General features: G+C 37.5%; 4 protein-coding genes across 5 annotated transcripts; 3 read left to right on the forward strand and 1 right to left on the reverse strand.

Annotated features, from left to right (window-relative positions):
• Window positions 1-2932: 2932 nt before the first annotated feature.
• LOC131427218 (solute carrier family 25 member 3-like) lies at window positions 2933-12980 on the forward strand. Of its 2 annotated transcripts, none has more exons than XM_058590207.1 (4): window positions 2933-3063; window positions 4029-4455; window positions 12020-12360; window positions 12442-12980. In XM_058590207.1, exons 2-4 carry the CDS (start codon window positions 4090-4092, stop codon window positions 12785-12787), a joined length of 1053 nt encoding a protein of 350 aa, XP_058446190.1. In that variant the 5' UTR covers window positions 2933-3063; window positions 4029-4089; the 3' UTR covers window positions 12788-12980. The 2 variants fall into 2 exon arrangements, with proteins under 2 accessions (XP_058446190.1, XP_058446189.1); XM_058590206.1 differs by having other exon boundaries at window positions 2935-3063; window positions 4025-4455.
• Window positions 12981-13183: 203 nt separating this feature from the next.
• On the forward strand, window positions 13184-16240 carry LOC131427219 (solute carrier family 25 member 3-like). Its single transcript, XM_058590208.1, has 4 exons — window positions 13184-13343; window positions 14145-14530; window positions 15141-15481; window positions 15544-16240. Exons 2-4 carry the CDS (start codon window positions 14171-14173, stop codon window positions 15887-15889), a joined length of 1047 nt encoding a protein of 348 aa, XP_058446191.1. The 5' UTR covers window positions 13184-13343; window positions 14145-14170; the 3' UTR covers window positions 15890-16240.
• A 12899-nt stretch (window positions 16241-29139) lies between these two features.
• LOC131432787 (uncharacterized) lies at window positions 29140-117863 on the reverse strand. Its single transcript, XM_058599299.1, has 5 exons — window positions 116864-117863; window positions 47672-48418; window positions 43494-43631; window positions 43159-43427; window positions 29140-31354 (listed from the first exon to the last, which is right to left on the reverse strand). Exons 2-5 carry the CDS (start codon window positions 48374-48376, stop codon window positions 30904-30906), a joined length of 1563 nt encoding a protein of 520 aa, XP_058455282.1. The 5' UTR covers window positions 48377-48418; window positions 116864-117863; the 3' UTR covers window positions 29140-30903.
• A 17531-nt stretch (window positions 117864-135394) lies between these two features.
• On the forward strand, window positions 135395-138066 carry LOC131429862 (uncharacterized). Its single transcript, XM_058594284.1, has 2 exons — window positions 135395-135582; window positions 136294-138066. Exon 2 carries the CDS (start codon window positions 136294-136296, stop codon window positions 137233-137235), a length of 942 nt encoding a protein of 313 aa, XP_058450267.1. The 5' UTR covers window positions 135395-135582; the 3' UTR covers window positions 137236-138066.
• Window positions 138067-144179: the final 6113 nt, after the last annotated feature.

Genomic DNA, 144179 nt, shown 5'->3' on the forward strand with positions numbered 1-144179 from the left:
TTATTTTGAACGCAGCAAAAAGTACAACTGACTGTTTGCTTCGCATTTCGGCACAACCAGAACGTGCTGCTATTACACACACATGAAATTTGTCGCATTGACGCTATCTGCTTTCTGTCAAAAGTTACGCTGGGGTGCCGGCAACCGAACACCTTCCCCTACTAAATATGCTAAATATGCCTGCCGACAATTTACTCGGCTCGGCTCATCTGTTGTCTAGTTGGCTGACTGTCGAATCGATTCAAATTTTTAATTATGGATCCATGTAACGTACTAATCTTTACGTTTTGTCTTCGACTCGTCTGCACAGGGCAGTTAAATTTGTGCAAACTTAAACAGCTCAAGTTAAACGGGTAAGCAGTTTTCAAATATTTTCTTCATATTTACGATCTTAGGAAAACAAGCATTGTTGAAAAATAACAAAGCAGTTTCTTCGCTGTCGTTGGGCGGAAATTCAAAAAAGAAATATCAGTTTATTCGGTATATTTTTCTGAATAAACTGATGTATTTTTTCTAGAAGATCAGTAGCGAAGAAAACTGCTTTTGGGTTTTTCCACAAAAGCTGTTTTACTAAGATTATAAGTGGATCCATAACATATAAAGGATAGTAGTTTGTGTAGTAGTTCTATGTAAGAAAACATAACTTCATATAACAACGATACAAGATCGAGACAGGGTCGCCACATTTAAAATTTATTTTTAGGAGAAAAATGTGAATTTTTAGAAACCAGAACTTTTATAATGATGTAGTTGAAAATTCGTTGGAAGAGATTTTTGCGTTGAAGCGTTTCGGAATAATTTAATGAAAAAAAATAAAAATCCAATCTGAAAGTGATAGCTCTTTTTGGTATATTTTCTCTTTCGTATTTTAATAAGTAAATGTCAGTCTCTCTTTTTTTACTACCTTACATAATGACCAAAGCCATCATCTATCCATTATCAGAAGAAATTTTAGAATGTTGCTCCCAAATTTATTTTTATTTATAACAATTTTTATTCAGGCCAATTTGCGTATAGCTTTACGTGGCCGATTCACCCATGTTTTTGTTACATAATATAAATTTTTTATTGTTGGATCTCGTTGTCACCCTTCTTCTAGGGGGAGAGGAGCTTCCATTTCCTTCTAGCGAAGATTGGAGGTCATTTTATCCGTTGCTCATATCATCCATTGCTACATAATTGGAATTGTGAGTGGTTTCCGTTTCCTTGTTTTCATTGTTGATCGCAGTCTTGGGTTCATTTGCGGTTGCTGTAGATGCGCTTTGTACATTGATTGCAGTTGATAGTTGGTTAGATGGTGAAGGTGATTTTGAAACAGGAGCACTGCACTCACTAGTTTCCGTTGTTGGGTGGTTGTCCTTGTTTTTGTTTGTTTTGTTTGTTTTCGCAGTTTCAGTGCAAGGTTTGCCGTAGTGTGCAGGTTGTTCACAAAACTGACATGTAACCAATTGATTTTCATACGTAATCAACGTTTTACACGGATGTATCCCGTCTTGACCACAAATGATGTAAGATGGAATTGCTTTACGTAGTTGCATACGTACCACTCGCACGCCATTCCGGATACCCGGGAAAAAATTCCGCCATACTTCCTTTTCGATGGAAAGAACTTCACCGTACTGCGACATACATTCCCGAACATACCCCTCGCTGGTCTGCAGGGGAAGGTCATGCACGCGTACTTCTATGGCATTGTCCACCATGTACACAGGGATTTTATATTTAACATTGTCATGATCAATACTGTGCACCCCGTTATTAACCGAAGCAAATGCAATAGCATCTTTTTCACGTTTAAACATAATGTACACACAGTTCGACGCCTTGTTGAATTGAATCTCACTTACATCATTAACGTTTAGATGCATTCGTTCCTTAAGCAAGATTTCAATTTCGGTTGCTGCAGGTCTAACTTTGCAGCGCTTGAAATCAATACAAATTGAATTTGGCCTTGTAGGCCAAGTTTCAGGCTTTGTTAAATCATATTTGCCCATTTCGTACACTCTATTGTTAACTGCACTGTATTGTCTTTGTTTCTGTCGTCGCGACCGTAAGAAATTTTCGACTGTGTCGTTTGCGATGCGAGCAGGAACTGACCCAAATTTATTTGAAATATCTGTAAAAACAGATTAATCTGTATATGTTGCAACCTTGGAAGAATCGCTACATAGAAGCAGCTTCTATGATTTTATTACTATTGCTAAATGAAAAATATAGATCAGCTTAGGAGCTAACCTTAACGAAAGCGGTCACAAAATGTTTCTGTTTGAAATAAATTATTCAAAATGAAAGAAGATAATGTATTGAGGTGCATTCGGAACAATGTGAAGACAACAAAATTCTACATTTATGAAACGTTTACACTATTGCTGCTTGCAAAGCATGCTGGTGCCAGTATACTGACACGCCAGCAGCTGGCAATGTTTACACTATTGCTGGCAATTTCTTGCTGGTAAAATTTGTAAGAATTATAAACAAGAATGAAATATATCCTTCGAGTACTTAAATCATCATTCTCATTTTTTATATCGATCCACTTTACGCGAACGAATGCTTTTAACTGAGAAAAACATGAAACACGAACGAGAAGTACAGTATTTTCATTCCGTCGCCATCTTGAATTTCTTCACCAGCATCGCTTGCCAGCATGAAATTCAGAGCAGTAAAAAATTATCATGCTGGTCACAACCAGCAGCTGGCAAGCGTTTACATTATGCTGGTAGCGTGCTGGAGCCAATAAACCGGTAGCCAGCAGAAGTGTAAACGGGGCATTAAGTATGAAGTCAATACCCAGGTTTGAACTGATTTTTTTGCGTGCAACTTCATCAGTGCCAGACTCAATCATTCGGAGCGCCCCTCGTTAGCAAACTTTCCAGCGTTCCAATCTATTGAGTTACTGGAGAAACAGTTCTCAAACACGCATACATGCGTTGCTAGAAACGTTGCTTGCGGTGGTGTTGGTATACGAGCAAGTGGTTGAATCAGCAGCGCAAAGCAGAAACAAAGTGGTTCTTTTCCGCCTGCAGTACGTTTATGCCAACAGCTCTTTTCACACATCTTCAGGTAAAAAGTGGTTCTTTTTTAAATTATGTGTAGATTTATCGAAATTTGTTTTGTAAAAAAACTTAAAGCCGCTTCATGCGAATACTACGCTTTATGCGAGTACTACAATTTAGATAAAAGATAAACCGGTAATAGCGAAAAGTGATTCTTTGGAAGTGACAACTAATTGGACTTAAATATATATCGATTGAAATGATTGAGTTTAAAGTGATACGAATTGTTTCTTATAATCGGCATTCAGTTTTCACAAATAAAATCTAACCAAAGTAGAAAATTGCTCTGTTAATGGAATGGAACGTGCGCGCGTGTTTGAAGATATCGTAATGGAGGAATACTGGAAGCTTCTTTTAAATTTGTGATTGATACGATCTGATACAGCCGGTCTGGAAATCGAATTATGTTACGTAAAATAGCGTACGGATAACAATACGCCTTGCAGAAACGATAAAAGTGCACAATTTCATTTCTGTGCTTTCTAGACCAGCCACGTGGCGTAGCCCACTTCAAATGATTTTACATTTTAATTTAATTAGTTACGGCGTGAAGATTTGATGCGGTGAATATGATGGTCGGTTTTTACGTAATTCATAGTCCAAGATCTAAAGAATGCTTATCTTATCGATGTTAAAGCTCAGTAAGTTCCAGAGTTGGAAGTTACAAATACAACTACATTCACTATCTGTTAAGTCAGCGTAATTTTCGTTTGTTTTAGGTGGTCCAAAGTCAAAAGGGGTGTAGTAGAAACGGTCCCTAGAACAAAAATGATAACGGTCCATGCCATTCAACATGATTATAAATTCTAGATTGTTTTTACACGCTATTTTCGAATACTCCTTTGACAATGCACTTTAATTGTATTTATCGTTTCTTTTTTCAATGTTTTATCGATTCAACAATGCTTTGTTACCAACTGGAATATTGTATGCATTTCATTGCACACCCTACACATGACATGGATCAGATAGTGTGAGGCATCGTTCTACCCAGCCCTAGCTAGAAGTAAAGAAGCCAAACAATAGTGACATCATGCTGTCAACCTTCTTGGATGCTGCTCGCAATACTCCCTTTAAATCACCATTCACCAAAGCACAGTGCGATGCGTCCGAGAAGCCTCTAGTAGTTTCCAGTGACCGAACAATTGCAGCCGCTGCATCCAAGCAGGTCGAATTCGGTTCCAACGAATTCTTTGGTCTGTGTGCCCTGAGTGGTATACTGTCCTGTGGTCTAACGCACACGGCCGTCGTTCCTTTGGATTTGGTGAAATGTCGATTGCAGGTCGATGCGGCCAAGTACAAGAACCTGTTTCACGGATTCAAAGTCACAGTAGCAGAGGAAGGTGCCCGCGGTCTAGCGAAAGGATGGGCTCCGACATTCTTCGGATATTCGGCACAGGTGAGTGACACTGGATGTTCACGTGATGCCAATTCATTTTTATTTTCGTGGGGGTTTCATGGTGAGCATCAGCTGACTGCTGTAATGTTGGTTAGATCACATGCTGATGCACCATTCGATAATCTAGAAATCATGATTATTCGGTTTTAATCAGTTGGGAATCCAACGCATCAGTCAAAAATCTTGCATTTTTCAAATGTTGCGCGCTGAATGTGGCGCCTAGACATCAACATTAGTAATGCTACATTAGTATTTGTTTCCTAGTGTTGGTAACAGTAAGCTTTCCAGATAGTAGAATTAACCTTGATTTTTCTGCCGTCATTTTATCTCCATTTACGAATGACGCCGGGCGTCGTGGAACTAGTAGTATTGGGTGGGGTTGTTTCCATTCGATATTCATTACGTAATCATCTACTTTTACACGGATGCAAAAGTGGATGATGTGTGTTTGTTCGCAAGACTATTTAGATCAAATTTTTCAACAATGTGAAAAAAATTGAAGCGTAGGATAAAGTGGGGGAGAGATGCCGAATTTTTTTTTCAAATTAAGATAAAATGAACAAGTAGTAACGAATATTTTTAAAAATACTACAAGTATCACTCATTTTTTGAGTGGTAGGTAAGTGTTATATTTGCTACTTGGTAACATTTTTTGTACAGGATGTTGGATCGAAAACTGAGAATAAACTGAAAAATTTCTACTGGTTATTCTTTGACACATTTCATGACTGCTAAATTTTCGGTTAACCACTGATTTCAGCCTTCCTTTTATATTGAGCTGGCATTCTGGATTCTGTAAAAAAAACTACAAGGATCAGCCCCATGGGGTTGTTCTAGCCATTGATGTGAAACAAGGCAATCAAAATTTCTAATGATCTACAATCAAACAGTTCAATCAATAGTCACGCTTTTGAATCCGCAATTGCACGAGAGTCTGCTTAGATTGATCTCGATTAGGAACCAACACCGAACATTGTTCGGTTTATAGCCAACGAAATTACACTAATATCCCAAATGTATGCAATGAAGCTTCTCTTCGCACAAGCTGTTCAAGTTTTGTATGCAAGCAGTTATTTTTATAGCGTTAAGTTTCTCTACCATTCTGCGATTTCGGTTGAAGCGATAAACTTTTTCTCATTATCAATCGAGTTCATCTTATATAAATTAGAAACTAATCTTAGGCACTCAAAATTTACCCTGGGTAGTTGCCGATTTTTCAGGCGAAATGACATAACATGGAATTTCATCCGAGCTTGCATGACACAAGATCAGAGCATACCAATTAAAGCTTCAAATCGTTTTATGGCACTTTTTGTCCTTCTGTTTAGCAACAACCTACGTCTGGCAAGCTACATGTAGGACTGAAACGTTAGCTATAATTTCGCTTATATTTATAGATTCGCGTGCTTCCAACAGCTTCGCTTTTGATTCGATTGACCAATCAGAGCGATGCTTTCCCTTTGATATATCGCTTACTCCTTCAAAGCCGTCGTCTATGGCAGGGAAATCCGGTATGTCGGAGACCTTTAGCAGACAAAATAGGACATTGCTCGCTACTAATAAAAATTTCAATCATATATAATTGAAAATACGTGGCTTGATACATTCAAATCGAATCTTAGAAATATTTCCAATCAAATAATGAAATAATATTAATAATTGATACAAAATATACTGAGCTGTAACTTGATCACATTTCTACGTGTATTTTTCCTTGAGTTTCTGATTTGCACCCTTATATAGAAAATAAAGATGTGTTCCACATAAAAAAAGACAACAGACATCCCTTACCCACATATAAAAAAATTGAGTGCTGCTTGTATTATTTTTGGGAATATTCGCAGTAACGGTTCGTTACTTCCTGTTTAATTTATATTAATTTGAAAAAAAGTTCGGCACAAAATAAAACATTCTTCGATCAATTTTTTGAGTATTAGACGCTCGTTTCATATTGAGAAAGCGATTTTTCCATAGTTTTTGTGCGGTGTCTACCGATTTTGTTGGTATAGACGCCGCTTTACTCAAAACGACGATGGAAAACAAATGCCAGGGATTGTAAAAGATAACGTTCTGTCACGAAGATAGGTTATGTTTTTATTTTGAGAAGGATTTGGAAAGAAATACCATCTAGAGCACTTCTTTAACTAGAAAACTAGAAACTCTAAAATGCGACGAATCTCCCAGAACGGGATCTCACCCCACGTCACCCTATAAGGAGCAAAATATTCGTTCATTATAATCCCGTTCAAAACAATATTGCTGTATAAAATGTTCAAAACGACGTATGTAACAATGAGAGATTCTCTTTGTTTACTTCCTCTTTCGATTATTGCGAAATATTCCTGCTTTTTTCGGTAATTTCTCCAGAGCAGATTAAAAGATGATTGCTTTAGTTATTATTATTGGTAAATGATTGGAGAGAAGGATTGCTAAGAGTGCCGTAATAATCAAAAGAGAAAGTAAACAAAGAGAATCTCTCATTGTTACATACGTCGTTTTGAACATTTTATACAGATTGTATAATTTCTTTTGTATCTTTCCCTTTATTGTGAATTTAATTGATATTCATAAAATTGTATCAAAAAGCCGTGCAGGTTCAAATTCGCGCTAACCACAAAATATAAAAATTACTAACATTTTCATACCATTTGTGAAATGTAATCTGCTATTCAAGACCAAAGTTTAAGCGATATAAGGTTGAAAATTTATGTGTGAAAGACAAAGGACGTCAACCTAAAAAATTGAAGATGCCGAATTGCAATGATTGTTGAACGAACCCAAACCTAACAACAAATTGCGAAGAAGTTAAGCATAAGTTACCGAGCCATTTTCTGTTCGTCTGGGATAGATTCAGGAGATCGGAAAATGGATTCCTCATGAGCTGAACGATGAACAAACGGAAAAACAATAAACGCTAAGCGAAGTTTTGTTTTCTTGATATAAAAAAAAAGAGTTTGCTTCACCAGATCGTGACGGGAGATGGAAAATGGGAGTCTCAAGCACAGAAAATCATGAATCGACCCTGCACAAACATCGGCATCAACAGCAAAACTAAATAGTTTCGAAACATTACAGAAATACATTAGATCCATCATCAACGCGTATGTAGTTTACGCTTTTCAGTTTTGTATAATTAATTAACATATATTGATCATACCGATATATCCAGTGTCCTAATTCTCACCTTTCGTATCCAATCCTTTAGTCTTCGAAACCAGTCAATTAAACCCTTGGGACCCTTGATATTGAACAACTTAGGCTTATTTGAAAGCTACAATGTGGTTATGGATCAAGTTTGGCAGATTTATGACGAACATTTTCGGTCCGGTTGATGTAATCTTATATAATTCGAAAGACAGACTTGTTTGAAAGCTACTATTAGGTTATTAGATAAGCTCACAATACTAATGGTTGTGGATGGAATATTATAAATGTTTTAACAAGACTATTTAAATGTCAAGAAAAAATCATTATCACACCACTAGGTGGATTGAGAAGAGTTTTTGCCTTTCTCGCATAGAAAGGCTATGCAACTATTGTGAAAACCGACTATTGAACCCAGGTTCGAGTGTCATATACCATTTGACTCACTAGATTTCTGTTTGAGCTGTTAGTAGAATATTCTCACTAATAGTACTGTTGTTGTACCGTTTAATTCCACTATTTCACGTCATTACACTCTCACAAAGTCACTATTTTCACGAAAGTTTTACAAGTTCAATTTAAGTTCAATTTACATCCTTCAGTGTATCGGTTTTATAAGTTTATTATTCGACTTAGTTCGTCGAGCATGCAAAATGTCAGTGTGTATGTAAGAAGAATGTGCACTCGATTTTCTCGGAGATTGCTGGACCGATTTTAACAACCGCCTGCTATTGAATTTTACTTGTATCAAACCTCTGGTTCGAGAGTAACGAGGTAAAATGTGCCAAAAATTAAAAAAAGCGCTTGATTTTCTCAAAGACCGCTGAACCAATTTTTACAAGCTTATGTTCAAATGAAAGGTCTTACTATCCCATAGAACCCGATCAGATTTCATCCGGATACGACTTCTGGAATTAATAAGTATGAAACATTCAATTTTTATACATGACACTACAAATCAAGTAAAATACTTTCAACTAGTGATCAAATTCTTGAATTGAACAGGTTATGTTAGTTACACCAAACCAAATACACTAATTTAGGGTGTACCAGATCTTCGTTCCCGGTTCCGAAAAAAGCGATCGTGTACTCCGGGGGTTCCCAAAGTGGTCGATATAGACCCCTTGGGGTCGATATCCTTTTTGCGGGGGTCGACGTAAACGAGAACTGACTATAGGGGTCGGCGAGGTTTAGAAATTAACCCCCTGTTGTTTGATATAAGTTGTTATTTGAAATATTTACGCAAAAAGCTGTATTTATTTGACCATTCGTAAGTATTTCACATCAATATAAAAAAAGCAAGAAATTGAATTTTCAAAGGAATTTGTTGATGGGGGTCTGAGGCCTAAGTTAATTTTAGTAAAGGGGTCCATGACCCAAAATAGTTTGGGAACCCCCCAACTAGGAATTCACTTCAATTTTTCCGAAACGGAAGGGCCAATTTTCACTAACTTAGATTCAAATGAAAGGTATTTTGTTCCCATAAGTAAGTGAAGAATTTTGTCCGGATCCGACTTCCGATTCCGGAAATACAGGGTTAAGTGTATACTAAATTGCAAACCGTCATTTAGAGCGATATTACAAAAAGGAGAAAGGAACTCTAAATTGCTCAAAATTGTTTCAATTTATAGATCACACTGTTTGCCGATCAAACGACCCGATTGCAGCTATGCCGGTGCCAAGTTCCAGGTTACGAAAGTCCCTGAAATAGTAGCAGTCAAAAACGATACTCTCTTCAAATGTCACACATAGAAAAGTTCACATCTTTATAGATGCACATAAAAGGAGCGTCGCGATTCACTTACATTCACAATTCAAAGCATGCGAAAATAAGTTATATCATTAATTTCACAGTTAATTTAGCTGAAGCTTACATCGATAAAGACGCAAAATTTATTTATTTATTTATTTATTTATTGTAAAATCAACAGACACGATGTGGTCCTAATGATTAATTCTAATACTATGTAAGAATTTGGTCCTTGTTTTATGCCGTGAAAGATTGAAGTCGAACTCAGATGATACTCGATTGAATGACCGTTGTAAGCCGATAATCGCACCGTTTATCCCGTAGTTAGTGCGGCGTAAAGGAAGTCGAAGAAAAGCGTTATTGCGGAGAACTCGAGGACGAACATTGATGTTGATTTCACGGAGCAAAGTGGGCAGTCGATTCTATCATTCAAAACGTCTGCTATCATTAAAGCACGCGATAGCTCCCGTCTTACTTGCAGTGTGTCTAGACCGATTAGCAATCCGCGACTTTCATAGCTCGGTAGTTGATGAGGATTGGTCCAAGGTAAACGGCGAAGAGCGAATCGAACGAATCTACGTTGACTCCACTCGATTCTATTAACGCCATTGAGGTAGTGAGGGTTCCAAACAGCTGAACAATATTTCAGAGTAGAGCGAACGAGTGAACAGTATAGGGATTTCAAGCAGTAAACATCCGTAAAATGCTTAGCCATGCTCATCACGAATCCAAGGCAGCGAGAAGCTTTAGCCACAATGTAGTTGGTGTGTTGCCTGAATGTTAACTGCTCGTCAAGAAAAACGCCGAGGTCCTTGATGCACGTCGATCTACCAATCATGAATCGCTCAATAAAGTATTCGAATTTCAAAGGCACTTTTTTTCTCGTAAACGTTATGATCGAACATTTTTCTGGATTAACGGTCATGTGATTCAATTTGCACCAATCCGAAAAGATTGCCAATTGTCGCTGAAGAAACGTCGCATCCTCTAAGGTGCGAATAACACGGTAGATCTTGAGGTCATCTGCAAAAGATATGCGCGGTCCTTCCAGAGAAAAATTATCTTCGTTAAAGTAAAGCAAGAAGATCAAAGGGCCGAGATGGCTTCACTGCGGAATTCCAGATGTTGCAACAAATTCTTCCGAAGCACAATCATCAATTTTAACCACAAGATGACGATTCCTGAGATATGATTGTATCCATCGAAGGACGTTTGTACCAAAACCAAGTCGATCCAGTTTTGCTATTGTGATGTCATGGTTAATTTTATCGAAGGCGAGGGAAAGATCGGTATAGATTACGTCCGTCTGAAAACCATTTGACATGGCGGTGGTCACGTAAGATGTAAAGGATAATAGATTGGTGGTTGTGGAGCGCTTAGGCATAAACCCATGTTGGGAATCATCGATATACTGCTTGCAATGATTGAAAATTGGAGTCAGTATTACTTTTTCGAACAGCTTGGGGATAGCGCTTATACAAGTTATACCACGGTAGTTGTTTACATCTCTTTTGTCTCCTTTCTTGTAGACCGGAAACATAAATGAAGCTTTCCATAAGTTGGGGAACACTCCCGTAGCTAGTGACATATTAAATAAACGGCAAAGGGGGGCAATTAACCCGGTTGAACATTTCTTTAAGATATGGTATGGCGTCTGGGCCTGCAGAGGTGGAAGCCTTCATACCAACGATTGCCGTTTGTATCGATTCCTCGTCTATATTGATCGAGTGCAAAGCATAATTGGATACAGGAACATTATTCGCGGCGCGTGCTATTTCCTGCGGAGATAGAAAATTGCAATTGATCTCCGAATTGCATTTGTGATGGCAAACCGAATTCTTTTCTTTGCTCATTAACATGCTTCCAGAAAGCTCTCGGGTTAGATTTCATTGTACGTTGTATATTATTTAAATAACGTGCATGGCAACGCTTCGCGGTTTTTTTGTATATCTGATTTATCTTCACATAACGATTTCGCAGAACATATCCACCATGTTTGGAGTATTGTTTCAGAGCAGCTCTTTTGGAAGTTTTCAAATGTCTTAATTCAACAGTTTGCCACGGCGGATGCCGAGAATTTCGTCTGGACCGTTTTGGTACGAAGTAATCAATCGCATACATCAAAACATTACAAAAGGTCTGAACAGCGGCGTTGACATTATTTTTACATGTTAGTAGATGTAATATGGTGTCATTACCGCAGAAATTAATTTTTTTCTAAGAGTGTAGGTACATGGAAAAGCATGAGATGGGAACTTGGGAACACCTAATATTTCTACGTAGCTCTGCTGAACGTCCACGCATTTTGGAACAAAGTGATGGAAAGAAATAAAAATCTCAAAATCTGTGATGGTTCAGATTTTTTATTCACCAAATGCGGCAAAAACACAATTTTCTTCCCTCAGCCTAGAGGTTCTTTTCGTAAACCAAACAATAATCCTGTCCTCAAATTGAATGGTCTGTAATTGTCATGGTTTTATACAGCGTAAAATTTACGAATGACTTTCACGCAGATGAATTCCAGGCGAAGGGTAATATATATTTTAAATTTTTATATCCTCTTATAAACTGGTCGCAAATCTTACTCTTTTAAGAAACCATTCCACCAATGTTCCAATAAATTTAGCACGTAGAAGAAGTACTTACCAGCAATGAATTTCTGTTCCACAGGGCGCCTTCAAGTTCGGTCTCTATGAGGTGTTCAAAATACAGTACGCCAACATGATTGGCGAGGAGAATGCATATCTGTACCGTACCTGGTTGTATTTGGGTGCGTCCGCCTCGGCGGAATTCTTCGCGGATATTGCGTTGGCACCGCTGGAGGCAGCTAAGGTCAAAATTCAAACCACCGCCGGATATGCTAACAACATGCGTCAAGCTTTTCCCAAAATGATGGGCGAGGAAGGCATCACCGCTTTCTACAAAGGATTGGTTCCGCTCTGGTGTCGCCAAATCCCGTATACAATGATGAAGTTTGCCTGTTTCGAACGTACCGTCGAACTTCTGTACAAGTAAGTAGCTTCCGTCGCAGCCATCTCTAATGGCAACTTAGCGCAGACCTTGATCTCCAATTTATGTTTTGTTTTCTGCAGACACGTTGTACCGAAGCCACGTGCCGATTGCAGCAAGGGTGAACAGCTGGTGGTTACGTTCGCTGCCGGTTACATTGCCGGAGTGTTCTGTGCCGTTGTGTCCCATCCGGCTGATGTAGTAGTGTCCAAGTTGAACCAGGCGAAGGGATCCAGTGCCATCGATGTCGCCAAGAAGCTCGGATTCATGGGAATGTGGCACGGATTGATGCCACGTATCATTATGATCGGTACGCTGACCGCACTGCAGTGGTTCATATACGATGGCTGTAAAGTGGCTCTTTCGCTTCCACGCCCACCCCCACCGGAGATGCCAGAATCGCTCAAGAAGAAGCTGGGAGTGGAATAAATAACCGCAATGTGCTTGCGTGTGCGGGTGTGGCTGGTGCTAACCAACCGACAGACATGTGATTAGAGATTAATGTTTTATCGAATTGAAAGTAAGATCAACAGTGTGACATACGGGTTGGACGTGTTTTGCGAAACTACAACTATCAAGATCAACGTAATAAAACCGAGAATTGTTCAACCGTTACTAATAACATTATCGTTATCGTTTAGATGAGAACCACCCTCGCTGTGCCACTTTGATGCTTCCCATGTGGTGGAAAATCGTAGCAATCTGTCAAGGGGTGAGAAAATTCTCACTCGTGACTGGTGCATCGTTCTGTGCAGTCTTTCTCTCTTGCTCTCTCTCTCTCTCTCTCTCTCTCTCTCTATCTCTTATTCTACATTCACTCACAGTTTGTCACTGACGGGTGACCGTGCACTACTCAAGAAAAATCTTCTGCAGCGAGCCACACTCGCGAATCAAATTTTGTACAGGCACCAGCGTGTGAGGCTGCCCCGATCCGTGTGTGACGTACCGTGCGTGTGTGACAGTGAACTACTGAGAGCAGAGCAAGGTAATGAAGGCAAGGTGGAAAATTTGGTTTTTTTTCCTTAGGGTGGAAAATCGGGCAAGATTTCGAACAATCAAGCTAATTTTTGCTGGATACAGTAAAAGGGACGGATGTCAGTCGCTAGCGGTGGCTGCGAAAGTGCAAAAATATGGGTAATCAACTGAAATAAATTCTCGGGAGGAAGTAAATTTATTATGTAATGGACGGGAGAACGGGAACAGTTGGTCTAGGTGTTGAGGATAAGCTAAGAAAAAAAAACAATTGATTATGGAAATTTATTTTACGGTACGGAAGATCTGGTGAAATTTGGGAATCGCAATTTTCCAGAGCATTCAAATGAAAATCAAGGCCAACTTAGTTTGTGTAATCGTTCCCAAAATTCGATGCGACCACTCGTCAGGTGCACTATTGAACTATGATCGGAAAATTCTCATCTTCAACCCAAATTAACTATTTTTAGTTTGAATTGATCTTCAACTTGACACTGCGGTATTCACGCGTTTAACTTCGTAGCTTTTTGGCGCGTGCATTTGATTGCACGCGACTTCTTCGCCACAGAGGTCCATTGTCTTTGACCAATATTTTCTATGTTGTTGTTTAGTAGTTTAAAGGTGAAAAAACTATTTTTAATCCCCCATAACTCTGGTAGATGAAAAAAGTTATGCAACTCGTTGAGTAAGTTGACATTCATTCATTAGTCGTTGTGTTATTGTTTTGTTAGGTAATCAGGCAATAATTAATGTAATGCTTATATGTTTTTACCAAAGACATTAGATAACTTGTGCTATCCTGACCCCATTACAGCATAACTGCAAACTAATCAACCGAAAATGTTCTCCGCACTGTTGGATGCCGCCCGCAACTCCCCCTTCAAGACGCCCTTCACCAAAGCACAGTGCGATGGTGAAAACAAACCGCTGGTAGCTGGTCGTTCGATTGCGGCCGCTGCTACCGAAGAAGTCGAATTTGGTTCCACCAAGTTCTTCGTGCTGTGCGGTCTCGGCGGTATCATCTCGTGCGGTTCGACGCATACCTTCGTCGTGCCGTTGGATTTGGTCAAGTGCCGTCTGCAGGTAGATCAGGCCAAATACAAGAATCTGTTCAACGGCTTCAAGGTTTCCGTCGCCGAGGAAGGTGCCAAGGGCCTGGTTAAGGGATGGGCTCCGACCTTCTTTGGCTATTCGGCACAGGTAAGATTTTAGGACTAAATGACCAAAAACAGCGATCTTTTCGGGGACTGCGAGTCGTTGAGCATCGTATTTCACTATTTCTCATTCAGTCTAGACAATTTTCTATAAGGAATCCCTTAGGATGTGAAGCCATACAATGGATATGAATCAAACTATGATTAGTTGTTTTTTACCAGTTCACATCGGCAGTGTTACGATAGAGAGAGAGAGCGATAAATTGGCAAAATTAATTAAAATAAGTAAGGAAAGCATTGAGACAATCACCCTATATTTATCCGACACAACAAAGTTCCGAGTAATTGAAAAACACAGCTCGAAATCATCGAAGTGTCACTTGTTCCAATCTGAACTAAACACCGACCAAAATTATCACCATGACTCGGGATCGATTACCGTCAATTACTTGATTGCCCTTCGCCTAACGTTAACGTAAAGCTCAGCATCATTTTAATTTCGCAGTTGTACAACGACTTACAATCCCAACGCTCAATTTGTTATCAGTAAAACATGTGACGATTAACGACTTCAACAAAATCATCTAAGCACACGTCTCCGTGTGTCGTGACGGTGTGCGTAATTTACTCCGGCTAATGTAACTTTCTTTCTACAGGGCGCCTTCAAGTTCGGTTTGTACGAAGTGTTTAAGGTGCAGTACGCCAACGTTTTGGGCGAAGAAAATGCGTACCTGTACCGTACCTGGTTGTACTTGGCCGCATCGGCTTCGGCCGAGTTCTTCGCCGATATCGCTTTGTCACCGTTCGAGGCTGCCAAGGTCAAAATTCAGACGACACCCGGATTTGCCAATACGTTGCGTGAGGCAATGCCCAAGATGATGGGCGACGAGGGTGTTGCTGCTTTCTACAAAGGTCTGGTGCCGCTGTGGTGTCGGCAGATTCCGTACACTATGATGAAGTTTGCCTGCTTCGAAAAAACCGTCGAACTGCTGTACCGGTAAGTCAATTGGTTGGAGTTTTCCTACAAATTTTCAAATCTAATCGAGTTTCAATTTTCAGTTATGTCGTACCGAAACCACGAGACCAGTGTAGTAAGGGTGAACAGTTATTGGTGACCTTTGCCGCCGGTTACATTGCTGGAGTGTTCTGTGCCATCGTGTCCCACCCGGCTGATGTTGTTGTGTCTAAGCTGAACCAGGCTAAGGGATCAAGCGCCTTTGATGTCGCCAAGCAGCTCGGATTTATGGGCATGTGGAACGGTTTGATGCCACGTATTATCATGATCGGTACGCTGACCGCGCTGCAATGGTTTATCTATGACGGTGTTAAGGTTGCTCTGTCGATTCCTCGTCCACCACCACCAGAGATGCCAGAATCGTTGAAGAAGAAGCTGGGAGTCCACTAAAGCTCGTACCCCTGTCTCTAATGTCAACTATTTCGTTTCGCTACACAGTCTATTTATAAGCAAAACCAAAATTCTCAAATGAAATGGGAGCCGCGATCGGTCGAGTTCTGTTTTTCAAGAAATTAGGATGATAAAATCATGAATTTAAAAAATAGTTCGGGTATGCGACTCAGTATTGTTGACGGCTTCGATAGGCACAAACACGCATAAACATTCGAATGGAGAATAGTAGTACCAATCTCCGATACGAGTGTATTTGTTTGTTTAGAATAGTTGTACTATAATTCCGTGGTATGCCCTGCCGATTAATAAAAGTGGAAACAGTTCTTCATGGAAGGACTTTATTGAAAATATTGTGAAGTTTTCTTTTGACAGATCACACCATTATACATTGTGCAAAACAATGGACCAAAAAAGAAAAAAATCAGAAATTTTTGTGTGGGGGACAGAGCAGATCGCCTGAGCGCGCCATGCTCGCAAAAAAAAACTATGTCGCTTACGATTTATTCGTAAAATCTGGATATCTTGATGTCGTTGCTTGCAGAAACATTGTAATTTGTCTTTGAATTGAGATAAAATAACAATGAAAACGGGTAGTGTACGTTATTCCTTTCGATTTTATAGGTTTCATCCAACGAATTTCGTTCATGGTGCTTTTCAATAAGATCTAATAAATTGGGGCAAAATAATTATAAAATGATCCCCGAACGGTACCGTGTGGCCAATGTAAGCTATTCCGTTCGATTCATTAGACTTGTTATTCCATAAAAAGATAAATTATTTTAATATACCGCACTCACTTTTCAAGTTACTGAGAATGCCACGGATTCGATATTTCGATCGAATCGAAATACATAATTGAGGATAATGTTTTAAGAAACTCGGAAATTACTGTGCAGTATGGGTAAAGCGAACAACAACGGTAAAGCAACATTACATATCAATTATTTCACGAGTTAAAGAATTCTTCGCGGTTTTATTGATTTTTTTTCCGGGGCTAAATAAATGACTAGATTAAATAAACGACATAAATTAAAAATTAAATCAATGACATTATTAGTAATGATTTTTTTTACGTTGTGTTGCTTTACATGTTAGGAAGCGACATCTATCTCTTAAATTATAATTGCACATATGCAAAACTGGAACATACTCTTAGGCGTACACTTAGCATTGTTTGTAAATGCGTACATTTAGGCTATTGTTATAAATGCGTTCGTTACAAGTCTGATGCAAATTCTCGGTTAATTTTACAAAAGGGCGTATAAGCAAGTGACAGTTTCTCTTTGTTTACTTTCTCTTTTATTAATTACCAAGCGGTTTCCACGTTTATCACTCAACTCTTTGCATGAAATTTTTTTTTTTTTTTATTTTTTATTTTTTTATTTTTTTTTTTAAATAACTATTTATTGGAATATGAGTTAAAATTAAATTATTAAGATTTAAATTGGGTGTTCAGCCACAAGTGGTGACTTTTCAGCCCTGTTATATATATGATTTGGTTATTACCATGAAGACATCATTTGCTTCCGCAATTCTGAGATTTTTGTGTAGGGAAAATTCTAAACCTACTTGTATTGTGTAATGGGGAAAAGGAACTTATATACTAACTTACTAACTAATACAGAGAGCGAATCGATTCAATTGAAGATTGCATCGATTTTTGTCGGAATTTGCTTATAATATTATGTGACATTACATCTAATGGTTCTATATTTGTGAGTCTGTGTAACTCATTTGTACTAAACCAGGGAGGACGCTTCAGAATCATTTTCAGAATTTTATTCTGAATCCTTTGAAGCGTTTTCTTCCTGGTGGAACAACAGCTTGACCAAATTGGTACCGCATAAAGCATGGCTGGTCTGAAAATTTGTTTATAAATTAACAATTTGTTTTTTAGACAGAGCTTAGAATTTCTGTTTATAAGAGGATATAAACATTTAATATATTTATTACACTTTGCCTGGATTCCTTCAATGTGATCCTTGAAAGTGAGTTTTTTGTCATACGTTAAACCTAAGTATTTAGCTTGATCAGACCATGTCAATTCCAAGCCATTCAATTTGAGAATGTGATTATTGTTTGGTTTTAGAAAAGAAGCTCTTGGCTTGTGAGGAAAGATAATTAATTGCGTTTTTGCTGCATTTGGTTTAATTTTCCATTTTGACAGATAATCACTGAAAATATTTAAACTTCTTTGTAGGCGACTGCAGATCACTCTTAGATTTCTACCTGTGGCTAACAGACTTGTGTCGTCACAGAATAGCGATTTCTGACAACCAACGGGTAGATTTGGAAGATCAGAAGTGAAAATATTATACAAGATTGGAGCTACACTCGAACCCTGCGGAACACCGGCTCGTACGGGTAGCAATTCAGATTTACAATTCTGATAGCTAACCTGAAGAGTACGATCAGTTAAATAATTTTGAATCATTTTGATCAAATAAATAGGAAACTGGAAATCGGACATTTTTGCTATTAAACCTTTGTGCCAAACACTGTCGAATGCTTTTTCTATGTCTAGAAGAGCAACTCCAGTGGATAACCCAGAAGATTTATTTGATTTTATCATGTTCGTTACTCTGACAAGTTGATGAGTAGTTGAATGTTCATGACGAAATCCAAACTGCTCTGGTAAAAAAATTGAATTCTCATTTATATGAGTCATCATTCTTAACAAGATAATTTTTTCAAAAAGTTTACTGATAGAAGAAAGTAAGCTAATTGGGCGATAACTTGATGTTTCTGCTGGGTTTTTATCAGGTTTTAGGATAGGAATTACTTTAGCGTTTTTCCATCTTTTTGGGAAGTAAGCTAATGAAAAACACTTGTTGAAAATTTTAACCAGGAGTCTCAAGGCAACATCGGGAAGATTTTTAATAAGAATATTAAAAATTCCATCATTACCAGGAGCCTTCATGTTTTTGAGTTTCCTAATAATTGATTTAATTTCATCAAAATTCGTCTCAAAAATGTCATCGTGTGATAACACTTGGGTTGAAATATGATCATATTTCAGTGAGACTTCATTTTCAATAGGACTCACAACGTTCAAATTAAAATTGTGGACACTCTCGAACTGCTGAGCAAGTTTTTGAGCTTTTTCGCCATTTGTAAGAAGTATTTGATTTCCTTCCTTGAGAGCAGGAATAGGTTTCTGTGGTTTCTTAAGAACCTTAGAAAGTTTCCAGAAAGGTTTAGAATATGGTTTAATTTGTTCAACTTCTTTAGCGAAATTTTCATTTCGCAAAAGAGTAAATCTATGTTTAATTTCTTTTTGTAAATCCTTAACTATGTTTTTCATAGCAGGATCACGAGAACGTTGATATTGTCGTCGACGAACATTCTTCAACCGAATGAGCAGTTGAAGATTGTCATCGATGATAGGAGAATTTAATTTAGTTTGAGCTTTGGGAACTGAAAGATTTCTAGCTTCGATAATATAATGATTCAAATTATCAATTGCTGTGTCGATGTCCGCAGAATTTTCTAAAATAGTTTCATGATCCACATGATTTTCAATGTGAGATCTGTAATCCAACCAATTAGCTCTATGATAGTTGAAAATAGAACTAATTGGATTAATTATAGCTTCGTTGGAAAGTCTGAATGTTACAGGAAGATGATCTGAGTCAAAATCAGCATGAGTAATCGGTTCACTACAAATGTGACTTTGATCTGTTAGAACCAGATCAATTGTAGACGGGTTTTTCACGGAAGAGAAACAAGTAGGATTACTGGGATGAAGAACTGTAAAGTAACCAGCTGAGAGTTGATTATGAAGTATTTTACCATTACTGTTATTTTGCCTACAATTCCACTGAACATGCTTAGCATTTAAGTCCCCTATTACGAAAAATTTCGATCGATATCTTGTAAGTTTTTGCAAATCGCCTTTAAAGAAATTTAATTGTTCGCCGGTGCATTGGAATGGCAAATATGCTCCAGCGATGAAATAAATTCCATGAATGGTTTCAACTTCGATTCCCAAACTTTCAATAACTTTAGTATTGAAAGAAGGTAAAATTCGATGTTTAATTTGCCGTTGGACAAAAATGGCAACTCCACCACCAATTCCAGTAAACCTGTCAAATCGATGAACCACATAATGTGGATTACTTTTCAATTTTACATTTGGTTTAAGAAAAGTTTCTGTCACAATGGCAATATGAATTTTGTGAACTTTGAGAAAATTATAAAATTCATCTTCACTCGATTTCAAAGATCGAGCATTCCAATTTAAAATATTCAAATAATTATTTAACATCACTGTTAAATTTTAAATTCATTATAATATTATTTGCAAATTTCCATCCGATTTGAAATGCTTCAAAAAGTGATGAAGTCGAATTCATTTGGATGATCATTTGAAAAAGTTGATCTTGTAGGTAGATCATTTTATTTTCAGTTATATCGCCTAAATCGACTTCATTTAAAGAAGCGAATGGCATTGAAGGAATATTTGTAGGTAGACTGGCATTAGAAGAAGATGATTTGGCCGGTCTACCTATTAATAAATTGTTTTCGATAGAAGAAGAACTGCCAGGCGGTCCTGTGTTTTGATTATTTACATTAGAAGAAATAGGAGATAGATTTCTACCTAATATACCAGCATAACTGACATTAGAAGAAGATGATGACGAGGTCGATCTACCTGTCAATAAATTGTTTTCGTTAGAAGACGAATTGGCAGGTGCCTTAGAAGAATTTTCAGGTATATTCTGTAAATTTAAGGTCGTTGATTTGACTTGTTGTCTAAGCGAACGAGCGTTTAAAATTTTTTCCCTGACAGGACATTTCAAATAATTGGATTTATGATTTCCATTGCAATTTGAACATGAAAATTTATCAGTGGTTTCATTCATTGGACAAACGTCTTTCGAATGCGATTTACCACAATTCAAACACCGTATATCCATATGACAATTTTTGGTTCCATGACCGAAGCCTTGGCAACGACGACATTGCGTTAAGTTAGCAATACGATTATGCCGTTTATAATGTTCCCAATGAATTTTAATGTGGGAAATGAAACGTACTTTTTCTAAAGTTTTCAAATTGTTTACATCACTTCGATTGAAGTGTATTAGGTAAAGTTCATGGGAAATTCCAGAGCGTGGTTTAGAAGTACCATTCGCTCTTTTTTTCATAAGTATTACTTGGGAAGGGGCAAAACCAAGCAATTCTTTTAGTTCATTTTTAATTTCATCAATACTTTGATCATTTGATAATCCTTTCAAGACAGCCTTGAAGGGTCTGTCTGATTTTATATCATATGAATAAAATTTATGAAGTTTTTCGGACAAATATCGAATAAGACGTTCGTAATCTTCCAATCCATCCACCAAGACTCGACATTCTCCTCTTCGTCCGATTTGAAATGAGACTTTTACTTCCGGGAGAAAAGTAGAAAGCTCAGTACGGAATGCTTTGAAGTCGGAAATCATCACCGTCACTGGTGGCATAGATTGATGTTTCTTCCCAGAACGACAAGCGTCCATTTTGGGAATTTTTGAAGAATTTTCTTCTATATCGCTACAATCGGATTCAGGAAGAATCTCGTAAATATTGTTAGACGGCATAGGATCAGCGGAAGGGAAATCCGTCCGTTGTCTTTTATTTTTACATTCAGATTCTATAAGATCGTGAATGTTATTAGAAAAATGTTGAATAACGGTTTGTGATTTATTCCGTATTGAATTATTTTTAGCCTTAGGCTTGTTGCCTTTCCGGTTGGACGCAGGCATTTTTGAAATTAATGAAATTTTAAATTAAATTAACTAGGCTAAATTAGTCTTCGATTAGACTCCTAGCTAGCCTTAAAAAAGGCTGATTAATTTCTTAGTCACTCTAATATCACTCTTTGTATCACTTAGTCACTCTAATATCACTCTTTGTATCACTTAGTCACTTAGTTAGTGATTCAGGTAGTCTTGAAAAAGACTGAAGCCTTGAATCAATGAAACTCTAGGTAGCCAGAAAAAAATTCCAGGAGCCAAGAGCTATACGCGTGCGGTGCGAACGACTGTTCAACACCGACTGATGACTTTGCATGAAATGATACCCGAAACTTTCGACTTTCAAGCAGAATAGTGATATCAAAGAAAATCTTTACAATCACATCACAATAATCGAAAGAGGGAGTGATTAAAGAGAAACTGTCACTTGCTTATACCCCCTAATGAAAAATCAACCGAGAATTGGTTAACAGTGTCAGTGTTCTCATTTCGCGTGCTCGATATTTTTCACAAGAAAAATAAAAGCTTTGTATTGTTACTATTTGAGAAAGCGAATAGATTTTGTTGTGTGATGTGCGTTTCTTGAACACCATACTGAATGAAACAATCGTTCAGTTTCCATTCCAGTTTGTTGTTTTGTCGTGAATACGACTTACTTTACTATGGGGCGCCTTTTCAAAATTTACTCTCTGGAAGAGTGATAAGTTTTTGATCGTGAATATCTCTTGTTATACTTAACGCAACAACATAATTTTTTCTGCATGCTATCAGCAATATAATCAGGAATTTGTGATTAAATTTTCATCAGTGTAAAAACACCATAAATAACTCAAAATCTATTTTTTCTTAAACTTTTGGAAAAAACGAGGAAAACTCATCTCGTTTGCTTGCCTTTTTCGCATCAGGACGACGGTTTTGAGGTAGTCAGGCACATATCAGTTGCGGCGTTCTACTGGCCGAGTGGAATAGTTAAATCTTGACCGAGAATTATTCCTTTTTTCTAGTACGTTAGACGGAACTGGATATCGTGCTGATGTTCTTCACCATCATCAGTAATAATGAGGTGGTAAAGCCTTCAAATGTTCAGGTGGTGCTCTTCTTCGCATTCAGACGTCGTGGCCAGCAGTAAACCAGCAGTAGTAGAGAACTGAATTTTTATTTAAATTCAAAAGCTAATCTCAGAACCTAGATTCTGGTCCACCTGAATTCTGAAGTTAATTTTTATGTGGAACACATTTTTGTTTTCTATATATTAGAAACTCAAGAAAAATGTGGTCAGGTTTTGAACAATTACAGTTCAGTCTATTTTGTATCAATTATTAATATTATGTCACCATTTGATTGGAAATATTTCTACGTATTGATTTGAATGTTCATAGCCTTGTATTTTTAATTGTATATCGTTGAAATAATGATTAATAGCTAGCAGTGTCCTATTTTGCCTGCAAAAAATCTTCGGCATACCGGATTTCCCTGCCATAGTCGACGGTTTTGAGGTAGTTAGCGATATATCAAAGGGAAAGCGTCGCTTTTAAGTGCATAAGGTTTATTTCTAATTTATATAAGATGAACTCGATTGATTACGAGAAAAAGTTTATCACTTCAATCGAAATCGCAGAAAGGTGGAGAACCGCTATAAAAATGACTGCTTGCATACAAAACTTGAATGCAAGCTTGGCGAAGAGAAGCTTAAATATCGATATTCGTATCGCAATCATGTACAAACATATAATTGCATACATTTGGGCAATTTTTGTAATTTCGTCGGCTGCAAAACAAATTCAAATCACGACAAATAGAGTCTATATTCTGGGTTCGCAGACTCTCGTGCATTTGCGTATTCAAAAGTGTGACGATTAATTGAAAATGTCGATCATTAGAAATTATGGTTGCCTTGTTCCACATCAATGGCTCGAACAACCCCATGGGGCTGATCCTTGTAGTTATAAGTTCCGAATTTAGTTTCGTACTTCTATTTCAAAATTTCGCTCAGAATTTAAAACTATGACTCTAGAACTGAATCCTATTTCAGGATTTTGAAAATGGTTTCAAATTCAGTTCCTTATTCAGGGATTTGAATCCAGAGATATGATTTAGGATTTTTCAGAATTCATGAACAAAATTCAGAATAAGAATTTTAGATCTGGATTCTGAAACTGAATATTGGGTATGAACACCGAACCTTCATTTAAAAATTGAATTCAAAACTTTAATTCCTGAATTAAACTTCAGAATTTAATTCATCAATTCAGTCTCAGCATTCATTTCCAGAATTCAGAACCTACATGTTGGAACTAAATTGTGGACATGATTTCTGGAATTAGATGCTGGAACTGAATTCAGTTCCAATATTAAGACTAGGAATTCAAGTTCAGAGTTTAGTTCTATAACGCAATTTGGAAAATTCTAAAAATAACTTCAGTTCCTTACTTCTAGAACTAAATTTATGACCTGGGTTTTTGATCCAGATTCCGAAAATTTGCGGCTGAATTCGAATTCCCAGATTTATATATTAGTTCTTAAATTTTAACAATTAAAAACATTGGACAAATTACGCAAAGCGATTTTTTAGAACCACTCAAATATTTCCAAAGGATTTTGAGTATTTCTACTAGTATCTAAATCTACATAACTGTATTTGTTCCGTGTTATTTAATTGTATGGTAGAATATGTTTGCCGTCAATTAGTCGTACTGTAGTATAGATGCATCGTTGAAATTCTGGAAGCGAAGCAATGAAAATATACACAATCTAATATACACAATCTAATACGAATGATTATCTCTATCCGGAAGTGAGAAAGAAATATGTCAGTTTTATTCGTATTCACGTCTTCCAGTTATGTCTGTGACATTACCCACCCGGAGTGTTGGACAGGTATAGTAAGATGGGCAAGTCGTGGGCGCCAAGTGCCTTCCACGCAGCCCGCCTGTGTTCGATTCCCAACCCCGCAGAGTCAGAAGTCAGAAAGTTTTTCTGACCCGAAGAGGCGAATGACCTGAAGGTTGAAATTTCCATAACCGAAACAAAAAAAGTACAGGTGTGTAATGTCAGAGACATAACTGGATATCGTGAATACGAATAAAACTGGCACTCTTTCTTTACACTTCCGAATATGAATTAGTTGATCGATTGTGTTAATTGTGCAAGTTTTGTCCTTTTACAGTACTAGAATTTGAAACGATACACCCAAACTACAGATTAGTTACATCAAACATTCTGACACACAAATATTACAAAATAACCAGTATAGTTATTTATAATAAAATATTGGCGGTTTTGGGAAGAACCTTTTATGAAGGCGTGCGTGCAGGGCCAAATTTTATAATTTTCTAAGATATTAAACACTGATTGGATATAAACAATTTTGAACACTGTTGTGAATTTAGAACTGTGAAAATTGCAGAAAAACTGATCATTTTATCTTAGATTTGCACTGCACTGCTAATTTTAATTTTTGATTTACAAAGAAGCAATCTTTATAGTTCTTTAGGTAACATTTAAAGCCATTAGAAAGGCTGACTTTGCATAATGTTCCACATTGTTGTCCATTTCCCGTTGTATTTTGCTCCAATACAAACAACCACCAACAGGATGATGTAATCGATCTTCTTCGAAGGGAAACTGGCTCTGCGACCTGAGCGTTTGAGGTTTTGCACAACGCAAAAGATCTGCTTTCATTGACGTCTGCTCCACCTGACGACTGAAGTCCAAATGAGAGTTGCGATGGTAAGATGCACTCTTCCAAGCTGCTGGTCCCACGACGTCTGCTTGCATCCAACGCACAAGAAGAAATGATCGAATTTCGACCACGGTTCTCCTTTTATAAGCAGTCAGTTGAAGATATGTGCCTGACTACCTCAAAATCGTCGTCCTTGCGCGAAAAAGCCATGCAAAAGTAAAGAGATTTCCGCGTTGTTTTCAAAGTTTGAGAAAACTTAATTTTTGAGTTGTTTGTGGTTATCTCACACAGTTCAAAATATTATCCTAAATTCCTGATCATATTTTTGATGAAATTGTGAATGAATTATGTTGCTGCCGTTAATACAAGTCGAGATATTCACGATTAAGTTCTGCCCATTCTTCCATATGGCTAATTTTGAAAAGGCACCCCTTAGTAAAGTAAGTCGTATTCACGACAAAAAAAACATTCCACGGAGCGGTTTCTTCAGTGGACCGAATAGGAAATAGTCTAGTCGCAGGGAGTCAAATCAATTCGATGGTTGCTGAATAGTATTCGTTTCGTTTTTAGCCAAATGTCCACGACGGCATTGTGTGACGGTGCGTTATCGTGCTGCAAGATCCATGAGTTGTTTGCCCACAAATCTGGCCGTTTTCGGCGAATTGCTTCACGCAAATGTCTCAAAACGCCAATAGCAATGTACAACTTCTCTGCCATCTCTCTAACCCGCATAGCGTTTTGGCTACCTGGGCAGCCATGGCCACCAGAAGGCTACCAAAATTGATTCAGTTACGGTTGTCAAATCCAATTTGACAAAACAAAGTCGCCTGTATCCAAGTTAGCCGAGCGTTTTCATCTTCTCACCTTCGCTGAAAATGTCAAAGATTTCAATGTGGAAAAATCCTGGTGGATACGGTTGTATCGTTTGAGTTGTATTCCTGGCAGCGGTGAGGCAGCCGGTCACCAGAATGTCTGCCAGCCATATTTTTCCAGCTGGCAGCGTTTAGTCAACCGTCTGGCAGCCATGCGTATGCGGGAATAGTCCATTTGCGGGGTCTATGGGTCAATAAGCTAACTTCTCAAATTTTCCAGTAAAGCAAGTCTAACGGGACTCTAACCACTCACAATTAAAATGGCCCAACAATGGTCCTCTGTCTGCTGAGTTCGTAGCGTGCGATTTTATGTTCTGTTTCAAATTTGGCAAACGAAAAACCCGAATCGGCCTCCTGCTGGACAATTTATTGAACATTCATCGGACCAATAGTTCAACGTATTGGACCAACGGAGGACTTCTGTTGGATGTTTTTTTCTTACAGGGTAAGTTTGTGAATATCGGTCACGCCATCTCAGAGGAAAGTGAGTAAGTAATTTGAAATTGAAATTTTTACTTTCTCTGTAATTCCGCAACCGGAAGTCCGATCAATAATATGAAATTCATGAAGTTTCTTTCATTTGAATCTAAGTTTGTGAAAATCGGCTCAGCCATCGTCGAGAAAGGTAAATGGAACCAAAGGTCATATTCAGGAATTTTACATAGAACTAGCCGACCCATCAAACTTCGTCTCTCCCAAAAATTATTTGTTTGAACTTATGTTTTCGGACAGCCGAATTGGTAAACGACTAAGTAGCTAACGTTTGTCTCCATTATTTTTCTGATAACTTAAGCTACAACCAACGGAATACGACACACATTCGCTTTCGCTAAAAAAAGCAATATCACCAAAAATTAATGTGAAAATGTTAAATAGTTCTGTTAAGAAAAAAATAATGCATAAAAGGTGCCACGCTTTCTCTTCCAGATGTGATTCTTTCTTTCGGTAATGGATAAATAAGCTCACTAACCAGAATTTTGTATTGATAAACTTAACACATACATACAAAACATACAAAGCATTTTGAACAGTCCGTTTTAAGGAATTACTCATACTTGAATGATCGCCCGACGCAACAGAATAAACTTTGAAACAGTTCCTTGTACAGTTTTTAAGCAGCGAGAAAGTTTTCTCAGGACTTGTTCTGTACATTAATGTTGCCAAAAAGTGCCGCGCGTACTTTAGGTCTCTAATAAAGTGGATATTGTTCAGGTATTGATCTTACCAATTTGAACATTCTTCTCAGAAGTCTGTATAAATCCATTATGATAATCACATTGCACATTGATATCTTATTGTCACTTATTGTGTGCGCTAAATCATTAGAAAGCAAAATGCAAGGAAAATCTATTAGTTTGACATTAGCGCTTCTACAGAACAATCTTTTCGTTGATTAATTCAAAAATTTTCTGATTTGTTAACTTCGCGCTCACAATGACCAATATTCGGTTGATTGAAAGAGCTATTTTTTAAAATTTATGTTCATATGATTGACAAAGGTTTATCGAGTTTAGATCTGTACACTTTATATCTGAAATAGGTTTTTGCGTTTTTTGATACTTGACTATTATTTGCTATACCTTTTCGCTATTCATTATAGAACAGTGATTCCCAAAGTGATATCTACAGCCCACTGGTGGGCTTTAGCTCATTTTTAGTGGGTAGTAAACTAAAAATTGACAACGGGTGAGCAATGAGTCAAAAAAATCTTTTTGAGATGGGCTGTTGCGTTTGTGTACATTGGACCATAATATACGAGGTCTGTTCAAAAAGTTCCCGGAATTTTTCAATTGCGCGCGTCTGGAGAGTCCGGTGGTCAAAATTTTTTTTATTGTGTTGGTACGTATGTCCCTAAGGTATGGTGAAATTTTCAGCTGTATTCATTGTTTACATTCTGTCTTGTAGCGACTGGTGTAGACGTGCTTTTTTGAGCTCGGCGATTTTTGTTAGTTTAAACAATGGAAGAATTGAAGAGTCAAAGAATTTGTATTAAATTTTGCGTGAAAAATGAAATAAAGTGTAACCAAGTGTGCGAAATGTTACAGAGAGCCTACGGTGAGTCTGCTATGAAAAAAAAAACAAGTGTTTACGAGTGGTATAAGCGTTTCCAAGATGGCCGCGAAGACGTTGAAGACGACGAACGCTCCGGTCGACCCAGCACGTCAATAATCGATGAAAATGTGGGAAAAGTGGAAAAAATGATTATGGATGATCGCCGAATCACTATTAGAGAAGTTGCTGATGAAGTTGGCATATCAGTTGGCTCATGCCATCATATTTTTTCAAATGTTTTGGGCATGAAACGAGTGGCAGCAAAATTCGTTCCAAAACTGCTGGATTTTGATCAAAAAATCGTTGCTTATTCGTGATTTTTTGGCTAAAAACAAGACTTTAATCATGCCCCAACCTCCTTATTCACCAGATATCGCTCCGTGTGATTTTTTCCTGTTCCCAAAGTTGAAGAGACCCATGAAAGGACAGCGTTTTTCGTCGATTGAAGAGATAAAGGCAGAATCGCTGAGAGTGCTACAGAGCATTACAAAAAGTGACTATCAGGGGTGTTTCGAAGACTGGAAAAAACGCTGGCATAAGTGTATTATATCTAGGGGGGATTACTTTGAAGGGGACCATATAGATGTAGACGAATAAATAAATATTTTTTTAGAAAAATGAGAATTCCGGGTACTTTTTGAACAGACCTCGTATATAATATGTGATGCCGTTCGATGGCGTTGCTGAGCTGAAGACTGATTTCGCTCCAAGCTGACAGGGTCTGAAAAGTGTCAATTGAATACTCCGCCAGAAGGGTGAAATTCGTTCGCGTCCATCGCATACCCTTGAGTAGCTCTAGTTTGCTCATAAACTTAATGGACTTGCTACTACAAATGCCGTAGACGTAAAATATTCGAATCGGATAGTTGTGATACCGCCTCCAAAAATAAAAAAATCAATACATTTTTTCTTAATAAACTTGTTTATTTCTTCACTGTTCTGTTTTTTTTAGAAGCTACAAGCTAACCACTAGTTAATAGACACATATCATATGAAATAATTAAATATCCTCGAAAAATATATATGTATCTGCTTGAAACACTAGCAGTGTAATAAACACAACGCACAGAGTGAATATTGGACCGTAGTTTGTCTGCTTCCTTCAGATTCCACTATAAATTGCCGGCAGATCAATGTCATCCTTACAGTTTTATTTTCTAGCCGTATGTTGTAGCGTAGATTAAAGATAATATTCATCATGAAATACGAATGTTAACTTACTATGTACAACAAAATAACCAGTTCGGTTGTTTCGCCCTCCCCCCGATGGGCTGCAATAAACTTGGACCGGAAAAAGCAAACTTTTTTCAACGGGAAAGAAGAGCTCTCCAGACAACCCTATCACTAGTAACAAATAATAGCTGAAAACTGTGAGTAGTCCATCACAGTGTTTTAGTTTAGTAGTTTATTAGTAGAAGTAAATGGGGCAAAACATGCTACATATAATAAGCACTTTTCTCCCCGTGGCTCCTCTTTAGAACCTTCACTCCATGGGCTGATCATATTCCAATTGCATGGTTTTTGCAGTTCAAACACTTAATTAATCTAATAGTATCACGATCACGATTTGATCATTCATTTCGACGACGTTACATTTTATCCAATCTCTTTTAGTGTTTCATGTTTCAGTCGACTTGTTTCTTTTTATTCTCTCATCAGTTGTACACTTTCACTGAGCAAAATTAAAAAAAAAAGGTTATGACTATTAACAATTAGGTACTTTATATACAAACGAAATCGGTTGCTTATGTTTGACCTCTAGCACTATGTTTTGCTTGTTTTCTGTTTTGTTTTATATAAAAAAAATTAGCAAAGGGAGACTACCTGATGCTGTTCATCATTCGTTAGTTTCCTGTTTCTTTCTGTCCCTTCCTTCCGACTTGCTTTCCTTCCGATTCTCGCAAAAATCTCTCACACCCTTTCAGCATGCAAATTAATTAAATTTGTGGACACGATCAGTCTTTTGGTTTCTATTATTCTCCTCCTTCCTCCTCTAGTATTTGCCGTCGATTTTATTTTGGTTGTCTGTCAGTTTTTTGAGTTAGTGTCTAGGGTTGATTGTTGGAAATTGGTTGCAAAACAATTAGTATCTTGATTGGTGCTGCCTTCTGCCTTTTGCCTTTTGCCCACGCCCTCTATCTGTCCTCTTTCTTCAGCTGCACTTCTTCTAACGCGACCCTACTAGTGCAGGCAACATGAGTCAAACACGAACGCTAGCCGAGACAATTGTGTCAGAGAAAATTAATAAATAATAAATAGTAAAATTCGGTGCCTCGCGAGCTCTCGCCACTGACTAGTAGGCCCTCCTTCCGTGTCCTTCCGCTTCCGAACGTAACAAAACAAACAAACAGAAAAATAGTACATCAAAATCCAACTCTTTCTTTGTTTTTGTTTCCGTTGGTTTAGCAGAGTAGGCGGTTTCCATCGAACTTTTGTTGCTGTCTCACCTCACACTAATATGGTAGTGAAATATTTCAATATCAACATTTAAAAAAAAACAGGTCCTAAAATCTTATATAGATAGCTAAACAAATGTGACTTTCTTGAACTTCACAATGCGGAGAACAGTACAAGCAAATTGTATATGACTCATTAAAGCGTACAATGGGTAGTCACTAGTTACAAATAAAATAAAATAAAAAACAAAAACACCAGCCGGTCACATTTTCACCCGTGAACGTTCTGATTAAGCAGCAGTTCTCGCAGGTTCAGCAAATTGGTCAACAAATCTTCGCTTTCGGTACGCGCACGGATGAAGTACTGGCGACCGGTGTCCCGGGGGGTGCTGGCACGACGATGGATCTGTGGCATCTGTAGCGATCGAGTGAACTCATCACCACACGAGCTACGTGGCAGGCTGCTGCTGCTAAGGCGACGCATGACATTGCTGACGTTACTGGGCTTGCCGCCATTGGTGACCGAAGGGTATGGTGCCGTCAGTGATTCGGTACGTGCCAAAACCTGCGGAGAAGAGTCAATGGAACGGTCCACCAGCACATCCTGCGGCAGTTGGGGTGATTTGGCTCTGCCGAGCTGGATTGGAGTGGACTGTTTGTTCGGTGTTGTAGCTGCTCGTGGCGTTTCCGGGATGTCCTTTGCCGGGATGTCGCTTTTCACACTGCAAACGGGAAAAGAAAGAAATAGAAAACACTTGAGAAAAAGTAAACAAAGCTCTGTTATTCCGCTATCGATAGGTGCTACTGTCCTGAGGATGTTTGCCAAGTAGTGCGATACGGTACGGTCAAAGTAGGCTTGGTTTTGTTTTTGATAAGTGATGACAGTTGGTGACAGATTTGAGTGGAGTTTGTTGCGATGCACTATGGGAATGTAGCACCGATTATAATCTAATATTCCCTTTTTATACTGGTTTAGCAAATCGAAAGTATGACGACGATATTAGTTTGAAAATGGAGGGTGTAGATATCATGGATGAAATTACGCGTGTTCTATTGTCGTTTTCGCTTGAGAAACCTGGAATTGGCCTAGGGTAGTGTTTTCAAACAATTTTTGCGAAGCTGACTGCAAAAATGAACATAACATGTTCAGAATAAGGCCCGATATGTCTTAAAAAATCCGTTCTAAACATGTTCACGGTTAAAATGTAGAATAAAAAAATGTTCCGAGCCTGGAAGGTAGAGTTTTCATGCATGAGGAGTTGTTGCATTGGATTTAGAAGAATGTTTCCAGTGTTTTAATATACATGGCGCAACCAGTTGATCTTAGACAGAAAAATCATGTGTCATATTGAAGGCTTAGACAGCTGTCAACAACTTCGAATCGTTCTATTGGTAGGGGAGAGTGTTCGGTTACCGGTACCCTTTTTTTAAGCTTATAACTTCTGACTAAGTGCACATTATGCGGACATATATACATCAATGGAAAGCTAAAGTCATTAGCTAACAACTGAATAAGAAACTAAGTTGATTCAATCGATTGAAAAAAATTTATTATCAATTTAGTAAAGTAATAAATTTTGACCATTTCAAAAAAGGTGTTCGGTTACCCCAAGAAATTTCGCTGAAAATGGAAAAATATAAGTAAAACCTGCAATTATTCTAAGAAAAAACGGAGTTTATTTTTTTCGGAAGCGTTTTGGACAAAAGTCTGATGGTGACTTCGCCTTGGCTTTCTTGGTCAATGCTTTGGATGGTGGCCGGTCTTCCACCGGCTTCGCGGGATTGGATGCGTTGCTGCAGCCGAATTCATTGGCTTCTTATCTACTAAGCAACGTTTAATGGCATTAATCAGTGCATCAAAGTTCATATTCATTGACTTGGATGATTTGTTTGAAGTCGTCATGGCTAACAGAACCAGAGAACCAAAGTTTTTACTTCTATGACGGATGTATTGAAGCCGTCAAGTTGTCCAAGTGGTGCATATCACCCGAGATGCCAGGCAATAGAATAAATTTAGCTAGCGAAAATGAAAAGATCGCACCAATTTACAAAAGTCTGTAATTTCTGACCAATGACTGCAAACAATCGAAGTTTCAAAAGTCTGCAAAAATTTTTTAGACGAAAAAAGGTTTGTAGGTTAACTACGAAATTTGATAATTTATAGACAAATTTACAGATTTGGCATCTCTGCATATCACCGACAATTTTTCACGGTTTCTCGAAAAAAATGGGATGTCGGTAACCGAAATCGGTGGACATTTTGAAAATGACGAAAAAAAATTATGTTTGCGAAAATTTTGACAGCATCCGATATTAAATCACGCAAAATAGATCGATTTCACCTCATAAATATTCAATCCACTCACCTTTTCGATTGGTGCTTTTCATTTCATGATACTAGAAAAAAGCTCGTAAAAAACTTTTGTGTTGATTTTCACGCAATTAAAATTAGTTTTTAACGCAGCAAAAAGTACAAGCGTCTGTTTGCTTTGATATTCGGCACAAAAAGAACATTTGTCGGAATGAGGCTATCTGCTTTCTGTCAAAGTTACGGTGGGGTGCTGGCAGCCGAACACTGCCGGCAACCGAACATCTTCCCCTACATTTTCATCGAATATCTGACACACTTTGAGCTAAATGATCGTTGCATGCGATAACCACTGCTTTTATTCCCGTATATTTTCAAATTTCTTTCGCGAAGTATACATTCAGAAACTGACCGTAACCGTGAATACTTTTCATTCATACCGGATTTTTCAAACACCATTTCCGTAAACCATCTTTCAGAAAATAACATTTGAACTGCATCGAAAAGCACAGACGTCTGGAAAGGACCTGGTCCTGACAGAATACCTCTTATGTTCTGGAAAATCTTTCAGAAGAACCCATCCCTACATTAACTTGTCAACTTATCGCTAAATAAATGTACTTCTCCCGAAACTTGTGAATCTTTTTTCCTTGTCTCAATCTTCAAATTAGACGCTAAATCTGACATTCTAAACTACCGAGAAATAGACATTAACTCTTGGATTCCAAAGTTATTCGGAAAAATTGTAAATGAAATCTACAAATCTACTTCTAGAATTTGTAACTTTCAGTCTGAATGCAATCGATTCCACTACACGTACGTCGATACTCTTTACAGCGACTTCAACAAAGCGTTCGATACTATTATACAAACTAAAACATATGGCATAGAAAGCAGACTTCGTTTTCTCAACAAACTGTCTGAACCAATTAATGAATCATTCGGTATACCACAAGGCATTCACCTAGGGCCTCTTCTTTTCATTTTGCATATAAACGACATTTCCTTTGTACTTAAAAATCTTAAAGTGCTCATTTAGGCAGACGACATGAAGCTTTCCATGGAAATGAGAAATTTCAACAAAGCCGCAATATCCCAGAACGAAATTAATCTATTCCACATTTGGTGCAGTAGCAGTCTTCTTCAACTCAATGTATAAAAAGTAACTCAGTATCTTTCAGTAGGACAACGGCTTAAGAGTAACTGTTTCTACTCGAACTTGTGATAAAAACAAAACTTATACTAATCTCAAACGAAAATATAAAACAAACATTTACCAAATCCGGCGAATTGACCGAATTTTTGGGCGGAGAAGACCGCAAAACTTGAAATCCGCATTCAAAATCTTCATAATTTTGAAGATCTTTAGAGCAAATTCAGCAGCTGCCAGATTCATATGGGTGGTTTATAATAACATATAACTGTAACTTAAACAAACGTATTCCCATCCAACCGTTTTAGTTTTATTTATTCGAACAGTTCTACCGACGACACGACCTGCCACTCACTTATTAAAACTGTATCGTAAATTTAACAACCCCTCAGTAACTCGTAATGTCAAAATGAAAGCTTAAGAAATATATTTGATACTGGCAACCCAGGTTGATAAACTGTTGTTTTTAGAATAACTGTTACAATATCCTAGGTTACGATTGTTGCTCCAATTAAAAATGTAAATAGAACAAAACGACTCAATATGTTGTATGTATTTCACCACGGTTCTACCTCAATGGAAGAAAACGAAATGGCAAGTATAAATGTATTATACCCAGGTGTAATTAAAATCGATAGCTCATATAACAACTAATGATTTTTTTAAGAGGCTTTAAAATTGTCTGCAATCACGTTTGCGATTTGCCCCCGGAAGCTACCGAGAGAACCGCTCACACTAATCCAAATGTTTAGGAATGAAGTGGTTGGAACAAGGCCCTTAATATATAAAAGGTAGCGAAATAAGATGCAAAACAAGTTAATGCATTTTTATCAAACAAATGCGGTTCGATTAAACTACAAAGAAAATAATTTAGATCACGAAACATGAAATCGATACTATCGAATATAATTAATGTAATTGTTTGTTAAAAAAAACTCGAGCGAGAAAAATGAGACATAATATAAAAACGACCAATACGACTTCGATAAACATCACTAAAAGAAATTCTAGGTGAAGATTTATAATAGATTCTTAGTGAAGTGCTATAGTACGGTCTTTAGTTGTTAGTTGTTTATTTTAGCCTTTGGTCTTTCGCCGAGACATTATAGGCATCTGTATTTTCCTACGAATGTTTTTCTCAAGTAAAGATAGTCCAAATAGACTAAAGTAAAGATAGACTTCAAATATCGATATTTCGTATCTGCTCTGTTTAATATTTAATATTCTTGAGTCGTAGCATGTAATCGAGATTGACATAAATATTTGGGGAACTCATGAATCATTTATTTAGTATGCATTCCTGTTTGGCATTTTGCGTCTTTTAGTTCTTCTTCCCATCTTCTTGTAATAGCTTAGCAGTGGTCTAAATGTAGTTAAGCTAATCTATCCGCATTTTCAAAGTTGGTACATGTACAATCTGAACTTACAGGAAAAAGCGAAATACCCTACCGAAAAAAGACAAAATGAAATAAGTATTCAATATACATATCAATATTTATCTCAGATACAGATCTGGTTAAGTAACTGGCCGTTCTCCAGGACTATTCTATCACCATTTTCTCTATTTCTTACCAGGAATCAATTGAATGGCAATTTTCAAATTCAGAAGAACTTTTTTATTTTGTTTGTTTATTCATATTGCTAGGGTACCTTGGTAACTATTTTGTAGCAACCAGAACAGTGTTGTTTGAAATTTTTATTTTCATATTTCACAAGGGGTCGCTATATTTGAAGTGACTGGCGGTAATTCACTCAGGACAAATTTTTATTTCATTTTTGTTCGGAGTGTCTGGTCGTGTCGTCGGTTTTACTGTCAAATTTAAAACTGGTATACACTGCCGTACTATTTTTTCCTATATTTAAAACACAGATAGAAAGCTACTGGGCTGCCAGTTTATTTTGTTATAAATTCTAGATTAAAATTTTAAAACTGACATAAATTATGCATCTAGAACTAGAACACTCCTGGTTATGCTCTTCTGATACAAAACTGATAACTTCGGAAATCCACAAATTTGGAAAAGTGACTTTAGAACTAAATATTTTTTTCATGCAATTCACTTCTAAATCTGCATTAAAGCGCCTGACAAAACCGTACAAAACTTCGGGAATCTTCTCGACAAGCGTTCAACGTCGGAAATCCACATTGAAAGCCGCTTTGAAACAGCCTTCAATTCACATAAAAATAATCAATGAATCATGAGTGCAGTGCATCAGAGGATAAAATAAAACAAACAGTTGTTTATTAAATCAAATATCAAAATAGTGACATTGAAGGCAAATCGACCCGAAGAACAAGACCGTGTTTTCTCACCATGACAACGCTTGGCCACATGTTGCGACTTTGGGTAGAAACTATTTAGATAATAGTGGATGGTAGACTCAATTTTTAAATTCACACTTAGCACCATCCGGGTACCACTGGTACCGATTGATGCAAAACACTCTTATCTAAATGTGCTTCCTTTCAGTTGAGGGAATTGAAACATTGCTCATTGTTTTCTGGAACCCAAAATACTAGAAATATCGTTTATCAAAAAGACAAAGTCTGGGCATTACATTCCATTTGTGGAATTTGGTCTTTCTGTTTCAATAGACTTCGCAGCCGATTCATAGCGTACAGAATCATTGCATGGCTAGGTACTACGATCCTACTGACAATGAGAATCCTTCCCGGTCGGGACTCGAACCTGTGACAACTGGCTTATACGACCAGTGCCCTATGCGTTGAATCGCCAACCCGGGCGTTCATTAAGATTCCATAAAAAGCCAGGAAGATGGAAAATAGTTTAGTTTCGACGAAAAACCCGTCGATTAGCTTTGAGTATTCTCCTGAATCTACACAATAGGAGATAAATAGCATTATCAATGCTAAATCTGGCAAAAAATTCTCTAAATGTATGGTAAATATGTTCGTAAAATATGCATACTTGAAACTAACGATTTCGCAATGATTGAATCAAAGTTCATGACAATTTATTCAAATGTTTATGTTTTTATGAAATCTGTTTTCTTTTTTTAAATACGTTGAAGCCTTTTTTATGCGGTGGATAGAATAGATTCGAAAATTAGCATAAAAAATATTGCAACACTAAAGAATTTTTTTTTGTTAGATGTCTTAAAAATTCATGGAACATGTTTTGAAACTTTGTCGACTTTGAGATTTTTGAAATTGATTTATTTACACCATTTTTTTTAGAAATGCACGAAACCTCGAGATCTGGTGTGAACTCCAAAAAAAATTTGTTTTTGAAGTCGACCTAAATTTTTTTCTGGATAACGTTTAAACGAAACAAGAAATTTCGCCTAAAAAATCAACAAAACTTTGAAAATTTTCATCAAAAGAAGAGACTTGAATGCATGTTAAACCAGTTTCCTTGGTTTGTCTATGAATTGGTGACAGAATTGCATCTCAACTCACATAAATTTTAAACTGTGTTTTGCATTGACACAATTTTTAAATCAACTAGTTTTTTTTCGTCTTTATTCCACGAGTAAAAGGATGAATGCGAATCGAAAACGAATCTATCGAATAACTGTGCACAGTGTGCATATACGGACACTGCTATATCGTGTGGCTTTCCAGACGTAGTTTTGCGTCTGCATCGAGGTTTCTGAAGAGAAGAGCGGTTTTACGGATTGGAAAAAGTTTAAAGATTTTTTGCTTTTCGCCACCTTTCTGCAAATATTAATTCCATCGCCGCATTTAACTATTGTTGTTTCAGCTAGCGGATAATTAAACGTCTATATTTAAATTTATGTATGTGGATAAATAGAATCAAACGACTTCTACACGTATTTTAAATCTGTTCAATTACAATTTTCCAATGCACGATAACGTGAGCCTTATCGGTGCTTGATAAGCCTCGAATTTCAAAACTGCTCGAAAAGAAATGCCACTAGTTTGTCATGTGACCATATACCATTGGAGGCTTGTTTTTGAAACAAAATAGAAGATGATAACTTTGGAAAAATTTTTTTCGTGTTTTACGAATAATGTTTTCTATGAAAAACGTTAAAAACTAGAACCCCCCGGTACACCGTTATTTATTACAGTTTAATGACCAATTGAGGCAATATAGCAAGCGGCGTCGTTCTATGCAGCGTGTCCATGGTGATGATTATTAATTTGTAAACAGCGTATCAGATTGAAACGTGATAAAATAATTTGATTTCTAAATTGATATGTTCATAGTTAAATATATTAGAATAATGTTCAATTCATTGCGTCGTGATTAGAGATTACAGAAAAAAGACATATTTAACTGCTCTTTCGAGAAGTGAGCACCGAGTAGAAATTTTAGCCTGCGAAGACGGCCCATTAAGGTGAAATGTAGCGGAATGCGAAAATCGCGTTTTTGATCAATTATTCAAAAACTAGACCGATTTTCGAAAAACCAAAAACACTTAAGTTTTCGAAATCAAATTTATCATAACTAAGTATTCTTAGAATTTTGAAATTTTGCTTTGCCGAGCCGTAATTGGTTTTTGAAATGTATAAACGGTCACTGTTCCGTCCCACGGGGATGATTTTAGAACTGAAAAGTAGTATTTGTAGCAGAATTTCACAAAGAATCTGAAAATGCAACTCAAAATTATAAAATTTTAGCGAAAACAACCGAAAATTGAAAAAGTTTTCATAAACTTTTCTGTATTTTTTTTTATTGCTTGCGCGCTGCTGTTTCGTATTGAGGTGGTGTGAGAAATGTACGGTGGGCACGGTGGCATTATATCGTGAGCAAAAAATAGATATAAAATAATGACGCAAATTTATGCAGCATTGGGTTTTGTGTTGAAATAAAAACGAGTTGAATACAATAAAATGAGTATTGTAAGAAATCGTTTATTTTCTAAGTAGCTGTCATTTATACAAACAATGTGATAAACATTGAGGGCCAGCTTCGAGCCAGTCAGCATGGAAAACTTATTGAAATTCATTGGTTTTTCAATTATTATGAATACAATGAATCAACGCTTGATTTTGCTTTCAAAATCGATTGAATAATAAGGAACTACGAAATAACTTTATATTCAATTTCGTGCCCCAAATATGTGCTTGAGAAAAGATTCACTAAATAATTTTAACTGCATGGTATGATGAACTATTAGTTATAATTGGAATGTATTCCAATAATGTAATCTAAGAAATTATTAAACTATTGATGATTTCTGGCACCGGAGGCCAGAGGCTGTTTGGTCTTCGGTTCGTTATCGTTGAAACAGACATTTCTAGACTCATCATGCTATACAATTCCGAAAGTCGCTTCCGAAAAAAAGTTAATAATGAATACTTTTACGTAAATTCTATCTCATCGGCGGGAAGGGCCTGGTGAACGACTGGCAAAGATATCGAAAATACTTGAATGTTCTCTTGTCTTCAACCATTCTTTTGAAGGAGAATCGATGCTTGCTACTAAAATCAGGCATATACACGGTTAGCAAGTTAGTCAATACATATACATATAACCTCATGTTAATCATTCATAATTACTCATGATTTATAGCTCTAGTGTAAGAGTAATCACTAACAATGATGATTGAATCAGCATATATTCAAAGTGTGAAGAATTCTAAAATCCATTACGTCCCGTCTTTTTTACAAGCCAATATAACGAGAGGTAAACCCACTGCGCTCAATCATTGAAAAAAGGATTTCACCTTAAGGTGAAATGTAGCGTCATAAAATGCGCGCAAAATTTTATCCGCTTCAGTTGAACGAACCGTCGCACAAAGCGTACCAAGAAAAACGGACACATAGAAACAAGAACTTTTTTCAATGATTTAGCGCAGTGGGTTTACCTCTCGTTATATTGGCTTGTAAAAAAGACGGGACGTAATGGATTTTAGAATTCTTCACACTTTGAATATATGCTGATTCAATCATCATTGTTAGTGATTACTCTTACACTAGAGCTATAAATCATGAGTAATTATGAATGATTAACATGAGGTTATATGTATATGTATTGACTAACTTGCTAACCGTGTATATGCCTGATTTTAGTAGCGAGGAACGATTCTCCTTCGAAAGAACGGTTGAAGACAAGAGAACATTCAAGTATTTTCGATATCTTTGCCATTCGTTCACCAGGCCCTTCCCGCCGATGAGATAGAATTTACGTAAAAGTGTTCATTATTAACTTTTTTTCGGAAGCGACTTTCGGAATTGTATAGCATGATGAGTCTAGAAATGTCTGTTTCAACGATAACGAACCGAAGACCAAACAGCCTCTGACCTCCGGTGCCAGAAATCATCAATAGTTTAATAATTTCTTAGATTACATTATTGGAATACATTCCAATTATAACTAATAGTTCATCATACCATGCAGTTAAAATTATTTAGTGAATCTTTTCTCAAGCACATATTTGGGGCACGAAATTGAATATAAAGTTATTTCGTAGTTCCTTAATATTCAATCGATTTTGAAAGCAAAATCAAGCGTTGATTCATTGTATTCATAATAATTGAAAAACCAATGAATTTCAATAAGTTTTCCATGCTGACTGGCTCGAAGCTGGCCCTCAATGTTTATCACATTGTTTGTATAAATGACAGCTACTTAGAAAATAAACGATTTCTTACAATACTCATTTTATTGTATTCAACTCGTTTTTATTTCAACACAAAACCCAATGCTGCATAAATTTGCGTCATTATTTTATATCTATTTTTTGCTCACGATATAATGCCACCGTGCCCACCGTACATTTCTCACACCACCTCAATACGAAACAGCAGCGCGCAAGCAATAAAAAAAAATACAGAAAAGTTTATGAAAACTTTTTCAATTTTCGGTTGTTTTCGCTAAAATTTTATAATTTTGAGTTGCATTTTCAGATTCTTTGTGAAATTCTGCTACAAATACTACTTTTCAGTTCTAAAATCATCCCCGTGGGACGGAACAGTGACCGTTTATACATTTCAAAAACCAATTACGGCTCGGCAAAGCAAAATTTCAAAATTCTAAGAATACTTAGTTATGATAAATTTGATTTCGAAAACTTAAGTGTTTTTGGTTTTTCGAAAATCGGTCTATTTTTTGAATAATTGATCAAAAACGCGATTTTCGCATTCCACTACATTTCACCTTAATCGCCTATTATCGCTTGCGCTGTGACTTGCATGCAATGATTATTCATAGGAGCAAAACGGTGGAATGAATTTTACACTAGATTGTTTACACCGTTTTTTTTTCTAAACGATTCCAGCAAGAAGAAAACGCAAGTGTTCAATAATAACTCTCTACAGATCTTCCCATAAAAGATTGACAGGTCATTTAACCTCTATTTAAGGCCTCTATTTAATGATTTTGTGCCTAAATAACGGTCGAATATCTGCTACTAATTTCCGATGACAAGAACTTCGATTGAACTTCTACTCTCTGAAAGTCTAAAAATAACTGCGTGCAGCGAGGAAACTCGATCACCCACCGCCATCGGCGGATGTTCTCGCCTACTGATCGATTGCACCGTCGTAGTAGCACAACCTCGATCGTTTACTGTTTCGATCGAACGAAAGAACCGGTTCTCCTATGTCATAAGACCGCTTTTGTGGTCCCCGAACCCTCATGTGTGATTGACTTGACTTCGTTTGCTGATTGTTGACTGGATAAGAAAACTGTCTGCAACTGTGATACCACAACCGGTGCGTTGTCGATTTGCGACACGATCGAAACGTCACCGTTCGTGTGTCGTCGATAGAGATCGATCGAGTTCTAGACTGCGTGTCAACAAATGTGAGCGCAATCGACCTGCACTCAAGCAATCCACTCGGTTCGACAGGTAAAGGAAGTTGGCAAACGGTGAACCCAGGAAGCGTTTCGTGAATGACGGTCACTCGCACTCACAGGTGTTTGCAGGTGGTGTTATTGACCGCAAGTAATGTCATTGTTGGCACGAGAATCCATCGCACACCGTTCGATTGGTAATGTGAGCTGTGTTCAAAAATATCCTATTGGTCAAATTACGAATTGATACTGGACAAACATCCCTTATCTTTGCTGGAGCTTTGAAATTGATTTTCGAAAACAAAATTTTTCTTACCCACCAGACACAAATTTGACACACGGTTATCGCACTACTTACCATGGCTTACTGTGTTTGGACATAACGATATATCGACAGGTCACTTGGTTTGACAATAATAATAAATATAAAAACTAAAACAATAATCACACACATACATTCAATCCTTAACATACCACCACCACAGGTTGTTGGAAATTAGTATTTGGTTAGTTATAAAACAGATCCACCTTTTTTTCGACAGTTCTGCTGGTAAACTACTGCTGTATGGTACATAAAATGAACGGAGCGAACCAATTTTGCCGATTGTTTCAGAAAAGAATACGGACGCCAATTTGAACGTTAAGTGTGTAATTTGCTAGCAAAGTTACCCGGTCTAATTTGAGAGAGTTGCTGCGAAAGGAGCGGAGGTTGGTTAGTAGCTGTTAGTTAGAATGATAGGGTGGCCGGTTAACCGCATGGGTCATGGTTTCAGACGATCACACTCTTGAGGTTATCTAAGCTAAGCAAGGACACCAAGCACCCAGCCAAGTTAGTGTGAAATGTTAAGGATGTTTTCTAAAGGGAGTGACGGTTACCTTCTTGCATTTTGGCTGTAGCATTCTGCGACTAGGCATCACTCGATCAGTGATGATTTATGCGTTTTTTTATGTATAGGAAAGACGTTCTGTTTTGAACCTATGGATTTGTTCTGTTTCCTTTCTTTGTATCTTTCTTTTTCTCTCTCTCTGTTTTTTTTTTCTTGGCAAGTATTGGTTTTGTACACACTTAACACTGTACCACTACAGATCACTCTGCTCGAAATCGCAATTCATGTCACCTTTCTTTCACACAACACGTATTAATCGGTTACAGGTATTTTTTTTATAACGCAAGTTGTTGGTAGGTTTAGTCTATTGCACATGCGAGTTGCGAAAACGCATTGGCTTGTTGTATATAGAGATAAAAAAAATTGCGTCGTTTGCGTGTGCGTTTTTTTTTTGTTCAGCATTGAGTAGCATTCGATTGAAAGTGTTGAAGCGTGTGCAAAAAATTACCAATATGGTCCGGTATGGTTCTCTGGGTGCATGTGGCGCCACGTGTCCAGATTGACCGTGTGATCCACGTAGGTCGAGCGGTTCGAGTTGGCGCTAGTGTTGCTGTTGTTGGAACTTGGACCGTTGGTGCTGTTTGTACTGTTGGTTTGAGAGGTACTGTTGGTATTATTGTTGCTGCCGGCACTCTGACTAAAAGCATTGTGAGAGGGGAAAAAGATGCTGGACTCCTGGCGAGGCATGACACGGTTCGTGAGCGAATAGTTGTGACCCTGTGGAAAAAATCGTAAAGGCGAGATTGCATTAACTGACAGGACTCGAGCTCGGATTGTACTCACATTGTTGTTGTCCCAGAATTCGGTTCCGTCGCAGCGGTAGCAAACGCAAAACTCAATTCGCCGGGATTTGGGCGGAAGCGTTATTTTGAAGGAGAAGGTGTCGTGTGCCATGTAGGCGGACGTGGTTCCGCTGCCAACCTGTTGATAATGAGACGAACGGTAAATCTTTAATTCGGTTAGGTTTGGGTACCGGACTTGGGTCCAGGGGAAATTGATATTAGGTTTGAACGGTATCTTTCTACTAAAAGTATCACCCTATAAAGTATTAAAATTTTATACAATATCATCAGACTTCAAGTTCTATACATACTGTATTGAAAAACAACTTTATGTCGTTTTTGCTTGAGAAAAGTGAAACTGACCCAGGGTAGTTTCATCAAACAAACACTTTTAACGAAACTGTGTTGGTTTCGCACTTAGCAACTGAGCAAGCCTGATATAAAAACCAGGTTCGAAACTGACTCGATTTTCAGTTCACCAATGTTGAAACTAGGTTCGAAACTAGCTAGTCATTAGAGAAGCGTTAGGAACGATCAACCAAGTGACAGATGCTCAATACATTGTTTCTATTCTGGAAAAGGTCGCAGTAGGCGAGCGCATCGAGCACGAAAAATTTTCACTCCGTTCAAAATTTTTCCAAAATTACCTTTTGCTCATTTTTATAGAAAACGTAATAAATAACAATCGTTATGTTTGTAATTATGTGGTGATTCTATGCTAAGTAGAGGTGATTTTTTAAATTAATTTTCGAATGGAGACGCGTGATTCGAAGGATTACAATTACAAAATCTATTTAGTATTTAAAAAGACTTGCTCATGAAGTCCCTTCAACTTTACCGAACCTCTTTGTGCAAAGTTGGTTATTTTATGAGAACTAGTGATTATGGAGATCGGGATCCCGAATTGACAGGAGTGGTGTAGTCGGTGAGATTGTTCTAATTTTTTTTCCATTGAAAGACACTTCATGGGGAAACCCCAACTTTTCCATCTTATTCCATAGCCGCATCGTTAGATTAGAGCAAATCCTACACCTCATCTTTACTCACATCTCCGACTTCAACATCTTTGAATAATAAGTAGTTATCCTTCCGGAAAGAAGGTAGAGCATCTCCTCGTTATCCTTTATTCTTCTCTGTAACTGCTGAGATGTTCAGTTAAAAAAGGAATGGTATCAATTCCCAATACTATCTCCTGAGCAGCTCTTATTACACAGTTTGAAAAAAATCGTGCGTTTTTACATTCTATGAAATGCACATAAAAGGAACGTTGGTTTTCAACACAAATTTATATTCAAGAACATGTAAAATTGAGTGATTTGAAAATTAAATTGCTTGAAATCGAAGAAAACAAAAATCAAAAGATCGACAGCAACAACGCGACTTGAACCGAGAAACACCAGATTACAAAGCAGGTCAGTTAATCGACTGAACCATAGAAGTTCATATCTGCTTGATGAATAATTGATACATCTAAAGCCATACAGCGGCACTTGTTAGTCGAGTGCAAATTACACTTGGAGCCTGTAAAATTCTGTAAGATTGGAATATTGCATTATTTGAAAAGTTAAATAGTTATGAATTGTATCATTTGTAGAGATATGTCACCTGTAAATTCGTAATTCGTTAAAGAAATAGCAAGTGCGAAAAGCATTTGTGTGCGATCGCAATACAAATCCGGTTCTATCAGTAAGAAATCTTGCAAAAAAGTTTGATTTTCCTTTCACTGTTCATAACGTTATTAAATGTGCAGCGATTTAAACAACAGCCAAGAAGGCTAAGAGCGGAATTAAAAAACGGATCTCAGGACGCGAAGGTGAAGCAAATATTGCAGAAGAGACCAGATCTTTCGTATGGTTTTTAGCCACAAGAATATCTTTTGCGAATCAAAGGACCGCCTTATGAAGTCACGAAAATCGTAATTCCAATAAAAAGCCTTATGAAAGTCATACGAATTTTCTTGGAACGTTTCTATGACAGACATAACTATTCTCTATACTGTGGAATTCATAAGTTGTTTGTATGAAAACTATAATATTAATAGATGAGATACATATTTCAGAGTCTTAATCATTATAATAGAGGTATATTTTTAATATTGATCTTTTGTAATAGTGATTCTGGTGATATTTGATGATCATAAGATTTGCCTAATGTTTTTCACTACTCGTTTTGCCTGATAAACATAATGTGACGGATAAAACTCGGGCTCGCAAGTTATATCGCGAGTGCTTGACAAAGTTTTCCCGTGTGATAATGTACGACGAAACTTGTGCTGGAAGACTTTAAGAAGCTGTCTTTTTTTACTGCCATGCAACGAAACGGCGTAAAGGAGCATTTCAGGACGATGAAATGGACCAAGTCTCCCAAACAAAATATTTGGTTTGCCAGGCAATATGCAACTGTGGTTGAGCAAGCCAAAGCTTCATTTTTAACGAAACGGTAAACAAGGAAATATACCATGGAGAATGTCTAAAAAAGCGATTGTTGCCATTCCTAAGCAGTCATGACGCTTCCTCGCTATTCTAGCCTGATTTGGCATCTTGTCACTACGCCGAACATGTTTTGGAATGGTATAAAGCGAATGGAGTCCATGTTGTACCGAAAGAGACGAATCCACCTAACTGCTCTAAGTAGCCACCTATCGAGCTACAATTATGGAAATATTCCGAAAATCTCGAACAAAAGCAGTCAAATCGGTTGCAGAGAAGCTGTAATTAGTTTTGAGATGACTGATAATGCACAATTAAATGAACAAAAAATGCTCAGTTCGCTTTCACATCTCATCCAAGTCAGTCGATAAAACAAAACCGCTTACGTTCGGGACAGAAGAAACCAAGTATAGTATTGTGTAGTGAACAATAGAACGACCTCGAAATGTGTGAGCCAAACGAACAAAAGCTATCACCGACACAAAAGAATACACTTGTTGTTGACTTCAGGCAGTGCAAAATTCGACCTTCGATACGAGAACTTGAAGGTTTGCTTAAACAGCAAATGCATCTTGACATAAAACGTGTGCATTTACTTCAATGCAATAAGACAACTAAAAATAATAAGTTTTATAAAGAGTTGGATGCAATTCAATTCGCAAAAGACAATAACAATGTGCATTATGTGGAGCACGAGAACATTAAGTACAACATTCCACGGCAAGCCATGTGATAAAGTGGACAAGGAGACAACCACACCAAAGGACAACGGTGCTTCCTTCACACCAACCGATATTCAACCGAAGTTTTGAGTTTTACCTGTTTAGTTTTTTCCAAAGACGTTCTGGGGTGTTATTACTTTGATTCATTATATTTTAGACACTCTTTACAGCCAAACGTCAGAGAATTTCAATATATCCTGCAGACGTTATTTTGGTTTCGTCTTGTCACAGAGAAGCGAGTGACGATGGCAATTATACTCTCTTCTGTTTCAATGAGAGACGAAAATGGTTCTTTTTTTTCTGTATGTTTTGGATGCGGTCATTTAATAATGGGACAGTGAAAAACGAAAATGAAGCTGTTGGATTGGTTTCTTTCATTGAGAATGCGTAACAATTTTAAGCTTTGTCAATGCTGTTTTGACAGCTACCGGAATCCAATCAGATTTCTGTCAGCTGCCGGTAGCAGTATAGTATTCTTTGAAAATCGTTGCGATAACGGACAATTGTAACATTAACAATTAAGAGTATATTTTGAGTTGTGCCAAGATAGTTACCAAGCACTTGGCAGGACAAAAATCAAGATATCAAGATCAAGCTTCTGAACTGGGACTACAGATCTCTTGCTAGATCCGTCTATTTAACATTTAAAAAAAACGAAAACAAACATGAATTCGTTGAGAACATCTACTCAAGCCGTGGTGTAGTTTTGGTACTTGCAGGCCTAAAAACAAGTCGTTAGCCAGTATAGTATTTGATGATGATATCATGATTTCGAGCTACACTGAAGTTTATTTTGGAGAAGTAATCATTTAGGTGGTTTCAATCATCATTCTACATGCACATAACTATTTCTATTCTTATTTTTTACGTTTAGTTCAAACTGTGCAAATTTTCATATTCAAGTAGAGAAAACTGTTTCATCTTCTTAACAGTTCAATTTGAACTGCTGAGCTAAACTAGCAGTTTAATTTGAAATGCTATACCTTGAAGACTTGAAGACAAAAATCCATGAATTAACATTTACTTACCACGGTATACGTGCAGTAGGTGTCCTCGTGCGTTTTCCAGCCATCGCAGGAGGATCTCACAATCACTTCCTTGTGGTAGCTGATGTTTTTCACCTTAACCGTACCGACGATCAGGTGCTCCGTTTCCTTGATGATAACATTTTCCAGTGACACGTTGTTCTCCTCCACCTTTTGACGAAACTCCAGGTATGCGCTGGCCGGCTGCCGAAAGTCCACCACCCACTGCTCCTGCGGTACCGGACTGATCATACCCTGGGTGACGTGCGCAAGGAACTGAAGACTCCAGATCGGAGGCATGTAGGACGGTTCCTTCATTACGCGCACCTGGGTCAGCTGTCCTCCCTGATCGTCGGCGAACACGACCTTCTTCTTGTTCCGGTGTTTGTCGTACGTATCCGTGGGACTGTGCAGGTCAATCGTACGCTCCTCATCGGGCGAAATGTCTTCGACGCGAACCACCAGGCAAGATCGTCTGGGTGAAGCTGGCATCTTGGCACTGATCGGACTGGGTGGCGTTAGCTGGCGGCGCAAGGGCGGTGGCGTTAGCTGCAATGATACCGGGCGACAATAGTTGCGGGGCTTGGGCGGTACGCTGCTGTAACCGAACGGGGACCCGCTATCAGTTTGGCTCGCGATGTAGTCGGTGAGTGAGTAATTGTAGATCGGCGGACTTTGCGATACGAGCATTTCGGCGCAGGATGGCATTCACGAATCGGTACACGGACCGGTGGACGGGTGGAAAAGTCACTGGAAAGTAGAGAAAAGTATCCGTGATTAGAATGGTAAGTGGTTAGGAAAACAGTCAGATAATAGCCAAGCGAATTACATCACTCTTGCTCTTGATCTGATTCTGTACAAACAACGCTTTCGCGTTCGAAAAAAAAATGATTAGAAATGATTGCGACGCGATAGCCGGTACTAGCAATATTTATATTTTTCTCTCACATTTTTGTATTTATAAATACAATATTATCAGCTGCGAAAGCGACGACACTACAGCGAGCGGCGTCACACGTGAAGAAAATTTTCCATCCGACAGACTTCGAAAACTAAATATACCATCGTGTTAAGAAAAAAAACCTTTGTTTAGAAACAAATCGAATTCAAACTGGTTCAGGATAGCTCCGAAGACCAGTCTAACAGACCAGGCGGCCCCACTTTTTTAACGGCTTGCCAGCCAGCACTAGAAGGTCATCAGCCAGATGATGATGATGAAGAAGCTGCACACAAAAATGCTCCCGATTTTCCGACGACCTCGTTACCAGGTGGTAGAGATTTTGCACGGATCTAGTGCATGTAGCGAACATTTCGGTGGTCGAAATTATATTTCAAATTAAAAAAAAAAAAAAACAATGGCAGCGATGACTGTAATGTACTATTTACGTCAAACAAAAGGTCAACGCTTGCTTCGATGACTTACAGCCATCATGGCAACAAGCGTTTTCCAAATCATGCCGGTTAGGATTGATTAGTTGTGTGGTCCTTAAGTTGAATTTTCGAGAGACCATGGCAACATGTTTGAAGTTTTTCTATTTTAAATTGTTTACACTGTTGTACTTTCACTGCTATGCGGCATTTCTTGACGATTTTTACTGTCTGGTGTTTCGTGGAAAGAAATAGAACATTTTGTATTTATCATTTTCGGGAGTGACGCAAATCAGGCCTTTTTTTCGGGACGCTGTAATTAAGAGGAATTGAAACGACGATTTTTAAATTAGGTGTTTACTTTCGGTAATATTCTTCATTCTGAGACAGGCCCCTTTCAATTAATAATAAAAACAAACGGTAGATCGAGGGAACCTTGCACCTCCATGAATATTATGATCTTATTTGACATTGATCTAGTTTGACGCCTGACGCCATTAGCCTACTAAGCAGCGAAAGGGAATTAAATCCGATCTATCTTCATCGCGCACACACACAGGAAAACCGCACGATCACCGTCCCAACACCGGATGCTAACAGAAAAGTGTACCAGATGTATTCTGTTCAGTGACATAGACAGTCAAGCGCTAATGCGTTTAAGTTGTTGTTACATCACTAGCTGTAGTAATGCATTAGATGTGTGATAGTACAGCAAGGTTTTAGGTAATGCGACACAACTCGGAAGTTGGTTTTGTTTTTGCGAGCGACACAGTTGAAAGCCAAAAAAAAATCGAACACTTTCGAGATGACAGAACAGTTATGTCTAAATAATTGAAATCTAATGTAACGTAGTAGGCCACTAAACGTAGTTACGAAAGGCCACCTTTTATTGTTTTTAGGAGTTTTCGCGTTGCTATAGCAGCAGAATTGCACAATCTTTTCTGCGGTATTGCTTCTTAGTACCGAAGCGGACATATTGTATTCAATTTTATCACAATTTAGAATTGGAACAAACTTTTGCTCATATTGTGGCGCTCCTAGTGGACGGATTTGGAAGTTCTTGGCGCTCACGTGTCGGGAATTTTATCAGTTTCACGTATGATTTTTGACATTCCGCAAATCGACTGTACTTTGTAAACAATCAACATGGAAGCCGAAAGAAGGGAAATAATTGTGCACAGTTATTTGGAAAATCCTTTGTGGTCTGCATCTAGGCTAGCTAAACAGCCGGAATTGCCCAGAAATACCGTGTGGCGCGTTATCAAACGGTATAAGAAAACATTGACGACGATTCGGAAGCCTCAAGCCAATCATCGGAGTGGAACTGTCGACCGGAAACTGCGTGGTAAGATTTTGAAGACGATTAAGAGGAATCCTAGTCTGTCGGACCGTGATTTGGTCAGAAAATTCGGTGCTGCCCGTAGTACCGTGAGGAGAACTCGACTTCGGGAAGGAATCAAGTCGTATCGAGCTAGCAAACAGCCAAATCGGACCCATAAAACAAAATAGTGTGGTCAAAATTCGTGCTCGGAAACTATATGACTAGGTGCTGACCATGTTCGACGGGTGTCTTCTGATGGACGATGAAACCTATGTCAAGGCTGACTTCGGGCAAAACGCTACATTTGTATAAAAAAAGATCTTGAATTCAATAATAAATAACTGAAATATAGGCAATTGTCTTTCTTCCAATTCTCTCTGAAGCATGCTTTACCTTGGATTAACTGAAATTTTTTTTACCGAGCTTACATCACCCATTTAAGCGCTATCCACACTAGACCGTGATGTATCCGGAGCGGGACCGCAACGTGCCGGGATTTATTTGTAATATATTCTCATCATACCGTGTACTTTCCGTGTCGCTACCGTTGCTATTAGTAACATACACAACCGTTGTATTTGATGTGCTTCTGTTCCTCACGAAACTGGCACAATTTTCCAACAAAAAATTGGCTATAATTGCAATTACTACGAAACCAACAGAAGATATGTGGAAGAAGATTGCTAACGATTTTTGTGGAATTTCCCGCTGTGTCTTGGAGCCTTGGATGGAAGCATGTGACAATTCCAGTCCCTGCCAATAGTAACTTTGAGTCAACGCATGCTTTGACCGTGCTTCGGACGTGTGTCGATACAGACACGGGTACGACACGGTCTAGTGAGAATATTCACATGGAGCTGCATTAAACAAACGCTTCAACGTAACCCGGATGGGATCCGGAAGATTCCAGTTTCGTATACGTCACGGCCTAGTGTGAATAGCGCTTTATACTGTATCTTGCACACGATATTTTCGTACACAATCAGAAAATAAAAGCTTGAAATCATTTTTTTTCACATTTCTCGGGTAATTTTTCAAAAGGGCATATAAGCAAGTGACAGTTTCTCTTTATCACTCTTTCTTTCGATTATTGTGATGTGATTAAAAAGATTTTCTTTGATATCACTATTCTGTTTGAAAGTCGAAAGTTTCAGGTATCATTTCATGCAAAGAGTTGAGTGATAAACGTGGAAACCGCTTGGTAATTAATAGAAGAGAAAGTAAACAAAGAGAAACTGTCACTTGATTATACGCCCTTTTGAAAAATTAACCGAGATTTGTATTGCGCATCTTTCCCGAAAATACTCATTCGCATGCATCGCACCAAATTGCGCACCCTTTTAATCCGCATCCGGTGTGAAGGAAACAATTGTTTTGCCGAATCAATTTATTGTTTTATTTTGTCTCTCAAACTCGAATGCTCCACATTGAGTGGCAATTCGACGTAACGCGCTTCTATTATCTCCGGATGGAAAATATCTTTTGGGAAGTTGAAAGGGCAGTACTATCAATGCCGGTGCTGGTGCCAGGCCATAGCCATAACGAAACAATCGTGTCTGCAGATTACTGGTGGTCACTTGCGATGACCCTTCGTATACGGAATGGTCGGATTTTTTTGTTGTTCCTGTATGATTTATGAATATATCAGCAGAATTGTGAAGTGGCATGATTCAGTTTGATAATATTTATAGAAGCTGACTCGGTGGGATTGCCTCCTGCTGACCGTGAACTTTTCCAGTACGAGTTTTCTTTTCTCTCAATCAACTCTCAGATTTGTGCACATGATGCAAATGATTCGATGTTTACTTATGCCATTTACATTTAAATACTCACATATCTAATTAATTTAAATACTAAAATTGATACAACCACACAAACTTCCTTCGCAATGTCAAAAGAATATAAATTTTTGAAATGATTGGACGCATTTCTGAAACTCTACATAGTTCTCTCATGACTTTTGTTACAATTATTGAACGCTATTTTAAATATTTTTATTTGAACATTATGCGAGTCAAATTTTCCCCAAGCTATAAAACAAAGTGTTGAAAAAATATTAATAAATTACTAGTTCTGTCACACTTTTGTCGGATTGGAAGATATATAAATAATCATTTTAAGAATTGCAAGTAAACTTTTCATCAAATATCAACAAACGTATCCTCAGTTCTGTTGTTACGTTTCGTCTTCGACTCATCAGAGCGTTAGCAGTTTATATTGAACATCTGCTTAGCGGTTCGCTAAGTCTAGTTCAGTGTTTCCCCAACCACTACCCTCCAAGTAGAAAAAAATATTCAAATTCTGCGACAATCAACATTTTTGCAGTCAACTCGAGATTTAAATATAAAATAGATAGAAATGATACAAAAAAAATTTGCTTCTCAATCCGGATTGGAGAAGGTTGCGAACGGATTTATAACAGCTCTCTCTGAAAGCTTATGATGCCAGTTTTTGGATTTCTTAATTTTAATTTTAGCAGTCACAATTTCAGACCGTCTTTTCGTTGGTAATGGAGAAAAGTCTTGCATTAGTCGTGTTTTCTGGTGGCGTATGTGGATAACACTATGATTTTTTAGGAGCTCACTCAAAAGTAACTCCTCGAGTCATTTCTAGTTCTGGTTTTACTTCCTGTGTGAGAGACAAAATTGAAACATTTTAAATCAAACAGATTATTTGAGGTCGAACAGTTTATTTGCGACTCTCAAACGACGACTTTCCACAGGGAAAATTACGACAAAAAAAAAAGTTCTGGTGATAAAGATGTGCATGATTGTGTTTATTACATTTGTTAGTATTTTGTTCTATGATTGTTAGAAAAACTCCCAAGCCTTCTCACCCAGTAAAAACTAAGTGATTTCTAGATCTGGATTCTGGTCCTGAATATTGATCTATCAAACAAGGTTTCTGGATCAGAATACTGAATCTGAACCTGGCTTCTTGAAATAGATTCTTTATCCGAATATGGATTCTAAACATGCAGCAGAATTCAGTACTTATATTTGGAACAGGAATCTGGATTCCAGACCTCGAGTTTGATTGTGAATCTGAACTCCTGACAAAGACCTTAACCTAGATTCTGGACCTGGATTCTGCACCAGAATTCTGTTTTCTGAACTTCTGACTTCTGAGTTCTCTAGGATTCCTCAATTCTAAACTTGAACCAAAATTATTGACAAAGAATCTAAATCTAGACCATGATTCTGATTCTGAAGTTAGATATCCGCCAAGGTTTCTGGATCTGAACATTGAATCTGGACATGGTTTTTGAACAAGAATTCTGACATAGATTGGAGCTGGGTTCAGGATTCCAAACAAGATTTTTACTCAAAAAATTTGACAGAGATACTGGGAATGCACCAGAATCGTGACCTAGGAACTTGATCCTGATTTCGAATTCTGAACCTGAGACTAGATTCAGAAACATAACTCTGGAATTGGATTCTGGGTCGAAATTTTGAAGCATGATTAAGGACCTGGTTTCTGGATCTGAGCTCTGGACCTGCATTCTGAACTTGAATCCTGATTATGTATTCTGAAACTGGTATAGAATTATTTATTTGGATTCTAAATCTGAACTTGGATTCTGTACATGGATTCTAAGATCTGAATTCCAGACCAGAATTCCGTACTATAATTGGAACTCAGAACCTGGACCATGAGTTTGTGATCTGAGTGCAGAATTTGAATTCTGAACCTAAAATCGGGACTTCGATTCTGGACCGGAATTCTTAGTTTGGATCTGAATTCTGAATTCTGAAATTGCACTCAGATTCTGGACCAAAATTATTGATAGAGATTTTTTACCTGAACCAGAATTCTGCATCTGGATTCTGGAATTTAATTTTCAACCTGAACTTGGACTTTGGTTCTGGGTCAGAGTTCTGATCCCGGATCTGCTTCTGACAGAGTTTTTGAATCTGAGAGATTTCAAATCCAAACATCTTTTGAGTAACAATACGGAATGCTTCAATTCTAGCACAATTCGAATAGGAATATCTACAACAAGTTGCAATGTAAAAAAGTACTTTCCAGGATAAAACTGATGACAAACTTTTATTGAGTTAAAACCTTATATTAACGAAATAGGTCTAATAAAAACAATCTCTTTCATATCCCAAGCAGTGAAGTAAGGAGTGTATCGAAAATAAGCTATCCTCGCAATGATCCAGCGTATCAAGAGGCGAAATAACTTGAAGACCTACAAAAAGCAGAAAATCTCGAAATTAATTGTCGAACAGAAGAAGCGAGCAGCAACAAGGGCCCGGAAGGCAGAAATCTATCGATCTGAGTGTCTCCAGAAGAGATTGCTGCCTTCATATAAGAAGCATAGTACACCTCCACTATTTTGACCGGATTTTGCGTCGGCTCACTATGCCAAAACCACTCTCAATTGGCTTGCGGAAAGAGGTATAAATTTTGTTGAGAAAAATATCAATCTACCAAATTGCCCTCAGCTTCGACCCATCGAACGCTACCGGGAAATCGTGAAAAGGGTCTTCAAGAAGGCTGGTAAGGCAGCTGGGAACATGCAGGAGTTCAAAAAAATTTGGGCTCAAGCGTCCAAAAAATGCGATGCAACACTTGTCCGGAACTTGATGAAGAGCGTTCGATCAAAAGTTCGAAAATTCGTGAAGTTAAATTTCATCCGGTTTTCATTATGCTCAAGTTTCAACTCGTACAATAAAGGATCAATTTTAAGTTTGAATAAAATATCGTTTTTTATCATAATTGAATGAAAAATTCGTGGATAGCTTATTTTTGATACACTCCTTAAAATTTCATTCAATTCAATTGAAACCGAATGTGCAACACACTGATGATCTCTCTACTGCAATAAACTTCCCACTCTGACACACACACGACGTTCGCTGACGTACCGAACGGGCAGCATTCAGTTCTTCAATCGATTCTCTTCAATACAAAGCTCAGTTTAACCTCTTGATGTAACAAAATACCTTTTTCAATAGTGTGAGAGCGGCCTTTAAATAAGGTTCATGCAAATATTCGAATTGGTTCAAGATAATAGATGAAAGACAAACCATATAGCTGAAACATCAATTAGAGAATACACATAAATTAGTAGTTTTCTCATTCAGTTTTCATTTTTAATATTTTACTACATTTGTAATTTTATTTATTCGAAATTGCTCACTACCAACAGCGAAGACAATGAAGCAGTTAAAGTTAAAGTTAAAGCTACCGCGTTTGCTTTGTGGTAGTGTACGTACATACTGGATAAGTAGCTGCTTTGTTCATTTTCGGTCACGGGATTCGAGAATGTCACGAGTTCAAAATGTCATGACATTTTCATAACTAGATATCCCCTGTGACCGATTTGTGGCGATAAATTAGGTGCGAACGGCGTGATTTCATTGTTAGGTTCAATTTCAGTTTTGAAAAAATTCAATCACAAAGCTTGTTCATGCAGATGTTTCAAAAATATTACAACTATTTACTGAAATTTCATATACGAAGTATCAGGAGCGCACACGGAGAACCCTTAGATCATAAAATTGCGATATCGCAGTTTTTGATTTTTGCGATAGTTGATTTAACTAATTTCTGTTTGATTCAACCAATATGGTTTTTGATTTGCATATATTCAAGTAGTTGAAAAATATGTTGTTTTGAATGCTGTCAAATGCCGGAGACAGTTGAAAGCAAAACAATAATCGCAATTCAAAATCAACAACTTTTTTAGTTGAAATCTGTTCGCGTCGCTTCAAAATGTCAATGAAAACAACATCGATGATTAAAGCGTTTGGTGAAATTGTGTTCATTCGATTTGAGAAATTTATGATAACACAGACTGTTTTACTCCCAGTTTTTTGATACCGATGATGATGTTCATGCATTAGGAATAAAATGCTTTTTGACATGAATTTAATTTATAAAAGTAACAGGAGCGAAGGGTTTCAAACACACAGAACGCGCTGCAATTGAATGGCGCGTTTGAATTGCGTCGCAAAATTCCAATTCCCAGCGGTTGATGCACCCAAGCTCATATAAATTGACTAAAATTATCAGTGCATAACTTTAGTTCAACCGTTTGAAGGCATCATCTTTCAATACTCATTTTAGGTAAATTTAATATTTTCGCTAATTAACTCGCCCCTCCGGGCACTTTTGCTGATTAAAAACGTTTTTCTACATCAATCATTTCCAATCGAATCAGAAGTATTTTTTAAGAATTTAGATCTTTACTGATCTCGACTTGACATGATCATGATCATACAAAAATCAAAATCACTTAGAGATCAGATCAGTTCTGATTTCGTAATGATAATTTATTCCTTGATTAAGACCACTTGAAATCAGCAGTGGTCGGTGGTTTTTCCTGCCCTTATGATATTACATGTCAATATAAAATACTGTTTATAGTTTAACAACGATATTTATTTCATGAATTTCAATATACCGAACTTATTTCAAATAGATCATGACGTGTATCAGTAAGTATATTTTGATTATTTTCGCAAATCAATAACATTGTTCGAGTTGATTAAACTATTGGCAATGTCTACAACAAATAAAACCGATTTATTCCTCAACTAACAGAATTTTGTTTCAATAACAACACCAGTTATTTCAACTAAAATATTCATTGAAAATGAAAGGTATGTGTCCTCACTAATTGACAGCATTTTTTATCAAACAGTTAAATTAGTTGTTTCAACCATCGTTTCTGCTAATCGAAAAACAAAAATGACAGTTTAGTTGAAACAACAATCGATTAGTTGTACCAAATTTTAACCAATCGAATTCAGAAAATCAACTAATATTCTGTTTGAAATGGGAGCGTGGGTGATTCCGTGCACAACGACCTAATTTTGAGTAGCTCATAGAAGAGCTCGACAATGAGCGATTTCTTCTAAAAAAATAAGTTAACTCGATTTTCAGTGTACATTCGAGAAAACATTTAAAACAATGAGTAAAAGGAACCAAATGAGATAGGTTTTTGCTGCTTGAATGTACACTCTTACCAGCGCTACCTAATTGTGGGTCGGAGCCTACCAAAGATCCCCTAAAGTGCATCTCCGCATTTTTTAGGTAAGTTTGCTGGTAAAGTATTAATTATACGTATGGTGGCGTTGACATTTCCATCATAAAGTTGGAGATTTTTAACCATTACCATCTTCGGAACATTCTGTCATTTGAGCGCTATTGGTTTTGTTTACAGTGAGTTGAAAATTTTACCTCAACAAAAAAAATTGAATTGAATCGTGAACATTGTCGTGCAATGATTTATTACGATTTTCGGCGTGGATTATCAAGGCAAGAGTGCTTCAATCAACTTAGTTTGACTTTTGGCAGTGTAGGATCCTATGCGACTGTACAAAAACTTGTATAACGAATTCAATCGTGGTCGTAGTTCGCTTCGCCGATGAATTCAAGGAAAGATAGTCCGAAATCAGTTGTTTTGCCAGAAAACATCGAACCGTGAAAAATATGATAGTGTACGATCGCTATGTGACATACCGTGAAATATTATTTTGCATGAACATTTAGTGGTGAAAAAAATCTGTTCACGTTGGATCTCACATATTTTGACAATCGCTCAAAAAAGACTTGTGTCAATTCATGCAAAAAAATGCTGAAAATATTCATTCATGGTGCTTAAAAACTGGTGTATAACATCTGCACAGGTGACGAAACATAGATTTACTCATATGAGCCCGAAACTAGACAGCAGCAGACTGTATGGGTGTTCCAAGAAGAAAAAAATCCAACAAAGTTGTTCGTGCTCGAAGCACTTCAAAGAAAACAATGGCTTGTATTTTTTCGGTATAAACACACAACTCGCTACCGTTGCTTCAGAAGATCGTAAGACCGTCAATTCTGATTAGTATACAACCATTTGTTTGCCAGAAGCTTTTCGTAAAATAAGGAAAACAAACGCAAAAAGCAAAATCATTCTATCTCGATAATGCAAGCTCTCACACATCGGCTCAAACAACCGAATATTTAAGCACCCAAAACGTCGAAGTGAGGGGTCACCCGCCGTAGACTTCTATTTGTTTCCCGAAGAAACTGTTAAAATGTTCAAAAACCGTTCTTGGTGGTACCTCAAGAATAGTGGAGAAGAGTAGAGAAAATGTTATGAAAATTGGTTTAAGAGTATGCAAAAGTGTATTGATCATCTAGGGGAATATTTTGAAAAACAATAAAACCACTTCCAATCAAATATAATACTGTTTTCATTTTTAGGCTAAATACAAGAGATTTTTTTTTCGTTTACTACTATAATTAATTCGCAGTTTCACTATTAATACAATAATATTATATGGGAGAGAGTTCAATCCATTTGTTTATTAACATACAGACATTTCGACATTATTATTGGCTCGTGCAAACCTCATCAATGATCGTTCGAATAATCGAAACATTTATTGAAAGTCATGGTAATTCACTGTTTAATAATATTGAATTGTTTGACAGAAAATGAGCTCCGTTTGCAGCCAATCGATCATATTCCATTTATTGAACGTAAAGCGGAAGAACTGTCATTTCTGCACAAGCCTGCTGTGATTGACAGGGTTGCTGATAGCATGATTAGCCACCGGGGGTTGGATGCCAGATGAACCACAATATTTACGTACACATGCGGTAGTACTACGTAGAGCACAAATCATACGGGGGAGTCTAAATATATCCCGCGCAAAACCAAGGCGCGCTAATGGACGCTATAAAGGGCACTGGAAGATCACCGATCCCTGCTTGATAGTCAGTTTAGAGTTGTTAGAGCAAACAAACTTCATTCAAACGGCTTAATTTACTACACCGTCAGAGTACTTGAAGATGATGCATTTTACGCTGCCTGGTAGTGAATTTAATTTCGCTCGCCGTGTATTGTTTGGGTGAGGGTTGGTCCGCTCTCGATTTCCTGCCAAGGCCGATCGTTTCATTTACATTGTCCATGTACAGATCTCATGTTATATCGCACCAGAATTATACCCGAGAACACTACGATGGGTATAAAATTTGTTGTATTGTAATGAATTATTGAATAAGATAACTCGAAACTGGATCCCTTAACTGGGCTATCGGATTCCTTGAAAGCGAAAAACGCAGAACGAGAATATTACGATAGGTAGGGTGGTTGAACGTATTTGCAAACATTTTTGTTACACGCGTCTTGGCTTACCTAACCTACAATCAACGGATTGTGTTTGAATCGATATTTCAGACCTGATGACAAATTTATCATAAATCACGTGTAAACTTTCTACAAAGATAATTTAATCTATATTCATTGTTTCCGAATAATCCTAGCTTAGCCTTATCTAATTTGAATAAGTTTAAGGTTTAGATTAGACACTCAGTCAACCATTTTAAAAATAAACTAAATCTTAGTTGAGCTTTCCGTAATGATATTTGGAGTGCAGCGAGTTTTCGAGTTTTAATCAGCCATTACATCGAAAGCATTGTTACACATATTATAGAACTGGTAAACAGATACCTGTGAAAAAAGAATCTAGGAACTTGGGTAGATATTGGAATAATAACCTTCGGTAAATGTGTAAATCTTTCCAAGTAGAAGAATTCTAATTACGTTCAATAGTATCAATCGCCCTTATTCTGAATAACGACGTATTGATTTTTCGATCGAATGTGGTTCGATCGAATCATAGCTACCTTTGATTTTGCTAGCGTTATGGGGAATGCAAATGAAATACGACTAAAAAAACGATACGACGTTATTCAGAATAAGGGCGAATTACCCTAAATAGAAATAGAAATCGTTCGATGCCTTTTTGATGCTTGATACACATAACCAATTTTAGATTTCTATACATTTCGTCTTCGAATCGTACGTGCACAGCAGTTCAAGTTGTAGAGTTGCGTCATCGCAAATATTTCTAAATTGTTATGATATCCGCAGTCAACCTATCAGACTACGGCTCGTGAAACAAAGGCAACTTTTTTTCTTTTAATTATTTAAGATTAATCCATATATCGTTCCGATTTTGGTGCGGTTTGATGTTGGCAGTTTTATTTCTAAATTTAGCTCCTTCCTTTGGTTCGAAAGCAAACAAGCAGAGGAAGAGTGCAAAAACAGTCGGAGTAAATTTGGTTATGCATCAAACTGCTGTTTTATGCCGTGCCTCGAATCCACATCCTCTCCGATCGACCGCACGTCGAAGCTTCCTATGGCTGTTTTTGTTCTGATTAATAAAAACAAAAAAATGAAAAATTCATTCGGCGAGCTAAAAATATTTTGACTTCCAAATGTTCAGATGAGGTTTTGATTGATGATTGCAGTCATCCACGGTCGGACGGTGAATTTTATCGACGCTGCACTTTCTGTGAATGTCACCCGCAGTTGAAAAGAAAAACGATCTAAGTAAACAGACTATCAACGATAAACAGACGTCAGTGCAGGCAGCGCGACCGTAAATAGTCGCCGAATAAACAGTGCACATTTCCAGTTCGTGTCAAGATGAACGCGTCAAGCAACGCAAAACTGAAAATAAAGATTGTAGCGAAAAGTAAACTCTGGGTGATGAATGTGAGTAAACGGCTCAGGAGATAGATTGATATATTCGTGTATGAGCTTTTACTATCATGTAAAGTGGAGATGCGTCGGAACAAAAGGCCATCGTGTACCCATCAGTATTTTACGAGCAGTGTTGCCGGACTTTAGGACTTCAAGATTTAAAAGGAAACTTCAAAGTCACAATGTAGAAATTTACATTCTTGACGAGATAGGGCAGTTTTGGTTGTGTTAGTAATTTTCTCAAGAAATTTAGTATGACACAAGGATCCATGCATGTAACTTGTTAGCTTATGGCCAAATAAATTCACCTTTTACAAAGAGTCAATCTTTTAAAGCTTATAGTGTTGTATTTTATAATATCTAAATTAATAGAACATTTCTGTGGAGTGGAGGTTCGAGTATCTGGGGTATAGTTTTTCACACGTTTTAATTATCTATATTCCAGTAAACTATTATTTTGCAGCCCGTTTCTCAATTGGAAGAGTCAATAGTCATTTCGCAGGAAGCCGTTTCATCGAGAGCCAGTTCGCCGAGAAACGTTTAAGAAAAAATGACTCAAACATTAGAAAAAAACTTCGATTTTATTCTCTATTCGTACAAATCTTCAATATTGGATGCGTCTATTTAAGATTGCTCTTAAATGTTTCACAATAAGATCCATCGATGATCGATCACTTGAAACACCGGCTACTGCGGATAAGCAACCACCTCTATGAATCACATTTGTCTAGTGTTATTTGTTATGTCCGGTTTGCCTAAAGCTACTTTCTCATGACATTTTCTCTCGTGAATGTCGCCGTTTGCTCTCATTGACAGCTGTTCTACTCTTTTCAATCTGAGAATGGCTAGCCACAATAAACAGTCGCTCCTTCCAAATTTAACAACTTTCAAGAGATAGTCGCCAACAAGGCTCAACCCTGAAATTCGTTTTATGTCGATTCTCATGAGGTGTAGGGGGTGCGTGCTCAAGAACGTCTTGCTTCCCATTGCAGACGGTTTTTTTCTGTATCCTTACGTGTTTTGTTTCTCTGCACTCCCGTTGAAAGGGAGTGGTTCAGTGAGAAAGCAAAGTAAATGCTTTGACTTCAAGTATTTGGATGGTGGGTTCGTTTTGGCAGCTCGGGTGATTTGGTTTTATTTCCAGTTGGTTGATTTACTCCAATGCACATTTTCGATCAAACAATTAAACCCCCTTCAGCATAAAGCAGAATTGTAGAAGTAACAGGAGTGCAAAATCTATTGTCTTTCCTGTAAGATTTCTTGTTTTTGCGTCATACTAGAAAGGCAAAAGCTGCACGGAAAAGCCAACGATCGCCAAACAACTAAAATATTAGTTGTTTTTCTGATTTTGATTGGTTAAAATTTGGTACAACTAATCGACTGTTGTTTTAACCAATCTGTCATTTTTGATTTATCGTGCTGGCAGTTTAGCAACGACACCCAACAAAAACACGTACCACAAACAAGTAATGAAACGTTTCAGTTGAGCAATGTCAAACACCCTGAGCGAACAATGAAACGTTTCAATGAGATGTCACTCGTGCAATTGAGCAAAGACACAATCCCAGCGAAGTTACTTGTATGCATGACAGCAAAAAAATGTCTCAGTTGTTTCAACCAATTATTCAGTTATTTGAACTTAAGACGCCAATTGCAATAAATATTTTTAACTGTTAGCCTCTTCTGGGGGTTAAGCTAATCGTTCACTGTTTGAACAACGAAATTTTACCTAATTAACTGCTTATATCTTTATCACTAAACTCACAAAGGATATAGAAATGCACCAAAAGATAACAATTCTCAAAAGGGAACTCACCAGAAAAATAGTCACAGGGAATTAGGAAATTTTTCCTTCACTTGCAGAATGGCTCGCTGGTAAACCTAATGCTACAGATACACTTTCAAGAAAATACAAATAGTACCACTTCACTTTAGTAGCAAATTTTTAAGCGTTAAGCAGTTTTAATAACATTGACATGAACTGTCCTAGAATACATTACTCTCAGATGTAATTAAAACATTTATACTGTAAAAATATCTATTGAACGCATGGAAAATTTGTTTTACAATTAACTGTTATATTCTTCTGCATACTTTTACTTACATAAAACGACCACTACGTAACTAACATAAATGACGTTCATTTATCATTGAAAATTTTCAATATGAAACGCTTCTGGTGAAATGAAGAGGTTTTTTGTTCTGCGTTTTGCTGTCTTCGTTCTCCGCCAACTGACAGCATTTGAATACAACAATTCCGGTTACCTGAAACAACCAACAATTGCAATATTGTAATTTTGTGATCTGCGGGTTCTCCGTGTAGATCGTGGGATTAACGCTTTTGGACTATTTCTTGTGAGGCCATGTTAAGGCTCATATCTACAAGGATAAACCAGCAACGATTGACGCACTGGATGCCAATACACTGAAGTCTTTTTTATGCGAACATACCGCATAAAAAACCGCATGAAAATTAGCATAAAAAAACGCATAACTCTGAAACTTCGCATAAAAAACCGCACAAAAAAACCGTATAACTCTGAAAATTCGCTTAAAAAAACCGAATAACTCTGAAAATTCGCATAAAAAAGTCGCATAAAAAACCGCATAATAAGACCTTAGTGTATTGATTTATTGATTTATGGAATACCGGCCAATATGTCGTAGAGAGTTTGTCAAAATTGAACCTTGTGCATGGGCCATCTAAAACGGAGCCGCGGCCAACATTTGCACGACATCATCTTCAAACATTAAATTATTTTGATCGTTTTATCGATTCCAATATAGATTACACCGATTTTCTCAAATTTGTTCTGTATTTTTTTGAAAATCAAATCCTGTACCTCTAAAAAATCACCCTTCAGTTCTCCTAAACTTGTTCATTCTTCAGAAATTTTGTATGTTTCTGTAAAAACCGTACGAGAGCAAATAATTATATTTCTTTGATAACAAACTCTTTAATAAAAATGTAGTATCTTTAGTATAGCTTCAGCTTGTCAGCGTCGCGGTTTTCCTTTTTGTTGCAGTATAATTTTCTTCGATTGTGAGCATTATGGCGAGGAGAAGTGTGGAGGGTAAAAAAAAACAAACTTTGCATGTATTTAAAGTTGCAGTCAATCACTTTTGTGCACTTTTTCAGAAGTCGCTAATACAAACAATTTCTTCTGCATTTCACAGGTTTTACAAACGATACAATTCGTAACTACTTAACTTGTCAAATGCCGCAATATTTCATTCGTACATAATTTTACAGGATCCGAGTGTCATTTGCACTCGGCTACCAAGTGCCGCTGTATGGATTTATATGTATCAATTTTTCATTAAGCGGATATGTGCTTCTCTGGCTCAGTCGATTAACTGACGTGCTTTTTGATCTAATGTTTCTCGGTTCAAGTCGCGTTTTTGTTCGATTTTTTTGTTTTCTATTTCATTCGATTTCAAGCTATGTTAATCACAAATCACACAGTTTTACATGTTTTTGAATATAAATTTGTGTGAAATACGACGCTCCATTTATGTGCATTTTATTATATGTAAAATCAGAAGATTTTCACGAGTTATTAATACTCCTAATTCTCTTGAAAAGATTAGAGAACTATCGTTCTTTAACAAAAAACTGTTGTCCACGCATTCTTTCAGAAGATCTTAAAACGTGCCATCGATATGGGACTGGTATGCGAGTATGGACAGTGCAGTGCGGATTAGCATTCCCTTTACTGTTCGAGCATACCCGCATTGAACGGATCGGTCTCAAATGTTTGTTTTTTTTTCAATTTTAAAATTGTCAATATGTTTGATAATCGTAACTCGTTACTCGACCGAATCAAGTGGGAAGTCCCTGTGTTCAATCCTTTTGGCAGAGTAGTTTTTTACCTATTTTTATAAATATAAAAAATAGGTATAGAATTCGCTCAAACTTTAGAAAATTTTTCCGAGGCCCGGAGGGCCGAATGACATATACCAATCGATTCAGCTCGGCGAACTGAGCAAATGTCTGTGTGTGTGTGTATGTGTGTGTGTCTGTATGTGTGTTGTCAACTAAGAGGTCGAGATCTCAGAGATGGCCGAACCGATTTTGATCAAACTAGTCGCAAATGAAAGGTCTCCCCGTCACCCAAAACGCTATTGAATGGTTTTGAGATCGGATGTTTACTTTTTGAGTTATACAAAGTTTTATGTCAAAATTTTCAGTTTTTTGACAGCATCTGTCACAATTGACCTTGAAAACAGAATATGTTTTCAGACTTAGATTCCGCACGGTAATACCTATCCAACAAGCCATAGATTGTTAAAATCCGTCCATTTTTAACGGAGATATCGAAACTTTTCTGTAAGCGACTTTTCCCCCTATTCCAGCAGTAGGAGTTTTGAGCGCTGTATGACAAAGAAATGCTTGGGAGCAACGGAAAACACGATTTTTTATACTGTTACATACAATTGTTTCTAAGTACCAAAAAGATTGTGTACAGCATCCTTTTTCATGACATTTAGCCTCGGACCGATTTTGGCACGGCTCGTTTTTGGCAACATAATCGTTCGAATATGACATATATAAACCAGATTATGGCAGATTTTTTTTTAATTATTTTGTTTTAAACTACTTACAGCAATAAATGCTGGAACAACATAACATCCATATACCATTCGAATCAGTTCGTCGAGATCAGCAAATGCGTGTGTGACAAATAATTTCGCTTAATTTTCTCGGAAAATTTCTTTGCTACAAATTCAGATTCATACGAAAAGTCGTATGCTCCCAAACAAAGTTCCTGCATTATGTTATGATTCCTGTTCCAGTATAAAATCGTTTCTCAAAGCTCAATCGTTTTCTTAAAACAAGCCTAATCAAATTTCAGAAACAAAAATTCAAATTAAAACAAACTTATATACAAAAATTAATTAATTTTATCCAATTATGACTTCCGGTTCTCGAATTACATGATGATGAATTTTTAAAATTCAAACCAATATAGAAGATGACAATCCCGAAAAGCTTCGAAGTTGGACTCAAAACTGTTGTAATTTATTCGTCATATGGCGGTTCGGTTTGGGTTATACTGGTTCCTGAATACCGGTTCTGTAAGTAGCTTAAATCACTGTAAACTCTAAAGTGGAACTTACTTCGACATATCATGGAATGTTTAATCGATTGTTACACTTCTAGATTCAAATTCGATCCGATTTGCAGTTTCGACATTACAGAGTAATGAGTGATTAAAATCTCAAATTGTCGCTTAAAACGACAGTCATTAAAATAATGTCATGAAAACTTAAACACCGAAGAATATTCATGCAGAAAACACATGCGGATTGATAAAAATAGGTATCATCTCACTGCTAGGTGGATTAAACACGTTTTTTATTTCAAAATCCAAAACACTGATAACCTCGTTCTAAAAACTATCATCCCCCAGTGAAGCAATCGCGTTTGACACGCTTAGGTTCCACTGTGATGAACCGGAACTGAAACTAGATTTGGCTTGCGAGATCGATTCCGAATCCCTGGTCGGATTGGTACTCTGTACTATGTTAGACCGCTAAAACAAGGACGACACTGATCACGTGCAACGTAACTGCTGCCCTTAGGGCGGACAGCTGATCACGTTCTGGCGACATGATCGTCGTCGAAGGGCAGCACGTCACACTATCAACAACCATTCAAGTGTATTAAATTCACACTGTGCGACGAAGAGATAGTTTATTTTCGTTATTTATAGAGGCGATCCACGATAGACGCCTGTGTCGTTTATGCCGGTTAGGGCGACTCGTGACGTTCCCCTGCATACGCACAACCGCGGACTACTAGATCTTGACTTTTCTCTGGATTCAACTAATGGACTTTCTTGTGGTTTTGATACGGTTAAATTTATCGGAATAAGAATTTAGTTCGGAAAGCATTCCCGGTCAGAATTTCCATCCCAAACGATCAACGATCTGTGCTGGCGATTCTGCGAACGTCGACGTTATAAATATATTCCGTTGGATATTTTTGGAGTGGTATTTGATATATTCGCTGCCAGAGTTTCGTTGGCGAAACCCACTCGAGTTAGTTGGTTGAATTTATTGCGTTTCGGGTTTTTATTTTTGCTCTAAAGTTTTATATTTAATTAATTACTTTTTAATCAATGTATGCACCAATATTAAGATGAAACAGGTTTCTTCGTCCGATGTTCAACCGGTCAGTCACGCAATAATTTCGACCCGTACGATATTATCATTTTCGCGTTGCGCCTTTAATTTAAACTCAGCCGGACTTTTGAAGGGTAACGCATCCAGACGGCCTCTACCCGGTGTACAATTCACTCAATTCGGAGATGTTTTGTGCTTTAAATATAACGAACCGAGGCGGTATCATCACAGACTAACAGACATGACAGTATGAGTAAATTCTTATAAAAATCATTTTTCGTAATGCATTAGTTCCACCTATATTGTACTGCGCGAACTATTTACTATCGGTACACCCCTTGTGTAACGTAAGAGTTTTTTTTTACTAGTTGGTTTCCCCTCGTTTGTCAACACCGATCAGCTGCTTGCAGGGATGCCTGATTTCATCGAAATATTTGATAATGAATCGTCACAATAAATTATTGGATTACGTTGATAATAAATTTAACTTTTTTAGCGATGTTGGAAGGTAAACATTTATTTTTCTCAACGTTGTTCATCTAGATTTTTTTTGATTGTGTTGGTAATTTTCTCCCGAAATTAAGTGGCGGCAGACCAGAAGCAAGTAAATATTGTAACAAAACGGGTTCGATTTTGTATTGCGTTGGAGGATTAGAAGTAGGCACAATTCTGTATATAGTTTTGGCAATATGTATTAAATCTGTATCCTGCATGATATTTGCATGGAGGTATACAAATCCATACATTACAGGTAAATCTGTATGAATGGCAACTCGGTTGGTAAATGAAAAAAAAATAAACACAGTCTAGATGACAGACAGGATGTTTTGGATAGGGTAACGTGGCGCCATCATGACATATGCGAGTACTGTCCCAACTAAAGGAATATTCGAAATGACCGTTTATATGGTTAAAGAATCTAATTTGAGTGTCCTGTCTGTTAGTCTGTGGTATCATTTTCAACAAAAGTCATCAGCTGAGAGGCGGGAGGACGAACTGTCCGGGTCGACCCTCATGGCGTGTGATGCGACCGACTGGTTTAACCAAGAGACAGGTACGGTAAATGATTACTTTCACTTGTTGGTCATCGAGACCGGCCGAGCTGTGAAACATACGAGCAGGAAGCACGTCAACAGTATCCCAGAATAGAGCAGTCGGCAAACAGAACGATGATTATCCCATCGTTGGACGGATCGTTTTTATTTGTCCTCTTCATGGTGCATGGATGCTCGAAAAATTATGCGAAAAAACCCATTAGAATATGCACCGATTTACAACGCCGAACATTTCTGCTTCGGCGACACACCAGTTGCTGAAATTCGTGTGTTGGTTTTGCGTCAACGAATGTGCGAGAATTCGAAGGAATCAAACACGGATTCATTTTTATTTTAAAAATAAAAACAACGCAGTTCGTATCCTTTGAGAGGGCAGACAAAATAAGTATACGGTTCAAAAATAACTCTCACATCACATGCCCCACAACAATTGATCTCTACTCATCCGTTTGTTTATATCTCGGATTTCATCTTCACAAAACGACAAAAGAAAACAAATCACTCACCCTACAATGTCCCTTCGAACGAATCAAGCGCCACCTCCGATCAACCTTAGGGGGGAGCAAAATCAATCATAGCAAGTCATGAATGGCGTCTTTCCTCGTTTTATAACGATGCATGATTCCCCACACAGGTAGTGTTTATGTGCCGTTGGACATTCAATTATGCAGATACTATTAATCTACAGAAGATTGATCATTTCCTCTGGCAGCATTTTGTCATAATGAAGTGAAACTGCGATCACAAAAGTGTCACACACGGGCAAACCGGCAAACGGGTTCAACGGGTGATGGAAATTGCAGTGCGATGTGTACCATCTGGCGGTAAAAGACGGCAGTTTTCGATGAATTTCACGCAGAACTCGGTTCCATCCATTCAGGAAAGTGCCACTTTTCATTCATTTGAATCATATTGGGACTCGTTGATTATTATAGTCTGATGCACCAATGGAGTCGGGTTTTCGACCTTTTAAAATTTTCAGTTTCTACAGGAAACCGTACCTGTTCTGCCGATGAAGATGATCGTCGTTAACGAAACCAGAGACGCAGCTTCTAGACGACGATTTGCCTATTAAAATATGTTAATTACTATAGGAAATTTCATCTTCGAAAGACGTAACATAACTTTCAACCCTTTCAATGGCGTGTAGTGTGGAATATCGCTCAGTTAGGAAAAATGATCAAAAATCGTGACGTTTTTTGGAGGCCGAATATAATTGACTAAATATTGAGAGTACAAATTAATTCGGTCTGTTTTTTTTTTGGGGTCAAAAATGCATTTATTTCAAAACAAAATTACCCATCTCTTAAACAATTTTTGAATTTCATCTCGGAAAAATTTATCGTTGTTTGAAGTGATCCAAATTTGAAGCCAATTTTCAATATCTGCAAAATAAGTAAACCGATGACCTGCCAGATCGTGCTCCATCCGTCAGAACAACCAGTAATTAGAATAGCTAAATTTCCTATCCGAGCGTTTCCAATTATTTTTTGCGACATCGGACCGAGCGTTGTCATGCAGGAGAACAACTTTATCATGTCTTTGCTTGTATTCCGGCCGGTCTTCTCGTTATGCACGGCTCAAACGCATCAATTGCAGTCTATACCGATCGAAGGTTGTAGCAGCTCATAGTATACAGCACCCTTTTGGTCCCTCCAAATGTACAACATGACCTTCGAACCACGAATATTCGGCTTTGGTGTTGATGTTGAGGTCAATGGTAACAGTTGATCGGGTATTTAGCAGTATTTTTTGTCGTGAATACGACTTACTTTACTATGGAGCGCCTTTTCAAAATTCACCCTCTGAGAGAGTGATAAGTTTTTGATCGTGAATATCTCCTGTTGTATCTAACGAATCAACATAATTTTTGCTACACGCCATCGGAAATATGATCACAATTTCATGATAAAATTATCAGTTGTGTGACATAATCTCAAATAATTCAAAACTAAACTTTTCTTAAATGTTTGGTATAAACGAGTATCAAAGGGGATAATCCAGAAGGCGCGTTTGCCTTTCTCGTATTTTGAAAGCTCATAGCTCAGTGATCTGTGAAAGGATTTATATTATCTAACTACCAATAGAATCGAAATTTTTCAACTTAAGCGTGCATAGAAAAAGCATTGAAGTATTTCAATAGTACACTATTAAAAAACCCGTCTCATTTGACCCATGTCAACACCAGCCAATCAGAACGCGTTCTGAGGAAGAGAACAAAATATCTGCTGCTGTACAACAAATCGTTCGAGAAAAATGTTCCGAACAGTGCTTAATATCGTAGTGAGTTCCACAATTTGGTCCTTCTGAAAGGCAGGAATGAATCCCGTACAGCATCCGGATAGTTTCTTTCAATGAAATGCAAATCCGAAATGAAATAATCGAAATTAAAATTCTATATGCTGCTAGTTTTATAGCCGTTAGGACCACCCATTAGTGAAAAAGCTACAAACGAAATCACGTAAAAATAAACCTCTTAACAAAAATTGGATCAGTTTGGATTCTATCGTCACTGCGTGCAGATGTATTGTGTGTCGTTTGCAAAGCTAGTTTAGCTTCCGACAAGAGCGATTACGTCACAGCTGCCAGTCATTTGCATTGGTGAAAAAGCAACGGTGGAGAGCATTACACAAAATCAGCCGTTCTAATGGCTCTAAAAGTGTTCTAAAGAACTATTAGGATTTGTTGTTCGCAAATCGAAGGTAAATATCCTCAGTTTAGTGCAAATCTAGAACTGTTTGATTTGATTTGTGCACTTTTCGCTGTGTGAAATTCACAGTAATCGAGATCAAGTGAAGCCTTCTTTGTTTTCATGAAAAATGTGGAAAAGGGGAATGCTTGCATAATTTATACAATTGATCAACTAATCAATATTCGGAAGTGTTAAGGAACATGTCAGTTGTTTTCGTATTCACGACATCCAGTTATGTCTCTGACATTACCCACCCGCCTTTTTTTATTTTAGGGTCACAGAATATCCATTTTTCGATGTAAAAACCCATTCTTTGTTGCCTTCGAATCAGCTGCTCGGAAGTGTAAAATCACCTTTCAATGTTTCAGTTTACAAGACACTCAACTGCCTTGCTTTTGAATCATTCCCATGGATTTTAATCGCACAGAAACTGCTTGTTGAGTCACTTGATTCTGCAAGCTCCTCTTGCATTTGACTCGGATCTTCATCGAGTATTGCATTCAAATGTGTGTCTTCAACGCTGAAATCTCCATTCTTGAAACGTCGAAATCATTCCCTACATGATTTTTTAGTTGGAGCACTAGTACCAGAAGTTTTCTTACGTGATAGTGGACGATAAAATTTAGCAGCTTCCGGAAATGTCTTTTTATACTGCCATGAAATGCGGATAGCATAGAGGAGCATTTCAGCACGATGAAAAAGATCAGGCTCACCAAAAAATATTTGGTTTGGCAAGCAATATGCAACTGTGGTCGAGCAAGCCAAAGCTTCTTCACAACCGGTAAACGGTAAACAAAGAAATATACCGTGAAAAACGTCTAAAGAAGCGATTATTACCGTTTCTACGCAATCATGACGCTTACTCGCTATTCTGGGTCGATTTGGCATCTTGTCACTACGACAAAGATGTTTTGGAATGGTATAAAGTGAATGGAGTCCGTGTTGTGCCGAAAGAGGTGAATCCACCTAACTGTCCGGAGTTGCGACATATCGAGCGGTATTGGGCTCTCGTAAAGAGAGAAATAAGCTACAACTGTAGAACATTTTCGAAAATCGTGAACAAAAGTAGCTGAATTGGTTGCAGAGAAGTCTGCACAGACCATAATGGCTGGAGTAAAGTAAAAAGTTCGTAGTTTCTTCGTGCATCCTAATGTCGTTTTCGCTTGAGAAAACTGAAACTGATGCAGGATACTTTCATCGAACACTTTTCACGAAACTGTGCTGGTTTCGCACTTAGCAACGGGGATTTGAGCCTGATATAAAAACTAGGTTCGAAACTGATTCGATTTTCAGTTCAACAACGTTGAAACTAGGTTCGAAACTTGATTCAAATAAACGGTTTGACAGGCATCAAGCGAAAACGATATAAGTAAGTAGCTGTAATTAGTTTTAAGATATAATAATACACAATTAGAGAATAAAAACTGCATATTGGATTGAAATAACAGCATATTTTTTTATTCCAAATTCAATTCGCACAGATTTTGTCCCAAACAAGTCATACAATAAATATTTCCTCCAAAATTTATGTAATAATATGATTTGTGGTGAAACAGGATGCTGTTATTGCTGGTCCTTCTGATTAACAGCAACTGATTTTTTTGGATTTAACAAAAAAAACAGTCAAAATTTACAATTTAGAAATTTTCAATGTGCTCTTCTATGAAAAAATATGAATGTGAACAATACGATTTATTGTTACAGATACATTTAAAGTTTCTCAAAGTCTCTAAAAACATATTTCTATATATTGTTATAAACGATTCCACAAATTGTGAACTAACTTTTGCAACCAAATATATTGTTTGTTAGGTATTGTAATAATTAAAAATATTAAACATTATTCCATGCATTTTGATGCGGAAAACTTATCTTCGATTCATAAAACAATATACTTTATGGTTGAACCAAAATTGAGCGTCAAAATACAATAAATTGTAATGAGCATTATAGATCTGACTGTGAATAAATAGTTCATACTGTTAAATTTGATGTTTCTTTTTTGTATTCAGTATTTGGATTTTTTTTGATGAAATACCAATCAACTCAATGAGGATGTCGTAAATAACTGTGTGGAGAAGATTTACTATGCAAGCTAGAGCCTTTTTTGTGACTTTAAATTGCTCAAATCAGTCAGAAAATTCATCGTTAATTATTCCAGTTCGCATAAGAGGTGAATCCACCTTTCAATATTTTACTGTCTCATTCGTAAATGACCGACACCAGAACAAATGGCACATTGTCGCAAAGCTGAATTACCGGTAGCGACACCTGCCAATGAAATATGGAACCAAGAAAAGGAGGATGCTTTCGAAAATTTTCATATCAGTCGTGATTTGCAACATTTTTATCGTTTATTCAATAGTACAAATAGATGTCAGCAATAAAAGTACACGGAGTAGGAGAAAATCGATTTCAAAGTGATTACTACATCTTTTTTAGTGTAAACTACGATTTAACATGGAAAATCTTCAGAGATGTGAAATTGGGTTAGGTTAGGTTTTTTCGGACCAACATTTTTTCAAGCAGAAACCAGTGTAATGTTAATTTCTCGAGTACTAAAATGTTTAGCGATCGAGTACTATTTATTTTGAATACTTTATTTGTTATTCCCGGGCATTTGAAAAATGGTATTGAACCAAGTTTAATGCTCAATTCTGAATAAACGATAGATTTCGCACAATGAAATAAGATCAACATTACCACCTCAGAGTAAAAACATTTTTTCCACCTTCTACTATGATTTTTCAAATGCATTTGCCCATTTTTAAAAGAAATCGTTGAAAAGGTGGAGTAATAGAAAATTTTCTTACCGATTTGACAGCTCTTGCTGAAAGTATCATCTCTAAACAAGCAGCTCCTCTACATTTCAGTTTTTGAAGAGAGACGCACGCTTAGAAAAAGTTACTCAGAGTTTGATGTTACTCATTTTCAAATGATACATGGAAACGTCAAAAATTGAGTAGTTATCATCAATGATATTGAGTAACTCTAAATTTGAGTTTAACAACTCGTTTTTTTGTTACTATTCGCAAGATCAGTCTAAAAGTTGTAATAATTATTTGAAGCAACAGGTTGTATATTTTGTTAGTGAGATCGCGTATTTCGAGGGTGAGTCGCTCAACACAAACGGTGTTGTGTCTGCAAAAACCGGAATGATAAACTTCGTGTTGTGCTTTAGAATCGAAATAATATGCTCAAAAGTCATTTATGAGGAATTAGTGTATGATTGGTGCCTGAGCATAACTGACATGTATGTTAATTTGCGATTGGCACACTACTCCAAGCGACCACCACTTGATATAGTATTGAGTTCAATTACTTGATATTTTAATACAATACACTCAGAAAAGGAGCATTTTTTTTTTGCAAATTTGGTATATGTGAAATAAAATTTCACGCAAAATTTGAGTGATAGTTACTCTTTTTTTGGTACATGTTCAAATAAAGTATTACTCAGTAAATGAGTAGATTTTACCCAAATATCGTTTCCAGTGGAAGAACTCAAATTTGAGTAACTTCGGAGTTACTCTAAATTAGAGTTGTTCCACTTTTTCTGTAGATGAGTTAGATCTTACTTATTTTTACGCGTGCGAAGCATTTTCGTTTGTCATTGAAAAAGTGAGAGAGTATAATTGCCAACGTCACTCTTTTCTCTATGACAATACAAAACCAAACTAACGTCTGCGGGGAGCAGAGATGCCAGATATTTTCATAGGAAATATGTATTACTCTCTATAAAAAATCTGTATTTATCTGTATTCACTAATAAAATAAATTTCAACAATAAAATGATGTTAAAAGATATTATTCTAACACATTATGGCTGTAGAACTGTAAATTCAATGCGACCAAGACTTTGCTTCTCGTCACTGCAATCAAATACTAATAGATTGCTCATACGAAAACATTTTTATTTTACTTCTTGGGAAATTCGTATTAAATTTAGAAAATCTTTTTTTTTGTATGCGTATGTAAAAATTAGTATAATACAGATGAATCTGTATAAATGGCATCTCTGGCGGGTAGCATCAGCAGGAATACAATTCTCATTCTTTCATCGATGTATTGAAAATCTGAGACGCTTGGCTATAAAGAGTGACTACAATATGACAAAACGAAGTAATTACATCCCAGAACCTCTTTGGAAACCAAGAATACTTCAAATTCGAGCACCAACAGGTAAAAGTCATTGTGAAACTTTTTTTTTGTCATTTTCGATTCTGGTAGCTTCGGTTGAATAGCGACACTGCATACTATGGGATTTTCACTGAAAACAGCAAATGACTGAGAGAGCAAATGAAAGAAAGAATACAATTTTGAAACTACTGTTCCACTGTCCACTGTCATTGACTGGGGAAAGAATTTCGTTCTCATAATATGCATAAGCGAAGCTGAGAGTGACATTCATTTCTCTTCATTTTCGTCTATGTTGAGTCAATGAAAATGACTTTTATCAGCTCTGCTTTAGACATTGCAAATGGAGTAATTAAAAATTTTACCATTTCAACTAATTTAACTTCACCGTGCACATTTACACACTAAAACTCGTTCGGTAATTTTTTCATCTTTCGACATCATTCGTAACCGAATGTTCGAAGTGAGCACACGCGTTTTTTTTTAACAATCGACATCGGTAAGACGAAGGTGCCTATCACAGCAGAGGCTGTAGTATAGGCATTAAATAAAAGTGATAAAAAGTAGCATCCCCGCAAGTGAGTTCTGTCTGTGCACCGGTTTTGTATCGGTATCGACAGTAGACGCTATTGTGCTATCCTCGGGCAGCAGTTATTTCTATTGTTTGCTACCCGCATCGCAGCAGCCAAATCCTGAGTCAAGGTCACGCTGAAGCACAACGAAGGAGTGAAGGAGCAACTCACCTAACAGCTTACCGTGACATACTGTTAAGTATTTTCTCAAACTTTTTCTTTCAACTTTTACTATTCATATATTTTCTTTTCATTTTATTTCTTTCTTTCTCATTTCAAGTGCGGGAGACTTCTTTACTCCCGCACTTTAAATATGAATATTGATGACAGTGGGGGTGTCTCGGAGGAGGGCGAAGCTGAACGAATGAACGAAGAACATTTAGAGGCTGAGTTTGCTTCCGAGATGCCATCTACCCCTCCTATGCCATCTCCCCCTCCGATACCATCTCCCTCTCCAATGCCATCTCCCTCTCCGATGCCTCCATCTCCCTCTAAGATATTGCCTGCTCGCCAAAAAGTTTACCAGGACGATGGCTCGGGGGGTCCGTGGGTGGTATACTTCCGGCCCAAATTAAAGTCTCTCAGAGTTTTAAATATTGCTCGGGACCTGGAAAAACATTTCTCGGCAATAAAAACAATAGATAAGGTTTCGCCAAACAAGTTACGCGTTGTTGTGTCCGACCTGAAGCAAGCAAACGAGATTGCTACCAGCGAGTTGTTCACGAAGGAGTACCGCGTGTACGTCCCGTCTCATGTGGTGGAGATCGACGGTGTGGTTCGTGACGAAAGTCTGACAATCGACGATCTGATGAAGGACGGGGTAGGCCGTTTCAAAAACCCCGACCTTCAATCAGTGAAAATTTTGGAGTGCAAGCAATTGCACTCCAAATCGATAGATGGTAAATTTTACCAATCGGACTCATTTCGCGTGACTTTTGCCGGATCTGCACTTCCAAATTATTTGGTAGTGAGTGGAGTTCGTCTACCTGTTCGGCTGTATGTACCGCGGGTAATGCATTGTACAAGCTGCAAACAGCTAGGTCATACGGCAACCTATTGTTGCAACAAACTGCGATGCGGCAAATGCGGAGAGGCCCATGAGGACGATCTCTGCAGAAGAGCAGTGGAAAAGTGTTGCTACTGCGGGGAGAATCCTCATGATCTTTCGGTGTGCCCTACGTACATACAGCGTGCGGAGAAATTGAAGCGATCCGTGAAAGAACGTTCCAAACGTTCTTATGCGGAAATCTTAAAAAGAACCACTCCATCGACCCCTGAGAACCCGTTTGCAATCTTGCCAGTTGAAGAGGATACCTCTGACGACCCAGGCGAAGGACCTTCCTACACACAGGTTGAAGGAAGCAGGAAAAGACAAAATCTGGCTTCTCCCAAGCTTCCTCGTAAAGGCCTCAGACTGTCCTCTTCGTCACAAAAGAACCAAACGGAAACAAAAAGTGCTGACTCAAAACCGAAGCAAACACCTCCTGGGTTCAAAAAACTTAGGGATGATAAGGAGTACCCAGCACTTCCTGGGGCACCAAAAAACCCGAATGACCCCAAAGCACAACCAGAAAATCCAACAAACGCTGGATTATTGAAATTTTCTGATATCGTGGACTGGATATTAACAGCCTTCAATATTACTGATCCTCTGAAAAGCTTCCTAACTGCTCTACTGCCAACAGTAAGGACATTTTTAAAACAGTTGACTGAACAATGGCCCCTCCTTGCAGCGATCGTATCTTTTGATGGATAATTTACCACTGAGAATCGAAGATATGATCATTGTGCTTCAGTGGAATTGCAGAAGTATCATCCCAAAACTTGATTCTTTCAAACACTTAATACATACTCATAATTGCGATGTATTCTCCTTGAGTGAAACTTGGCTTACTTCTAACATCAACCTCGACTTCCATAATTTTAACATAATCCGCCTGGACCGAGAAGACTCTTATGGAGGGGTACTTTTAGGGATTAAAAAGTGCTATTCATTTTATCGTATTAACCTCCCCTCGACACCGGGAATTGAAGTTGTTGCTTGCCAAATTAATATTAAAGGCAAAGATCTATGTATAGCTTCTATCTACATTCCTCCCAGAGTCTCGATAGGGCATCGTCGGCTTGCAGACATCATAGAACTTCTTCCTTCACCGCGGCTGGTTTTAGGGGACTTTAACTCGCATGGTACAGGATGGGGCTGCTTATATGATGATAATCGTTCTTCGTTAATCCAAGATCTGTGTGACAACTTCAATTTGACAATTCTAAACACGGGAGAAATGACACGGAACCCTAGACCGCCAGCACAACCAAGTGCGCTGGATTTATCCCTTTGCTCGACTTCGCTACAGTTAGATTGCAAGTGGAAGGTAATCTGTGATCCTCACGGTAGCGATCACTTGCCGATCATAGTTTCTATCACCAACCGTGGAAGACCATCGGAAACAATCAATGTTTCGTACGATTTCACACGAAACATTGATTGGAAACGTTACGCGAGCTCGATATCTGAGAAACTAGAAACATCACAGGAGCTTCCTCCGGAGGAAGAGTATACATTTTTGGCTGGCTTGATTCTTGACACCGCAATTCAAGCTCAGACGAAACGAGTACCTAGCGCGCAAACTAGTATGCGTTCTCCCAACCCATGGTGGGACAAAGAGTGCTCAGAGCTGAAAACGAAAAAAGCTTCAGCCTTCATCTCGTTTAGAAGGAACGGAACTCCAGATAATTATCGGAAATACGCGGCGTTAGAATTTCAAATGAAAAGTCTGATTAAAGCTAAGAAACGCGGTTACTGGCGAAGGTTTGTTGACGGATTAACGAGAGAAACAGCAATGAGCACTCTTTGGAATACGGCCCGTCGCATGCGCAATCGAAATCACGCGAACGAAAGCGAGGAATATTCTAACCGCTGGATATTTGATTTCGCTAAGAAAGTATGTCCTGATTCTGTTCCGGAACAGAAGATATCCCGCGTCGCGACATTGAATACAAACGAAACACCGTTTTCGATGGTAGAGTTCTCACTTGCGCTCTTGTCGTGTAACAATAGAGCCCCGGGGTTAGACAGAATTAAATTCAACTTGTTGAAAAATCTGCCCGACTCTGCCAAAAGGCGCTTGTTGAATTTATTCAACAAGTTCCTCGAGAGTAATATTGTTCCACACGAATGGAGAGAAGTGAGAGTTATCACCATTCAAAAACCTGGGAAACCAGCCTCCGATCACAATTCGTATCGACCGATTGCTATGCTTTCCTGTATTCGGAAATTGTTGGAGAAAATGATTCTCTTCCGTCTAGACAATTGGGTCGAAACAAATGGATTGCTTTCAGGTACACAATTTGGGTTCCGCAGGGGCAAAGGAACGAACGATTGTCTAGCGTTGCTCTCAACAGAAATTCAAATGGCATTTGCTCGTAAAGAACAAATGGCATCAGTTTTCCTCGACATCAAGGGGGCATTCGATTCAGTTTCCATTAACGTTCTATCTGAGAAGTTGCATCAGCATGGTCTTTCACCAGTTTTGAACAACTTTTTATATAATCTATTGTCCGAGAAACACATGCATTTTGAGCATGGTGATTTGACGACAAAGCGATTCAGTTACATGGGTCTTCCTCAGGGCTCATGCTTAAGCCCCCTTTTATACAACTTTTACGTAAATAACATTGATGAATGTATCAACACATCTTGCACGCTAAGACAACTTGCCGACGACAGTGTTGTGTCTATTATAGGACCCAAAGCTGCCGATCTCCAAGGACCATTGCAAGATACCCTCGACAACTTGTCGACATGGGCTTTTCAAATGGGTATCGAGTTCTCTACGGAGAAAACTGAGCTGGTTGTATTTTCAAGGAAGCGAGAACCTGCGCAATTACAGCTTCAACTAGGGGGTGAAACCATAGCTCAGGTTTTCACATTTAAATATCTCGGGGTCTGGTTCGATTCCAAAGGTACCTGGGGATGTCACATTAGGTATTTGAAACGAAAATGCCTACAGAGAATCAATTTCCTTCGTACAATAACCGGAACTTGGTGGGGCTCTCACCCAGGAGACCTGATCAGGTTGTACAAAACGACGATATTGTCAGTAATGGAATATGGATGTTTCTGTTTCCGCTCCGCTACGAATATTCATTTCATTAAACTGGAAAGAATTCAGTATCGTTGTTTACGTATTGCCTTGGGTTGCATGCAATCAACCCATACGATGAGTCTTGAAGTGCTGGCGGGCGTCTTACCGTTGAAAAACAGGTTCTGGGATCTCTCATATCGACTGCTAATCCGATGCGACATTTTGAATCCGATGGTGATAGAAAACTTTGAAAAGCTCGTCGAGCTTAATTCACAAACCCGTTTTATGTCCTTGTATTTTGACTACATGGCTCAGAATATAAATCCTTCTTCGTTTGTTCCCAATCGTGTTCATTTTGTGGATACTTCTAATTCTACTGTGTTTTTCGACACATCCATGAAAGAAGAAATTTGTGGAATCCCGGATCCTGTACGCCCTCAAGAGATCCCAAAAATTTTTAATAATAAATTTAAAGAAGTCGACTGTAACAAAATGTTTTACACTGACGGATCATATCTAGACGGGTCCACTGGCTTCGGTATATTCAATGTAAATTTCACCGCTTCCTATAAACTCAGTGATCCAGCTTCAGTTTACGTCGCAGAACTAGCTGCAATTCAGTATACCCTTGAGATCATTGACACTCTGCCCACAGATCACTACTTCATTGTATCGGACAGTCTCAGTTCCATTGAGGCTCTCCGTTCAGTGAAGCCTGGAAAGCACTCACCGTATTTCCTGGGGAAAATACGGGAACAATTGAGTGCTTTATCTGCAAAATCATACCAGATTACCTTGGTTTGGGTCCCCTCACATTGTTCCATACGGGGCAATGAGAGGGCGGACTCGTTAGCCAAGGTGGGCGCACTAGAAGGTGATATCTATGAAAGACCAATCTGCTTCAATGAATTTTTCAGTTGCTGTCGTCAGAAAACTCTAGCTAGCTGGCAGAATACATGGAATAGTGGAACTCTGGGACGATGGTTACACTCAATAATCCCACAGGTATCGACGAAAGCTTGGTTCCGGGGGTTAGACGTGAGCCGAGACTTTATTCGTGTAATGTCAAGGCTCATGTCTAATCATTATATGTTCAGCGCGCATCTCCGTCGTGTGGGGCTCGCTGAGAGTGGTGTCTGCGTTTGCGGTGAGGGTTATCATGACATCGAACATGTTGTTTGGACATGTGTCGAGTATTGTGATGCCAGGTCCCAACTCATAGGTTCCCTTCGGGCCCGAGGTATACCACCCTTCGTACCAGTCCGCGACGTCTTGGCAACTCGAAATCTTCCTTATATGACTCTCATCTATAACTTCTTGAAAACTATCAATGCTCAAATTTAGTGCTCTCCCTATCTCTTTCTCGTCTACAGCTCTACCCCACTCTTCTTTACGTTGCTGGAAGTATGGCCTGTGTAAACGATGCTTCGGAGCATGCACCTGCCTTGAACTGACTGAGTTGCTGGAAGCTACCCAAAAACGTCACATCAACGTCAGAACACACCAACGAAGCATCCCAATCCAGAATAATCTCTTCATTGCTACAAGCTGAAAAACATGAAGATTCATCGAACGCAAAATGTGTCTAAAAGATGTATGCCACAAACCAATGATGTATTCAAATTTCAATTCAATACTGTGTAGGTCCCACCCTCCCTATGTCCCCTTACTAACTGGGGAGTATGCCGCCCCGTAATACGGCATCCCTTTCTCTCTCCCTAACAACAAGACAATCGGCCACGTTAAGCTAAAGCAAATGAGCCTAATAAAAATTTTATTTGAAAAAAAAAAAAATCTTTCGACATGTTCTGATCGGGCCGAACTAGCGAACCTTCTCTTTTTGCTGATATATCAGCACAAATAAACATTTGTTGACAGGTACCGCTGTGATGAAACGTTATTTTTATTGAAAAAACCATCTACCCAGATTTGACCAGCTGTGGTCGGTGATTCCATTTAAGTGTGTACACTCTAAAAAAATTGACCAAATTTGGCAATTTTTACCGACTCTTCGGTAAATTTAAACTAAAACAATTGCATTCACTGAGAAAAATTGACCAAATTCGGCCATTTTTACCGACTCTTCGGTAAATTTAAACTTAAACAATCGCGTTTTCCTCAATGGAATTATCGAACTTTCAATTCGAATCCTAGAGTGATAGATGTGATTTCGCTGTTCGGTACTTATCGACAAAAAATTTCTATAAACATAAGAAACAATTTTTCGATAAATTCAATTAATTTCTAATAGATTATGCGATTGCCTAATCTTCAATTTTTATACAGTTATTATTCTTTATTAAAAGTCGGATGTCAAAAATTTTCGTGCCAAGTTTTTTTTTATTTAAAACTAGTTTTTCTATAAATTTAAAAACATTCTAAACGGTTTATTCCAATGCGTGTCGCTCAATTTGTTTAGCAAGTGTAGTGAAAAATACGTTATTTTCTTTTGACTATGAGCATAAAAGCTATGTATTCAAATCAATTTAGTATTATTCTTTTTCAATGTTACCATCTACGTAATTTGTACGATGGCTTCCCTAATAAATACTTCACTACCTACTGACAGATTCCGAACCGTTTTGATGACTGTTAATAGTCATGATGAATTGAATTTTTTTTTTCATGTAGGCTTTTTTATAGGTGCCTCAGGCGTCGAAATCCGTCGTTGTCGCAATTCTGGAACTTGAAAAAATCAATTTTTTTCAAGCAGGCTAGGATTAATTATTCATATAATCAGACTAGGACGACAGGAATAGAAAAGGTTTCCTAGTTTTTTTTTCATATATATTTTTTGACATTTATTTATTCGATTTGATTTTAATAGTATTTTACAGAATGATATTTGTCAAATTGATAGACGGCGGATTCTCTTTACTTAATTTATTTTCTGATGATAGCTCTCCTACTTTTACTTCATAACTATTTGTGTGGGATGACATCCACGTTGTTCATCTAATTGTTGTTGAATGTGTTCATACAATATCAATAATAACAACATTATTTACTCAAACCCGGAGCTTTCAGTGGATTCATCTATCTTGTAAATTTGATCGAGCTACTTGTGAAACATGATTTTGTAACGAGTATCTTTCACTTTGCATCACTCAAATTACGATATCTGTGGACCTTTGTTTAGTGACTTAAAACGACTTGATATAATTTATAGAATATGTCAATAGAATGAATCAACTATATTGTCTAAATCCTATTCACTCGTTTATTTCATAGCAAGTAATTCCATTTAGAAAAAATAGGGAAGTTCTTATTCGGTACATGATAGTATTTCGAATTTTCCCTCAGTTTGCGCGAATAAGAAATATGAATTAATACTTCCCGGGAATTCAGTATCGGATATTTTTTAAACGTTCACTCGAGAAAACAGTGAGTTTAGTGGTGCATCCGAACATCTTGTAACCGGAACATACTATGTCGCACGTGAATACTACCATTGCTGAAATTTTTACTAACCAATATCATTCTCCCGTGAAACTTGTGGAGTGGGCAGTAGTATATACGGCCTCTAGTAACAACAAGTGTTGGACTAACATTCCTTCCCATTCCTTAGACGATCTACGTTCGGGCCTGGCCGACGCCGGTACTAATCAATGAATTCTGGGGTTACCAGAAGATGTACACTGAAAGATGATTTGTCAGTCCCAGGTCAGATCATCTAGAAATTCCCTTTGGTCAGATCATCTAGAAATCCCGATCACAACGGAGTAGCAACCAGGGGTGGTCGCTCAAGCTCAAGCTCGAGTTATTATTCTTTATTAGAGACAGCTTCAGTGTAAGTTTTAAGTAAAAATATCGAGTAGTTCTTAAGATATGGGACATGTTAATTTCGCAGAGGTAAAATATGTGCATTTTGGAGCCTCAGAAGTTGACTCTTGAACAAACAATATTTTACATTTTTTGTTTGTTCTGGAGCTCTCTATGAAACGCTGTTTTTGTTCATTTTAAATGATTTTTACAAAAACTACAATGAGCATTCTAGTGACATTTTTTCATATAAATAACTTACTTTGGAAATATTTCTCTGAATTTATCGAGTAAAGTTACGTTTTTGATCCATTTTTCTTCGCGGTGCATTGGTTTAATTAAAGTTCCGAACGAACCGATCACAGGTAGGATCAATATCGATCCCAGACGACACCGATGGAATACCAACGATGGACTCCAAAGGGTCACTTAAATATCGTCGGACCATCGTCGTCGTTGTCGTCGTCGTCGGCATCACGGATGACAGGTATAGTGGAGGATGAAGCAAGATAGAGAGAACTAGAAATTCATCGACACGCCACATACGGGTTTCGGGACCGGCTGCTCATTGATAGTCACGGTGGCATAGCAAGCGGGGTCGGCCGGTTGAAAGTGGTTCAGAAAGAAAACTATGCACCGAAATGTGTGATTTCGAACCGGCTTGCTGCGATCACGCGGTCGTCGCGTGAGCACAAATGCAAGTGATCCCAGACCGATGAGAGAGAGAGGGATAGAGACAGAGAGAGAGAGGCCAAGCCGGTTTATAGTTTTGTCAACCAGAAGCGCAGCCAGACACGCATCCACGGTGTGACAGATAGACCGTTGCCGATCGCCTTGCACCGATCCGCTCACTTAAACAAAAATGCCATTTAGATAAGGACGCTGCACGTCACTCCCGGTAACCCGTAACCGTTAGCCCGTGTGTACATACGGAGCAGTGCAGGATTAGGGCTATCGGTTTGCAAAGTCCATAAATAGATTATGCATCTATCATGAAAGTCACACTTGGATTGCGACCAATCTGAACCGCGGAAAATAGACGCGATGCTTATGACGATTCGGGATGCGCCAAAATCACAACGAAGGCGGAAGAACGAACTTCTGCGCAGTTTGCTTCCACTCAATCCCTTTTTTAACCGCACATACCTGAATCTTCTTTGTTTGATATATTTAAGTAAGAGCAACCTGTTCACCTGATCCGACAACGATCACAGGATTTGACCCGATCTTGGCGCTTTCCGCGATGACCCGTCGATTTAATCCGACTGTATCTCATCACACGAACGCTCACTCAGTTTTTGATTCGCGTGATCGAATCAGCTCAAACTGGTAAAAGACGTTTGGAAATTCGTCTGTACTTGACTTCTTGAGCAAGAACATTGACGTCAGAACAGCGCGGGACAAGCAACTAACCCCGAACCTATTTGCTACGATCCGGAAAACTTGACACACTTTCCAGACACTTGACCATCAGTGCCAGAAATTTTAGCAACCTGTGTGAGATGGCGATAAGGAAACCATCGGTGGTTACTTACTACGAGGCGCTGTCATTGCTTATCTCGTACAATTCGAATTCAACGGTTGGGGGAAACGCCATGGTCTGTTGAGTACATCCGTGGGTTATGGGTTTATGGGTTCAGGTGATAACCTTTTTTTTCTTGGTTGTCACTCAAACAAACTGTAACGACTGGACAAATCGCCAGGCCGGGAATTGAAAAACGAACAGATGTATGTTTTGTTTTAGATAATTAAAGTTTATTTTGTACTGAGAACGCGTGCCATTCTTATAAAAAAAAAACTTTTAAATCGCTATAATGCTAGGTAGCATAACAGTCCAACATAAACTGCTATGCACTGATGAGTCAAAGACGAGCATACGAAACATTAACCACTGAATGAAGTAGCAAGCATATTTTCCTAAAGATTCTTACCGAATTCGATTCAGATGTGGGAGTGGAAGCTCAAGATGTCTTACCTGCAAACAAACGAAAACAGAAAAAAAATCTGATTAGAATTTCGTAATCATTTCACTTCTGTCGGTAATGCTTCGCTTTTGCAACATTTATTGAAACCTGTCGTGCTGAAACAATTAGTCATCCTCTAATCTTCAATAACAACACTTTGGCTTCAAAGCGAAAACCGTACTATTTATGTTCCAAACCAAAAAAAAAATCTCCCGATAAGAAGTAGACATCCGAACGACATGCAGGTTTTCTGTCTGCCATGCGATTTTCCATTATCACACACAGCCGTCAATGAATCGCGTGATAGATAAGACTGCATCCAATAACGAAACAGACATTCCGAATTTTTTTTTTTCGGAAGTTTTTGGGTGCATGGTTCCTTGATTAGAAATGTTACATTCCGAAATTCGAACAAAACGTTATCTTGTTTCAACTAATGGTTTGATATCTTTATGGATTTGTACTGGGGGTTGGTTACTTTGCTCAATTTTTTAACTGGATAAGTTTGAAGGCTCTGTCCATATTCCAAAAATGTTAAGCAGCTCATCAACTTTCACATAAATCAATTTAAAAAAAGCTTTGGGCACTTTAAAGAAGAATACCTTTTCGAGAATTGAAAATTTAACTGAATGAAAAAATTTTTAGAAAATGTCTCTTTAAATTTTCTAAAATGGTATAATTTTAAATTTAAACTTTAAATCTGCATTTTATGTTATTTTGATTAGTGTAAATTAAAAAGTAAAGAAGTTGCACTTCGTTGCAAAACAGTAAGTGTTCTGTAAGTAGCAAAAACTTTACGTCTCATTAACGGTTCAAATTGAACTGCCGAGTTTAGCACTGATGAGTCAAAGACGAAACGGTTATGTGTCCTAGCACAAAATTTGGCTAACCCCTAAATGAAAGAAGTTACAGCTGAAACATGTTTTAAGCATTTTTCTATATTCCTGATGAAATAACTAATACTCGAAATGGTTAACAGTCTAAGTGTACAAGTCGAATACGTATGGCGAGGCTGCGCTGGAGGAATTCCAGATGTTAAGGAGGTGTTGAAATCAAGATCGACTTGTTCCGATTTGGATGAAACTTCGCACACGTCTCCAGTATGGCACACCATTTGTTTTGCACGACATTTTGCACGTTTTGCATTTGTTTAAAAAGGTAAATATCATTTTAGCATTTATTTTCTTGAAATCGATGTAGCTCTGCAACTATCACTTGAATAGAAATGGTGTCTAAGAAGAAGTTTCAGGAATTTTATTGATCATTTTTTACACTGAAAAGAAACTACTTTTCCAATATATAGAAAATAAACCGAACAAAAGAAGTTCCACCCTTATTAAAATCAGTCTTAAGTGGAAATGGTCTGTCCGTGCGTCCAAACCAAATGGTTTACTATACTGAAGACTACAGATGTGCGAAACAGCTCGGAATCGATCATCTCATCAAAGTAAATCGATTCGATGAATCAGCTCATTTAGATTGAGCTAAAGGTTATTTCGCACTATGAACCATTTTTCTTTCATATGCATTCATGATCAATTATGAATAATTGATTTGCTCAGAAGGCAATGCGATGAGAACTAATTTATATTTATTTAATGTAATAATCTAAATTTTCTAAATTTTATAGTACATTTTTAAAAATTGCAAAGATCTGCGAAACATAATTATTATGCCAAATTTGTTTACTATCTGTAAAACTGGCATCTCTGACTGTATCTTAGCCTACTGAGCGAGAGGTGAGATGTCTTGTAATGTCTCATTTAATCCGCTTGAGAAGAATAGATGCACGTTTGGCAGAAAGAACAAAAGTTCGTGCACACATTTCTTCTCGTTCAGAACTCGTTCTTGAAGAGCCTAAGATCCTTTCAGCTCGACTGGGTAGCAAATGAATGTGCTGGATTTACTTTTATCACAGATAACAAATATACCGGCTCACATATGAACTGTGCGTAAAATTTGCTCAATCAGCGTGGCGAACACTTGCAGATGTCACCACGATTTGGGTGCCGCTTTCACATGAGCCACAAAGTTGGTGGCAAAAATCACTTCACGCTAGAGTTTCGTTTTTACTGTTGGTTAAAATGGCAAGTATATTTTTGATTTCTTCGCGTTTCGCCTTCGGCTCATCAGTGCTTAAAGCAGTTCAAATTGAACCTCCATCTTTATTTTGTTTTATTCCGATCGAATTCTCGTGTGATTTATGCGACATGGAAATAAAGTTGTCTTTAACACTTAGGGAAATCGTGTGATAAGTGTTAACATTGTTGTAGTTGGAATATTTCTATAACAGGCGGGAGGATTTTGTCATCGTTCCGGAACGTAGTGGAACGTTTTGAAAGATCGCGGCGAATAGTCGAAGTCGTTTTGAAAGATCGCGGCGTTTCCAACGTATAGCAAATTTGAAAGTTACACAGGATTTTGAAAAATTTTGTTTGAACCTGTATATCTGTGCTTTTATGATTCGATTCATTGGAACAGTTCAGGAGCGAATTGCCACCATCTCTACTGAAGACGTGTGCAAAGTTCCTTCAAAACCGAAGTTTGTAATGTCTCATGGCGTGATTGCTATTTCTAGAATTGCTCTGCTTAATGAAAGAATGTGTCGCTAGTGGTTTCAATGCTTCAAATCTGCATGATTCAGACGACGAACTGGAATGATAATTGTTGGAAAAAAGTCAAAACGTTTCAAATCCTTGGGAATGATTCAGAAGCGAAAATACTGATTTCCGTATAATTTGAAATCAGCGTTTCGTGGCTTTGGAATAACAACTGCAAAGACCACATCGAGAGAGATTTCTACATCTAAATCCTGAGCGCAAAAAAAAACAGATTCGTTCAACAATAATGGAAAGGAGGTGCAAGAATTTTCAGGCATGAATAATTATTATTCGGAGAAATGTCGGCAACGTATTTAAGCTTGCACTTTGCTGATAAAAATGACCTATCGGTCATTTTTACCTATTTCTGGGAAAAGTTTTGTTTCGTTTCTCAGAATCGGCTCCGACAGTTCTTTGTTATCAGAAAAGTACGGGATTAAATGCGACACTCAAATTTCTCAGAATAATAATTTTCCGTGTCACAAATGTTTCCATTTCTTTTTCATTATTATAAAATAATCGGTGTCGTTCTGTAAATTATATGCTCGTCCAATAATTGCAAGCTTGTCGTAATTGCAACGTTTGATTTTTTAAATTGCTTTGTTCTGTTTTAGTCTGTAATTTCGTTTAGGTTGCGAATTAGTTTTGGGAAATGTTATGAAGTGACAAACGATGGCGCGCCAGTATCTGCGCAATCAAAGTAATCGGCGAAAATTCTCGAGCACTTTTTCATTCGGTCACACCAGAACGTATAATCTTTCTCTTGTTTGGTTTCTCTACTGTCAACGATTTGATCGTTTTTACAGTAAGCAAACTGCATATATAAACTTCGATCATTACTGAAACAATTATCTATAACCGCGGGATATAATGGAAAGAAAAAAAATGAATCTCTTGATTATACGACGTTTCGAGGAAGTCATCGAAAAGTAGTGCAAGCTGAAGTACGATGGATATTTGATTGTCCAATTTGGGCACTCTTGTCGAATTACAGCATTCCGCAAACTGCGCACTGGGGGTGAGGTCTGTGGAAAACGAAAACCTGTCACATAATTACAGGTGATTCCATTTTTAATTTGTTTTGTTCGTTTTGAGTCGGCTATTTTGGCGATCCGATGCAAATCGGCTTTTGAATTGCTGTGGTGTAGCAAACCGCTGGATGTACGTTTGGCCAGGGTTGCCACATTTAAATCTGTATTTTTCAAGAAAAAAGTCGGTAAATCTGTATCGGGGGATCGAAAATCTGCATTGAAAATCTTTACATGAAAATGTTTAGAAACCGAAGCACAACAAATAAAGAAGTCTTTAGTTGGAAAATGTTGGAAATGATTTTTGCGTTTGAGCGTTTCGAAATGATGAATTGATGAAAAACATTTTAACTCCAATCTGAAAATGAAAACTTATTTTCGTTAATTAGGAATAATGTAATTGCCAATCTTTCTAGTTATAACCTTACACTATGACCAAGTCCGTCATTTTTCCAACTTATCAGAATAAATTTTCAAAAGAATAAAGAATTACGCGATACTAATTTCAAGAAAAAGTAAACATAGAAAGATCTTCAATAGTAGATGGGACCATTTGTAGTGTTTACCGTCCTTGATAGTCAGTTTTTTTGTAAGTTTTATTCTCTTTTTAGAGTTAATACGAAATCAGGATAATGATTTTACTTTCAGAAAAAACAGTACCATTTAACTCGATCATTAATCAAATTTTCACTTTTTCAATTCACGTTCTCAAAAATCTGCAAAATCTGTATTACTGGCCAAAGATCTGAAATCTGCATATACAGAATCTTGAACACAAATTCATCTGAAAAATCTGTAAAATTCAGATTAATCTGTATATGTGGCAACCCTGATGGTAGCCACAAACACATGTCTGATACAGAAAAATACAAGGCTGACTAGATTGGATTCGGTTGCAGTTGCGAAGCCGGTCCAAATCGGGAACGCTACTCGAACCAAAATAAAAAAAAAAAAGTTTGAAAAAAAAGCAATATGTCTAAAACTGGAAGAGACGAGGAATAATGAAATTCGCATTCGGGACTTGATCACCCGCTTGCTAAAAACCGTCAATTATTCCGTATTAATCGAAGGTCTTAGAACTGTATGTCTGAATTCTATGAATAACAATCATAATATAATATAATTGTAACCGCTTCTTCAAATTGCTGATATCTTAAGCATACTATTTTAACTGATATAAACTTGTTTTTGTTGGATAGTATCATAACATATCTGTTTTTATTGTTTTTGCCAAAATTTTTTAACCCAAAAAAAAAGTCTAAAAAGGCATTAGTGATTCGTTAGAATTAATACCGTCGACCGACGTTGGCCAAAAAAAAACAGCGCATAAGAGCGAATTACCTCTTCGTTGAATATTCAGGAATATTGCAGTTGGCGCTGCGAATTTGAATCGAACGCCTATGATTGGATCATTATCGCCAGGACGACGCTTGACGCCTTTTGATGATGCATCTGCTGGATTCGAAACTGGGACCGAACGAGTCCCGGAGCAAACCAACGACAGTAGACACTTAGCATAACTTGTTGTAACACGGTTGCCGGATCGGATCGGATCGGATCGGTACCTGCGAGGTGAAATCCTTCGGCACTGTACAAACTAATCAGATGGAAACCATTAACTAATGAAGGAGATACATTGCAGCGATCATAGCAGGCCATTTTTCCCCGCTAAGAAATAAACTCACACAACCGGATCAGTTCCGCTTAATTATCCTCTACGAAATGTGGACCGCCTCCATTACCGAAGCCGGTTGCGTTCAGTTGCGTCCAGTCTATGCGTTCGGGCCACCGCGAGACACCGGCATCAAGATGAGGTCGAACCGTATGATCGCAGCATAAATCATCGCCTATGCGCATGCCGTCGGCACCGACTGTGCGGGATTGAATTTGTGTAGCAAATTTGCGCACCTCCATCGTCGTCGTGGTCCGCGTCGTCCTCGTCGTCTGAGCGAAACCCCGGCTAAATTCTATGCAATGAGTAAATCTGCATAACTGCGTTCATCGGGAAAGGGAAAATTTATTGACTTCCAAAACGTGGGCGAGTACCGGTAGACTCTGTATGCTGGAGCATACCGGGCCAGTGCTAGGCTGTAATACAATTTATTAATGTTTCATTTACACGCTCGCATAGTTTCTCCGTTCGCGCTTCCTCCACATCCTGCCGCTGTCATGCGTGAGGAGGACTCGCTGGAAAGCGTGGGATGGCAGCAAATCTTGAGAGCAGTCCCGCCTACTGACATGTTTCTCCATTGAACCTTTCTCCCGCCGGACAGTGTATTGCCCGCAGAGCCCTGTTCGTTACTGCTGTAGATAATTCGATTCGGTTCGACGAGTTAACGAATGTGACAACGGCAATCTCGGTACATGCAATCTATGATAGTTATTAGCAAATGAATTGGAAATGTCCGTGTGTGACACAGACATGATGAACTGATTCCCGTAGCGAAAATATCTATCTCACTGCTAGATGGATTCCGATGGAAACTAAACAACAATGTATACAACCCTTCTGGACAGAGTTAACTTTCAATGTTGTGCGATCCATTGAATTGTTCGTTAAGGCTAGATGGAATACCGGAGGCTAGACATAAGATTGAAGATATAATTATTCCGGTAGGGATTACCCCTGCTGGGAGGTAGCAATGGAACCGAAAACGATTTGTTTTTGCTCACTGAACTGCGGTTCCTTTCTTGTATACCATCCACTGAACTCAGATTTCCGAGCTCCGGCAAATATTTATGGGTTACTTCGCCTTAACCTGGCCGGATTCTTATGTTTGCAGCACTAGCCATGCAGTTGTCGAAGTCAAATTTATTTCTGATGAAATATGTAGTAGGCATGGCCTTCTATAGAATTTTATTTCGATCGAACTTTCGGTTCTGGAGTTATGACTTGATGGGTGTTCTCATTGTAGCGTAATAAAGGAATAAATATGATGACACTTCGAAACTATTTTGACTTCCAACTATTTCGCAAACTCGTACCGGATTCATTCAGTTTTCGGACAAATAATTTATTCGAAGCATTTAAAATGTTCAGTTGTTGGGCTCTTCGAGATATCTAAACACTGAAATTGTGTCATCTGTCTGGTTCAAGTACCATAGTCACTTGGGCTAAAATATGGAGGTTGTCGTTTTTGTACAATGGTTTCTGTATTAAACCGTGGAATCCCAAGCAACCGAAAGTTTCCTATTTACTGAAAACATCCACTTGCTTGCTTCTTAAGAGTATCGGCGGAAATTTGGACAATTTGAAAGTACAGAACAAGTTCGGCGTGAATTTCCTCGGTGCATAAAAACTGTATTTTCATTTTTCAAATTTTGCTTTACCGAAAAACCTGTTTTAATCCACCTAGTGGTGAAATGATGAATCTCATATTACTCATACCAAAAGATAAATTTTACTGCGGAGTTCTAAAAACAACTGTTTATTGAAACAGAACAGGAAAGTTTGTTCAAACGTAATCTAAACAAATCTACGAATCAAAACACCCTATTGAACAAACCAATCAGCGTGATCACCACGAGATAGCTTTATGGTGATAGTTTTGACATATCCCATGTATTTAGACATTTTTTTGGCGAATTTTTCCATTAATTAAATGGTTTGAACGAATGCAGATGGCAAAAGCTTACAACTATGGGTAAAAAATAAATGATTATTCACGTGTAGTCATCATACATATGATTTAAAATTGTCTTATACACTTGAAAATCTCGGATGAAATTTGAAATTTTAAGTTCACATACAGATTTGATTCAGATGATAAAACATGAGTAAATAGACGAGTAAAACAACTTTCGATCATTATTTATCAATGAATCTCAAAATCCAACCATAAAAACAAAGAATTTCCCAGATATGAAAATAGTACCCAACCTCACTTCTTCGAATTTGATATTTCATCTTACGATTTCTCCATAAATATCAATCAAACAGTACTCGGAAAAATACTGAATCATTCATCATCGATTTTTTACCAAATTTTCACAAGTTTTTGTATGTTAGTATTCGATTCATAAGAAAAAAAATTTCGAATCTTCAAACAAAACTTATCACCATCGTTAAGTTCAAAGCTAGCCTCTTGAGAAGCGCCGCGATCGCAGAAGAGTTGACTGGATTCTTCAATAGTTCCGCAACTGGAAGTATTATCCACAACGAATGCAGGGATTCGCAAACCTTTCCCTTTGAATATGTAATTTTGTGAAACTCGATTTGGCCATCTTGAAAAAAAGTAAGGTAGATCCTTTTTGCAGTTTTGACCACTGTTTCCAATACTTCCAAAACCTACTTTCGATGACCGAAATAGCCGAATTTGGTTCGTATGGCCAGCAACAAACACAACCTACAAATTGTACCAGTTTCGAACCTCGTTAAAAAATTTTCCCTCTGTCACTTATAAATTTTTTAACGCTTAACCCAGTAGCTCCGGAACCGGACGTTGAATCCAAATGAAATTTAGGATCTTTATTTGGGATTAGAAAATCTTCTACTTAAACCAACGTTTATGAAAAACAGCCAAACCATATCTGAGAAAATAGTCAGAGTTTCATTTTGGAGTATTTAAACACTATTTTCGATGCTTCCAGAGTCGGAAATCGAGAACCAGGATAGCCGGAATTAGTTTGATAGGTTCGTCTACGGTTGGAAATTGTTTCAAGCCCAGCTTAGAAATTGTTTTTCACGTTTTTGGCTTCGCCGCTTAAAGTAACCGAACCGAAAGTTGCATTCGGATGAAATTCTAAAGCTTTGTATGGGATCATAAGCCCGTAATATGAATATCTGAGAAAAGTGAGTAAATAATCAGCTTAGGTTTTGGAATATTGAAAAAAAATCCGCTGTGTGCATGGTTTGTAAAGGCGAGTTGTGTTGTTTTGTTTCGAACCTGCTAGTACCGGTGCGTACTGGTTTGGTATCGTCATTTTATATGGAGGTTTGAAAGCTTTGACACTCATCGCCATGTAATTGCGGAATCGGAAGCCAGATCCAGATGAAGTTTCACAGTAGCATTTGAGATAATTTCTGAAAATCGTTTCAAGTATCGCTGAAAAATCATTATTACCCTCTGTGCTTCCAGAGCAGGAAATTGGGAACTATTAGTGCTGAATCCAATCAATAGAAGAATTTATCAGTCAGTTTTGTGGGATTTGTATTTGTTTTTGTCATCGTTTGTGAAAGATTTCTCATGAAATAGAAAATTTCCGCTCTAGCTCCGAAACCGGAAGTCGTATCCGGATAAAATGTTCTAGAAAGTTTTAAATAATTCCAAAATCTTTCGTTTGAATCTTAGTTTGTGAGAATCGGTAAAGCCATTTCCGATCAAATTGAGTGCACATTTTATACCTTATTTTCACACTTTACTCCATAGCTCCGGAACCGGAAGTCGGAACAAAATAATATTCAATAGCAGACTATGGGATCATGAGACTTTTCATTTGAATTTAGATTTGAGAAAACCAGTTCAGCCGACCCGTCATCAAATTGCACCTTAAGAGGATGTGAACCATCTTAAGGTGTAATTTACAATTTTACACGGAAAACCCCGCAATCGGAGAAAATATGAAAATGTAAATGCCATTTTTCTGAATTTGATTTATTTATTTATTATAAATACGAGATTCGCATAACCGTCATTGTGCTGGTTTCATTAATTGGTTTGGAATAAAAATATTTAGAAAGGAATTTCGGATGAAGTTTTTCAATATTTGAATTTTTGGAAAAAGTTTTGCGTATTAACAATATTAAGACAAATTTGTTTGGGAGTTTGTTGAAAAAAGTTTTTCATACTTATAAGTAAAAATAATCTTTTTCTTGAGATGTCCGATCGAACCGCTTGACAAGAATTATTTTCTGTTTTTATGATAGGAGTAACTTTCAATAGCTATGAACACTAACCATTGTGAAGCGATGTAATTTCGCTGAGTCCCTCATTTACGTAATAGAAACCTACTTCTAAAAAGAGTCTTCTTCTAATAATTTTTTTTATTGAACTTTAGGGGCTTTAGAATTGATTGTTCGATGAAGTTTTGAGTATGGTGAATAAAACTACTTATCCAGATCAGTGATATGAAATGAAAGGATCTCATTTTGCTACGCCTTTGAAACACATCATTTTGATTATTTAAAGATTATTTCTGTAATACACACAAATTACGTTAAGTGTCCATCATCCATATCTCAGCGACAAAATATCCGATTTGCGTTAAAAGAGTTTGCTAAGCTTTGGTACGAAGGTTTCTTTAATGGATTCAACTCAGAAATAATTGACTTGTAGTCCAAATTTACGAACAGGAAAGTCATCTCGGCACTCCAATTTTCATACTGTACTTCAACGATGTTAGTGTTTCTCAAGTCGATCTAAGGGCATCGTTCGCAGGCGACCGCAAGGTCTACCGTATTATTCAAAGCTTGGCAAGGAAAAAAGTGCCTATTGACTTTAAACTATCCGAAAATACTTTTGTTAAACTAGCTGATTGTGAGTTAATAAATTAATAGTTTTTGGTTAGTTCAGTCAGGTTAAGAAATGGCAATGGCAGGCAATGTTGCAATTTTGTGATCTGGGGATTCTCCGTTTTAGAGAGCAGCCTTGGTTCAAAAATATTTTTTTTTTCGCAATTCAATAGATAATTCTATTTGATAAAAGCTTTTATATTAGCTGATATTCCTTGTTTAAAGTTCCCCTCAACGACAGCCAAAAAAACTGCTTTTGCCTTTTTCAGCAATGGCTGCTTCCTTAGGATTATAAATTGTCTATTTATATTTTAAAGTACAACTCCAAATTATCACGCTTCGTATCTCTTCGTTTTTTTTTTGTTGCTTTCATATACGTTGGCTTCAAGGTTGTGTTACTTCAAACTCTGGGCAGCCGATTGTCGCAAGTGCACACTTTCCGAATATTAGCCATCTAATCCGGCCTTTTGAACCAAAAAAACTCATTTCACATTAGTAGGAAAAAGAAAAAAATGATTATGAGTGTTAATTAGAGCTCAAAAGGTCTACCCGCAAACTATGTTCAATATGATTCAGTTCAATCAGCATCCGATAAATGCAATTGATGGTAGGTTGTGGGGCACTGTTTCTAGTTTGAAATCTCGACAATGATGAGAGTTTGAAACAAATCAGATTTTTTAGGGACTAAAAAAATAAACCACACTAAACAAGGAATGCTTTATAGTTGAACAATATTTGCTTTAATGATGTAGTTTGGAGTAGGACTGGAACAGCCAACTACATACCAGAAACAGCAATTTAACCACTTTAATCAGCCTTCTCGGAATAAATTCATCAATTCGACATAATGTATGCTTTTTTCATTCGAACTAATTAAAACATGCTAAAGGAAAAATTGTCGCCAGTACAAAACAAAATACTAATAAATAACTAAATAACGAAACCGATTCGAAAGCGAACTGAAAACACGCCATCATTAAGTGTGACCAATGGTCAGCAGTGTTCGACGGCGCCAGTCAGCTTTCACACGCACTTGTCAACAGCGCACTGGTCACAAAAAAAAATCATCCATGCTAACACCACTGCCGTAGTTGTTGTAGTTGCAGCAGGCGCTGGGTTTCGTATCCAGGCCTGATGCGGAGGACGGAGTACAGTGCATCTCAAAACGCAACAAACGGCAACCGGTCTGTTCGAAATTTTGGCCAGCACATTCAGGCTGGTGATCACGCACCGATCACATGTACATACTATGTTATTTGAGTCTCTGAGTAGGTGCGCTATGATGCTGTTAGAAATCATAGCAAGAAAAGAGAAAAAACAAAAACTCAATATAGATCTAAGCGACAGGATGGCTACCATTTTGCACCGGGTAGCAACACAACTGTATTCAACACGCTCGGTGTGTTTTGGTGTAGGAATTTCGGCTCTTTTATGTCGACTAATCTTATCAGTGCTTTGGGTGTCCCATTCTTGAGCGTTATTGCTAGGCGAATGAACGCTTTTCTATTGGAACATATGATTTCGGTTGCGCATACTGATATCTGCACAAGAGAATGTTTATCGAAAAAATCATAATATTTCTCCTTTTTTCTAACAGCCGAAATGAAAGTTGATTGACCTAACTGATTTATTTTTTAAATTATTACGTGATAAAAAAAGAGTGATTAGATTGTTGGTGACAAATAAAATGATATGAATTGAGCGCTAGATCTTTCAGTAGGCATTGCTTTTGACGTCTGTAACTCATTCCGTACTCAAAGCTTTGACTAGACAGAGTGACGACTGCTTTTCGTTGGAAAGAAATCATATTTTTGTCAGTGTCATTCCAAACTAGTAAACGAACTGTCAAATCCGATTTAAAGCATAAATAATTGTCAACCTTTCTTGCCGACATTACGGATGAAATGTCGTCGCTCTCGCTCTTAGTCACTCTAGTTGTTACCACTGTCAAACGTGGCTTACCTTGTCTTACTCGGCTTTGAACACTCACAGTGAATTCGCAACCGTAATCGTACTTCTACCACTACGAGTACGACTACAAAGCTAGCGGTCAAGGTTTTTCTCTGTTTATAAATATCTTATGAAATACTTATTATCGGGTTTATTCTTGACAAATTCCCCCCGAGTAGAATTTTTAGGTTATTACAACATTCACATTCCTGTATGCTTTGTAGATCCAATCAATGATGCTGCCTGTCGATTTGTTTTGCATCCTAAACCAACCTCGTCAAGGTTAAATGACATAAAATAATTCGCACAATTTGTATGCGCGTGTGTGCGTCGTACCAAGAAAACGTAAACAACTATTACCGATGGGGGCGCCTGGTATTTGACGCGTGTTTACACTTGCTATACTATTGTCAGACCGTACCAGGTCATTAGCCTGCAAACGCTCTGATCTACATGCCTATCTACATCTCGTGCTACGGAACTCGCGTGAGTTTGATTCTTCGTTGAAGGAAGCAAGGCGTTCGTAGCCTGCTGTGTTCAGCCGGTTATTCAGTGGGGAATAATAAATTGACATTTACAGGTACTGCAGTTACGGTCGTTCTACAGACAAAACGGCAAAGCCGAGTATTGCAAAATATGTATTATGATCGTGTGGGATTGAAATTTGTACCGCAGATCATCAACAGCACCGGAGACCTTGCGTCCGATCTTTCCGGTGTGTAGGATTGTTATTATTAGATGTGGTTTGTAGATTTAAGTGCCGCTAACCTCTTTGTTACATGTGAATTAGTAGTTCTATAGAAAATGTGACCAGTATGCGATTCAGCATAAATAAGTTGGGTTTTTATAACAACTTTTTCATCCACCAAGCATTACAATCCTCCAGGCCGCCTTTCGGCTGCTGATAGATACGTCATATTTCTTGTTATGTCTTGTCGCTATGGTTTCACCGTAGACCTTGGAGAAATTATAATAATTTATAATCACCAAATGCAACGGTTGATTTCGGATTATTTTCGATACCTTCCCCTTCATCCGTGATTTATTATTCAAAATGCATTGCGGGCTGCGGACTGGAGGTTTTTTTTATAAGCTCCAACACGCTTTTCACATGTATTTGATTTGAACGGCTTACTTTGATTGCGGTAGCTTGACTTGGTGATTTTCAGGTCGCTTCGGCAAGCTCCAACGTGGTGTCGATTTGAGATATTTCCGCAAAGGTATGTCTTATGCGGTATTTTTATCTTTATATTTTGAAATCAAAAACAAATTACGATCTGGTATTAATCGCAACAATTAACATCTATAACAATACATCAAGTATTGAGGTTTCCAATAAAAAATTAATGATACATAAATCGAAAAGCTCTCATCGGCATTAAGATAATAATAAAATTTTAAGTATTTTTACTTGGTAAAGTCTTGGTATTAGATTCCATTTGTATGTATTTGCAGTATTTAAAACACGACCGAGCACAATTACATTAAAAATTGAACAATTCTAAGGTACACATATAAATCTAAATACAAAAATAAATATAATGGTGGATGAACTAAACTCAAGTGATAAATTATAAACTTAATCTAGCTTAAGCGCTTAGATTGATTGCGAATAAAAAAAATTGACAAGTAAATTCTTTCATGATTTTTTTTTTCATAAATACGTTTATTTCATAGGCAATATACATAAGTTTTTCTTCGCCGTGGCATCCACAATACATAGTAGTTTAAACCTAATACATTTCGAATATCATATTAGTATGTTGGTACTCATTAGTTAATCTAAACACTGTTTTTATCAAGCGAGTTGCTATTTTAACTTACATTAAATAAAATACATTTATTTTGTACATGATCTTATAACTATTTCATGTTTGTTTGTATCAGTTCACCACTTATATTCAATATCCTATAGTTGGCTATTGGTTGAACTCATGGAAGAGAAAACAGTCTAACATAAAATAAAATTTAAATTGGAACTCCAATGGATTTAATGAAATGATAAAGAAGTTTCATGTATGGAAGGTCACGACAAGCAAGAATGTCGCGAACTGGGACATTGGATAGTCTACCTTGGGTACGCAAGGAATTTATTCTTTCATGATAAATGATTCTATTCTATTTTGATTCATTCTCACAAATTTCAATGATTTCAAAGTTACTTAAAAGCTCAATTTTCGACACGAACAACCTCAAGATATAAATCCGAACAAATGAAACGATGCAATTATCCACTACCCATCCAGAACCGGATCGCGAAACGGGAATAAGCGACCGTTTGTTGCTTCAGATAGAATTCCCACAGCAGCGAGCTAACCTTTGATTCTCAGACAGGTCATCGAGAGAAATTCGCTCTCGCACTGGTGTTCGTTCTATGTTAAATGAACCATGCCGGTTTTTTGTTGCTGCGATGATATCCGTCTCTGTTCGATGGCACTGATTCAATCGTGTGAAGAGTTGCTAGTGACCGTTATTTGATACGATAAAAGCCATCCTTGGATGAGTCGTAGACGAGACATAAAAAAGCGAATGGAACTTACTTTGTTAACATAGATGATATGCCAGATTTTACCCGACTTTTTCTTCCGAAGAATCAGATTTTATTTTTACCTTTCTCATATAGAAAGATTATGCAATCACTGTGAAAACCAACTTTTGTACTGAATCCCGGAGGGCCGAGTGCCATATACCATTCGACTCAGCTCGTCGAGTACGCAAAATGTCTGTGTGTGGATGTGTATGTATGTGCGTATGTGTGTATGTAACGGTTTTTTGCACAAATTTTCCCGGAGATGGCTGAACCGATTTTCACAAACTTAGGTTCAAATGTTTTGTGGTCCCATACAAAATTCATGAATATTATTTGGATTCGACTTCCGGTTCCGGAGTTATGGGGTAAAATGTGCAAAAAAATGAAAATATGTGTTCTAACTTTTCTCATAGATGGCGCGACCGATTTCCACAAACTTAGGTTCAAATGAAAGGTCCTGTGGGCCCATACGTAATTTCTGAATTTCCGACTTCCGGATCTGGTAAAGTGTGTTAAAAATTTTATACTATCACTGAAAATGGCGAAAAATCGTAAAAAGTATCAGTAGACGGTCAGACAAACCGATTCGGGTCATTCTTTTAAGAATCGAAGAAAATTATTTTGAAGAATATCACAGTATTATATATGATAGTATGATTGATATGAGAAAAGCATCATTACACCACTAGGTAGATTAAAACAGGTTTTTATCACTTGACATCCCTGGTTGAAGCATATATTTATAGATTTCGGTGTTGAGCTATAGTTCGTACTGCGCAAATCGGACAAGAGGATGACGCCATTTTGGCAAGCTGTGATTGGCTCGTGAAAACATAGATCAATTCAAACCGATTTTTCAATAGTATACTATTGAAATACTTGAACGGCGTGGTCTCGTATCGAGTTGATTGATAAGTTATATAAATCCATCAACGAATGACTGAGTTATAAGCGTTCAAAATTATAACTGAAAAAGGTTACGGGGCTAGTTTTGCATTTTTGAATTGACAACCGGCACCTTATAGTAAAGAATAAGGCATTTTTATGTCCAAATAATGTGTCGATAGATGCGCATAAAAGGAGGGTCACAATTCACTTAAATTTACATGCAAAAGTATGTAAATATAAATCATTTACAGCTTAATGAAAAAATTGCTTCAAGTATGCTTGTATGCTATCCGACTTCGCTACCCGCTCGTTCGAACCCAACAAGGACAAATAATAATTAGCTTTGAGTACACACTTAAAATTTAGTGCTGAATATCGGCGAAACAATTGCCGAGATTTGCATAGCCGAGGGCTCGGTAACCGTCTCGGCAAAATGTATAACTACTGAAAATTTCGGCAATCCTGAACTGTCAATTATTGTCGAACTCGTCAGCAGCAATTTTGCTGTTAGTTCGGTAAAAGCGTTCGGGATCGAATCATGGAGTCATCAGTGATCGAGTGTAGAAAGGATTTTGCTTTATTATTGCACGAAAAACTTATCATGGAAGCCAAGTTTGGGGAATGAGTGTAATTCTCACTTCTATTTAAAAAAAATCAAATCCCGAAAAGAAATGTCATAGATAAAAACATTTGTTTCTAGTGGTCGCCCTACCTGGAAATAAACCAATATTCAAAAGTATATATAAAAAGAACATTTTGATTCCGCTTAGCTTTTAACGTAATACTGAAATCTCTTTCATTCGCTAAATTCGTATATATTTTTCAGCTCTATGAGAAATGGTGACGTGTGGTGCTGTACAAATCTAACACATTCTTCGAAATCTTGGCAAACGGATTTGCTGATTTCGGTATATTTTTGTTTACGGACAAGTTCAGCAACATATCATGCCAAACTTCGGCAATAAAATACGCTTTGCCGAGTTATCAGAACTTTACAATAACGAATTTCATCAATGAGCATGAGAGTTACTTAACAATCCGTAAAATATCGTTTTTCCCGATCTAATTCGGCGTTTCATTATGCTGAGCTCGAGAATCGGTTTTAAGTGTGCAGATCGGGCAAACGAGAAGGTTACAGGTTTGTATGCGAGAGGCCGCCGCTTCCGACAAACTCAGCAAGCGTCGCTTTGGTGGCACAAAGCCATCTTGGGCTCGGTTATGAGACTGCGTCACATCTGGTTATCTAGAAGTCACGAAAATAAATATTTTTTTGATTATAGAGGTTTGAACCTCAAGGTCATTTTGATTTTAGATGTTTTAATTTTAAGGTGGGCTGCATGATAGGCTTCGACATCTTCAAATAAAATATTTTGATAAAGAGCTAGAATTTTATGTTTCTAGAGTTATTATTCATCAAAAAAAAAATGTTGTAAGTTTTGTTGTCTAAACATCGTCAAAAATAAAATTAGCAGTCGAAGCGTCGGGAAGTAAAACAATTCTTCTTATGTAAGAGACCACAAGACTTAAACTACACTACGTTTACGGTCGATTCTTCATATTCAAAATTAGGAGATATTTATGCTCCGTGCAATATTTTCTGTTGAAAATCTTTTTCGGTGAAATAAATCCTACGGTGAAATTACCAAATCGGCAAAATGATTTTTGGCGAAATGGCCGCTCCAGAATTGAAGGTCAAGTTTCGCATCGAAATGTTGCGTTTTAAAACAAATTAAAGGTGTGGAAACAAAAACCGACAAATCAGATTAAAAAGTTGAATTGTTTTATCTCCGAAAGAAATTAAACGAAATGATTAGTGCAAAATGGGAGCGAGTCATTTCGTCGAAAGCAATCTCGCCAAAAGTCGTTTCGTCGAATGCCATTTCGACGAAAGTCGTTTCGCCGAAAAGGTCATTTCTCCGAAAGGGTCATTTCTCCGAAAGGGTAATTTCGAATACATAACATCATTTATTAGAATACTGCAAATTCTGGTTGTTTCTTAAAATATATCTATTTGTTTTCATATCGCCAGGATAATTGATGTGGCACAGCCACATAACCGAAGCCAAGGCTATGGCGACGCCATATAAGTTGGCCGCCGACCGCCGTCGGAAGCGGCGGCATCTTGCACACAAATCTGTAACCGCCCCATATGCCCGGTCTACTCAAAGCTAAGCCGCATTAGATATTTTTCATTTGCACTTAGTTATCGGCAAATACCGCAAACAATTGCCTGGTAGATACACTAATAAATTCAACAAGTTTTTGTAAATTCCGTTCTGAGGAACATGAATAAACCTACAAAAATTATTCGAGTCTTTCTGGATAATTTCAAAAGTACGATTTTAGGTCAACAAAACTGGAGTAAACATAATCATTTTTCATTTAACTAAATTTCTGTTTGAGCTGTTAGTAGAATGTTCTCACTAATAGTACTGTTGTTGTACCGTTGAATTCCACTATATCACGTCATTACACTCTCACAAAATCACTATTTTCACAGTCACTATTTTTCCGAAAGTGTATCAAACGTTATAATACAGATACGTATTTCGGAATGCTATTTGCATCCTTCTTCAGTGTATCGGTTTTTCATTTGTCTTTTTTTAATCAATTCCAATCACGATATTAAGACTAATGAAGAATTCGGTGAAATGACTCTTTCGGCGTAATGGCATTCGGCGATCGGCCTTCGGCGAAATTACTTTCTGCGAAATGAATATCACTAGATTGTATTCTAAATTTACAACCGATTTGGAATGGTATTCTAACATAAAAAATCAAGCGTATAAAATAAAACATTCCGATGTATTCACATAAAATAAAAGCAGTTTCCAAAATAAAAGGTGAACCGGTCAAGATAATATATGATGTCAATTCTCTGTCAGTAGGTGAATTTTTGTTACTAATTATTGAATAAATATTTACCAGAATCAGGTAAACAGGTTGCATTGCACTGACTATTATTTACCTTTCCATTAGATTACCTGGGATCTTATTTGTTATCACTTGATTCGGGTTGTTCATAGTGACATCCGACACAAAAATTAGATTTCTTTTCAAAAACTCTAATATACAATAGTGCACATACCCAATACGTGCAGTAAATTTTTTTGTGAGAAGATTTTTTGCTCTTGATATAAATTTTTAATTAAAAAAATCAAGAATACTAGTCACGATTTCATGAGAAGATAGAAAATTTTCTTTTTTAATTCCAATCGCAACCAACTTCTTCTGAATCCTTTGTCATAACCCATTAAGTTCACGAAATGCGATGATGCATTTGAATTTCAGCAAACATTATAACATTTGATTTTATTTTAAATGCAATCTCTTCGATTATAGATCTGATTCTTTTAGAGTGGGGTTCAAAGCAGAAGAACAACTTGACTCGATTATGTTAATTTGTTGATAATGGCATTAAACAAGTTTTTGAATCTGCCTTGGCGATCAAGTGGCCAAACCAGCGAATTGAAAGAAAGATTATTTTGGGCAAATCTCGCAGAGTTGAAACCAAGTGGTACGATTTGGGGTCACTGGCTTCTTCGAAAAAAGTACTCTAGAAAGGAGCCGTGTTCTGTCACAGAGAAGTATACGTTGTCGGCTCAGTAAACGCGCATGTCCTAATTCTTCGAGAAAAATTGTATTGAAACAGAATAAGTGATCGATTAATATTTTAAACTTTGAACATAATAATAATTTCGTATAAATCGTAAGAGAAAATAAACAAAGAGAAGACCTCATTTTCAGCTAGGCCCTTTGGTCATTGTTCACGGTACATTGGATGCACCTGGATTTACTGGAATATAAGAGCAAATCACCATCTTGTTAGTCTTAAGGTCCTCAAGAGGTGACATAACTAAGTGCTCACAAATTCCAATCGCGTGCCTCCCCGTAAGTCTATGATGACATTAAGTCAATAGAACGGCGTCGACTAGGTACTATTGCCTTCTGCGTTTGTAGCAGAATGAGAGGGTGTAAAATGGTTTGCATGTAATCACTCATTCGAAACGCAAAAAATAGTTAAAAAAAAACATTAAAATAGGTCGAGTATTTCGGCTTGTCGTCCTATAGCTGAAGTGTATAAAAACCCCTTAATGTGGTTTTAAATTGTCTTCAATTTATCCAGGTTTTTGGTCCACTTCTTTTGATAAAAACCAAGTTCAACATTCCTTGCATTATTCATGGATTAGGGCATTTTTCATCTCATTTTTAAATAATTTGACGTATGAAGCGAAATACATTTTATGAGTAAGAGTAACTGTTTGGGTATAAATATTTTTTATGTTCTCATTATTCTCATTAAGTGTTTTATGTAGGAGCGTCTAAAGAAAAAATATTCAGATGTGTGCAATGCTATAACTATGTCCAAATAGTGTAATTGGTTGCTTCCGAAAACTGAATATTTGGATACGATTGGTAAGAAATAGGAAACATCTTATCGTATATACAAAACTGAAATACCAATTTGCAAGCAATCGAAAGACTTTTGTGTAATGTTTGAATCCATTTGATGCAAACATTGCATTAAGGTGGGGCTTGTCGATGGAACGATGTGCTCGGAAGACGATTTGCTCTGTATACGAAATGGATCATCGGATTTCGATTGAGTGAACACCTCCCTGAGTCCTGGACTAAAGTCGATTGCATCAATAATTTACCTAGATTCTGGGTATGTGCACTTTTAGTTGATCCTGGGGTCCAAAAAGGTGCACAAATTCGGAATCTTTGTAAATTATTGAGATACTATACTGGGTAGAAGGGATTGTCAAGTAAGTTGTTTGCTCTTATGTTCCAGTAAACTTCACCAAGTTCTAGAAATTTTCTATACTAACTTTCTGTGTACTACAAAACGGTTTACTTCTAGGTGCATCCAGTTTACCAGTTTCGAGTAGTCATATGCAGGCGTAGAAACATTGATTATTTGGCTTACAATCAACAGATGGCATTGCATTCGGAACCACTAACTTAGCTACGACTTAAGGAAGCAATAAAGCTTGCTTCATTTAGAATTGGAACAAACTTTTGCTCATATTGTGGCGCTCCTGGTGGATGGATTTGGAACTTCTTGGCGCCCACGTGTCGGGAATTTTGTCAGCTTCACGTATGATATTTGACATTCCCCAAATCGACTGTACTTTGTAAACAATCAACATGGAAGCCGAAAGAAGGGATAAAATTGTGCACAGTTATTTGGAAAATCCATTGTGGTCTGCATCTAGACTAGCTAAACAGCCGGAATTGCCCAGAAATACCGTGTGGCGCATTATCAAACGGTATAAGGAAACATTGACGACGATTCGGAAGCCTCAAGCCAATCGTCGGAGTGGAACTGTCGACCGGAAACTGCGTGGTAAGATTTTGAAGACGATTAAGAGGAATTCTAATCTGTCGGACCGTGATTTGGCCAGAAAATTTGGTGCTGCCCATAGTACCGTGAGGAGAACTCGACTCCGGGAAGAAATCAAGTCGTATCGAGCGAGCAAACAGCCAAATCGGACCATAAAACAGAATAGTGTGGTCAAAATTCGTGCTCGGAAACTATATGACCAGGTGCTGACCAAGTTCGACGGGCGTCTTCTGATGGACGATGAAACCTATGTCAAGGCTGACTTCGGGCAAATCCCAGGTCAAAAATTTTACTTGGCAACGGCTCGGGGGGTATGTTCCAGCCAAATTTAAATTTGTTGTTGCCGACAAATTTGCAAAAAAAAATTATGATTTGGCAGGGCCTTTGCAGCTGTGGCAAAAAAACGAAAGTTTTCGTTACAAATAAGACAATGACATCGGAACTCTACAAAAAAGAGTGTCTCCAAAAACGAATTTTGCCGTTCATTCGATCCCACGACCATCCCGTAATGTTTTGGCCAGATTTGGCAAGCTGTCATTACAGAAAAGTCGTTCAAGAATGGTATGCAGAGAAAGGGGTCCAGTTTGTTCCGAAAAACCTTAACCCACCCAACTGCCCCCAGTTCTGCCCTATTGAGAAATACTGAGCAATCATGAAGAGGAGACTCAAGGCAAAGGGAAAGGTTGTCAAAGACATCAATCAGATGACGCCCTGGTGGAATAAGATAGTTAAAACGATGGACGAAGAAGGTGTGCGCCGCCTAATGAGCCGTGTTACAGGAAAAATTCGATAATTCCTTCGAAACCGTGACGAATAATTTTATCCGCATTTTTTCTTAAAAGTATGAAGAAAACGCTACATTTGTATAAAAAAAGATCTCGAATTCAATAATAAATAACTGAAATACAGGCAATTGTCTTTGTTCCAATTCTATCTGAAGCAACCTTTATTATAGCGGAGGTGCAAAAATTCGGAGTAAACTACAGTATCTAACTCAAACTAATAGTTTGATGGTTACCCTATTTCGCATTATTTCACCAATCGTGCGATATTTTAAATCCAATCTCAAACCATATCTCGTCAGACGTTTACTTGTGCCTACAAAAAAAAAATACTACGGTAATCCTATTTATCATTTTGGTGTTCTCAAAATCATACCACGTACAAGAAAACAAAATGCATTTACTACCGGTGATAAGAAGCTGAGCTGATAACGCTGCATTCGCAGGGTGCATTGTTTGCCCACAAATAAACAGCGATGAAATTTATTGCTTTTTTTTTCTTTACATTCTTAGATTTTTTTCTGATGATTTGTGTTCGAAAGAGCTTATTGGTAAAAGCGAATCAGATGGGATTACTTTTTTTTGCTGTTAATAAAACAATAATTTACTCGTTTTGTGTAGAAAGCAAAATAAATCAGCACGGTGAATATTTCTTAACTAGCGCTAGCTTGCGTCACTTGTTAATTGCACGGAAAACTCTGGATACGTGCCAAATCAAATGTGTCAAATCGATCTTGTTAGTTTGATTATTGCATCGTGGCGTAAATTTCTGGAATGTTGAACTCGTGTTCTTCTTATGAAATATGAACGAAATTGATTTCGCACAACTAGAACAGATGCAACTCAATTGGCATGTGACATTTATTTTCTTTTAAGTTGGGAAATAGTTAGTTGTGTTTAGAAATGACGAGTGAATGGAAAATTTGAATAGCCATTGTTCACCGAATATGAAACCCAGTGTTAAAAAGTTATAATCCTCTTCGGGAATGAAATACTAGTCGGTCACAATCTAGTCACCCTTGATTCGCAGTGGGTGACAAAGCCTAACTCACGAGCATTCACTGACTGCGTTATGTTCCCGGTATTAATTGTACCTCACGTGGATGATAAGCCAATCGTTGTGTGAAGAGGCGCCAAATAGAAGTAGCAGAGAGAGAGAGAGAGAGAGAGAGAGAGACAGAAAAACATCAGCATTGTTATCACCCAGCACGAGAAGAGGGCATTTTAAAGTCAACTGGAATCGTTGAGCTATGGCAGAAACGATGTTTATTTCTGTTCACCACACCGAAATAGAAGCACCCCGCAGGAGTGTCGAACGATCATGGCCTACTATCTTACCGTTCACTAATGGTGTTGTTTTCTGGTCGAAAAAAGTTCGTTGTCCCTCTGTCCAATAATTGAACGTAGATTTATCAGTTTAGGTTCTGGAAGTCATGATTCTACCGACCGACCGGTGGCAAAACAATTGAACATTCACCGGTTGGATGATTGAATTTGCGCGTCACGTAGGACTTGACGAACCATGGTTGAGGCGTAAGAATATTACTACATCTCTCCCAGTGGTATCAGTTCTGTTTAGGGTGGCTCACCTCACCCTTGATACCGGGGGTCATCGGGCAGTACTTTTCACTGCCAAACTTCGGTGATACGATAGAATCCGACCATTACCTTTTTGCGGGTTTATTATTTTCGTCTGTCTCGTTCACCAGTTAGGTAATCTAAATCGAATCCGGGCCAGCAGTAATGAGGCAATTTCGGATTCGACCTTCCAAATGGTTAGCCTTTCGGTTAACTGGATTCGACTAGAAATTTTACAGTACCAACAATCCATTTGCATTCTCATCACGTGACGTAGTTCGATTTGGTAGTTTAAAATAAATGTAATGATTTCAATCGGTGCGCTGGGATCCACTTGGAAAATTACTCTCCCTAGACAGAATCAGTCTAAAAGACCGGGAGGCTACCGGCAATTCCGAAATAATAGATAGATAGATCCACTAGGCTTCTGCTTTCATGTCGTGAAAGGCGCCAATTTCTGTTTTTCTACTTTCTGTTGATAGATTTTTTCAGTGTTCTCCTTTTTTATGCGATGACTTCCGCAGAGCCGAGTGTCATATACCATTCTACTCAACTCTTCAGTATATAACAGAAAGGCTGAACAGATTTTCCTTAACTTAGACTATTGCCTTACACTTTTTAAATTAAGCATACCAGAATTTCTTGGGTGATGGCAGATTATTACATCTGTTAACATGTGAAAATATTTTTTTAATCTGTTTAGATGTCAATTTCAGTTCAATAAGCTGTTTAGCCAATGTTTAAATTCATTTCTACTTGCTTTGAATTGTAAATTTAGGTGAATTGATACGCTGCTTTTATGTACATCTATAGATGAACTTGTTCATAGTGTTCCCATTTTCATTTTAATTTGTATCCGACCTCCGGTTCCGGACTAACGGGATGATGTATACAAAAGAATTGAGGTAGTTAATTAACTATATCGTTTTATTTAGTCCCGATTTTAATCTATTAGAGCCATGATTAAATATGCTCTAACCTTTTTTCAATCATGGTTTGCACTTCCCGTTCCGAAATTACAGGGTGAGTGCAAAACAAAATGAGAATATTGTACTCACAATTTTGCTTGGGGTTACCTAGAACGATTTCACAAATTTAGATTTGAGTAAAACGTATTAAAACGAGTATTTACAAAAAAGTTTTAGTTTCTACTACTTCTAAACTGTTTGAGTAGTAGTTTATTCGTATTTGAAAAGACACTAATCAAATTTACTCCTGTTTTTCGATTTTATAACAAATTTATAGAAAAAAAATTAGAGGGTTGTATGCAAGACACGACCGAGCACAATAACATTAAAAATGAAATGTTTCTAGGGTCTTCATAATAAATACGAAAATAAAGATGATAATGATGATGATACACTAAACTTCACTACACTTCAAAGTTACTTGAATGCTCAATTTTAGATACAAACAACCTAAAGATTTAAACCTGAACAAATGAAACTAATTTATTTTACGATGATAATTTTCGAGAAACGTACAAACTTATTAATTTGATTTGATTTATATCATTTATTTACCCCCAGTTTTAACCTAACAATGGTCGTTCACTGGGTGGACTTATTAATTTTATAAACAGTTAATCGATCCAAGAGAATGTTGTACCAGTAATCTCAATAATGGTGTAATTTTATTAATCCTTCAAAATCGTCGATAATCTTCGGAAAGTGTCGGTAAATAATATGGCAACAATACGAGGAAGAAAACATGTGAAACAGTCCGCATAAAATATTTAGTTACTTACATTGATTTTCGCTTTGGTATATTAGGAATATTAAGTTAAATGTTTCCGAATCGATTAATTGTTGAATTATATAAATCCATCAACAAATGACTGAGTTATAAGCGTTCAAAATTATGACAGAAAAAGGTTACGCGGTAAGTTTTGCATGTTTTAAATTGACATCCAGCCTCGGGAAGCAAAGTGTAAGGCATTTTTAATGACAAAATCGACCAAAAGTTTTCTAAATACATGGGATATTTCAAAAGAATCGATAACCACGCTGATTCGGTTCTTCAATTGCTAGATGATATATAAGATACTCAAGCGAACACGGCAAACAACAGAAAATTTCATCAACACATAATGCAAAAGCGACAATCCAGCAAGTGAACGCATATACAATCTAGAGATGGGCAAAACAGTTCATTTCAAAGAACCGTTCAGTGATGCAGAGTTCTGTTGAAAGAACTAGTTCTCCAGAGTCGTTCGTTCGTTCTATTCATAGTTGGTTTGTTTGTCCCGGGTTGGCGGTTCAATGCATAGGACGCTGGTCTTACAAGCCAGTTGTCGTATGTTCGAACCCCCGTTTGGAAGGATTCAGCAGGATCCATAGTACTAGCCATGCAATGATTCTGCATTGTTTGTTCAAGGACTAAACGAGAACTTACTTTAGTAAGCTTAAGCGAGGAAAAAAGGTCCCTCGAAGTAGAACTGAGGTTTCGTAACGAAACTTTCTTATTAGTACCGTTCTTGAAAACAGGTTGAGCGAGCTCAAAAAACAAAAATAAAAACCCCTCAACTTTGAACTGAGGAACTACCGTTCTCGAAAAAAGAACTATAGCTCGTTCTTTTGAACCGTTCGCGAACGAATTGCCGATCTCTAATACAATCCAGTTATCAGCTCACTGGACAAGCTACTTGTTTCATTCACAGTCAAACATCAACTAGGCAAAGAAATATTGTGCAGCCTATATTTATAGATTTCTTTTCATACTACGCATAACGATACGGTGTTTTTTATGCATGACACAAAGCCTCCTATGCCCAACAAGAAGTTGACGTCATTTTGTACAACAGGGATTGGTGGATGAAAACATAGGTCGATTCCAACCATTTTTTCAATAGTATACTATTGAAATACTGAAACGACGTCGTCATACATGTTTAAATTAAAAGTTTCCGAATCGATTGGTTGTTAAATTATAACAATCCATCAACAAATGACCGAGTTATTAACGTTCAAAATTATGACACAAAAAGGTTACGCGACTATTTTTGAAACTTTTAATTGACACCCGGCCCCATATAGTGAAGAGTAAGGCATTTTTAATGCCAAAAAATTGTTTTTTTTTCTTAATTTTACTCAACAAACTGAGCAAATGTCTGTATGTGTGTGCAAAATAAAGAGGCATTGATGTCAGAGATGGCTGAACCGAATTAAAGGGATTACAGAAAGTATGTACGTTATTGTTTTTGGTTCTGATGATTACTTTCTGAGTTATAAAAACTATTATTTCAAAATTTGCGATTTTTTAAAGTATCTGTCACAACAAAAACTGTCAACTATTCACGGAGATATCGATTTTTTCGCCATATCCCAATAGTAGAATTTTTGAACGAAGCACGATGAAATGACGCTTGGAATCAAAATTAGACACAATTTCTACTGTACGGTTAAACACGTCACAGTCGAACAATCATGTTGCCAAGAAGGAACCGTGATAAAAACGAACCAATATACTGTGCTGGAAAGTACTGTATTTAATCTCTCAATCACTCGGAAACGATTGTATGTTTTTTTAGTGATTGAGAGATTGATTACAGTACACTTCAGCACAGTATTTTGGCTCGATTTGTTTTTAGCACGGTTCCTTTTTGGCAACATGATTGTTCGACTGTGACGTGTTAAATTGTGTAGTGGAAATTCATCATTATCTTCGAATTTAAAGTAAAATCCTTTCATTTTTATAACTAATTCGACTGTAACTGTCTTCAACTACAACTACCGAATAAATTGAATTTTCATATCACTCAAATAAATTCGGAAGTATAAGTGTATTTATTGACCTGTTTATTTTAATAAATATTTTTTCCTATTTATTTTAATAAAGTAATCGATTACATTTGAAGGGTTTACCTATTTTCATGCATAGGGTACACAATCATTTTCACATACATTAGGTTTCGTCTTCGACTCGTCAGTACCCAGTAGTTCAACATAAACCGCTAGACAGATATAAAGTTTCTGCTACTTGCACTTATTATATTTGCAACGAAGCGCAATGCCTTACCTGATGTGCCGAGCGTAAACGATTTTCGGCATAAATTGGCCGATTCAGGGTTCGGTCATTTTAGAGGTTAACCTATTTTTGATCGTTATACATAACAGTTCAACATAAACTGTTATGTACTGACGAGTCGAAGACGAAACATAAAGTATGTGAATCGATTACCGTTCATTCTAGTTACATTTTTTGAGAGACTAACGAATATTGATGCAGAAAAAGGGTATCATCTCACTGCTAGGTGGTGTGAGCACGTTATTATATTATAAATGACAATAGCGCAATTCCAATAAACAACAGCAGTAAACGTGGCATAATCCGAATCGACTCTTTTCCGATTTGGATGAAACTTTGTACAGATCTTTAGTATGGAAAACCCTCAATTTTTCACGGAGAGGAAGACTGATTTGACGTTATAATTCAATGTTTCGTCCAGTTTAAAATTCAAATATTGCAGACAAAAAATGTTTTTAATTTTATCATTTTTCATAAACCTTAAAACACCATTAGCTTATTTTAAAAGATTTTAGGAGTACCTTATTGATTTCCTACAGTCGCTTCTTGAACATAAGTTTTGAACAGGGAACAATAAAATTTAAAGCAAGTACATTCATTCGCTCTTTTACAATGTCAGTCCAATAAAACCAATTCTTCCAATATTCTTTCGATTATTGCGAAATAATCCTGATTTTTTCGGTAATTTCTTCAGTGAAGATTGAAAGTCGATAGCTTTAGCTATTATTATCGGTAAATAATTGGAGAGAAGGATTGCTAAGAGTGCCGCAATAATCGAAAGAGAAAGTAAACAAAGAGAATCTCTCATTGTTACATTCGTCGTTTTGAACATTTTATACAGAATTGTCCGCTCCGGCTGTGCAAAATAAATGATTACTCTGAATTCTGAATACGAGTGTCAGGCAGAGATGCCAGGTAAAAAGTTATCAATTTCAAATATCTACAAGCAGGGTTGACAAAGTCTGTAAACTTGAAATAAAAATAGTTTGCGGACTGAAGTTCTCTATAAACAATTATGCACGGTGTGACATTAGCGAGCAAAAACAAAAAAAAACGGTAAACTCTGTAAATTTTGACGAATGTCTGCGAAAAACATGAAAAACAATATACAACAAAACCATGCCTGCAATTTATTTTAGAATCCTGCAGATTTATAGACAAATCCGCAGACCTGGCATCACTGGTGTCAAATCACCCAAATTGGAGTAGATGAAGTATGCTGACTTGCTACCCTTTTCTTCAATTGGAACTTTTACTACTTATTTCCCAGTTTAGAGAACTCACTAAGATTTTTCTGTATCTCTATTAAAAAAAAAAACACACACAAAAAAATCCGAAAAAAATCCGAGAAAAAATCTTCTCGTTCAATTGTTCTTTTTCATTCTACTATTTTCCCTCGAATTCTGGATAGATACGTATTTCGTCTACTACTTACAGGCTTGTTCGGTGTCTGAAACGGAACGTACAAGTTGTATACGAAATGCTTTTCTATCCGAAATGCGCGAGAAAAAAAGAAGAATCGATTTATCGAGTAGTTCAGATTTTTGCTTGAGAAAGTGTTCTACTAGACGCTCAACAGAAAAAAAAAACTATTGAGGAAACCTAGTAAATCCACATATGACAGAATTCATATGAACGTAAATCGTAGAATGAGTGAATTTTACAAGAATAATTGAAATATGCGCCGAACACATCCCGCCTTTTATGCATGCATATAAACTTATATGTTTTAGCACTTAAAAATATGTTATTAGATTAACAGTAAAAAGGAGTAATTTTTAAAGCTCGAATTTCAGCTCGAAGTCTCAGAAGAAGTACACAGTTCGGAAAAAAAATTTTAGATTCTTATCAGACGCACATAAATTGAGCGTCGTAATCCATACAAATTTATATTCAAGAACATGTAAAATTGTGTGATTCGAATATTACATGGCTTGAAATCAAATTAAATAAAAATCAAAAGATTGGTTGCGGCAGCGCGACTTGAACCGAGAAACATTAGATCAAAAAGCACGCCAGTTAATCGACTGAGCCAGAGAAGCACATATCAGCTTAATGAATAATTGATACACATAAATCCATACAGCGGCACTTGGTATTTCACTCGGAGCCAGTAAAATTCTCTACGAATAAAATATTGCGTTGTTTGACACGTTAAGTAGTTATGAATTGTATCGTTTGTAGAACTACGTCACTTGTAACATTCAGGTTTTTTTTTCTGTCTAAATTTACACAATTTTTTTTAGATGTGCAGTTTTTACAAGCGATTTCTCGCGTTCTTCCACACTAAACGGCTTGTGTTTCCAACGACTGCCAAACGGTGACACTTGTTCTAAGCTAGGCAAAACGAGTAAACCTAGACAGATGTGGCTTCAACCTCTTCCATAACAAAACGACCTGCTCTTCGGTTGGTTGGTTAGCGGCGATACCGATGACAACATTTTTTTTTACATATGTTCAGTGAGTTAGTTTTCAGTGAAATTGAATATATTTGACGAGCTGATAAACGGTGAAACCCATCCAGTTCGGAACGAAATCAGTCTCTTTTTTTTATTTATACCCGGCTTTAACCTAGTTGCGGTCGTTCGTCGGTATCGAAATCAGTCTCTCCTTTGGGAACTCCATGTAAAATTTGATTTGATTCTCACGTACTCACATTCAAGTTCTAATACTTCAGTTCTGTTAAATATCCTCAATTTAAAATTTAGAGCGGAGCATGCTCTAATAGTTTCAAAGTGTGTTCGACCAGGGATGTCAAGCTCGCAAAAAGCTTGGTTAGAATTTGTTATTACATTTGGTTAGAATTTGTTACATTTAAAGGTACGGCCAAGTACCCGAAACGTATTTTCATACTTAATATTTAAATACTGTTTACGTGTTATAGCGTAGTATTTCGAATGAAATTATAACAAATTTATTAGTTAAAAAATGAACAGTCAAATGTGATCTTGAATAACGCATTACATATTATATAACAATCTGGAAACCCGATTTCAAAGAAGCGTCGTATATTTTTGGCTCATTATCTGACAATCCTGACTTTTCCTACCGATTATAATAACAAAATCGGCTCTTAACATGTTTCCACCAGTGAAAACATAGGATATTTACTTGTTTTCTAACTCAACTTCCGAAACTAGCGGATTCTAGTTCTTTTCGTCTTGTCTCGCGTCGCGGAATGTAATTCCATATCCAGCTAAATAAAACCATATTTCTTCGCCCTTAATAAAACATATCTTTCTTCGGATTTACAGATTGCTTAATAACGGACGGAGTCCGAAATTGAAAGAATGACACAGAACGGGAGATGCATTCAAAGAGAGAAGGAAATAGGGGACTAACATCAATCACAATTATCCGATTTCCTTCTTTCGGTTTAGGGAATGAAGAATGGTTTATGGAAAGAAGGAGAACGTTCTCAATTTTGTTGTCGCGGATGCACGGTTAGTGCGACGTTTCGATTTTTACGGGTTTTAAAACAATCGAATGACTAAAATTTCTGTTCGTGAATGTCGAATCGAACCCCGCCTGGATGTAGATCATGCTAACACGAACCATGCAGTTCCAGAAAAAATCACGCCCATGCATTTTTTTTTCTTGCAAATTAAAATTAACATGTGAGCTCTAAACGAATTAAACTGTCTCTGCCAATATGGCCATCCAAAATTTTTCCTCTCGAAAATCAAACAGAATGCAGGCACGTCGGCGATGGTCGAATGATTTCCTGGAAACTGGACGGAATTGAGTTGAAACATCAGGTGCATCGTCGCAGTGTCAGAGAGTGTGAAGGCTCGAACAGAAAAGACTAGAAAGGTTATCAAAATAATTCATTTCCGAAAGGAAAATTTCAACAAATTGATCCAATCCAAGTAAACAGGATTTAGGATTGGTTTTTCAGTCCAACAAGGAACATAACTCGAATAATGCTGGTCTACTTTGATCACTCAACAACCAACGGTTACTTTGATTACTGAGCAAAGCCCTTTCGTTCGCTCTATGTTAGAGACTGGGTGGACTGTTGGTAAGAGCTTCTTGCCCCATACCTTGGTGCGTTTCATTGCAACGTACAACGTTTGACGATTGACTCTTATGCTTCCCACTGCCGCCAACTCGAAAAATGTTGTCGAGTGGTTTGTACATTTACTTATTACATCCCGCGCGTTGGCCCTTTCAAGTGTCGTTCTCAGGTTGGTTTTCTACTCATGTTGGCATGTCCGTTACACGGTGTAATATTCGCTTCCCAGGTTGTCTGTGTGTGTGTTCAAGTTGTTTGACTTGTTGAGGTATAACGTTTGGAATGGAATGTACCGCCCACTTCAATTGACAAACCATACTTGAGCTATGTACTCGGAATAGGTGAAATTGATTTAATGCTCCATTTGAAAGGCACTAAAATTAAAACAGTTTGAAATGAGCGATCTGAAACACTTACCTCGAATCCAAACACGATCCTCAGGGATCGCCACAAGGGCGACGGCGACTTAGATCGACTGGCGGAGTCTGTTGTGTCTATCCCCGAACGATTCGGTGTCGCTTTCGGCTGTGATGTTTACAAATATCTCCGCACAACAGAAGTGACAGTTCGTATAGTCCTCTATTCGTACACCGAATTAATTCAATTTTGGCTTGATGACGACGACTAGTAGAAAACTGAAACAGTCCCAGATCAACGGTTCTATTTTATTGTAGTACGTATCAGAAACCGTTTTCTCCGATTACCGGCGGATCGAATATGGGTTGACAGAAATGTCCACACGAGCGAGCTATTGTTGCGTGTATTTTTTTTATTGTTACACACAACGCATCCTAACACTTAACAAAAGATTTTTTCTGTCTTTCGCTGTCAAGCCTTCAATCACAATCGCATTAAAAACTCTTTATTTTGCTGACATATAGGAACTTTGTCAAGGCATGCAATGAAACTAACACAACACTGAATGTTTACAATTATCACTCCATTCGAAACAGGAAAAACACACTTTTTTACTATTTATTCGTGCGAACCGCTACCATCTAACAGATGTTACACCTTACATTATAAAAATGAACGTATTTACTTCGTAATTTCTTCTGCAACGAAGACCGGCAAAATCACAAACAATCGCAGATTCGAAACAGTTCAATTATTCGCACTTCTTGTGTCGCAGCTGTAGAGGCTCTCCTTTCTACTCTCTTTCTCTCTCTTTTTCTTCGCGATGTGCAGATAATTCACACGTCTCGGATACGACTCTTGCGGAATTCACCGATTTCCCAACGAAACGGCCAACTATGATTTGATTGACTATTGCAGTAAGTATTCGAAAGGATAGAATTTGTATAGCTATTTACTAACTACTGCGGTTTCTACTATGAGTGTTAAGCTCCTAATTGTAATCTAAGTTGATGATGAAGAAATACGTCCATATGCTTCGACTGTTTATCGAAGACTAAATTTGAGCCACTCCCCGACGCGCCGTAATAAATTCGAATCCGACGTCGTCGCACCGGTACAACAATCAGGAGCAGAGCGACTGTTCTCTCACGATGAGAGAGAACTGCTCATCGCAGCGATCTTCCAATTCTCAGGCCAATCAGGCTACCCGGCTAGCACGAAGGAGATTGCAGTCGGAACCTGTTGCATTGGCTGCGTATGGCAAAACCGATTTCGGTCTGATCGTCATGCTTGTCTCCACAGTTCCACAGTCAGGAATAAGCTGATCAAAAAGAATTGCTGGTGAGAGAGAATAAATAAGACACCGTCTGAGTTTATTTCCTAGCATCCTTTGCGATGCGAACGTCCGGCGGGTGGACGAGAATTGATTTTAAGCATGGCCTACTAAACAAACTGATTTTGCGAACGGAAATGAAATTAAATTGTGTTATTGGCGAGTTATAAAGAGATCCGCCAATGCACTATGGTCCGAAACGGGAAATTAGCGTGACAAAAATATTTTCACTATTAAATATTAGTTTTTTGTAGTTGGTGTCTTCACAAAAGTTGTTTGTAATCAAATGGCGCTCCTTTTGATGAAAAATGTTACTAGGATGGTCCTTATTTAGATTGAAATCTGAAATCTAACTTTCTTAATTGTACTCAAAAATGATTATGTTGTATATTAAAGTTGTAGAAAATTTTATTACGAGCAACTTTGCTGAAAGAAACACCTCTCTAGCTCTTCATTTGATCGAGTTACATCAATTTTCCCGAGTAAAAGTAGGGTGGCTCCTGAAAATCACTTTTTTTGTTCTAACTTTTTTGTGAAACGTTCCACCGAAAAGTTGTCTTTGGAAGAGTTGTTGAATTAATCATTACGCATAATTTTCGGCTGTAGGTTTTGTGTCTCTCATTTCTCGAAAGGACAATGTATGGAACATTTGTAGAACTAATTCGATACTACACGGAACGACCGAAATTAGCTCTGCGCCTAATTCGTATTACTGTTTTTGAATTAGTTGATTTTAACAACAAAATTTCCAAAATAACTATAAAATTAGTTAAAATTGAGAATTTACTTTGCTGAAAAAACTCTTAGTTTTAGAGAATGTGTTTAGTTGGTGAATATCCTGGACTCAAACCAGCAATATTTCAATCCAACACGAAATTCTCATTGACAACTAATTTTGTTATTAAAATCAGAAAATTCGTTTCTATTTATCTATCACCATCATTACTGAAGGACAGCACAAAAAACCAAAACTGAAATGGGTATTATTAACAAGTTTATTAGCCAAAAACTCATGAGAAGTGTCAAAGCAAAACAATCCATTAAAAAGCTAAAAAGGATAGTCTTATTGAAACTGCTTGAACATTGTTTTGATGTTTTTCGCATGTGTTCGATATATCTTTATTTAAATTTCTAAACCGATATGTAAAAATGTCGTAAACTGTTAGTGGAAATCGTATTTATTCAGAATTGGTGCGCACTTGTAGCGATTGTGCGTAATAATGTTTTTACGCGGAACAGTGAAGTGAATTTCGAATGTTTCACTCTAATTGTGATGAAGTTTTTTTGTATCTTCAAACCTTCCGAGCTGCGCCGTCCGGTGTACTATTTGTATTCGGTTTTTGTTTTCCGAGTGCTCAAAGTTTTCAGTGAGAATGAAGAAAACAGTGATTTAGAAGAAAAAAATTCAAAAAGATGTTTACGTTTCGTTTATGTCTTTTTCTCCAATACAACATCGTATTTATACCTGCCAATATAGAAAAGACAACCGCGTCTGAATTTTTTTCGGCAGTAGTGTGTCATCTAGTGGCTAGTAGTCATACGGTGTTACCGTTTCGGTGACAGGGCGCCATATAGCTGCAGATTGCAGAAGCCAATTCAACCATTCATATTGGTTGAAAACAACATTATATTTCTTTAATTCAACTAAAAAATTAGTTGGCTGGATATAAAGTGTGCCTTAGCTAAGAAATGACAGTACGTTTATTTGTGAATTCAACTAAAAAAAATAGTCATTTCAACAAATATTTTATTATTATTAAGGGAATGAGAATAAAAAATCTAAATCAGCAAAAGTAAGATTTTTTTAGTTGTCTCAAAAAATAACTAACTAAAATCAGCAAATCAACTAAATTTTTCGCGAAAATGCTGATTTCGGTCGTTCCGTGTGGGAACAGCGATTGGCCGACTCACTGAGTAGTGCATGAAAATGGAGCCTACTTTGATAATCACTACAGTTCAACGTGAACATTTCGAATGGGCCAGATGCCAAATCAAATACTTTTTCGGGAATTTGAACATCTTCGGAAATGGTCATCAACGGTGTTTCTTCGTGGTTACATTTTTCACTTTGTATGCTAAGTCCTTGCCTTTGGTTCATGTTTTGTACGTGTGATTATGATTTCCCAACTTTGTGAGTCACATTTCACACAAAAAGAATGGAATTACCCACATTATCAGATCCAAATGGATTCCGAATCAATTCCGAATCGACGAGGAATTTTCATTCGAAATTCCATATGGAAATCATGTGGAATTCCGAATCAATTCCAACTCCAGTGCAACAACCGATTCCGAATGAATTTCGCCTACAACCGGTTGATTCGGATATCATTCGGAATTGAGTGAGAAGATGCGGACTGAATTGTCAGTTCGTCTTCTTCTTTTTCTTCTTTCCGATTTTGCACGTTCTCGTACTGATTTTCAGTTTATTTTTAAACGAAAACATTATATAACTGAATATACAAATTTAAATCCTCATGTTTTTCGAATATACAGAACTAGTAAATAACCAGTTCTTCTTAGAATCCCAACATAAACTGTTGAAATTCGCTGGAAGTTAACGAAACGGCCTACCTTAGTCAGCATCATCCATTCCTCTAGCTGGAGTGTAGTGAAATGGATTAAGTCGCCTAAATTTTACACTAACATATTCATAAAATGAGCGAATATTCAATGACATTTAAAATGTCACTGTCAATCAGGTTGATCGAGCAGCCAACTCAGGCGAAAAAGCACCAAAAAATTATGCAGTCGAGTAAGAATCCATTGCTCATTCCGTCATTTCGATAATGTGGGTATTCTCAACAACGGTTACCACCTTCTTGACGGAGCATACTTTTCGATTTGTTTCACTTCCAATCTTCCGATCCACAGTCAAGCTCCGTTCAAATGATTTGCAAACACAAAGCACGGTATGTTTCGGCTCTTTTCGTTTCTTGGCATGATCGCGCACCAATAATTCGGATTTTGTTACCTTTTGGTACAAAATGCGTCACCGCACCGTCACTGTTAACCTCAACCTTTTTCACAATTCAGTAGAACTGTTTACATGCTCGCAAGGTATCTTGGTTTAAACCAATTTGACAAAAATAAAGAAAAGTGCATGTAGACAGTCCTACTACACTGTCAAGGATGGTAACAAATCCAACTGAAGGCAAAGATTACTTTGATTTTTCATTTTCGACATGAATTGGCATTACTAAAACGCCAGAAGATTGCATTACTGTCGGAAAGTGTGAAAGCAGAACAAATTGCTATTGAAAATCTATGGAAGAATCTGATGAGTCGTCGTTTTCCCGTAAAATAGGTGAAGCACCAATATTTTTCCCTTCCTTATCCTTATTTTTTTCCTGTGAGCGATGGAGATGGGCCTAGCCGACAATGGTGGCTATCGTGATGTTGCGATGTCCAATCTTAGTCGGAATGATACCAATTCCTAATATCATTTCCTAAGCAGCGCAAAGAGGTGTGTGGCGAACGCAAAAACGATCGAATAATTATAAAAAAAGATCGTAAATATTGAAAGGCCCTCAATGTTTCTTATGTACATTTCTCTATAAAGTGATTCTACACTCAACCATTCATCTTTATAATTTTTATATTGAGACTGTTGATTAGAGTAATATCTTCTATCTCTGTAACAGAACCATTACACATTTACACACAAATTCTACTATGACACCGCTTCTAGATGACGAAGTAATGAAAGTTGCACCGATTGCATCACAATCCGTACAGTACTTTATTATGAAAACCTTCAAAATTCCAACATCATTTCACTAAACCAGGTCATGAGCAATCCAAAACTAGCAACAAAAGAAAAACAACACCTACTACTATGCCAACCTCGTGACGATCACGTGATTATCTCGGATGTGTACCTGATTCGGAAGAGAAAAAAAACGAAAATCAAAGCACATAGAAGAAAAAATGTCGTTCTAATCTCTCCGCCCATTAGGACTCCTCTACGCATGAATCAGCGATAGACGAAAAGTCCGAACCAAAATGAAACCTTTCTTGTGTAATCAGCTTCGCCTCAGCGCCTTGCTCTTGTTTCTTTCATTCGTTCACCCTAATAATAGCAAAAGGGAAGAAGTCACACCAGAATGGCAGTAATTATTATCAACAGTCCATGTCCAGTGAGTATATACTACTGAGCACACACTCGGCGAATGATTTTGCGCGGGTACATGCTTCTCGGTTTTGTTTACTTACGGGAACGGACCTAGCGGTCGAGCAAAACCCTTATCAACTCCGCAAGACTGGCGACAGCGCGATCGGCTGAACTGCACCCTCTGGACACAACAACGAACAGCCACTAGCATATGCCGAGCACGGTTCGTCCGGTGTGGTTTAGTTAATAAGCTTAATTGTTGCGTCAATATTATAATCATACTCATTCATTATGGCGAAATTTTCTTTACTTTGTTCTGCGTAGGAGTGATCGAGTCCAGTATCAATTAACTGTGATCTGTTTTATAGGAAACTAATGATGTTACGCAGTAGGCCTGATTACTTGAGACATATGTCAACTTTAATCGGGAAAACAGCGGACTCAAGGATTGCTCTGATTCGATACTTTTAAACAGAGGTTCTATTGAAACATGACCTGCTCCTTTACTGACAATGAAAAGCTAATCGATGCGAGAGTTGTCGCTCCCGTAATTTTTTTGTTCGAAACGAAATTTGATTTTAGTACTCAGGGACGTTTTTTTATAACAAATTTCATCTAGTGGTGGAATTACCCGAGTAAAGTCTAACATCAAAATTAGAACAAATTGATATTTGATTATGATAGCAACATCAGATTGAAATCCTAATATGATATCGACTCATCAAATTTCCAATTAATATCACATTGTGTTATCCCTGGGCTTTGGATGATGAGCTACAGGGTGCGTACCCCCGCTTGGCGGATGGGGGTGGGAGTCAATTTACACTTCGCGTATTTACAAAGTCGGCCCATACCGAGATCGATCGTTCGCTTATAAATGTAAAAAAAATGAAAATTATTATGTTGTCTGGATCGATCACGGAGTGGACAGGACTAATAGTGCTTGAAATTGACAATAGGTCATTAGGTGGTTTCGAGCATTCTTATGCCTGGATTTGGTCACCAATTTGAATCATCTTGATCCAGTTGGGATTAATGTTAATATGTCATATTCGTCCTGAACTTGGTGAATTTAATTCGAAAAGGAGGACTAGTGTGATCAGGAATAGGAGTAAATTGACATCTTATGAACCGTTTAGGAACTTTCAAACCTTTCCGATCCGGTTCGGTATCGGTAATGTTTACAAATTGCAATGACGGCGAAACTGATTGATCAGGTGTAAATACACTCTCAAATCGGGAAAGGTTTGAATGTACTTAGATTTCTCCAACTTGGACACAGATGTCACCTTCTGACTAAGAGTGTGAGATCTGTGTTTCTGGAAGAGAACGGTTCACGTGGACCATTTCATACAGTCACACCTAGTATTTCTTCACGAAATACATGTAGTAGTTTTTGTTTCCTGGATGCGTGCTCAACACTAGAAGGCCCAAAACTTAGTATAGACCTAAATTGATCAAAAGCAGTCAAAATGATTGAAAGAAAGAAAGTCACTGACAGACTAACTAAAAGCTAGTGCAGAGTGCCTGAGTGCTTATAACGTTAAATTAAGAGTTAAATAAAGATCACAAAATTCTAAGCAATCCTTCCATTGTTTACATATTGTGACTTTCATGGGCAATCTAGTGTTAAATGCGCACCCTTACATTTTATAATTTAACGAAAGCACTAACATCTGATTTTATTTTATTCTATGTGCATCATGAAAAAATAAATTAAATGAGATTGATGAAGCAGAGGATTATCATCGAGGATTCAAGGCCAGGAAGATGTGAGAAGGAAAACCCCCAGAATGTACCACGATAGTGATGAAGGATGAATATGTTAGGTAACAACCTAACTCTTGGTAAGTAGTGGTGTGATGAAGGAGAAAGGTGAGTGCAACACTTTTTTTTTTAATCATTTTTATTATTATTATTATTATTATTATTATTATTATTATTATGATTATTATTATGGTTTTTATTATTATTATTGTTTTGACTTTTATTATAATTATTATAATTATTGACATTATTATTATTATTATTATCATCATGAGAGTTATTTTTATTGCTATTATCTCTCCACTATTGAAACCACCCGCTTTGTGGAGAGGTGAAATTAAATATGTCCATAATCAAGAGACTTTTAAGATTAAGCTAATGAATTTCAAATCTCTATACATCCAAATTAACGATAACATAATAAAAGGGAAACTATATAATAATTACAAAAATGGAGCACATGAAGTTTGATGGAGGAGTAATGTTAATTAAAAAATACCTGGAGATGATCACTGTATATTCGATGCAATAGTACACCAAATTATTTCTTATTGAAATTATTATTGTTATAGTAATTATTATTATTTCTTTATTCTTGATAAATTATCACATTGAGATATTAACAGGTTTCATAGTCAGCATAGTCAAAAAAGCGATGCAATGAGAAAAGGTAATGTAACGTAACTTCGACAAAGATAGAAATAATCAGAGCAGATGAGAATGGATAGTGTTAGTAGACCAAACATATCTACATTGATTTAGGAACTTTAAAGTAATAATCGTTTGTACCGCTTCAGACATAAAAGACTATATAGGAAAGCAGGGCCAAGACCGAAGCGGATACAGTGCGAAATTTTGCAAAGCTTCATCGACGAGGACATTTAAGACACAGAAGCAGCCTGTAGGATGACAAAATACCAATACGATACAGACGCACGACTCAATGATTGACTGGTTACAGGGTGAAGCACATACTTCCTGCCCAAGTGACAAATTCTCTGGTGAACTTGCAATAGAAGATATTCGTATCTTTCATTGCAAATTGATAACCGAAAAGGAATCTGTCGCTTGGGTTACATGCTGGAGGATCTCCTCCTTCGTTACTAGTGTTCATTTGGGCACCATAGCCTAGTTCGTCTGGTATGGAAAGTGTGGATCGTTGTAACCACCCCCCTCGGCCAGAGCAGCCTATAAAGGAAAAAAAAAAAAAAAAAAGACTCATCAAATTTCCAATTAATATCACATTGTGTTATCATTTTGCTGTTTAAAGGCAAAAGTTTTGTGAAACTCAAAAAAATGAAAATAATAATATCAACAACTTAGTGAATCCATTGAAATTGAGCAAATTTCAAATGGCAACACAAAAATACAAAGTTAAGTTTCAATGGAAGAATTATTCCTTCAATTCTTTGTTGCCTTTTACAGAAATGCTTTGACATCCCGCCGAAATCCTGCAGTTGACCGCAACCATAACCGCGAAGAACGGATTTTTTCAACTTTTACGCAAATAATGCTCTTTCTTTTTAACCACGAGAATATTAGTGTCAAACCACACGTCTGTGAGGCATTAGATAAATTGGAGATCATCGGTACCACGTTTGTCTGAAGCAGGTCCATCTGAATAGTGGCTTTGGCATTCCCATCTCGCTGATCGTCTGCCGTAGAAGTAGCTTATTTTTGAATTTGATATGAGAAATATATTTGACGTCATCTATTTCCTTCTAGATACGTTAAGTATCCGATCCTGTAACAATTTTTGCGTTCAGTTTTAAAAAAATGTTTCGATATTTGTAATCATACGACGTCGCAAAGTTCATTCCAAAGTTTTTAGACCATTATTCTCAGTGCATCAAGAAATCAGGGACCTGGATGGCGAAAATAATCTACCCCCCAAATCCGTTCTGAAAATGTCCTTAACTTTATATCCAGCAGTATGGAAAAATTCATTGTTTACAAAGTTCGAACATCGAACATTGAATGTCTCAATTCTTAATAATACTTTAGTGGCTTAGAGGAGCCACCAAGAAAATATATGTTTGATTTGTATATTCCTAAGTAGTCCGCAAACTGTGTCGAAGAACCTCTTCAAAACAATTCTGATTCCTAGTTATAAATGCTTAGAACTTCATATTCTCACTAACGCTAGATACTATGAGAGGTATTTTATCAATCATCTAATAGGTCTTGGAATTTTAATACACTTTTCTAAAGAAACCGTCTAACTAAATGTTCATAATTTTGAGTCACAGGACTAATTCTGCATCAAATGATCGTAAATTATAAGTCTACACAAGAACTAAAAATTTACTGAAGAGATTCTGGTTCTATCTGTGGTCAGCAGAGATGGCATTTCACCAGAGAGATACACGCTAGAGTCAGATTTTTGCCACACCGAGGATGAAACAAACGAAGCACCGCACAAAGCGGAAAGCGCACTTCTTCTCAGTGTCGAATAGACAGCATTTGAGTGTGTGCTTGTGGTTAAAGCAGCTGGCGCGAGTGAAACACATTCTCTTCGCATGAATCGCTCACACGCGCTCTCGTCTAAATACACCCAAGTGACCACTGGCGCGTGATGTTGAGCGAACACTTCTGTGAACTTCAATTAATAGAGAGTAGATCTGGCCTTGCTATGAAAAATTTGCAAGGAAAACCGAAAATTTTACGATAAATTGTTTTATTTTGCTGATTTTGCGTGTCCACGCTTCATCTACGAAAACCATACAGCAGAGTGCTCACCGGCGTGTACACCTCTGTGAAAGTATCTGCATCCACCTCAGAAAATTTATTAGCTAATGCTCTAGCACTTTGGTGCGATTCAGTGGAAGAGGTAAAAGGAAATAAACAAACGCACTCATGATGCGTGTACACTTTACACAACAGTGGTGTATAAATGTGAAAGAGAAGAGCTCTCGTTAAAGTTGTCAGTGCGAGGGAGAAATTTTGCTTGCTCTTCGTCACACAGAGGAGATAGACATCTCTGGTGGTCAGAAGCGAGATAATCGTTCATTGTCCCAATTAGTCGATAAAACAAATGATATGGGATACCTTATTGCCGGATTCCTAATTCACATTCTCTGTGTTGTAGAAGACTTCACTGTAAAACGTTCGGTCTTTAGAGCCTCTAAATTCGTATTTCAAAGTGACTACATGTGCGAGTTGTGTGAGATCAAGTAAATAACTCAATTTAATGTTATAATGTTCGAATGCTACAGCCTTGGATATGAGAAGGACAAGAGAACATCAAATAGCCACACTGCTATTCACGGTGGATGCGGGATGGAAGCGACGCAACGAGTGTGCACTGACAGAAACTACCTGCATACAACTTTGTGAAACAACACTGCTTGTCATATAACCGAACATTTTCCATCTCCTGATTACAGTCCATAGCAATCGCCAAAAGTTCACATTCCAAAACACCTAAGTTCGAAACCGGATTTTCTCCGCGGTAGTGTGGAGATTGCATGAAATCTTTTTTCTTGCTTCCGACTAATATGGAGATTGCAAAAAATCTTTTTTTGCTTGCGAGTAATATCGCCTAAATGTATACTATCCCGGACCTTTTTTGGCTGTTCTATTTTTAGATTATGCTCGTGACGTGTCATTTCGAGAAAATCTACATCATTTTAAGTTTTCAATATGCTTTCACTGAGAGCAAAACTAGCTTCCGGTTTGATGTCACACAGCATTTTTTTTGCTTTCAATTTTGATCTTTTAACCGTTAAAACGACCAAACCGATAGCAAATTAAGTAATCGATATATACGAACAGCACAACATCAAATTGAGTTTTCTTTTTAATCTCACATTTTACTCGGGTATGCTCTACTTATACTTCTATTCTAAAAAATCGACCACCACTTTCGGTATAGCCGAAACTAGATCTGGAACTGGATCCCATAACAGATATAGTTTTATGGACACCAATTATCAATACGTATCAATTATACGTATTGCAGCAGTCTTACTTTTTTTACGTTTTTTTTTGCATATTAAAAGTCACTATGGGACCATTAGCCCTTCTTTTCCAAAATATGAAAATCGGTTAAACTATTTTGGAGAATTTTGAAACCGAAAGTTGGATCCTAGTAAAATTTAATTGTCAACTAGGGAGAGATAAGATTTTTCATTTTAATCTAATTTTCTGAAAATTGGTTTTGTCATCTATGATAAGATCCCTTATCACAAAACATTCTTGAAATTGAATTTACAACACGAATCACCCTGTAGTTCTGGAATCAGAAGTCGGATCTAGAAAAAAAAAAAATCAGGAATGTCCTTGGGACCCTAAACCTTTTGTCTGAATCTAATTTTATGATAATAAAATGGTGAAACATGTTAAGCCCAGGTGGGTAATTTGTCGTACCGGGGGGAACGACCCACCATTTCGAAGTATAAATTTATTAAAATTTTGTTTCGGTACAACTTTGCAAGAGACGCGAAAATTCGAAATCTGAAGCGTTTTTGGTATTTTGTCTTGAAACAAAATTGCGCATACGACATAAAACTACTGTGGGGTTGTTCGAGCTGTTGACGTAGGACTACATAACTAGTTTCAAAATCACTGATGGAAGGTGCTGAACTCGTTCATTCAGTACTTCATAATCGAATGCCTTGGTATTACATTTCTATTGGCGTTCTGGCCAGATTTTTCTCGCTTCGTCAGACACTCTAACTAACCAGATGTTTTGCCAGATTTTCCCAGATTTTGTCAGATTTCCCAGTTCTTTACGGGTGTTGGCCTCTATGCGATAGGTGGTGGGACTTTTTTTTTATTCGCTGAAAATGAAGCCCGGTCAAAATTTCCTTGTATATAGTGGATCCAGATAAATCCAAATAAATTTTCGAATCAGAGACAGATTTTTAAAAAAATAAACTGGCAACTCTGGCCACCAGCGTTTTTCAATGAAAAACGCCATAAGAATCCTTCCAGGTCGGGGCTCGAACATACGACAACTAGCTTGTAAGACCAGCGCCCTATGCATTGAACCGCCAACCAATGATCGAAACCACCGAGAATTTCCTCGAATATGAAGAAACAGCTGATTTTCGATCAAAATGTGTCTCGTGCGTATCGAGCGGCGCATGAAACAAGCCCATAAACAGTCCAGCCCAGCTACTGATGTGCATAACACATTGTTCAAAGAGTCCCGGAACTGATCCAAAGATGACATTTGTGATGTCAAACAACCCTTATTTTTCGAAAGTAGCAACCTTCAGATGACATGTGTTAAATTTTTACGTCAATCGTTCCACAAACACTAAGCCTACCGATATTTAATTTCCTTTACGTTAGATACGTTATTTTTTAATTCACGAAAACATGGAAATAACGAAGTCCTTGTATTGATAAAATATTTCTTCTTAAAGGGAAAGTCCAGCACTCAGCAATGAGTTGAGAAGTGTTACTCGCACTCGGATCCATTGAAAACAAGAATTTCTGTCATCCGGAAAAAATTAGGCAAGTTTTGATAATCGTAATGAACGCAAAATCAAAGCTCGTGAGATTAGGTGTGCTGAGATGGTTAGCACATCAACAGAATATGCTTTTTCGAATATGCGAAAATCTGGGCATCAAAATGGTCTTTTCCAAATGGGTGCCATGTTCGCTCACAATAGAACAAAAGCAACAACGCATCAACGATCCAGCTAGCTGTTCGGCACTATTTAGTCGCAATACAAACGATTTCTTGCGTTGGTATGAAACAATCAACGAAACATGGATCCAACATTTTTCGGCGGGGTCATATCCGCATTCAGGCGGAGAAAGTCATCCGAAAACGCAACAGGCAGCTGAAACAATCATGGCGTCAGTTCTTCGATGCTCGAGTATAATTAACCTCGACTATTTTAAAAGGGAAAGTACCATCAAAAGTGATTATAATATTGAATTACTGATGCATTTGAAGAGCAAAATGGAACAAAAAGCCTCATATGAAAAAGAAAAAAATATCTTCAACCAAGACAATTTACCGTGTCACAAGTTAATGAAAACAATGGCCAAATTGAACGAATTAGGCACCGATCTGTTTCCTCACCCACCATATTCTCAATAACCGAATCTCCAGCAACTACTTGTTCTTCTCTGATCTGAAAAAGATACTCTCGAGAAAAAATAATTGGCTCGAATGAGAGAGTCATCGTCGCAACTGAATCCTTTTTTGAGCCCATTGGACAATTCATCAAATAAGTAAGGTATCTAAAAGTTAGAAAAAACTAGAACGATTGCATTGCATCTAAAGATGATAATGTTGATGGATAAAAAAAAATCTTTGCACATGAATTACGGTTTTCCTAGTTAGTTCCTGGACTTTTAATAATAATACGGTAATATCCAACCGCACAGAGTGCAAGTCGATTCGATACTGAATCTTGATTAGTGTGAGTGATTTTCTTAAATGCGCTCATTTTTCTTAAATGCGCTCATTGAAGAGCAGTAATCTCCTGGAAACCGTGAACTTGTGTATACGAATCTGTCGTATCTGTTAGTGGAAACAATGACAACGGTTTGGAAAACAGAAAAAAATTACACATGGTTCGTTATTAATTGAAGTTTCTATATCTATAACAGTTCGGCTGAAAAGTTCGTATCGTTTAATAGAAACACACATTTTTTTGCCAAAATTCGTTTTTATTATTCAACATAATTGCCATCAGAGGCGATACAGCGATTATAGCGATCTTCCAACTTTTCGATACCATTTTTGTAGTACGATTTGTCCTTTGCCTCAAAATAGGCCTCAGTTTCAGCGATTACCTCTTCATTGCTTCTAAATTTTTTACCAGCGAGCATTCTCTTGAGGTCTGAGAACAGGAAAAAGTCACTGGGGGCCAAATCTGGAGAATACGGTGGACGAGGGAGCAATTCGAAGCCCAATTCGTTCAATTTCAGCATGGTTATCATCGACTTGTGACACGGTGCATTGTCTTGATGAAACAAAACTTTTTTCTTCTTCAAATGAGGCCGTTTTTTTTAAATTTCGTCCTTCAAACGCTCTAATAACGCTATATAATAGTCACTGTTGATGGTTTTTCCCTTTCAAGGTAGTCGATGAAAATTATACCATGCGAATCCCAAAATACAGCCGCCATAACCTTACCGGCCGATTGTTGAGTCTTTCCACGCTTTGGGTTCGGTTCATCGCGTGCAGTCCACTCAGCTGACTGTCGATTGGACTCCGGAGTGAAGTGATGGAGCCATGTTTCGTCCATTGTTATATATCGACGAAAAATATCGGTTTTATTTCGATATAACAGCTCCAAACACTGCTCAGAATCATCAATTCGTTGTTGTTTTTGATCGATTGTGAGCTCACGCGGCACCCATTTTGCACAAAGCTTTCTCATATCCAAATATTCGTGAATAATATGTTCAACACGTTCCTTTGATATCTTTAGGGTGTCAGCTATCTCGATCAACTTCACTTTACGGTCATTGAAAATCATTTTGTGGATTTTTTCACGTTTTCATCGGTAACAGCCTCTTTTGGACGTCCACTGCGTTCATCGTCTTCGGTGCTCATATGACCAGTACGAAATTTTGCAAACCACTTACGAATTGTTGCTTCACCCGGTGCAGAGTCTGGATAACATTCATCAAGCCATTTTTTGGTATCGGCGGCACTTTTTTTCATCAAAAAGTAGTGTTTCATCAACACACGAAATTCCTTTTTTTCCATTTTTTTCACAATAACAAAAGTAGCCTCACTCAAAATGCAATATCTCACAAACTAATAATCAGACAGCTGTCAAATTTATACACGTATCTTTTGAAGGTTGGTACTAACTGAAAATAGTATGGATTTAATTCTAGTGGCGCCCTCTCATAGAAACGATACGAACTTTTCAGCCGATCTGTTATAATATCAATATCAATGCATTTCCAAGCAGTATGTACATTGATATCGAAAATCAGTTAAAAAGGGTTGAGTACGGTTTTATTTGCATTGATGAGACACTTAAGCTTGACTCCTCTACTACTCTACTCTACTCCTTAAGTTACTAAACGACTTCTGCTTGCTCAAATGAACCTTGTCACGTCTCACCTTACTGTTGTATATCTTCAAATCCTGACTCTACCTTGAGTACTAGCATTCTACGAGGTCTGTTCAAAAAGTACCCGGAATTCTCATTTTTCTAAAAAAATATTTATTTATTCGTCTACATCTATATTGTCCCCTTCAAAGTAATCTTCCCTAGATATAATACACTTATGCCAGCGTTTTTTCCAGTCTTCGAAACACCCCTGATAGTCACTTTTTGTAATGCTCTGTAGCACTCTCAGCGATTCTGCCTTTATCTCTTCAATCGATGAAAAACGCGGTCCTTTCATGGGTCTCTTCAACTTTGGGAACAGGAAAAAATCACACGGAGCGATATCTGGTGAATAAGGAGGTTGGGGCATGATTAAAGTCTTGTTTTTAGCCAAAAAATCACGAATAAGCAACGATGAATTTTGCTGCCACTCGTTTCATGCCCAAAACATTTGAAAAAATATGATGGCATGAGCCAACTGATATGCCAACTTCATCAGCAACTTGTCTAATAGTGATTCGGCGATCATCCATAATCATTTTTTCCACTTTTCCCACATTTTCATCGATTATTGACGTGCTGGGTCGACCGGAGCGTTCGTCGTCTTCAACGTCTTCGCGGCCATCTTGGAAACGCTTATACCACTCGTAAACACTTGTTTTTTTTCATAGCAGACTCACCGTAGGCTCTCTGTAACATTTCGCACACTTGGTTACACTTTATTTCATTTTTCATGCAAAATTTAATACAAATTCTTTGACTCTTCAATTAAACTAACAAAAATCGCCGAGCTCAAAAAAACACGTCTACACCAGCCGCTACAAGACAGAATGTAAACAATGAATACAGCTGAAAATTTCACCATACATTAGGGACATATGTACCAACACAATAAAAAAAAATTTTGACCACCGGACTCTCCAGACGCGCGCAATTAAAAAATTCCGGGAACTTTTTGAACAGACCTCGTATAATTTTGATTTTATTCATTATTTCGAGTTGCAATAAAAATATTCTTATTTGTATAAACAATACTAATATTACCATTGTTTTTCGCTTGAAACTTCAGGTGGGTAATTACCCACTATTGGAATTTTCGGGTGAATAGTACTACCCACCGTACCCACCTCTTTCACCGGCCCTGCATCTCTGAGCAAATCAATTTCATATTTTGCACATATCACCATGTAATCCCGGAACAGGAAGACGAATTCAGATGAAAATCAAAACATTTTTTCTGGGGCTACATTTGAATCTATGCTTGTAAAAATCGGGTCAGCCATCAGCCAACAAAATCGAGTGGTTTTGTTTTGGATTTATTTTACTCGTTCAACCTTGCATTTGAATCTATGTGCAGGCCCGTACCCAGGATTTTGTTTCGGGAGGGGCCCTCAGATAAAAAAAAAATAATGTTCTATCGGCGTTTTTAACAGAAATTTCAATCTTTCGTAGAGCACAAAATCCACAAAAGTTGTGATAGATTTGAGGAAGTGTTCCGAGATAGCTCCCTTGCTTTGATTCGTGGAGAACGGAAAACATCTTGTAAAGTCATATTGTAAATCATATCAGTTGATGGTCATACAAACTTACTTTGGTTATACAGATCTCGGTATTAAGTTCCGGAACTAGCGGTCTAAAATTCCAAAATGAAACTCACATCGGTTTCTCAGAGATGACTTGAGATTTGGGAAAAGATAATAGTTTGAGGAGGCCAAATCAGATGAACAAAGTGAATGGGCAAGTATTGAAACTCTAAACCGTTGATTTTGATTTGATTTGAGTTCCCAAAAGTTTGCTATGCCGATCCCAGAAAACCGACATCATGACCTGGAATGGAACACGTGCCGCTTCGAAGCAAGACTTCAGTCCATTATCGGGTAATCATTTTGTTCTCTGACGTATTATAATGGATCCAGCCAAACATGTACCCGAAGTGCGCTTGCGTTCGACTTTTCAGTCCTAAATAAGTATGTGTGGGATCCAGCGGCAAGATATCTTTCTCATCTGCACAATTGGGACCAAAATCAAGCGTACTTTCTGTTTCCGGTCATCATTTTAGTGTCTTATTATTATTGTCGTTTATTTTGCCACAGATTAAACCTCCATTTTATTTAGTTTTGACACTGTTCGCTTTGTATCAAACTTTTGGTCTTTCTCATAAAGAAAGGTTATGCAATCACTGTGAAAACCGCCTTTTGAACCGAGGCCCGGAGGGCTGAATGCCTTATACCGTTCGACTCAGCTCGACGAACTGAGCAAATGTCTGTGTGTATGTGACAAATAATATCACTCGCTTTTCTCAGAGATGGCTGAACCGATTTTCACAAACTGATATTCAAGTGAAAGGTCTTACGGTCCCATAGATCGCTATTGAATTTTATCCCGATCCGACTTCCGGTTCCGGAATTACAAGGCAATATGTGCAAATTCATGAGATAATTCGCACTCAATTTTCTCGAAAATTGCTAAGCCGATTTTTACAAACTAATAAGCAAATAAAATGTTTTTAAATCCTTTAAAAAGTCCTCGAACAGTTGATCCAGATCCAACTTCCGGTTCCGGTATTACCGAGCGGTTAGTGAAAATTTTCAGTTTCATGAGTATTTTTTCATAAGCGATGGCGAAACGAGGTGCACATTTTTATAGAATTTACTACTAAATTAAAAAAGGTTTTTTTTGGTTCTGTTTCTGATTTTGGAAGGGGCCAGGGCCGCTCGGCCTCCCCTCTGCTTATCTATGTGTGTCTGTGTTTAATTTATTCCAAGCACTACTGTCTGACAGCGGTTTACAAAATAATGTTTCCATCCGTTTTGTTTATACTTGTAAAACATTTTAATCAGGAACTTAGGGAGATCTTAACACAATAGAATACCGATGACCTACTTCGTATACAGTGCAAATCATGTTTCCGGACAACTGTTCCATCCACCAGCCCCGCCTTGATGCAATGTTTGCATCAAATGGACTGAAATATTACAGAAACGCTTTCGATTCCTTGCATATGGCAAACCATCGACGCGTGCTTAGTTTATGATTTTCAGTTTTGTATAAGTCTTATTTCTTACCAATTGTATAAGTCTTATTTCTTACCAATTGTATCCAAAACTTCAGTCTTCCGAACCAGCCAATTACACCTTTTGGACACAGTATAATATTGCAAACATCTGAGAATTTTTGCTATAGATGATTAAAAACAAAAAAAAAGCACTAATAATATAAATTCAAAGATTAATAATACCCAGATAGTTATTCTTACTCATTCCACGTACTTTGCTATTGTAGAGGCAGGATAACATAATTAATTGAATCGTCCTACCCCTCATGAAAATATAAGATGGCTCTAAGAGAGAGAATAAATAAGAGCGAGATAATACATTCAGGCGCGGGAGCAAGCGTTAGGCAGTCGAGTTAGAACCGCAAACAAGAACGGACGAATAAACGAAAGTAAGGAAACCATCGGAAGATTACTGCTTGAAAGAAATCCATCAACGGGGAACTCTACAAACTGGCGCAGCCGGTACGATTTTCGGTAAGTATCGATGCAACTAAAATGTTGCAATTTTGGATACCGCAATTATTTTCATTTTTCGATAATGTTTCGCCGGGTTTTATGAACGCTTCTATGTCTGAGGGAAAATAAGAAGATCTCTATACTTATCGAAAATATGTGCCTAACAAAATGGCCGCTACCGCTGTAGGAAAAAACTAAACGATGCGAGACCAGTTGAAGACTGTAGCGCCTAAGAAAAAACTGTTTTCCAGACAAAATTAACCGCTGCCTGATAATTATTAGAAAAATTGCGAGTCCGGTTGATGACCGAAGCGCTGAACAAATAAAACAAAATCACCGAAGACGTAAACATAAAGCAGAAAAAAGGAGCGAAAAAAAAATGAAATGCGAGTCCGGTTGAAGACCGTAGCGCATGGGAAAAACAGTGAAATATCGTCGTGAACTTTCTTCTTCTTGACTCTCTCTGTTGTAGTAAAACCAGTAAGATGAACACTACTTTGCTTAAGACAATATCCAAGCTAAACTAGTAGTGTTATGGAAACGAACACAACGCAACCCGTGTTTATATGAAATTGGAAGTGTGTAATTTTTTTTATTTGACTCTGATTGAAAGCAGTAGTATTTCTATTTGTAAGCGAACTTTTCATTTGTGAAATGAGAAGTAATAAATATTTTTTCCTGCGTATCAGAATCTACATTACAGTGTAACCATATATTCTTTCCTTACAGATGGATTCGAGTAAAATATTCAATTTGGATCCATTCAACGATTCCGTTGACGCATCAAATTTACGATTGGAGTGGGAAGAGTGGCATAGAGCATGCGAACTACTTCTAGAATTGAACGCTATTGACTCGCAACATCATAAGTTAATATTTATGCTGGCTCGAGGTGGCAGAGGCCTACAAAGAATATATTATAATCTTGCCCCTGTGACTGGGGAAGCCCAACCAGGTCCAGTAAAAATTCCGTATGCACCCCGAGAAATTCCCGAGTATGATAATGCTATCATGCGGCTCAATGCGTTCTTTATGGGAAAATGTAACGAAAGAGTCGAGCTTGAAGTATTTCGTTCACTCAGGCAGTCGACCGGAGAATCTTTCAATCGATTCGTTTTAAGATTACGGACCCAAGCAGCACGTTGCGACTTCCGAGATCGTATGGAGAAAGAATTATTACAACAAATTACAGTAGGGGCCAACGATGAAAGAGTCAGGGATAAAGGAATCGAGAATATTATGAACCTAGACGAAATCGTGAATTATGCGCTAAATAGGGAATTACTGCAAAAGCAGAAAGAGAAAGCGCAAACAATCAGACTAGAATCCGATGTCGTAGCATCAGTAAAGCCAAATTGGGGAAGAAGAATGGAGTCAATGTTTTCACACAGCAAGCTGGAAAGACACGATAAACATGCCAGAAATGAATGCGATCGCTGTGGTTCGTGGAGGCACAACGGAGGATCAAAAGAATGCACCGCGCGGAACGCGACCTGCAATAAATGTGCTGGTCTCGGACACTTTGCTAGAAAGTGTCGAGCAGGTCGGAACGCACTATCACAGTCCCGGAGAACCTGGAATAGATCCTACACAGCCAATACTTTGGAAAATGGATCTAACCAAGAGATGAATCGTTACGTTGACAATAAGGCACCTTCAAAGGTAGCATAAGTTTTTTATAGCATGTTGATTTCGATTTATAATTTTATAGTAATACAAATTGTTTCCTTGTGAAAATTGCCACGAATAAATGAATTCTTTTATGCACATATTGATCTTTTTCTTAACAGATGAGCAGAGCTACCGATGGAGTTATCATGTGTTATATAGACCATGTACCAGTGGAGTTCTTGATAGACTCATGTGCAGCTATCAATACAGTTACCGAACAAGTGTGGGCGCAAGTTTTGAATAACAACGCTAAAATTTATAAGAAGAAATTTCAATGCGATCGACAATTTATGGCATACGCTAGCAGAGAGCCACTGCATGTGTTGGCAATTTTCGAAGCATGGATTTCCATCAATGAAGAAAAGCCTAAAAACTACGCCGAATTTTTTGTTGTCCAAAGTGCCCACAGATCTTTGCTTAGCAAAAGAACGGCTGAAGACTTAAAAGTATTAAAGGTTGGGTTAGAAGTCCAAAGTATCGAAATGAACAAGCCAGCATTTCCCAAATTTCCAAATTATCAAATCAAATTGTCAATTGACCGCAACGTAGTACCAAGGAAGATAGCGTATCTAAGAATCCCTGCCGCGATGGAGGATAAAGTCAACCGCAAAATTCAAGAAATGTTAGATACCGATATTATAGAGCCGGTTCGTGGTCCGGCAGAATGGATCTCACCAATGGTAGTGGTACCTAAGGGAACGAATGACATACGACTGTGCATAAATATGCGTTACCCAAATCAAGCCATCCAACGGGAACATTACCCTCTTCCACTAATCGACACACTACTAAATAAATTCAAAGGAGCGACCATATGTTCCCGCTTGGATATTACTTCCGCATTCTATCATGTTGAGCTACATCCAGAGTCGCGTGGAATCACTACATTTATGACGAGTAGAGGCCTAATGCAATTCAAACGTCTAATGTTTGGTATTAACTGTGCCCCCGAAATTTTCCAGCGTGTAATGTGCGAAATGCTGGCGGCAATCGATGGAGTCGTAGTATATATAGACGATATTATCGTATGGGGGAAGGCTCAGGAAGAACACGACGAGAGGCTTGAAAAAGTAATGACAATCCTAAAAAAAAATCAAGCGTTACTCAACAAAGAAAAATGCTTGTTTGGAGTAGAACAGTTGGAAATATTAGGTTTTAAAATAAGTGGAAGAGGAATTAGCCCTGCTGACGATAAAATCTCAGCGATACGAAACTTCAGAATGCCAGAAACAAAAGATGAAGTTCGGAGTTTCCTCGGATTAATTAACTTCGTTGGTCAGTTCATTCCTCACTTGTCGACGAGAACCGAGGCTTTGCGACTATTCATTCGAGGCGACGTCGAGTCATTCGGAGACGAACAACGTGATGCATTTAATGACTTACGCAACGAATTAACTAGCACGGTACGGCGATTAGGTTTCTTCGATCCAAAGGACGAAACCGAATTATATGTCGATGCGTCTTCGGTTGGCCTTGGTGCTGTGTTAACCCAAAGAAATCAGCTGAACCTGGCAAGAATTATAAGCTTTGCGTCTAAAGGTCTCACCAAAACGGAAAGAGTTTATCCACAAACTCAACGCGAAGCGCTCGCAGTCGTTTGGGCCGTGGAAAAATTTTACCCGTACTTGTTCGGAGGACACTTCACGGTCTTCACAGATCACAAAACATTGGAGTACATATTTGGCGGGAAACACCAAGACGGAAAGCGTGCTTGCTCAAGAGCTGAAGCGTGGGCGCTGCGACTGCAGCCTTATGACTTCTCAGTTAGATATGTTCCGGGGTGTAAGAACATCTCTGACATATTTTCAAGGCTATGTTCGCAAGTAGATATGCCCTTCGATGAATCTTCAGAGCACTATATTTGCGGAATAGGCGAAGGACCATCGGCCATTACCCTGAGCCAGATTAAAAAGGAGACTGAGTCAGATGAAGTACTGAAAACCGTTATGAAGTCAATCGAAACTCAAATCTGGCCACATAGTTTATTTGCATACCAAGCATTTTCGAAAGAGTTGGGAGTAATAGATGGTGTTGTCGTTAGGGATGACAGAATCATTCTTCCCGCAAACCTTCGTAAACGAGCTTTGGATATTGCGCATCGAGGACACCCAGGAGTTGTGACAATGAAACGAAACCTCAGAGAGAAATTTTGGTGGCCTTATATGGACCGGGATGTCTCACACAGAATTCAGGAGTGCGCAGGATGTGCAGCAGTCAGTTCCCAGAACCCTCCAGAAGAGATGGTGCGCAAGACAATGCCAGACCGTGCTTGGCAAGAATTGGCTCTAGATTTTTTTTCAGCGAAGGATTGTGCAACATTTCTGGTTGTAGTCGACCATTACAGTCGTTTTCTCATCGTTGTCGAAATGAAAACAACCAACGCAAGAAAAACTATTGAGGCATTGGAGAGCATATTTAAGCAGCACACATACCCGGAAACAATCCGATCGGATAATGGGCCACCGTTTGCCAGCGATGAGTTTGTAAACTATTGCGTAGAGAGAAACATTAGACATGTTCGTACTATACCTTATTGGCCACAAATGAACGGCTTGGTCGAAAGACAAAACCAAGGAATCCTCCGAACATTAAGGATTTCCAAGGCGATGAAAGAGGATTGGAGGAAATCCATTGATGAATATGTTTACGCATATAATACAACGCCACATTCGGTTACCGGTAAGTCCCCAATAGAGTTGCTCACTGGTAGACCCGTAAAGGATCTTCTACCGTCACTAAGAACAGAACCTTATTGGAACCGAGATGAGGATATCCGAGATAAGGATATGATAAGGAAAATGAAAGGGAAGCTGTATGCTGATCACCGTCGTCATGCCAAACCATCAGATATTGAAGAAGGCGATACTGTGATGATTAAAAACTACGAAATAGGAAAACTTGAGCCAACGTTTCGTTCTGAAAAGTACACTGTGATTAGGAGGAACGGTAGTGACGTCATTGTAGCGAGTGATGATGGAGTCCAGTACAGACGCCCAATATCTCACCTAAAAAAGTGGCCAGTTCCACATTGTGAAACAACTAAACAACAATCTACGGACATAAATATTCATAAGTCATGCGATAATGATAACAAGACAAACCGCGGAGATACATTGGTTGCTGAACGACCAAAGCGAATAACTACAAGGCCAGCCCGATATTTTGAATAGCTAAGTTTTTTTTCTTTTTCTAACTTTAAATGAGACTTTTGTTATTGGGGCAGAAAAGGGATGTAGAGGCAGGATAACATAATTAATTGAATCGTCCTACCCCTCATGAAAATATAAGATGGCACTAAGAGAGAGAATAAATAAGAGCGAGATAATACATTCAGGCGCGGGAGCAAGCGTTAGGCAGTCGAGTTAGAACCGCAAACAAGAACGGACGAATAAACGAAAGTAAGGAAACCATCGGAAGATTACTGCTTGAAAGAAATCCATCAACGGGGAACTCTACAGCTATAAATAATGAAAGGAATGTTACAAACGGTTTATGGAAACAAGTTTATAAAAAAGTCTAGATAAATTGGAATCAATTTAAAACCGCTTCAGCAATAGCATGTCAAGCTGAAATACTTGGCTTTTTTGGAGGATTTTAAATAATTTTCGCATTTCAAATAAGTTATTACGTACAAACCAGTTCCTATCCTCTCAATATGCTACTAACGCGGAAAGCAATAGCACCCAGTTGACGTCGTTCTGTTGCCAAATTTGCATTTGAATCTCCAGCCATCTTCAAGAAAATTGATCTTGACGAAATGCATCCTCCGGGTATCAGTTCAAAAAGTGGTCTTCACGGTGATTCTGACAACAAGTAAAACTTTTATTCATTTTCATTCGTATTCCTAACAACGCTAGCAAAATCAAAGGTAGCTAGGATTCGGCCGAACCATGTTCGATCGAAAAACCAATACGACGTTATGCAGAATAAGGGCAAATCTACATGAGCTGATGAGCTGATACTATGAACCGATTCCCTTTAGTGAGCTGATCGGTTCGGAGCTGCTCACCGGTATGAGCTGCTTTGCACATCTCTAAGTGAGGGTCGCACGATCAACATATCGTCTTAAAAAATGTGTTGCTTCGCGATAACTCAATTTATTTATACGTTTAAAAATGAAATCTTTTCGTAAAGGTTTGTACTTTTACAATACTTCTTCATATTGTTGAACTTTTGATAATTTTTAGGATTTTCAGTATTTAAAACTAACTTTGAAAAGGCATAAAAAAATTGCATCGAGCTCCCAGTTCCAGATTTTTTTTCTAATATTGTTAATTGTCAAAAAGTAAACAAAATAATAATCACAACAATTTGCTTAAGCTGCGCGTGCAGGCATGAGCTTGTTTATGCTTATTTATGCACACTTTATAGTAGATATTTAGGTAATAGAGATAGATTCTACGTAGATAAAACAAAAAAAAACTGTTTTTAAAATAAAGTGAATATATCTCAAAAAATATTTTTTTTGCATTATTTATATCTTCAGCAAAAATACTTCAAATGTTTTTTTCTTCAAAATGAGATAGAAAAAAAAATGAAAAAAAAATTTTTTTCGAAATTGGTACCACCCCCTCAACAAAAATTTAAGGTGCCACTTTCAAAAGAAGCGTAATATAATCTTGTAAAACTTCTTCGAAGACACGTTAACAGTTCGGCTGAAAAGTTCGTATCGTTTAATAGAAACACACATTTTTTTGCCAAAATTCGTTTTTATTATTTAACATAATTTCCATCAGAGGCGATACAGCGATTATAGCGATCTTCCAACTTTTCGATACCGTTTTTGTAGTACGATTTGTCCTTTGCCTCAAAAGAGGCCTCAGTTTCAGCGATTACCTCTTCATTGCTTCTAAATTTTTTACCAGCGAGCATTCTCTTGAGGTCTGAGAACAGGAAAAAGTCACTGGTTGCCAAATCTGAAGAATACGGTGGATGAGGGAGCAATTCGAAGCCCAATTCGTTCAATTTCAGCATGGTTTTTATCGACTTGTGACACGGTGCATTGTCTTGATGAAACAAAACTTTTTTCTTCTTCAAATGAGGCCGTTTTTTAGAAATTTCGTCCTTCAAACGCTCTAATAACGCTATATAATAGTCACTGTTGATGGGTTTTCCCTTTTCAAGGTAGTCGATGAAAATTATACCATGCGAATCCCAAAATACAGACGCCATTACCCTACCGGCCGATTGTTGAGTCTTTCCACGCTTTGGGTTCGGTTCATCGCGTACAGTTCACTCAGCTGACTGTCGATTGGACTCCGGAGTGAAGTGATGGAGCCATGTTTCGTCCATTGTTATATATTGACGAAAAAAATCGGTTTTATTTCGATATAACAGTTCCAAACACTGCTCAGAATCATCAATTCGTTGTTGTTTTTGATCGATTGTGAGCTCACGCGGCACCCATTTTTCACAAAGCTTTCTCATATCCAAATATTCGTGAATAATATGTCCAACACGTTCCTTTGATATCTTTAGGGTGTGAGCTATCTTGATCAACTTCACTTAACGGTCATTGAAAATCATTTTGTGGATTTTTTTCACGTTTTCATCGGTAACAGCCTCTTTTGGACGTCCACTGCGTTCATCGTCTTCGGTGCTCATATGACCAGTACGAAATTTTGCAAACCACTTACGAATTGTTGCTTCCCCCGGTGCAGAGTCTGGATAACACTCATCAAGCCATTTTTTGGTATCGGCGGCACTTTTTTTCATCAAAAAGTAGTGTTTCATCAACACACGAAATTCCTTTTTTTCCATTTTTTTCACAATAACAAAAGTAGCTTCACTCAAAATGCAATATCTCACAAACTAATAATCAGACAGCTGTCAAATTTATACACGTATCTTTTGAAGGTTGGTACTAACTGAAAATGGTATGGATTTAATTCTAGTGGCGCCCTCTCATAGAAACGATACGAACTTTTCAGCCGATCTGTTAGCTCTTAAAAATCAGTGAAAGTCAGTACAGACTTTTGACCACTCTACAATGAACGTGTACACACACACACAACACTAGATTTATGAAAGAATTGAACTAACGTTTTAAAGAGAATGTTTGGAAGCAACAGTCATAAAATTGACATTAATTCCAGAATCATTTACAAAACTCTTATAAATTATAATCAGAATCATAAGGCATTCGAATTGTTACGTGGAAAACCTCACTTCAGGTTAAAATGGATGCTCTAGGTCAAGATAGATAAATAGTGAACTGAAAAGTGTCATCTTTTGAAAATGTATTATTATTATTATTATTATAGATTTTGTTTATTTTTGGACCCGAAATTATTACATTTTGCAGTCGATTTTGACTTCATTCAAATAATCTTTTTTCTCGAAAGAATTTTTGTAGTTATTCTATAATGTTGGAGAGAAAAAAAAATTACTTTAAACATTTAAAATCTAAAATTTTTGTGTGAAGATAGGTGATTATGTCCATATTTTGCAGGATGGTCACTTTTAAATAAAACAAGTTTTTCTAAAAAAAACTGTTTCTTGTCCAAACTGAATTTTTTATCCAGTGTTTTTTAATGGAAAGCTAAACTTAATTAAAAGTCATTGGCCCTTGTTACCGTTCTCACTTCCACTTTCACAATCACTTCACTTGTTTTTACCTATTGCCAGTATCACGCACAATTTAGCAATCACCATAGTGAAAAAAATATTTTTTCCAACAAAATTTTGGTGACATGATGATCATCATAACGGCTAGCTCATTCAAGTAACTACTTTTTTTTCTCTCTAAAGTGACTTTCGTAATAAGAACCTACATTCACTTCACTTCATTTCCACCGTGTAGTGATACCGGTAATAAGGGCCATTGTCATCTCAAGATTCCAAAGAAACTCAATGTTTCGGTTGAAGTCTATTCGGCAAATTGCTTAGTAGCGTTTTTTGCACTGCATTGAATCGATGATTCGATGATGAAACCATAAGGGAAT

This window comes from Malaya genurostris, chromosome 2, assembly GCF_030247185.1.
Source record: "Malaya genurostris strain Urasoe2022 chromosome 2, Malgen_1.1, whole genome shotgun sequence".
Classification (NCBI taxonomy): Eukaryota; Metazoa; Arthropoda; class Insecta; order Diptera; family Culicidae; genus Malaya; species Malaya genurostris.

Bases quoted from the DNA above. Each gene is read 5' to 3' on its own strand.
- LOC131427218 (XM_058590207.1), top strand. From the start codon at position 4,090: ATGCTGTCAACCTTCTTGGATGCTGCTCGCAATACTCCCTTTAAATCA. The intron at 4,456-12,019 runs GTGAGTGACACT...TCTGTTCCACAG, and splicing joins TCTTCGGATATTCGGCACAG to GGCGCCTTCAAGTTCGGTCT. The intron at 12,361-12,441 runs GTAAGTAGCTTC...TGTTTTCTGCAG, and splicing joins ACCGTCGAACTTCTGTACAA to ACACGTTGTACCGAAGCCAC.
- LOC131427219 (XM_058590208.1), top strand. From the start codon at position 14,171: ATGTTCTCCGCACTGTTGGATGCCGCCCGCAACTCCCCCTTCAAGACG. The intron at 14,531-15,140 runs GTAAGATTTTAG...TTCTTTCTACAG, and splicing joins TCTTTGGCTATTCGGCACAG to GGCGCCTTCAAGTTCGGTTT. The intron at 15,482-15,543 runs GTAAGTCAATTG...TTCAATTTTCAG, and splicing joins ACCGTCGAACTGCTGTACCG to TTATGTCGTACCGAAACCAC.
- LOC131432787 (XM_058599299.1), bottom strand. From the start codon at position 48,376: ATGCCATCCTGCGCCGAAATGCTCGTATCGCAAAGTCCGCCGATCTAC. The intron at 43,428-43,493 runs GTGAGTACAATC...TTTTTTCCACAG, and splicing joins AATTCTGGGACAACAACAAT to GGTCACAACTATTCGCTCAC. The intron at 31,355-43,158 runs GTAATTTTTTGC...TCCCGTTTGCAG, and splicing joins AACCATACCGGACCATATTG to TGTGAAAAGCGACATCCCGG.
- LOC131429862 (XM_058594284.1), top strand. From the start codon at position 136,294: ATGGATTCGAGTAAAATATTCAATTTGGATCCATTCAACGATTCCGTT.